The 144,179-nt window shown below is 34.9% G+C and overlaps 5 protein-coding genes across 18 annotated transcripts; all 5 read left to right on the plus strand.

Annotated features, from left to right (window-relative positions):
* The first annotated feature begins 9,215 nt into the window (after window positions 1-9,215).
* Window positions 9,216-24,497, plus strand: LOC123542311 (uncharacterized). Of its 5 annotated transcripts, none has more exons than XM_045328103.2 (7): window positions 9,216-9,336; window positions 11,414-11,532; window positions 12,004-12,070; window positions 15,793-16,065; window positions 18,637-18,768; window positions 21,138-21,192; window positions 21,986-24,497. In XM_045328103.2, the coding sequence occupies exons 2-7, from the start codon at window positions 11,527-11,529 to the stop codon at window positions 22,305-22,307; spliced, it is 855 nt and encodes a 284-aa protein (XP_045184038.2). In that variant the 5' UTR covers window positions 9,216-9,336; window positions 11,414-11,526; the 3' UTR covers window positions 22,308-24,497. The 5 variants fall into 5 exon arrangements, with proteins under 5 accessions (XP_045184038.2, XP_045184040.2, XP_045184039.2 ...); XM_053532169.1 differs by lacking the exon at window positions 9,216-9,336 and adding an exon at window positions 9,433-9,546; XM_053532168.1 differs by lacking the exon at window positions 9,216-9,336 and adding an exon at window positions 10,570-10,862.
* Window positions 24,498-30,366: 5,869 nt separating this feature from the next.
* LOC123542458 (monocarboxylate transporter 9-like) lies at window positions 30,367-57,996 on the plus strand. Its single transcript, XM_045328346.2, has 6 exons — window positions 30,367-30,441; window positions 43,318-43,490; window positions 51,680-51,823; window positions 52,356-52,503; window positions 53,852-54,669; window positions 56,177-57,996. Exons 1-6 carry the CDS (start codon window positions 30,404-30,406, stop codon window positions 56,299-56,301), a joined length of 1,446 nt encoding a protein of 481 aa, XP_045184281.2. The 5' UTR covers window positions 30,367-30,403; the 3' UTR covers window positions 56,302-57,996.
* A 16,542-nt stretch (window positions 57,997-74,538) lies between these two features.
* On the plus strand, window positions 74,539-92,856 carry LOC123542459 (uncharacterized). 4 transcript variants are annotated; one of them, XR_008368759.1, is made up of 5 exons: window positions 74,545-74,674; window positions 76,880-77,061; window positions 83,928-84,071; window positions 86,028-86,143; window positions 91,259-92,856. XR_008368759.1 is itself a non-coding variant. In XM_053532159.1 (4 exons), the coding sequence occupies exons 2-4, from the start codon at window positions 77,046-77,048 to the stop codon at window positions 91,420-91,422; spliced, it is 324 nt and encodes a 107-aa protein (XP_053388134.1). In that variant the 5' UTR covers window positions 74,554-74,674; window positions 76,880-77,045; the 3' UTR covers window positions 91,423-92,856. The 4 variants fall into 4 exon arrangements, 1 of the variants encoding a protein (XP_053388134.1); XM_053532159.1 differs by lacking the exon at window positions 86,028-86,143 and having other exon boundaries at window positions 74,554-74,674; XR_008368760.1 differs by lacking the exons at window positions 76,880-77,061; window positions 86,028-86,143 and adding an exon at window positions 81,422-81,473 and having other exon boundaries at window positions 74,602-74,674.
* A 6,879-nt stretch (window positions 92,857-99,735) lies between these two features.
* Window positions 99,736-112,633, plus strand: LOC123542457 (monocarboxylate transporter 12-like). 7 transcript variants are annotated; one of them, XM_053532158.1, is made up of 7 exons: window positions 99,736-99,896; window positions 102,102-102,274; window positions 106,889-107,032; window positions 107,564-107,711; window positions 109,675-109,811; window positions 110,421-110,501; window positions 111,578-112,633. In XM_053532158.1, exons 1-7 carry the CDS (start codon window positions 99,859-99,861, stop codon window positions 111,739-111,741), a joined length of 885 nt encoding a protein of 294 aa, XP_053388133.1. In that variant the 5' UTR covers window positions 99,736-99,858; the 3' UTR covers window positions 111,742-112,633. The 7 variants fall into 7 exon arrangements, with proteins under 7 accessions (XP_053388133.1, XP_053388132.1, XP_045184278.2 ...); XM_053532157.1 differs by having other exon boundaries at window positions 109,675-109,853; window positions 111,578-112,632; XM_045328343.2 differs by having other exon boundaries at window positions 109,675-110,015; window positions 111,578-112,628.
* A 19,103-nt stretch (window positions 112,634-131,736) lies between these two features.
* LOC123542832 (uncharacterized) lies at window positions 131,737-133,627 on the plus strand. Its single transcript, XM_045328845.2, has 3 exons — window positions 131,737-131,882; window positions 132,912-133,036; window positions 133,375-133,627. Exons 1-3 carry the CDS (start codon window positions 131,840-131,842, stop codon window positions 133,570-133,572), a joined length of 366 nt encoding a protein of 121 aa, XP_045184780.1. The 5' UTR covers window positions 131,737-131,839; the 3' UTR covers window positions 133,573-133,627.
* The last annotated feature ends 10,552 nt before the right edge of the window (window positions 133,628-144,179 follow it).

The following is a 144,179-nucleotide window of genomic DNA, read 5'->3' on the forward strand; positions in this document are numbered from 1 at the left end:
CACTCTATAAATTGTTTGAAGTTTAATCTGTCTAGTCAATGAGTAAATATAAACGTTCATATTATTCTGTATTTTCGCTTTTAGAATTATTTAATACCCAAAAACTAAATTCACAGTATTTGAAAGATGTAATACTAAGTTTTTAAGATTTTCTTTTCTGAAATTTACAGAGAACTGTTTCAATTTTTATACCGTGTTTATGCATGGCAATGAAATGTTGACAGATTTCTATGGTGCTCAAAAAGGCTAAGGGATTATCAGAAGTAGCTAAATCAGCTATACCCGTTCATATATATGTCATGATTGCCTCCAGAGATTTTATAACCTTGTATTTTTCTGAACTATTTCTATTTTCAGTGTAGATTTGAAATCTTAATCAGTTAGTCTTCAGATACATCGGAATCCCGTTACTAAGTTACATTTGTCACCTTGTCAGTTGTATTGTTTTCTGTTGGAACTGACGTTAATGCCAATAGTATGACCTTTTCTTGCTAGCCATTGTCTATCATTTACTTTCATGGTGGAAAGCGTTAGTCACCTCTGAACGGGTTATAAAAGCAAAATAAATTGGCTTCTTCAAGAACAAAATCCATTTGAAGTCGATGTAACTAAGGTACATACTGCTCTTCTAATAAAGTGATAAGATAATCTTTCCAAAGGACAAGCTCATATTGCCTGGCTGATAAATGGAACGACATATTTTTATTAATGGCTTTTAGGCTTGATCTTTATCACTCTATCATGTAAATGTGTCACGTATATGACAAAAGCAGACATCAGAAATAGCAATTTATATTGTTCTATTAACAGCACAACAAACTTAATCACACTGAGCACTCAGAAAATGGACGTCAAATTATACAAGATCGAAAGTCATATGCCGCTCGTATCACTTATATAACATAAGAAACTATCAAATAAAAACGAGAGTACTGCATTATGTGGATGTAAAATTGACTAGACATCACATTCTATTTTGAGCTATCAGGACATTAAATATGATAACATATCTGCTACATTCTCTGTGTCACTATTTAGAAAAGACCAAAGGTATAAATTTAAAGTCTAGTTTAACTGCAATATTTTATAATCATTATACATTTTTTTTTATTTTCATTTTATTTTACATTTGTCCATTACATTTTATTACAAGTGGATTTTCAAGTGAGTTTACCGATTTTTATAATTTATATAGCATTGTGTTGCCAATAAATTGCTCTATAATGTGCCGAAAACCGCATCTAAAAATAATAAGCGGTTACGGAACTACATGCGAAGTAACATTACATATTGAACGCCCCTCGTATACCCTTTCGGTTACATTGTAAATAAGTACAAGTATTGATATTTTGTGTCTTACAATCAGATGGACAGAAGGCAATAGAATTTTCCATTATTGTTTCGCAAGACTCTTTAAGACTCTTTCATTTTTGACGCTATAGGTCAGTGTTGCTACATCAGATTAGGTGCGAACAAAAGTCCCAGACAAATCATTTCCTTTATGACAAATGCAAATTGATATATATGACAGGATATCATTTTTCATCACTTACAGCTGCTTTTTATGATAATAGTTTCTCCAACTCCTCATATCTCTTTTGGACATGCCATTCATTATTGGCGAGCAAGGTTAAAAATATAACCGTTAACACTTAGAAGTATAATCGACAATTAAACCACTTTTATGAAATAGTGTGTGATTAGGCCTCACCAAATTAAAAAGTTGTTCATCGGATTTGCCGCTCGTATATTTTCAGAAACAAACAAAACAATATTTTTTGTTTGTTTTTGACTTGCGCTCGCCCCATTGAAAAAAATCAATCCAAAATTTTTTGGTGCGCTACTTTTTACGGACGTACAAGTGTATAAATGCTTATAATTCCAGTCCCAGATTGTTCTCAAATGGATTTTAATCAAAATAAATACATACTACTCTCACATCGTCTATAAAAAATCATAACAGTTGTATTTAGTTGCATTAAAATTATTTCCCCTTTATGCAGTTACGCCATTTTCTTCCAATGTTTACCAAATTACATGCTACAAAAATTGATTTATTTCATTGAAAACTGGATGAAGAAAAAAACAAACTAATTAATTTGATAACATCAGTCTACATTATTTTGGTAAGGGTAAATACTTACTGATGCATGTCACTTAGCACTTATCTGTTTTCCCTGTCCAAATGATCAGCATTTGCATACGAAGGTTGGTGGGGTAAGGAATTTACATTATGAGTTGTTTTCAGAACAGTTTCGATTTTCAAATTTTCCAATCATTTAGTACACTAATGTTAATGCACGTTAATCTCCATTTCAGACCTTAATTGAGACTTTGTTTCAACAAATTTAATATTTTATGAAAGTTTAAAGTTAGAAAAAGAGCTGTACATAAGACATCATGCTCGATTTTTCTGAATCAGAGCTTTGCCAGTAAAAGGGGCATAATAGTCAGAAGCTTTGAAAGTAACAGAGCTATTGGTCATTATATAAAACTTAATTAAAAATATTCTATGTTAAAAAGGGGCATAATTCTGTCTAAATTCAGACTTAAGAGTATTGTTTCTCCTGGTGTAGACTTTGACAGTAAATAACTATTCTAAGTTTCAAATCAAAAACTTTAATAGATCTAGTAACATTCGCAGAGATATTTGATGTATCAAAAACGTTGTAAAGTCAGCTAAAAATGCTACATTTTCATAGCAGTAGATATTAAGTCACATATGTATGTGATAAGTATGGTGTAAGGTTATGCATTGTTGTTTATTACATATTTTCTAACAGCATTTTCAAAAGCATGCATTATTTGATTACAGTGTACTGTATGACAATGTTATTACCCGTTTTCACGAGTTCGCTTTGTTGTGCGTCTGCAGGTCAGATTTTCTCAATCCCTGGGGACTTACTTTTAAATTTAAAAGTGCTATACATTCTATTTTAAAATTTTTATTAGTCAGTCGAGAGACAAATGATGACAGATATATTTCTTCGCTCTTCGCTCATCGGCAAATCCGATGAACAACTTTTTAATTTGGTGAGGCCTTAAATGGCTTTTTCTGGAACCTAAAGTCGCTTTGTACGAATTCCGAAAAAAGAATAATACAAAATGAACAGTACCACGAAACCCACGAAACATAATCCTGATTACGCAGATGGAGCATCATTGACATTGTCACAGGTCCAAAACATACTACAGGATCCGACAGTGCGTTTGCTTTAGAGTAAACCGAACTAGAACAATGCTATCGATCTTTCGTTTAGGAGTGTCAATTTTATTGGTACGCAAACCGTTACACAGTTATTATATGTAGCTGATTTCAGAGACTAACATTTCGCAGAAATACTGAACTTTAAGGTTAGATCCCAACATTATGATGATATCAGAGAAAATAAGTACATTAGTGTTTACGTATCATATGACATTATCCAATACCTAGTGGAATTCGTACACTTTTTAAACATGAACTACAGTTTATAACATAATAGAAAATTGCATTTGTTTTGCACATACATGTTAGTTCACTCGAATTATAAACGTAGGCATTACTTGCAATAATGTTCTGATGACCAATCCTATATCTACTTGATTGTTTCTGTTATGGAAAATATTTATCGTTTGGTTTTTCTTAATGTGATGGGAATTTCCACTCGTTGTTTTATTTACGTCAATCATGGTTATAATAGATACCTTACTGGTTTACGTATGTTAGCACATATTTGTAATAACATGTACTACAATTTAAGTGTGCGTTTGTTTGTTTGTGTTGGGTTTAACGCCGTTTTTCAACAGTATTTCAGTTATGTAACGGCGGGCAGTTAACCTAACCAGTGTTCCTGGATTCTGTACCAGTACAGACCTGTTCTCCGCAAGTAACTGCCAACTTCCCCACATGAATCAGAGGTGGAGGACTAATGATTTCAGACACAATGTCGTTTATCAAATAGTCACGGAGAACACACGCCCCGCCCGAGGATCGAACTCGCGACCACGCGATCCGTAGACCGACGCTCTACCTACTGAGCTAAGCGGGCGGGTTTTTAAGTGTGCGTATATTGTTACAACGTATATTATACGATTCACTAATCAATATATTAAGAGTCTTACAAGTTATCAGCAGAACATAGAATATTATTTCATTCTTTAATTTGTTATATATTTTTGTTGCAAAATGAATATGGAGGGTAAATAAAAAATATTGACACTGTTATCTTATTTCAGTAGTGTGTATATTTTCATAGAACCTCCTATGTAGAAAAGGAATTATCTGTCAAAGTTGTACAGAGCTTCTATATGCCACATTGCAAAGAACAATTTGTTTTTGCATTCAGTATTGCTAAGAAACAACATTTTTAAAAAGAAAAAAAAATATATATATGATAGTCTTGTCTAAATTGTTTTATATATATATATATATATATATATATATATATATGGTTTAAAGATTTAGCAGTGACTCCATTAAAAATAAAGTGGCATTTTAACTAAACGTTGTAAATTTTACTTGAAGGTCAATTTAAAAGTAATATTCGTTTAAACGTTTACTATTTCATTGTGATCGTAGCATGCTAATCATTGTCCTTGTGGATAACCAAGTCTTCTCAACCTTACTGTGTAGAAGTAAAAGTTGTCGTGTGTATATCTCGTCATCTCTATACCATTCCGTAAGTACTTAGCGATTAAAATAGCGATGACTATCAAAATCTATAAAAAAAGAAACAATTAAGTGTTCTTGTGCTGTATGTGACGTTCTTAAGTACAAAGTGTACGAGATGAAATTGCTTTGATTACTAATTTATCAAAGCCAATTTATACCATCAGTTCAAGACTTTACTGTCTCCTGCCAAATATGTGTTTTGTATAAATAATTGTATGAAAAGTATCAACAGTTGATAGTCTTGTCTAAATTGTTTAGAAAATAGAGTGCATAGCAGAATGCCTATTTATATTATGACTTGAGTCTAGTTCTTCTATCAACATAACTTGATAGCTTGGCATATACCTATTGGCTGGACATAAATTATCAAATCGTTATACTTTAGATAACAAGAGTGCCAGAATATCACAATATACGCCCGTCACAGCAAATTTCTTTACACTAGCACCTGTATTTGCAAATGGAATTTTAATTTTCTAGTTGTTTACAATGTTTTTGTTTTTTTTAGAAATTATTGTAATTCTTTATTTTTTTAAGTCCGGAAAAAAATCCTTACCAGGTAGAGATATCTTAAAAAAACCCCAAAATTTGAAAGTAACATCAATGTTGTACCACAGAAAAGTGGTCTTGGTTTTTCCCTGCGGTCAATTATAAAAAATTTACGATGTAAGTTATTTATAGTAACAACTAAGGGAAAAAAAATACAAGTCCATACTAAAATCCTTACCATGTAGAGATAGCTCAAAATACACCTCAGAATTGGATGTAACATGCATGTTGTACTACAGAAAAGTGGTCTCGATTTTTCCCTACGACTTGTAATGAAAATGTTACAATATAAGCTATTTATAGTAATAGCAAAGGGAAGTAATTCAAAAGAAGGGACCAGTGCATGACACTCTGTCTCATGATAGTGTACAATTGTGCCAAGTTACATCAAAATCCCCCCATGCATGAAGAAGAAATGCTCCAGACAAAGTCATTCTTGTATCTGACATTTGGCCTCTAAGTGTGACCTTGACCTTAGACCTAGGGACCTGGTTCTTGTGCATGACACTCCGTCTCATGCTTGTGAACATTTGTGCCAAGTTGTATCAAAATCCCCCATGCCTGAAGAAGAAATGCTCCGGACAAAGTTTTCATTCTTGTATCCTTGACCTTTAAGTGTGACCTTGACCTTACCCCTAGGGACCTGTTTCTTGCGCATGACACTCCGTCTCATGATGGTGAACAATTGTGCCAAGCTACATCAAAGTCCTTTCACGCATGAAGAAGAAATGCTCCGGACAAAGTTTTCATTCTTGTATTATTTGACCTCTAAGTGTGACCTTAACCTTAGATCTAGGGACCTTGTTCTTACGCATGACACTCCGTCTAATTATGATAAACAACTGTGCCAAGCTACATCAAAATCCTTCCATGCATGAAGAAGATATGTTCCGGACAAAGTCATTCTTGAATTTTTCATTCTTGTATCCTTGACCTCTAAGTGTAACCTTGATCTTAGACCTAGGGACCTGGTTTTTGCGCAAGACACCCCGTCTCATGATGATGAACAATTGTGCCAACTTTCGTCAAAATCCCTCCATGCATGAAGAAGATATGCTCCAGACAAAGTCATTCTTGAATTATACCTTTGACCTCTAAGTGTGACCTTGACTTTAAACCTACGGACCTGGTTCTTCCGCAAGACACTCCGTCTCGTGATGGTGAACAACTGTGCCAAGTTTCATTAAAATCCCTCCATGCATGTAGAAGATATGCTCCGGACAAGGTCTGTGGACGCCGCCCACCCGCCCGCCCGCCAGGGGCGTTCACATAATACGTCCCGTTTTTCAAACGGGCGTATAAAAAAACAAAAAAAAAACACAATGAAATGTTTAAGTTTTTCATTGGCGTTATTGACAATGTAACTGACTTCAATTGATTCACATACAGCAAACATCCATATAATTTCAAACATTTAAAAAAACTTGCATAACAGCCACCTGAACCACTGTCACAGGCAAATATAGCTAGAACACGGGGGAGGAAGTGTCACACGAAGGATGGAGTTCTTCTAATAACCTGTCATGTTTTCTTCTGATAACTGTTACGGAGTTCCTGGAAAACGTTACAGAGTTCTTCTGATGTCTGAATGACGAGCCAATGAATCGGTGGATAAAATGGTACAGTGAAACACCGCTCGCTCGAGCATCGATGACTCGAGCACCCGGGCTCGCTCGAGCAATTCATGTGGTCCCGGCCAATTTCCTTCTATTTTCTATGAGAAATTACCACGGCTGGGTCGAGCATCGATAACTCGATCGCTCGAGCATGACACCTGGTCCCTGTGTATTAATTTACTCTTTGTTGCTTATGGCAAACTCGAGCAGAGGTGTCAAAATTTTTCACACCTTCGGCGATCAAAATGTATCCGTTAATTTAAAATTTTCGCACGTCGTGAGAATTGCCTGGTCTATTCCCCGACTATCTTAAATGTTTGTTTGTCGGTATATTTGATCTGATAATGAGATAAATTATTGATGAAAAGTGGAAGAAAATTTTTATTGATCAAAATTGTTATTAATTAATATTTTTTATTACCTTTTTTTTCCTGCGGGATCGAGAAGATTATTATGAGATTTTAATATTTTAATCAACAGTTGTTTGCGTGCAAATAAAGGAAATAAGATAGCATTTTCATAAAATTGAGACGATAATTATGAAATCTTAATTTGGAGAAGAAAATTGCGAATTCGATTACAGTATTTCAATAAAAAAAAATGAAATGTCTTAGCTGTTTCTTCACATCTGCCATTTACGATCTATCATAAATAACGTTTGTAATACGTTTTTTGAAAATGTCATGAGTGTATTATTATTACGCATCACCGTTTCCTCTGCAAATGGTCTCGATGACAATTGGTAAAACAAACTTCAATTTTCTTCGTATGTTGGTCAATGTTTGGATCGCTCGAAACCATGGATAACTCGAGCATTTTGCTCATCCCCTTGCGACCTCGAGCGAGCGGTGTTTCACTGTAATTATTTATCTTTAAATAGAGAGAATGAGGTGTAAAACTAAAGTTTGATGATCAAGGTTGCCTGATGTATTGTGCTATGCGTCAGAAAAAAACTGTTTAGTCTAATAATCAGTGCCACTTCTTTGACATGAAGACATTTTGAGTAAAATATCGAAATCGTTTGCTTTTTCATACATATTATTCTTCTTATTCACGTTCTTCATCCTCACCACATGCAATAGAATAATTTTAGAACCATTTTCTAACAATTTTATGCCCGATTTTTCAAATGTTACGGAATTCAGGTGATAACTCTGAAGATGTCACAGAGTTCTTATGATAACTTTTATTACTGCCAGGGTGTTTCTTGAGCTATGTTAAGATACTTTTTAGCTAATTTAATTATTTACAAAGGGTGTTAATGATGTTCTAACGTAATATATTTATCCAATGCACAGTATTTTTTTTCTAAAATAAACATTTTTATACATTTTACTTCACCACCCCGCAATTCTTTAAGAGAGATTTATCTTTGTTACCTGTTGGTATACATGCTATTACTCCTTGCTTCTGTGTGATAGAAAGTTCTCCAACACAGTATGAATAGTGGTAGACCTTACCAAAACTATGTCCTATGACTTCAATCTTTGTATATCCTCGTAAGTGGATGACACAGAGCATGAACTTAATCCATAGGTCAATAGTCCAGTTTACAAATTGAATTCAAATTTGTCTTTCATAGTTTGTGTCCCGAGCACATGTTGACAACTATCCAATGTATTGACTTTTAACTTGAAATACAGGTGGAAGGTGATGAGGTGATTTCAGGAGTGCAACAATCAATATAATTCCACCTCTCCTCACCTCCTGACACCCCTGCTCCCCAAAAAAGCATTTAAAGATTTAGATTTAGTTTATTATAGTTGAGCCTTGTTAATCGAGTGCATGAACCAGGTCGGTAGGTCGAATCTTTATGTCATATTTTGTGTCCAGAGAAAACTTGGCATATTGGTAGACGATATACCGACTACATGAACTTGGTCGGTATGTCAAGCGTCAAGATCTCAGGTTTAGTTCAGGTCTGTCCTATGTATTTTCTGCCTGAAGCATTCAAATTATTCAAGGTATTGACTTTAAACTTGGAATAAATGTGGGTGGTGATGAAGTGATTTGAGGCCATCCACATTACTCACACTTCCCCCACTCCTCTCCCACACACATACTTATCCCCCCCCCCCACCTTAAATCGCTGCAGTTTCTTGTGCCTTAGTATTCCATCATTGTTGCCTCACAACATCCCAAGCCCTCAACCCACTGCCACATTACATCCCCGCTCGCACGCGTACACCAAAAAAATCCTTTTAATATTATTTTATCCTCCTCCTCTTGCTTCGGGCGAATATCATCTTGCTTTTATGAGGTCTTTATCTACTGACTTTTCCAAAGGAGTGCACGACGGCATTTTTAATTGCGTGTTGTCATTAATGTTCATTTGTTAACTTTTTATCGGTTTGTAATTTACAATGCATATGAAGTGTTCAAGTTTATGAATGAATCCGGTTTCAAGTGACATAAGTGCTTGGTATAGACCGCTTTATTTTAATTTCACTTAATCTGTTATGTGTTAATGTTAAGATTCGTTGAAGTGTTTAACAAATTAGTAAGCAATCTATGGATGTAAGTTATGTATACATTATTTAAGTACCTAGTATGGATTAATTTGTGTAATTGTTTATATGGTTAATATTGCGTTGTTAGTTTGGTTGAAATGTTTTGTTTGTCATTTTGGTACCCGTCTAAGTTTTGCAGTTGTAGAATTGCAGCTGTTTGATACATCTTAAATGCTTAGAATTCAATAGATACAGGAGAATGTATTGTATTTTATATGTAGGTTCTTTTTCTACATATAAGTTATGTAACTAATCTGCGATAAATTTTTTTCGGATATTATTAAAAAGAAATATTGTTACATATTTTTTTCTACTTTATACATATAAATATAAGGGAGTCTGAGGCGCAGTGTTGGACTTCAACGCCAGCGGTCAGGGTTCGATTCCCGGTCGCGGTTGATATCCTGACATGTGTTCAGTGCTGGGTGATTTACCTTAATTGATACTATAGGCAGTATCGGCCTAGACTGAATGCTGGGATGGTAAATATGACGCCTGCCGTGGTCTCGGCTGGACAAAAGTTGATCCATCCATTCCAGGTGGGGACTTTCGTCGACTACCCACGTTAAACAAGACACTTTATCTTTATTAGTTATAGGTGTCTGATTATTTTGATAGCTGTTTTGGCAATTTAACTTCAAGTTCACTTTCATATTAAAGCAGGCATTAAAGATCAGGATATAATTTTGACTGATCAACAACTACATATAAGAGATTCTTGTTTTGTTAGTAACATGCTGAACGTATCGTAAAACGTCTACAATGTAACTATACGGCTCAGCTGATTTGAATTTTATTCTAAACTGGAAGAAACCGACTGCCTAGAGAACCGATGAAAAAAACTTTGTTTTAATTATCCTTAATGGTGAGGCTTTCCCAGTATCAGAATGTCCGTAACAGGCGTTGCAGAAGTACCAATAATTGCATTTTTTATACAGATATAAACTGTGCTAGATTTAAGATCTACTAGTTACACTTTATATCAGCCACTAGACATGGACCACTAGACCACTTAATTTCTGTGTGATACGTATATTAATAGGCTACGTTATATGTGTTTTTACGATCTATGTTTATAGGTTATTTGATCTATTTCTCTAAATGTTTAGTGTTTAGCTCGATTGCGACGAAAGCTTCAACCTTATTTAGACCACTCTAGATTCCACTTTCTTGAAGAACAAGCACTATGTCATATGAGAATGCGTTTTTGTGGCCCGGGTGGGGCTCGAACCCACGGCCACGTGTTGTGCGGTCGACACCTCAACCACTACACCCCTTTATGTTTCAGAATCATGTGCTGTTTACAGTCTTTATAAAGATACACACACGATATTTATACATCCTTGATGACAGTTTAACCTTAAGCGATGAATACTATTACACTACAGAAAAAAAAACATCGGAAACACTTGGACCCTCTGTAATGGATTAATAAGTTAACCAATAAAAAGTATGGGAGCATGATGGAATGCAGATGCACATGCCGGTGCCGTAATATTTTAGCGAAAGACAAAATGTATATTCACGGCATAGGTCAGATAATTTGAAACAATTGTTTTATTCAAGTATAGTATAAATATGTTTTGTAACCACGATTTTCTGCTTATGTTTTTTGTATATAAGTGGAAACATAAGTAGACGTATCCGAAGTTAAATCAGTATCATTTTGGTATATAACAAATTGAATATTTACTAACTCAAACACAAAAATTGTATTTAATGACATAGAGATGGTTATACTAGACTAACATAATTGTACAAAACTTAATCAAAGACACTTTACTTGCCATATTAATCAAAATTTTACAAATGTTGAGAAAAGAACATGTTTTGCACGCTCCCTCAGTTCGGTTTTACTAGTCAGTGTAAAAATAAATAAAAGGAAATTAACATAAAAGTTATCTGTCTTGTTGGTTGATATCTACAATTAACATTAAACTTGTGTTTGCTAGCAAAGCCGATCGACTAATCAAATGTTCTTGATTCTTTAGCATATCAGTAATTTTCCCTCATGTTTATACGTGGCTGGCAATTTAGAAAATGTTGAAGGTTTTATTGAAAGACGACTTCATGATTCTTTCCAGGTCATTTTGGCTTACAGAGAATAAAATGTTATCGAAGAAGATTTAGTGTAGAAGTCATTCCTTCTCAAGACATTTCTTGTAAATCAAGCGATTTGTGTTGATAGTGTTGCAATATGAAGGTAAAAATATTGCATTCTGACCAAAAGATATTTACTGTTTTTTTCGTGTGTAGTTAGTAAATATTTTATCAAATGTGTTCACAATAATAACAGCAATATATAATTTAATGATATTGAAATTAATAACATTTAATTTCTGAAATGAAGTTCAGTTTGTAAACTTACATTAACACAAGGAAGTTTTAATCAATAACTTTTGCATTACACCTAGCTTGTAACATGTTTGTTTTTGGTTTTAAACGCCGTTTTTTTTTCAACACTATTTCAGTTATGTAACAACAGGCAGTTAACCTTATTGGTGTTCCTGGATTCCGTACCAGTACAAACCTGTTTTCCTCAAGTAACTGCCTGCTTAGAACATATGCCCGGCCAGGGATCGAACTTGCGACCCCAAGATCAGTAGATCTGCACTCTCCCTATTGAGCTAAGCGGACGGGTCTTATATATGTTTACTTGTTGTTTCTTTCTCAGGTATTTCCGGATATGTCGCGTCTTGTATTCATTAGCTTGATGTTGGATATCTGTTGCGGCTCAGAAGGTAAATATATATCGACACAACAGGATAAGTGGGGCTGTTTTATTCTCTGTTTCCCCTGCTGATACAGTTTGTATCAGAACCTTTGTTAGACTATTCTATCACTCATTTGCCAAAACTTTAAAGCCAAAGCCGCTTTCTTATGTTATTTGCGAGGAACCACACCACAAGTTGATCTTTTCGTGTAGTCATACGAAGAATAAAATTGCTTATCTATACAAAGGCAAGCTCGGTACAACACAGATGACCCACCTGAGCCCCCATCTGCCACTAAACTACTAGACATAGATACCAGCCCGCTAACCGAGGCCGAAACCAGAGCTGCCATCAAAGCGGTGAAGAACGGGAAAGCGGCTGGTAACGACTCCATCCATGCAGAAATCAAATGCTGAAGGCTGACATCAACACCTCCAGTAAGTTGCTGACTGAGCTCTTCCTGAAGATCTGGGAAGAGGAAAGTGTCTCCGATAATTGGACCAAAGGCCTGATTGTCAAGCTCCCCAAGAAAGGTGACTTTCAAAACTGTCGTGGGGTAAGTTCCATCCAAGGTCTTTTGTAGAGTTCTTCTCGGCAGAAACAACAAAGCCATAGACAACATACTCTGACAGGAACAGGCTGGCTTCAGAAGAGGTAGAGGGTGCATTCACCAGATATTCACACTCACAGCGAAACATCATAGAGCAATGCATAGTGTGGAACACCCCGGTGCAAATCAACTTCATAGATATTCAGAAGGCATTTGACAGTGTACATCGAGAGACCATATGGAAGATTCTAGAGAATTGCGGAATCCCCCCCCCCCCCCCCCCCCCCCCCCACCAAGATGGTCAGACTGATACGACTCTTTTACCAGAAGTTCAAAAGCAGTGTCATAGTCGATTGAAAATTGTCAGAATAGTTCCCTGTGAAGTCTGGCGTGCGACAGGGATGCATCATCTCACCTATCATCTTCTTAATCACCAATGATTGGGTAATGAAGAAGATATGCGACAGGCCCAGAGGTATGCAGTGGACCACATTCTCCCAGCTTGAAGACCTTGACTTCGCTGTAACCTGGTGGTGCTGTCTACCAACCTTCAACAGAAAACCGACAAATTGAACAACTTTGCCAACAAAGTTGGGCTAACCTTAGATCTTCCAAGTAACTATCATGAAATGCGACCAGGGAATTATTGCAAACGTACTATGTGTCCCAACCTAATCGGGTTTTAACCTATTTCATGAAACCGTTTATTGGAACAGAACTGAAAACATGCAATATTACTTGTGATAAAAGCTTTCAAGAAAAAAGCATGCCACAATTATAGCATTCTTCCTAGGAAAATGTATTTTGTCCAGAGACATAAGTGTGCCAGTCAGATTATATTGTATGGTAGAGAAGTCATAATAATGTACATCAAGAAGACACTACCAGTCTGCCAACGCTTTTTAATGACCAGACACGTGTTTGCTAGAATTTTGAATACGTGTTCAAAATTTGTTGTAGTTCCTTTTACTGTTACAGTAACAGTTAGATATTAAGTTTACCACTGAGTTACTCGCCTTACTCTTAAAGTGTCCAATCACCACTTTTACACCAAAAATGGGACGAATGCACCATTCAGTTAACCTTGCTTTGCGCTATCCTTTAAGCATTTGCTTTTATGCATTGGCATCATGGAAATGGAATTCGCGCGTATGTACTTTCTGTATTTCCACGTTTTTATCAACGTTTTGTCTGTATTTTTCGGTATGTCCAACAGTTAGGACTATTTAACAGTAAAAAATCACTTTGAGAAATCAATGAACAGTATGTGGTCACGTGACATTAAAAGCATTGTGGAACTTCCAGTAAACGCTCTTTGTAAAAATTTTACAACCAACTTACAGAATCGTCCTTTATTTATGTTTATATATATTCCAGTAACAAAATTTACGAGAAAATCTACGTATAAGATACTTACTGAGAAAATTCCTTTGTTGCATAAAGTCACATTTCTCCTTATATTCAATACAACGTATTTGCATGTTTTTCGGATAACTGATTTCGGACACATAAATAGGAGGTATAGTATGATTGTAATGCATGTTTTTGTCCCTTTTGAATAATTTTGACAAAATTACATGTCGAGCATTTTTGATTTGACCATTTTGATCTATGTGTGCATGTTTGCTTGTAAAAGAAACACATCATAAAAGTGTATTGACGGAGGTGGTCTTTCAAAACAGAATGTAATAAACCAATAATTGAAAATAGCAGAATCGGTCCGATTGACTGTAATCGATGGTCCTGTATGTAGAGCATGTGCAGTTCATTTCTTAACTTTTAAACAGCGAACAGCATAGGCCTGCATAGTTTAGTGCATGCTTGTCTAGGCATATGCTGGCCACAGAGGACTGAATGCATGTTTTCTCCTATGGTGGATAATAATTTTCATATAATATGATTACAGAATTAATTCAAAAGCGAATTTTAAACAACCTGGCATATTTGGATGAGGTCGGATGCCATGGCCATGGTCCTTTTGCTGTTTGTGCGATATGACCATGCCTTTTAGCCTCATAAAGCTATATCTATATGCGTTTGCATAACGCACAAATTTGTTCTATATATATGGAGCGCTATATGTGGTGTTACAATGGTCCTATAATAGAAAAGAAATCATGTTTGTCTTGGCTATTTAGATGCTATTGATGTTAAACTAAATACTTCTTACTACGGAGTATCCTTGTTCAGATCAAGTCTTCTTGTTACTTGACGTAATCTTGTATTATTTGGTATATATCAGCCTCTAAGATCTACTAACGAAAGTACAGAGAACCTGCAGAAAGTTTAGTTTTAGGATTCAATATATGTTCGCATTCATGTCTTTGGAGTGAATTTGAACTAGACTATCCAGTCACGTTCTCAGAGTGCATTAAGCAAGATTCTGAGACATTCTAGAAAGTTAAGAACGTTGATTGTACACCCGGGTTCAATCAATAACTGCAGTGTTCCAGATATTGACTTTACCTTTGTCACAATTGGATATCATTCACAGACACACCCCTGTCAACACTAAGCTTTCTGAAATATACGCCAAATTTTGAAATTGTTGGATTTTTAGGGTGCAAGAACTTAGGAGATGCTGATTGCATTATTCACGAGGATCGTCAAAGTTTAAACAACCAGTCCTGTATGTGTCATTTACCGATATCAAACCACAGACATTTCACGAATATTGTTAAAAACAAATCCATTACAGTAGTGTCAGATATTTTCATCGGTAATGAATAAATTATAAATTATTGCATGCAGTTCGATAAAACAATACTTCTTGATAAATGAAACCTTGGGATTTCCTCATTTAACATTTTTCAAATTTTAGGCCATTTTGGGCAAAAGTCTACCTTCTCCTAGGGTACCAGCCACATAATTCCTGGCTGAGTGTTTTAAATGGCAAGCTCTTATAATAAATAATAAGCTTTAGCGAGAAGCTACAGCATTGTCGATGAGCATCATACTGCTTTCTTACAAATTGCGAATAAAAATTCAGTTTGTTGAGAATTTGACTACTGTTATCATTATATTATAGATACAGCTACATGCCGTCTATAATATATTTCAAAATAAATACAAGAACCGTTTAACCAATTCAATGTTGATAACCACATTGTTCTAAGATTTATCTGTTTTTCTGCGTGTTTTGTCTATATGCAAAAATTTTGCATTTGCAAACAGGTGATGTTATTGTTTTCTCTCCTAGATGCTGAAATACCGCCTCCTGTAAATATGACGGTATTACGTATACCACTGGGAATTCTAGTGAGTTGGAAACAGCCAAATACATCCCTACAAGTCATGTGCTATCGTGTATATCACCGACAGGCAGGGATAGATCATTCTGATGTTTGGATTGATTCAGATACCAATAGAACTGCAATACATATTTCACTAGCAGAGCTTTCGTCTAAATATGACGTGAAGATACAGACTATGTACAGTAACGGAGTTTACTCTAGAAATGTGTCTGCTACAGGTAAAGTATAAATAATATTTGCCATACATTGTAAAACGTTAAGTTTGGACTTGTAACGTTAACATTAAGTGAAACGCTATAGGATAGCATAATGCTCATCACGGGAACGAGAATACAGATCACTTGAGCGTATTAACCAACTTAGAGAGTAATGCAAAACAAGTAATCATTTTTGGTTGAAAACAAAAGAAAGTATTTTTCTTTGATCACCTTCGACTTATTTACAATATTAACAAACACTAGCTCATATAAATAGATAATGGTTATATGACTGAGCGCCGCTTTGCGCTTTCCAACTAGTCAAAATATTACAGTCTTTGTCACTTTTATGTCGATTCAAGTTTTCCTTTTTCTAAAAAATAATAAAAATATGCCAAATTCCAATAAAGTGTTTAACCTTAGCGCACAGAAGGCCATACCTCTTAAGTAATATTTTGTCGTATTTTTTTATCTATTTTATAAGAAGTTTGTTTGTTTATTTTGGGTTTAACGCCGTTTTTCAACACTATGTCAGTTATGTAGTCTAACCGGTGTCCCTGGATTTTGTACCATTAAAAACCTGAGACACTCCTCCTTGAATTGTTTATCACAGGCTGGCACCTGGGTAAAAACCACTGACTTTCCGAAGTCAGGCGGGATTTCTCACCCTGTGCGATGTTTCGAAACCACATGAGTGATGGGCAAGTAATGTCTACGAAATTAACCACTCGGCCGAGAATGTTCCTGGACTCTAGTTGGTTTACAGTTGATTTATATTATTTTGCGATTTAATAATTTAAAATTAAATTAATAAATAACACACAGTGTTAATGTCAAACGTGCGTTTATGTTCCTAGCGAAGAGAAGTTTTAGCAATTTGAGAGGAAGAAAACGTTGCTCCAAACGAACGCCGAATTGATATCTTAAAAGTGACAGCTCCAGTAGCTCCCAGTTTTAATAACTCGGCCACTAAAAGTTTGTTAATTTAAGTAACGAAAAAATTTAATGATCCGCTTGCAAATACTACCTCAGAAAACATTACCAGGGGATCATAATAGCAGTTTACTAACGATGGTTTTTTATAACGGCTTCACGGTTCAAACCTGTTGTTTTGAAAATGGATTTACGCATGAGAGATTTTAACCTCAATTCGACTCTCAAAGTAGAAAGCGCTCATCGAGACATTTCGTGAGATACCCTACATGCCTAGGTTTTGTCCAAGAACGAAGGGGAAAAACCGGAGTGTAACGAATGAATGATTTCGTTTTAAACCCCAATATCGAGAAAATCATTCGTGATAGACTCTTAAAAATACATTTTCTGGACCTATTTAACAAGACCTTTTTAATGTTGCCAGTCTCGGGCCTCTACGATGACTTTGAATTTTGATGAGGTCATTTCCGGCCGGGAATCAGATGTTTGAAATGTACACTACTCGGGCTTACCAAATATGATAAATCCCCAGAGCATCAAAATTGACCCTAATTCACTAACTGTACGTTCTATATTTTTGGGTTAAATCGAATATAAAGTAGCAATATAAAGTGAAACTGGGCGTAGATCCTTGAAAAAAAATCCGTCCTATTATTTATAATAAAGAAGCTCTATTGTTCTCCATGAACGTGTGGGAACACGTTGGGACTCCTATTGTTTCTCGATGACTCACCTTGGGGTGCGGCTGCCTATTGTTAGGTAATCGTCTGCTACAGGATAGATATGTTAATATACCGATAAAGGCACGCCCGACCGATTTCAAAAATTTACTCCACAAAAAACAAAGTGGCGGCGGCTTATATAAATAAAGAAGGGAAATTTATGCTATAGAGATGACCCTAACTACTACTACATGTGTTTGTAAATATCGTTCTTAATGTAATGATTTATCCTCTTGTTTTACGGCCATTTCTTTTGTAAACGATGCACAGTAGTTTCAGAAATTTTAAAATCGTAAACCTGAAATAAATAACATTAAAATAGCGTTATAGAATTGAAAGGCAGACATAAAACAGAAATGCCAACTATGAAATCCTAAATTGGAATCTATTAACTTTAATGATTTATTTATTTTATTTTGTTGGATTTAACGTCGCACTGACACATGATAGGTCATATGGCGACTTTCCAGCTTTAATGGTGGAAGAAGACCCCAGGGGCCCCTCCGTGCATTATTTCATCACGAGCGGGCACCTGGGTAGAACCACCGACCTTCCATAAGCCAGCTGGATGGCTTCCTCACATGAAAAATTCAACGCCCCGAGTGAGGCTCGAACCCACATCGATGAGGGGCAAGTGATTTGAAGTCAGCGACCTTAACCACTCGGCCACGGAGGCCCCCTAACTTTAATGAAAAGCATTTATTGAAAACACAGTACCACGAGCAATCTGTTGAGAAAGCCTCTGTCATCACTGCTCTAAGCGAGCCTTACTAATTGTTCTAAATATGTTAATAGTACTACATATAGTAACAACAGTTTGGGAATTTTCAAAGCAAATATCAAACTTTGTATTTAATGCATTTATAACAAGCACGTCCATAGGTCAGTAGTCCACATGAAGAAACAAACAATATAATGATAAAACATTGTTTTTCAGTGAATTTGCCTGATAAAGTCACACAATACAAAGTACACGTGTCAACAGGGGTATTTCTAACTATACTTCTACTTATTTCTATCACCGGGTTTATCAGGAATTTGCGTAAGCAATCAAAGCAACCTGTCAATGGTAAGTTTAAAAGCGATATCAAAACTGTAGCAAGAATAGTTGTATTAACTTATTAATTTGCAATAGTTATATTTAGAAAAAAAGTTGCACACCATGATCAGTTTTCGAGAGCATTATCATCCCGACGGTACGACGCAAGTTGTTAAAATGAATTATTACTATAAAAAGTATACAATACACAGTTGTTTATCATTGCATTATAGAATTATACCTTAAGTTAATACGACATTAAGGTCATTCATTTTTCTTGTGAAAAATTGACGAAAACTTGCATTCAACTTAACGCCCTCGGTGCGATAAACTGAGTTGAAAATGCATTACAATGTACAATGTAACAACAGTAATTATATGTTTATACTTTTTAACGTCTGGCATACTGAAATATCAATCGATTAGAATTTGTCTCTGCCTGTAATGTATTGTTTTGACAATTGTACTGTCAATGCATGCTTCATTTTTATAAATTGATCAAGTTTCATAAATATGGGCTTCATAAGTTTACTTACGCATTATTAGGTGTTTTGGCGTTCAAATCAATCAATTCAGTGGCATGTGAATCCCTCTTTGGAGAATGTTTGAGAAGCGGGAACAATGTTTTCGTTTTTTGTACTAAAGTTGTTTCTTAAAGCCGGTAAATGGATTTCAATCCCAGTCAATTTACATTTTACGACGTCCAAACATCTCACAATGTTGACCGCAGTATTATATCCAAGTAAGTGAGTACATCCAAATGACGTTAAAAGGAAATCTGTTATAAAATAATTTAATGTGTTAGACTGAATCACCAAAAAATACAAGTTATAGCAATTCTAAGTCAAACTGCAGGGAACCAGTTTATGTTAAGGATTGGTACTATATGTATAAGAATATCTGCAGTAAAATCCACTTCAAGAAAAATGATTCTAGCTTTCGTGCATTCGAAGTTATGAAAAGTGCAACATCCTTCATATCACATCACGAAGCACTGATTGTTTTGTTATTATAGAAGTACATTTTTGCTTCCCGATCTAAAAGGTAAGAAATGAACATCGTGTCCTGTCAACAGATGATATTACAAAAGAACCAACTGACTCTGGAAAAAATACAAAATATAGTTGTACCATTTGAGCTAAATTTAAATCATAACATATTCGATTCCATCAATACATTGAATTCATGTTTTGGTTTCGTTTTAGGAGCTTTATTCATAACTTTGCTGATATCATGGAAATTATACATTTATTGACTTATATAAGTAATAAATACATTTGAATTTTAGTAAAATAAATTTCACTGAACGATTTACTTAAAATCGTATTTTAATTTTTTAGCTCTTTGATACAGTAAAGCAAATTATATTTCATTCAAATACACCAACTTTGAATGCAAACAGTTATAATGTTAAATAATTTTAAGCTGTAGAAAGACTTAGTGATTCTTTATAGTTTCAAAACACAAACACTGACGAACAAGAAAACAAACTAAATAACTCCTTTTGTAATAGAATTTACTCAAGGAATCAATTGATTGGCATTTAAGTTGATAAAAGTCCGTATACCGTTGCAGAGCAATTGAATTGAACGGTATAATTATCTCCCTTTGAAAATTCGATATTTCCTTGCGTTTTGAGAGGTGGGCGTTTAACATGATGTAAAACATACTTTAGTGTTAAGATACACAAATAATTAGTTCCGTAAATGTTGCCCCGTTGGGTTTTTAAATCGTCTAATAGCTCAAACATAATTTGAATCAAAAGTATATGTTTCATGTTCCGGTTTGGTAGAAAATGTCCTTGATTGATTCTTGCCTTACTTTGATATGTGAATGCTGCAACTCTTGACGGATTCCGTATTTAGCTGTAGGGCCTTAACAAAGACGATTTATCCGAAATATAAGCATAATATTGGTTTAAACCATATCTATTATAAAATATCTGTTAAAGTAAGGATAGTCAAAACTCAGTATAATGCAAAAAGTACTGGCCAAGTATAGCCGAAGCTCCCGACTTATTTTCGTGAAAATCTCACATAAATTTCTTGCAAGCCGAGCAACAAGGAATTGTTTCACAGAAAATGCAGTTAAAACTCGGTATATTGAACTCGCTTATTTGAAAATTTCGGCCATCTTGACGACATTTTCATCTTCCGTCCAAAAAAACATGTGCACAAAATACCATTTTAAGTGGAATTTCGGTTATCTCGAAGAAAAGCGCTCGATGTCTTTGAATTCAGGATACCGAGCTTCAGCTGTATTTCTGTTAACCTTATTACCAGTCAGTTTTGTCTTTGACTCAAGTAGTAACAAGAACTTTATTTCAAGCTATCTCATTATTAACAGTGATTAATGATTTGTTATTTTCATTACTTTTTATAAATATTTTTATAAACCAGGTCAGCATCCACACAATCAAAGACAAAGAGCGAATTCTGGTACAAACTCTGTAAGGTAATTTAAAAAGTTAATATTTGTTAACAGTAGATATTTCTTTTATTTTCTGCCTATTCCTTCCAAACATATGGAGATAACTGCACATCTGCAATGATCAAAAGAAGAAAATCTATGTTTTGGAATCACTTTGCAACATACTACAATAGAAGCCATTGTAAATGTTTGGTGAACATGAGTTTCGACTAAAATCAGTCGCCATTTAAATCAAGCTGGAAAGGAAGAAGAAAATACAACGTTGTTACAGGACTTCACTGTCTGTACTTCGATTGAATTTAGGGGGAAACAGTAAAGAAAAGATGAAAATAACCGATCTCTCTAACCAAGATTCTTTGCTTAGTGATAATTTACTTTTCTTTGCTTCTAAGTTTAGAATAAAACACATTGCTTTGTAAACATACTTAAGACGACTGTAAACACCAGTTTCTCTATTATTCTTTTTTCTGAATAAATATCTGCAAATTAAATGATTGTTTACAATAGCATACATATTTTGTTCAGATTTTGATATATAAAATCTCATAATGTGAGGTCACAAGGTATACAGGATATGTACGAAGAATTCCTTGTAAATGTACACGGAAACAAAATTCAGTTAAGACAACATAAGCTAATAAATGTTTTTTTTTTCTGTGAAGTTTCCTCCTTAAATATACAGACATCAAACAGATTACATTTCATAAATGTTATATGTAGCAAATGTGACATTGAAGTAGCAAAATAGGTAATATTTCAAACAATACAATAAGGTATGAAAACGTTTATTATTTATATTTGTGTTTATTTTTTCCAGGGACAGTGATTCAAATAATGTCGGTGATAATGATTATGAATCTATAAATTCAAATGATATAGATGATCAGGGGCCTTTGCCTTCCACGTTGACTTCAAACGAGGCTACATACAATCAACCATATACTGAAAACGAATTAGGTCGTTTAACTACACCAAAGGTCGTATATACTGATGATAGTGAAGCAGCAAATTATATTCATCCAGTTCATGAGACTATTGACAGTAGCGAGTATGATGCGCAGTATGTGCAAGGACGTATACCTGAAGACCATAATACAAATTACATTCATCCAGTTGCTGAATTAGTTAATCGAAATTGACTGCGGAATACACAAACGGGGTTTATTAAACCTGATACTTTTGAACTAATATCAGGATACCTCTCAGGTCTGGTAACTGAATTATCAATCGGTTATCACACACTCTTGAAAAACATGATCAGTGATGAAAGGCTTTGTAAAGGAAACATAAACAAAATGTCTACACTTAGTGATAACCCGATGCAAACTAAAAGCAGAATGAATTAATTAAATGCTCGATTTTAGAGCATCCCATGCAAGGACAGTACCCGTATTTGTTTTAAGACGTTCATAAAGATGTGTAAATACTCAGACATCGACACTCTCAAGCCGTGTTGTTTAAGAAGATTAACCATTCCAAGGGCTTGGGCTTTGCATTCTAACTGCGATCTACATTTATCGAGTTCTAATGAATCTGACGTTATGCCATAGAAGTAGCTATCATGGTATTTCACCGGTACAAGCGTGAATGCATTCATATATTGCAGATTCCTTGTTTTCATGTTTAGTTAGATTGGCAAAAAAGTCAAACCACTTTTTATTTTGTTATATTTTACTATATATATTGTTAGTGGGAGAGTGGAAACGATTGCGCAAACAACCGTGATGTGTAAAGGTGGTTCTAAACGTTTGAAAACTAAAACCGGTGGTAATGGCGTAGCGTCATAGAATGACGTAGAATTTAGTCGGGCCTCGGCATAAGAAAATGAAAATCATGATATGAGTTAATGTTAACCGTGAGTAAATCTTAGACTATTAAAACAATAGCGTTACTATGTGTCATAAGATAAACATTTAAAAGTGTAACATGTTCATCAATTTCATAATATCTGAAAGTCATCTGGAAATATTCAGGCATATCTTTTTAATCAAACTAGCAAGGGGGAGCGGTGGTTTAGTGGATGAGGTGTCAGCCTTTCATTCTAAGGTCCTGGGCTCGAGACTTACAGACGTCAATCACGCCGTCTCATAAAACATTCGTACTGGTTTATTTTAGGAAGCGGACTCGAGAATGGTTACAATAAGATGAAAACTTGCATCACTATCGAGCTTTAAAAATCAGTTTAAACTTAATCCAACCAAACGGACCTATGCATTTTATTTCAGCAAACATTATATTATAAGCAAAAATTATGTTTATTTACGACTGTGAGAAATTTTAGTAAGGTCTACTTTGACGGAAATTGTCCGTCCGTGAAAATTTTAACAACATTGTGATTTCCGTATAAATTCCAATTAGGCCACACAAAATTAAAAAGTTGTTACATTTGCCACTCGTATATTTTCAGAAACTCACACACACACACACACACACACACACAAATCCTTTTTATTTTTTGTTTTTGACTTGCGCTCGTCCCATTGAAAAAAATCAAGGCGATTTTTTTGGTGCGCTACCTTTTACAGACATAACAACGTACAAATGCTTATCTAAACGTCTATTTGTAAATGATAAGAAGACACTAACTTCTATTTTTCATTACATGAAGTATCGTCTGAAATGCCTTCAGTTTTATTTCTGTATTTCTTTTGTAACGCTGATGGTTTCGAAGTAAATGAGACGATTTTGTTAATAATATGACTGCATTATTTTAATTTCAGTTCTTGTGGTTTTGTGATTTTAATGATAACTTTTATCAGCATTAAATGCATTTTCCTAAATGAGGTGATTCAACTTGAAGCGACCCCTGCTAAAAAGTGGTTTTGCCCATTTGAGGCGCGTGCTATTTTTTGTCACTGCATTTTCATTAGGCGCTTGCAATATACCAATGATGCCTACCATTTCGGATATATTATTCTTTTTCTCCTCTTTACAAAGCACTTTCTGTAAGAGGAAATTCCGATTGATATTTGCTTTCTACTCACCATGTGCACTGCATGAATGAAATAATCAAAGCAAAATGGTCTTGTTGTCATCTCTAAAGCAGACTGTACCTTTGAAATGACAATATTCTGGTTGACTGAGTGTAGTATAACTACAAGCATGAAATGACATTGCTCTATATGATTGAAATAGCATAGCATTGTTTTACTGCTTGACTGAAATTACATTTTTTATGATTACACATGCATTGCTCTGGTGAATTTCATTAAACAGAAATTGTGATAGGTCTTTGCTTCCTGCCTTTACTGAATGCAGTATTGTATTAGCTTTATCCTTGTTTAGAAAATGTTACACAAATGAGATAACTATTAAAAAAGTATTGTTTGCTTGTACGTTTACCTTAATTTCACAACCTTAACATGTATCACAGAGTTTGATCAACAGTTCACCTCTTCGCAGATGACAATGAATACACAAAAAAAAACAGGGGCCAGAAGGACGCTAAACAATTCGATTGTTTGCACAATTCGGAATGGGGTATGTCAGTTAACCCTGACAAGCGTGGGATTGTCCATGTAGCTTACAAGCGAAATCTACTTGACCTCACATAGACAATCACTTACATCCCGAGAAAGCCTACAGACGGCGTGAAATATCGTCTTTAATATTAAGTATCTCTTTGGAGAAACACATAAAAGCAGCATCATCAAAAACAAACCAATATCACTATGGAATTCACCCGCACGAACATGCATTAATGTTAACCCATTTCCAAAACAACGGCTTACAAAGCATATGTCCGTTCCACTATGTGATCCCCTATAATATCAGCACATCACAGATGTTATTCGAATTGCATTCGAATAATCATGAAACAAAATATTAATTAGCTATCAATGGCGCCCTCCTGTGAGTAATTGAAATTAATATTTTCCTATTTACAAAATAATCACACAACACCAAGATGATAGCACAGCTTAGACGTATTGATTTATTACAGCTCGTTTATTAATTACATATGAAAAGATACTCATAATACTATAGTTTTCATAATATGCTACATATTGCAAGTTTTCATGAATTGTCATACAAAACAAGATTTAAAAATGGTTATTAGAGCGTTGACTGAATGTCTAGAAAAATAAATGTTTGTCAATACAAGACTAGATTGTTAATCATGCTATTGTTCTTAGTTGTGAAGAAACATATTATAACGTCGTCGTTCAGTACGATCACATGTAAATGATAACTAATTACAGCCGTCTTGACAGTAGTTTCGATTATTTAATGTACCAAGCATATAGAGTCAACAATAAAGTTTACTTACGATGATTGCTAGCCAGTTGCTAGAATAAAAAAATTTTACTAAATATAGCTAATCGTAAACTACAAAATCAGACGTTTTTATTGTCTGCGATGATTTCGAATATTCTACTATTGTTAAATATCAGCAGTCTACCAATGAATAAAATGTTTTCATTGAAGGCATAACATGATTTGACACGAATCAAATCTACTAAAGTACATGCACAATAGCGCAGCAAAAACTTTGATTATAAATAAATATTTAAATAATTGCATTTAAAATATTCAATTTAACAAGAGAAACATAAAAGATCGATTGCGCAACTTAAGTACAGACAAGCGAAGCAAACTGATTATAGCAATCTACAAGAACTTTTGGCACTGAAACAAGACGATGTAACAAAGTCACACTACAAAGTCACGTTCTTCCGCATAATTCTCAATTAATCCCCACGCTTCTGTATGTTGTACAGCAATACAAGAAAACAACATATTACGTAGAAAAATAAGTCGCTACATTTTCAATATTAAACTTGGAAAATATCGACCCGTAACTTACCGTGAGTTGTGCTTAGATGACTTTTAAAGCCAAAAGTCTTGAGATTACTTCATTTACTTACAAGAGATACATATTGATTCAAACAACAACTAATTAAAATGTCCAGAAGAATTAGACGTTAATATTGAATAAGATCTATTAGAAGGTTCTTTGGAATGGTAGAGTGCAACTGAGCAAAGTTACAGCAGATTCGGTTCGATTACGTCTGTACATGAGAGGCAACAGAAAGTGTACCCTAACACCGGCGTAAGTGGAATTCTGGTACGTAGATATTGGATAGACCACATGATCCCAAAGGACAGACATTATAACAACACTGAATCAACGAACGAGAAAACCTGTGCAATACTTAGCTAGATACATTTAATGACCATTTAATATAATGTTCTGACTGCTGTCGCTGTTATGTATTTGCTGTAATATATTTTATTTATTTATTTTGTTTTGTTTAACGTCACACGGACAAAATTACAGGTCATATGGTGACTTTCTAGCTTTGATGGTAGAGGAAGGCCCTAGGTGCCCCTCCGTGCATTATTTCATCACAAGCAGGCACCTGAGTAGAACCACCGATCTTCCGTAAACCAGCTGGATGGCTTCTTCGCATGAACAATTCAACGCCCCGAGTGAGGCTCGAACCCAAATCGATGAGGGGTAAGTGCTTTATTGCTGGAATATATAGATATATACTCTCTAAATATGGTTTTCTGCGGATAATTCACAAGGTATGTATCTAACGTTACACTCTATTTTTTTTCTTGACATACGACAGAGAGCAGAAATCTGGGAATGACAGATTTCAAAATTTAATCTACTTCCGTGAAAACCTGGATAATGAACTTTCCTGTTTTACCTAAATCGGTTACATGCAGTCTATTATATTTTCTTCTCCAGTATTTATTCGATACTTTTATACAGTTCTATTTGTGATGTTATTCGTGTTAGGCCATTTTATTCTGTTTAATAAAATGTTCAAAACAAACAAGAGTTAGCGTGAGTTTTATTGAAAAAAAAAGAGAATACTATTTATTTCTTTACATTATATAAGCTAATCATAAATATTTCTGTTAAACACTTATTTAGTCTATGTGCAAGTAAGTCAGTAAGTAAATTCTTTATTTATGTGTTATTAATATTTACCAAAAAAGCAGCCATTAAACATGTATTGTATAATGTCTCAAAGCTTTTTAATGATTTTTGAACGTGAAGTGTTTTGGTGATTGAATAGCAAGATCTCCAATTTAACTGAATAAAACTATTATTCATGATTTGATGACTGATGCGTTTATACATAAATCAAATACATAATAAACCGGTTATAGTATCATCGGTAGGATTTAAGAATCAATGGATTTTCTTACCGCCAAGAACTTTAGTTTATAACAGATAAAAAAATCCAAAACTGTACAGATTTCATAGATATAAACTTTTGTCTTTTTATCATCATATTTGTCAAATATGGCATTTAATTGAAAATTCAGTCATGTTCCTGCCCAAATTGAATGATAGACCAGTCCATTTTAGACATTTGGCAAGGTAAATGTTAATTATATGTGGTCTTGTTCGTCAACGATACTTTTGGCGGTTTAATGATTTTTGTACGCTATGGTAACGTAACGTCATATCCGTATTGTTATTATTAATTAAGCTATGAACACGGTCGAAAGGTGATATTTATGATACATCTCAGAACATTTCTATTGATAAAGGCGAATAAAGCCGAAATGTTGTATCGATTAAAGTTGCTTATTATTAACTGATATCATCAATACCTTTAGATTTTATACTTACACTTTTTGATAACCAAATAGATCCATAATCCTTCGATGTGACCTTGTTATTTGCGGGATACCAAATGTTCAACAATCAAATTACAATTAGCAGATTTGCGTTCTGATTTATGCATTTTATATACAGTGTAGAAGTATTTTCTGACTGGTCGGAATTCGTTGGTTCCCTTTAACAATTGTAGATAGCATAACGCGTAATACTTGAATCCAGTTATGACTGTTTTTTATATTACTTTAGCCAAATAAATGAAAAAGTACCAAAATCTTATTATTTACAGTCATTCACTATAAATATAGCAATGATAAGATGTAAATGGAGTCGAGCACTACCTTTATACATTTAAACATTTATACATCAAAATTACAAATTATTCTGACAGTCTGATACATTTAACAACTTATGTTCCTTGACTGAAGTATGAGAAACAGACAAGTTAAATATGGCTGTACTCTCTATTATTTCTGTCTGATGGTTTTGAAAATTACAATGCAATTCTAAGAATTTAAAAAACATCGATTTTTTCAATCTTTATCTAGTGGGTTCTATAAATACATTCATGTACAAGCATATTCAATCAGACACAAAAAGTAGTGTAGAACAATTCCATAATAATTCCCTTGATTTAAACAGATTTTTATTTGCAAACAAAGGCAAATACATTTCAAAATATTCTAGAATATAAGGATCTTACATGCCTGCCTGTGTAAGACGGGGTTTTCCCTGCCCGAGGGACAGTGTGGAATGGAAAACCGAGCGTTAGCGAGGTTTTTTATCCATGCTGTCCCGAGGGTAGGGAAAACAGCTGTCTTACACAGGCAGACATGTTAGATCATTTTTCTTGCCTATCATGTTCAAAATAGATCGTGGAGACAAATAGGTTTTTGGTATTTCCTGACATTATTTATAAAGTTTATGACGTCACAATGGTACCAGTACTATGTGACGTCACCTTAGTGCACGCTATTTTAGACAAGGGTTTTCCCTAGGGAAAGACAGGAATATCTATCCCCGGCGCGTGCTCGGATAAATGTATACTTTCCCCGCTAAGTAGGCAAGAATATATCATCTTTTTGCTACATGTTGTAGTCTGACAAATGTCATGGATTACAATTTTTCATGAATAACGTGCCCTTTTTGTCAGGGTATATGTTTCGACTCTCTAAATTTTTACTTTCGTACTCGTATTCATTAATGTTATATATATGTATCTTCAAGGAGCCTCCGTACCCGAGTGGTTAAGGTTTCTGACTTGAAATCACTTGCCCTTCGCAGATTCGGGTCCGAGCCTCACTCGGTGCGTTGAATTCTTGATGTGAGTGTTTTGCCCTTGTTTTCAATTAAAATCCATTCATTTACATGCAAGTCTTTTGTTGGGTTTAACGACACATATACGGGTCATATTACTGTAGCGTAATAACGCCGATGATGTTATTACAGTTAACATGCAATACTGTTTCTAAAATTGACCAATTCACATCTAAATGGCAACAGATCGTAAAAACTTTTAACACTTAACATTTTTATTAGTGTTTTTTTTTTCTCGAACGTATTTGGCAGTTAATATTAGCTTTCACAGTTTCAGTCACTGATTATTTTTATGATAATTAATATTTGAACTGATTTCAAGATGGAGCTTATATGGCTAAGACGATGTAACTGACTTATGTTTTACTACGTTAAATGACTGCGATGTGTTAGACAGTGCTTTTGTTGAGTCTGCCTTTGCGACCATTGTAGATCATGATCAGCCTGCCCATCTATTCAACCTGATCATGATCGGCACTGTTCACTAATTAGCCAGTACCTTTTTGGTAAGTACCCCTTTAAACAGTTAATGGTACTGTCTAATTGAAACATGGTCAAGTTCATTATAGAAATTTAGCAGGGTAAGTGTTGATTAATGTAGCAATGGTTCATCTTTTCAATTCCTTTATAAAGGATTACAAGAGGCATTCTCATTCTCTGTCGAGTGGTTAAGGTCACTTTGTTAGAAACAATTGCCTTTCGTCTATGGGTTCGAGGCCTGCTCGGATTTTAATACGAAGAGGCTACTCCCGACGATGTTTTGGAGGTCAATGGTTCTGTTCGTGCCCGAAACTATGTCCGGAAGGGCGTAATGAAAAGATCAAAAGTACCCATAAACGTATAACTGACCAAATCTGTGTCAATGAAACTTAAACGTAACAAATCTAATAAGCACACAAAACGTGAGAAGAATTCTACATGACCTGCTTATTAAACTCGGTGAAATCATTATGTGGCAAAGATTTAATGTGGTAATCTCAGCATATTTCAAATAACATTCTTGTGTGCATCTTAAAATGGCCTTGAAACCATTGGAATGCTAATTATACATTACATATGGTTGATTCATTTTCATTTTAGAAATACGGATAATGCCATAGAAATATGAGCCGCACAAAAATATATATTTATAGATAATGGCTATATATTTGTCATTACGTTATATACACATTCAATGACATGCACGATAACTTGCATAGGGTGGAGGCTTGCGATAAAATTTATTCATGCTCACATATAATTATATCATGAAATTCAAGAAAGATCATTTACATTTTGTTTATGTTACAGAGTTGTTACTTTGTTTTTTTTTTGGGTACATTCAAGCTCAGGATGGACACAGAAGCTGCTAAAGAAAGGACAGGAATTAGGTAATTTTATACTTTTAACAACAGAATATTTTATTTTTTAACTTGTTATATGTTATGTTACTCTTTATTCTGAATATAACGCATGGATAAAATTTCATAATATAATAGAGCGTGATAGCATCATATAGCAGAGAATTCATTACCTTAAGTAGGCAGTATAGTCACCCTTCAACATTCTTATATACATAAGATAGAAAGTCACACTAGATTTTTTTTTGAATTGGATTCAGCTTCGATTGGTAGCCACCAAGAACGTTCCTTTCATACCTTAGATAGCTACATCAGTATGTTCGTTTAATACTTAAGTCTCACTAGAATATTCCTTATAGGTATATAGTCAAACTGGAACATTCTTTTACACCTCAGATAAATAATTAAACTAGAACATTCTTTTACACCTTAGAAAGATATTCAGACTAAACCGTGGCTTTTATACCTTAGACTGATATTCAGACTAGAACGTTCCTTTTATACTTTTATACCCTAGATAGATACTTAGACTTGGACATTTCTTTTATACCTTAGATAGATATTCAGACTAAAACTTTCCTTTTATACTTTACTTTGATATTCAAACTAAAACCTTCATCGCATACTTTAAGATAAAAATGACACCTTTCATACCTTGGATAGAAAATCACACTAGAAAGCTTCTTTCCTCCTTTAGTTCCTTTACCTATGAACCCTACAAAAGGTGTAACATATATGTATTAAGATAATACTGTGATTTGCAAGTGGACATGTTGACAATTACTTTGTGAAACGGCAAGCTATTGCACCATTTCTATAATTATGTTTACTATTTTAAATCTAATTGAAGTATTTCTTGAATATTAACAATTAAGTGTTATCACAGACATTTTGGCACCCTTTCATCTAGCGAGGCTAGATGGTTTTATTTGATGTTCAAGGTCATAGATAAATTGTTTCAAGTGCAATTATACTGAAATGTTGACTTTCCGAAAATGTAGTTCTATTAACAAGACAAAGAATGTTTATTGTTTTGGATGCCTCCAGATTGTATATATCAAACTTTAATAGACAATGATGAAATTTTAAAAGAAGTTAATACGTGAAATTAATAATATGAATAATATCTGCATCTCCAGTTTATTATCTGCGGTGGTATGTTTAGGACATGCAATATGTTTTTAGATTAAACTGACTCATGCGCACGACATCTTATCTCGAGAGCTCGACATCTTATCTCGAGCGCTCGACATCTTATATCGAGCGAACAACATCTTATCTCTTGGGCACGACATCTTATCTCGAGCACTCGACATCTTCTCTTAGCCTGCGCCCATGACATCTTATCTCGAGCGCTCGTTATCTTATCCCGAGCGCTCGACATCATCTCTCGTGCGCTCGACATCGTATCTCAAGTGCTCGACATCTTATCATGTGCACAAGAGATCATATCTTGAGCGGTCAACATCTTATCTTGTGCGCAAGACATCCTATCTCGAGCGATCAACAACTTATCTCGTGTGCAAAACATCTTATCCCGAGCGATCAACATCTGATCTCGTGCGAATGACATCTTATCTCGTGCGCACGACATCTTATCTCGAAACAAAAGCAAAAACGGTGGCAGTCGTATGTATTTTTTTTGATGATATGAGTTCAGAAAAAGGGCCTTAATGTATATTGATAAGATGTCGTGCGTTCGAGAAAAGAAGCCGTGCGCACGAGATAATATGTTGTGCGCACGAGCAAAGATGTTGTTCGCTCGAGATAATATGTCGAGCGCTCGAGATAAGATGCGTATGCACGAGATAAGATGTCGATCGCTCGAGATAAGATGTTGATCGCTTGAGATAAGATATCGAGCGCTCGAGATAAGATGCTGATCGCTGAAGATAAGATGTCGTGCGCACGAGATAATATGTTGAGTGCTCGTGATAACATTTCGAACACTCGAGATAAGATGTTGTGCGCACGAGATAAGATGTTTGTCGCTCGAGATAAGATGTCGAGCGCACGAAATAAGATATTGTGTGCACGAGATAAAATGTGGAGCGCACGAGATAAGATGTCGAGCACTAGAGATAAGTTGTAGTGTGCACAAGATAGTTTAATCTTAAAATAATAGATGCATGTCCAAAATATACAACCGTAGTTATCGTATAGTTCTGTTCATTGGAAAATATTGACATTTACAGGTCTTTAACCAAGACATGTGGCATATGACATAGCAGATCGGCTCTCTTAATCAAGTATTCATCTTAGAGTTTATAAATGTACAGGATATCAGTTGCTTTCATTATGAACGTAAAAGTAGCCTTATTCAACTTTTCTAAGAGAGAAGTAAATTGAGGCCGAAAGAGAAAGCAGTTTGATCGCATTTAGGACTTTAAAAATCTTATTTGTTCAGAACAGAAATACTTCTAGGCGACACATTTCTGGGATTTATAATGTAGCTTTGTAAAGTTTCTTGTCACTATCATTATTATTCTATTATTTTGATTTTGTGTATAAGAAATTTGACAGGAATATGAATTTAAACAATTTTAGGAAACTCTTCAGTACGAAAGGAACACAATAACTTTTTGATTGCATAAAAGAAAGAAATACGCATGTTACAAAAAAAAAAACAAAGACAAATATCAAACAGGGAATGCTACGCACGAAAAACGCAGCCTCCTCAAAATGAAAGCCACAGCACGCAGACGCGTGCACCGCACACACACACACGCACACACACACACGCACACCCCCACACGCACACGCACACACACACACGCACACACACACACACACAGCCAACACATTAAGACAAAACGAACGAACAAAGGAACACAGTTGGGCACCGCCTTGGAACGGTCAGTGGCAAAAACACCACTTGGGAGTTTAAACAGGTTTATGGTGCCACCCAACCTCACTTTTACACCCACAATGTTCCAAAGACACGGGACAGTGTAAATAAAAGTAATCCCCTCCAGGTGAATCTCTTACACACGTAATGGAAACAAAAATGCATGGCATGTAAAACACAAAAATGCTCGTGTATAAATATATAAAAAGCAAACCATAAGAACCAAAAACGTATGTACTCAATGCCTTTTCAGAAGACAGAGCAACAAGAGAAACACCCTTAAGGGCTCGACGAAACAGGCCAGAAGACAAATATCAAAACAGTTCAGTCCTTGTAGGATTTATAAACTGCTTATAATAGTCCTCCACCTCTTCCGTCAGACACAATCAAAGAGGGAAGCGTAGTTTCCAACTGTAAACGGATTGAACACTAAACGTGCGGTATGTCTCAAAACAGTTGGGTCGTAACCTCTTTTAATAAACCGTTTTATAATTTTACCAAATACATTTGGAAAATTACCATGACCCAATATCTTACGAAGTTTGTAAACCACATCCCCATAAAAAACGGGTTTAGAAAAACCTTCTCGCAGAAGTGTCTTTAAATTACTATTGAATTTTAAAACTAAATCAGAATTACGATAGTAAAATTTAGCAAAATATTTACGCAATTTGTAATAACGGTAGCCTAGCTGAAGAAGTTTACTTGTAATATATTGATTACGTTCATTGAAATCCTTGACATGACTACACGCTCTGGCAAACCGAATTAATTGAGAAATATATACCCCATAAGATGTAGCCTGAGGTACATCCCCTTCCAAATGGGAAAAATTTACAATACTAAAATTAAAATCATCCCTCTTGTCATAAATTTTGGTATGTATAATATTGTTATAAATAGAGAGATGTAAATCTAAAAATGAAGCATCAGTATCCGAATTGTTAGTTTTAATTAACTGAAGCTCCCTAGGATAAATAGTACCCACCAATTGACCAAAAAAAACGGATTATCCATATTAAGAATATCATCCAGATAGCCTGATGTATTATTAAATGCAGTTATAATATCTGCCTGCGTATCTGGAGAAAGACTCAACATAAAGTCTCTTTCATAACAATATAAAAACAAATCCGCGACAAGGGGCGCACAATTTGTTCCTATGGGAATACCAACAACAAATAAAAAGGAAAGGTCTTTACAAACTTCGTCACAGGTTCACATTGTGTAATGTTTAATTATATTGCTAGTAAAAAAAGCTTTATCAAAATTGCAGGCGAGAAATGTAGCATTCTCTCTGGCAAAGTCTTTTGAATTAGGGCAGTTTATTTGTCATTTATTAAGTTATGTGGTAAAGCGATATACAAAGTAGAAAAATCGTATGTACTGACTGTAGAAACCTTGTTATTATTAATTTTAAACTTATCCAGCATTTCGCCAGAATTTTTAATCGACCACAACAAGTGTTTACCAGAGTTTTCGTATACTTTATCGCAGTATCTTTCCACGTGGGCCTTACAGCAGTTAGACATGATGTTAATAGTTTTGAAATATTTGTAGTTGTACAAGAGCTTGAATTAGCGATGAAGCGAGCTTTATATGATTGTTTATGCAATTTTGGAATCCAGTACATGGTCGGTAGTTTAATTTGTTGATCGTCTATACGAACTTCTAAATTAGAAACTTCAGTGATGTGATCAGTGACCAACTTATTTTCAACAGAAGGACTCAATGTATAAGTTTTAGTGCTATTTAGTTCGTTTTGTATAACATTAATATAATGTAGGCGTCAAATGATGATAATATTGTTGGCCGCCTTGTCTGCTGGAACTAAGACATACTTAGAATGAAATTCTTGGATTTCCTTTTTCAAATGTCTTAAAGTAAACTTGGGTTTTGGTGGAAGTATGTGTTCATTGGTTTGATAAAATTACAAAGTTGTATATGATAAATACATTTACAAAATAACACATATGCAGTGACGAGGTCTATAAACGACACTTTATTTAACATAATTTGATGTATTTCAAAAATGGTCTAAAACTAGTTGTTTTACAGAAATGATTAGAATCAGTGCTTTGAAATTTTACGTAACACTGTAGTTCACACAGCGGTCACGTATTGTTATTGTACAGATTTCTGTTCTATAAAGACTTCATATGAAACACGTCATTTGTAGTAAAAGCACATTTATAAAGGTAAATTTCATGATAGCGAGTAAGATAAGGAACAGAAAATGGCAAAGGTTTTCCCCTTTGTGAAGAAAGCACCAAATTTGGCATGAAATTACTTTAAGTTATCCCAAATCCTGCAAGAGGAGGAGACACGCTATATCTGCCCAGTAACCGCCTTTTAAATTAATTTATAAAGGGAAGTAAAAATGTCTTGAAAAAATATTTGTTCCTTTAAATTGAAATTTTTCTATAAAGTAATGTTTCATATGATCTAAACATGGATAACATATTACTAGCATAGACAAACAACCGTTTGGTATTGACAAAAATACAAAGTTTACTACAAAATACTCTTTTTTTCTCAAGATACTAAAAAGGGAGGTAATTAGGTTTTACTTTATTTTTAGTTGCGTGTTAAAAGATGTTTCTTATGAAGAAAGCATGAAAGAATGTATTTTAATATTATAAAGTATACTGGATCAGAACGATCTGTTGGCTTGAATAGACCAAATCATGAGGCACCAAAGGGGAACTACCTTTTATTTATATCAATTAAATATATCTACAGGTATAACAATTTCAAAAATGATATTAAACCATAACCAATTATAACCCTTGACACAAATTTTATTCAAAAACATTTCATTCACATTCAATAGACATAACTCATAAATCACATTTTAAGGGCAAATTAATTTAATTCAGTCGTTAAAATATCATACTACTGAGTTAAACTTAAGTAAAGAAACAGAATTCATGGATATTCTGTATAAAATATCAAAAAAAAAATTTAAAATATGCACATGTTTAGGTCCACCTACATATCTGTATTTATTAGGGCAAAAGATTTATATAAAACAGAGAGGCCCTTCAATGGATCATTTTTGTATTTTACCTAACAGTATAATTATTTATTGAAGTTTTAAAGGACATAAAAACGTGAGAGCATGTATAATATGAAAAAGTGAATGTTCCAGTTTATTATCGTATAGTTCTGTTCATTTGAAGATACGACCACTATACAGGCCTGTAACCAAGGCTACGTTAATATATGTACTGTAACAGCTTTATGATTGTACAGGATATCGGTTATTTTCATTATAAACGTAAGATCTAGGGTTATGCAACTTTTTTAAGAGACATCTAGCCTAAACAATTGTTAACGAGAGAGCAAGCAATTTGATCGCATTAAGACTTAAAAAATATTATTTGTACAAAACAGCCTTACTTCTAGGCGACATATTTCTGATTTCTGGGATCTTGTAATGTAGCCTTTAATGCATCTATTTATACAAAATAACACATATGTAGTCATGTAGTATACTTATTTAACATAATCTGATGCATTTCAAAAATACTCAAACATTAGTTGTTTTTACAGATGGGATAAGATTGGAAACTGCCTCAGATCAGTGCTACACAATTTTGCGTAACACTGTAGTTCACACAGTGGCCACTATTGATAAGTTAAAGTATTGTCTGGATTTCTGTTCTATGGAGAGTTCATAGGAAATAGTCGTTTGTAGTTTAACCATTATATAAAGGTAGATTTTCATTAGCTTTATTGCGTGTTAATCTTGTTCGGGCCACAAAATTTCTCCTTTGAATGATTTGGAAGTAATCTATAAAACGGTTTCTTTTAAAATCATTATTATCTGAAATTCTTTGAAATGATTGTTTTCTTTGAATGTTTGTATTGTACTATTTAATTGACCTGTCAAAATATGTTCCCGGCTTTCATGTTAATCTTATATAGGCTCGAACAGAATATAATGAAAGCCGGGTCCATGTTTTGACAGGTCAAATAAATTGTATTATACTAGCAGTATTATTAAACATTATATAATGTGGACCTTTGACGTAGATTGTAAAACCTTTCCTTTTAATTGAACAACATTTACATCAGGTTTCGGAATGCAGTTTTCAGACAAGTAATGTAATTGGTATTCCCATGGGGACAAATTGGGCACCCCTTGTCGCAGATTTGTTTTTATATTGTTATGAAAGAGACTTTATGTTGAGCCTTTCTCCAGATACGCAGGCAGACACTATAACTGCGTTAATAATACATAACGCTATTTGTATTGTATTCTTAATACGGCTTTTTACGTCAATTTGTGGATACTATTTATCATGGGGAGCTAACAATTCAGATACTGATGCTTCATTTTTAGATTTACATCTCTCTATGTATGACAATATTATACATATCAAAATTTATGACAAGAGGGATGATTTAAATTTTAGTATTGCAAATTCCTCCTATTTGGATGGGGATGTACCTCAGGCTACAGGGTATATATTTCTCAATTAATCCGGTTTGCAAGAGCGTGTAGTCATGTCAAGGATTTCAATGAACGTAATCAATATATTACAAGTAAACTTCTTAAGCAGGGCTACCGTTATTACATATTGCGTAAATAATTTGCTACATTTTGCTATCGTAATTCTGATTTGGATTTAAATTCAATAGTGCTTTAAAGACACTTCTGTGAAAAGGTTTTGATTTAATCATATTTTATTGCTTCTGAACACATAATACATAGCACATATACATAATAAGTAACAAAAGCAAATGGGTTGGGCTACAAGTTATTGCAACATTAGAAGTCAGCCCTTCCTGTGAAAAGGTATTTCAAAACCCGTGTTTTTTTTTTCATTAGGATGTGGTTAACAAACTTCGTAAGATCTTGGGTCATGGTAACTTTCCAACTGTATTTGGTAAAATTATAAAACGTTTTTTTTTAAAAGAGGTTACGACCCGACTGTTTTGAGACATACCGCATGCTTAGTGTTCAGTCCGTTTACAGTTGGACACTACGCTTCTGTCTTTGATTGTGTATGACGGAAGAGGGGATGGACTCTATGACAAGCAGATTTTAAATCCCACCGGGAATGAATTGTTTTGATATCTGTTTGCTTGCCTGCTTCGTCTGGCCCTTAAGGATGTTTCTCTTAATGCACTTCTGCAAAGGCATTGAGTACATAGTTTTTTATTTTTTTATGGTTTTCTTTTTACAAATGTGCTATTAAGCAGAAGAAAAGTCAAAATGTATTTAATATTGAGCTAGAATAAGGTAAACAATGGTAACTGACATATCAAATATGATTAAAATGGCAACTGTTCTAGTATGTAGAACTTAACAACAATTGTAAAATATGGTAAATAGTGTATAGTAGTGAATAAATGACATGTGTTTCACTTTGTCATTAGTTTTCGCGACTCAGAATTATGTTAGTATTGCTGTATTCATTTAAATCTATGTATAAATAATAAACTGAAAAGTTGAATGACACTTTATAAAAAATATGATTATGTCAGTGCGATAGAGCATTTGACTGCTACATCGTACATTGTCATAACATTAGTTTATAGTTTAATTTCATTAGCTATAATATGGAGTCAATAATTTAGAAGCAGAATCCATCCATTCTACCGAGAAAAAGTGCTCTAATATCTAAATTTGACATTTTTGCTGATATTTATAGATAAGGCCATATTGAATATTAGTACTTAAACTACAGTTTTCAGGCAATGAATATTATTTATATACCATTTATAAGGCTATGTCACTACCAATTAAGTAACCAATGTAACAACTCGTGATCGCCACTGAAAATGCAAGCTTTTGGATGCAATTTCTACACCTTCCTACAAACAAATAACAAGACGGTCATGTTGACCCTGGATCGCTAACCTGAGTAATATGAGCTATATGTTTCAAATGTCAAACTGATGATAAAATATTTTAAAAAGTCAGTAGGGCACATTCATGGTCAATGAAATTCAGTTTTACGATTTGTGTGCAAAACTGTGTATGGCATCAAAATTTCAAGGCTGTATATTAAAAAAACAAGAAAGTAGGTCAGTAAGTCAAGGTCACAGTCAAGTGACATCATATTACTTGGGGTCATCAGATAATTATAATTAAACAGTCTTGGAAATACGATCAGATGATTTTTTAAGTATTTTGTAAGTATTTTTTCCTATATAACTAACATAATAACTAAGTGACCCCAGGGCGGGGCCCCTTTTAACCCAAGGAGCATAATTTGAATAATCGTGGTATAGGACTGCTAGAGAATGCATCATACCAAATATCAAAAGCCTAGGTCCTATGGTTTCAGACAAGAAGATTATTCAAGCTTTTCCTATATAAGTCTATATAAAACTTGGGACCCCCAGGGCAGGGCCTCTTTTCACCCAGGGGTACAATTTGAACAATTTTGATTGAGGACCATAAGACAATGCTACAATCAAATATCAAACGTCTAAGTGTTGTGGTTTCAGACAAGAAGATTTTTAAACTTTTTTTCTATATAAGTCTATGTAAAACTTGGGACCCGCGGGGCAGGGCCATATTTGATCCTAGGGGATAATTTGAACCATCATGGTAGAGGACCACTAGATGATGCTACATACCAGATATCAAAGCCCTAGGTCATGTGGTTTTGTACAAGAAGATGTTCAAAATTTCCCTATATAAGTCTATATAAATCATGTGACCCCCCGGGGTGGGGCCATAATTTACCCTAGGGGGATAATGTGAACAATTTTGGTAGAGGACCACTAGATGATGCTACACACCAGATATCAAAGCGCTAGGCCGCGTGGTTTTGGACAAGAAGATTTTTAAGTTTTTACTTTCGGTTGCCATGGCAACCCGAGTTCTGCATGGAATTGTTTATTTGAACAATTTTGAAAGGGGTCCACCCAAGAATCATTCCTGTAAACTTTGGTGTAATTCTGCCTAGCGGTTTTCAAGAAGAAGATTTTTTAAGGAAATGTTGAAGGACGCACGACGGACGCCAAACATTGAGCGGTCACAAAAGCTCACCATGAGCCTTTGGCTCGGTTGAGCTAAAAAGTGATCATATACGTAATAATAGTCGAGCTGCGGTGGCCTAATGGATAAGGCACATGCCCGCAATAGGGAGGTCGAAGGTTTGAGCATTGTAACAGTTGGGTCTTGTTACTAAAGAGAGACCGACTGGTGAGCCGCCAGCTAGTTAAATAATAGCTTGGTGCCTTGCTTTTAAAACATTAATCGGGAAGTGTTGCTGTTCAATGTATGTAGGTGTCTCATAACCCAATTTGGCTTGTCTTTCAGTAGGGTTGACACTATGTTAAACAAACTACTGAATGTCTTTGTCTTCTGACTTCTGAACTGCGAGCCATCACTTATACTCCCCTAGTAACTTTTTTACCTCCCATACCTTTGATCAGATGTTGTTTTCTTTTGGTTCTTGTACCTTATAAAACCTTATGCATAAAAACATTTTTGTCTTTTTTCTTGATTCATTTCAAAACATTGTATTGCAACCCTGTGTTCAACACTATTTATCGGGCAATGACAGACATCACTACATTTATAAATTGACTTCTTTGGTATAACACTGACATTTCACCTCCTTTCTACAGTCATGTTATAACACTTTTATCCATTTTGATGAAATGTACAGAAATGAGAGCACTTTCCAAGGTATTTATCAAACACCGCTGGTATATAATTTAGTTTTGTTAAGAGATGTTGCATGACTCTTATTTGACAATTTCGGATTTAGCACAGTACTGTACATGAACTCGCAGACAAACAGACTTCAGGCGTCTAATGCTGGCAGGGCCTTTGATGCACATCAAGTGACAACTTCTTGTCTGATTGTATTATGTAACATGATTTCTTTTCAACGATTGCACACTAAAATTTGTGACAGTCACGGATAGAATGCAATTTCCCAAAGTTTCTACTTCGATATGTCACTCTTAGATTTGAAGGCAATATTTTGGGTTTTCATGAAAGCTTTGTCTTCACAGGTTGTGACAAGACATGGGCTTTCTGTGCGCGAGGCAAAAAAAACCAACAGTTTCTTGATTTCATAGCATTGTTCTCAGTGCTACTTCTCTTTTTTCTTCTTAACTTGAACTTAACTTGAAAGATCAAATGCCTACGAAAGAGCCTTTCGATACGCTTCTTTACAACAAAACATATCAAATACAGGATGTCAATGAGGCTCACAGCATCTGTTCAGGCCATCAGTAAGTCTGTAGTTTACTGCATCGTCTGCTACACCTTTTGAACATATGAAAAAGCTACCTATCAGATCTGGCATAAATGGGTCAGGTATTATATCTATTTTGTAAGTTTCCAAGTCAAGATAATTAAGGCTGACCAGAGGTATCTTTGATAAATCGGAACCCTTCTGGTAATTCTTGCCTAAAGCACCCGTCTCGTTTCAATAGCTTCTCAAGTGGTAGTACCGGTACAACCTAGACAACGGCCATTGAGTAAGATGTAATTTGTCAAAAGCGCTGAAATGTGATTGTGTGTACTTACATATGAATCTGATATAATATGTACTTTATATCAGATACCAGCTCACTTTGTTGAGAGATATATATCATAGGCACAGAGTAGTTAATATTTGTTGACCATAAAAGCAAATTTAATATTTTCAAACTTACTCAGTTAGTATTGCATAATCAATAATTATCAGATCAACGTATTATGCAGATGTTATGACAGTGGGTGCATGGTTACAAACGGTGTTTCATTTGATCCTACTAGCCCATCGCTTTAATCTATTCTTGCATTTCTAATTCCAAACCGAAAGTGACAACTGTCGTATTTGGTGTCATAGGAACCACATTTTGATATTGAAACGAAGTTGAATTAGCTGCATATTCTCAAAATAACCTACCATCTATTAAAAACGGCTTCATGAAGAAGTCTTTGAAAGCGTATTTTGGAAGTTATTGAAGAATTCAACAATTTGTGAATGATAGATGAACATTCAGATGGATGAATAGATGAACAAACGGAGACAATAAAAGAACAAGCATGTCCTCAATTTTTTCTTCTGTATATGTACAAGTTTTCAAGAAACAATCTCTTAGTTTCGAAGATATCGCAGGATGATACTTTTTTCATATTATTAGACTATTTGTTGCCATAGCAACAACAATTGCTGCCAAAGCAATTAATTCAAATAACGTTGGCATGCTCTTTATTTTCATCTATCCATGTAACAAGTTTCATGAAAAATTCTGATGTACCTTTAAAGTTACCGCAGTATCTCATTTCGCACGGCTGACAGATTGACAGGCATACCAGGACAAATAAGCCCCCCTTCCGGCTTAACACTGGTTGGGCATTAACAACAATTTTCAATATGCTGTTGTGGAGGGGATATAAGTAATACAATACAAATTACATAAATTACAGTAAAACAAAAAAACTTTAACATATGAAAGAAAACACAAGTTTCTGCTATGATAATATTAAATTGAGTATGAAAGGCTATAGTTTAGCCGTTACCATGGAAAAAGAAACATTTTAATTGTCATTCTGTGCTTTTGATTTAAATTCAAGATTTGTTTTATCATATAAATTTAGATTTCAGTGCATTTTGTGGACGATAGTACATATAATGACCTTTCATTAGAATTTCGTATAGTAGAAATTGAGTTTTGGCGTCCATTTTTTTAAAAATGGCCACCATATCGGATATCAAATGGGTTCCATGAAAAAAAATGTTTCTTATGCTTTGATAAATATGTTTGCCAAATTTGGTGCTTTTCCCATTTTCTGAAGTATTTTGGCATTTTCTGTTACGAATTGATCGAACTATGTGTTTCTATATATAATTGTTTTGTCATCGTGTGTTTACTTTGTGTGTCCATATGTGTGTGTGTGTATGTTGGTCGTGTGCGCGTCCGCGTGCTGTGTAACGTTTTGGGAAGATGCGTGTTTGGAATGTGGCTTTCTCTGTTGGATATTTATCCTTGTTTTTTTTTTGTCTAGTAATTTGTATTTGAAAAGGAAGAAAAACAGCGCGACCAGTGCAAGCTATATGGTATTACTCAAATAAACGATACATTTACAGGACATGGCATGACACGTTTGTTTTGATATCTTGTTGTATGGCAATGGTTCTTCATAGTGGATTCGTAGACTCAATCGGGATACTATTCACTGATGTTATGACAACATTCAACAGTACACGGGCAGAAACGGTGGTAATACAATCCACAGCTCTCGGTGTGTCGCTTTGTTCGGGTAGGTCAATCAAATGTAATGGATTTGCAAGGAGTCATTTTATTTCCATTGATACTAAAAAAAAAGGTTTGGTATCAATGAAAAGCAACTTAAAAATAATTCACAATATTATTTGATGATGTTTTATTTGGCTGCGAAATTTGTACATGATCAAAAGATAATTGTTTTTACACACTGGATAGAAAAATATCAAAAACAGCAGTTTTAATTGGTAAGTTGTACAGTCATGCGAAATGTGAGCAAGTAATTTATTTTTTTTTACCCTTACTATAATTTTGTGTCGCTCCACAATGTTTCTTTGTATCCCTTGGGGCTTCTGTAACCGAATGGTGAAGGTCGCTGACTTCATTCACTTACCAAAATGTGGTTTTGAACCTCAGTATCCCTGTCAAATATTCATTCATACTTCATGAAGTACTCATGAAGCATTCATGACTTCTTCATGAGGAGACTTCATGAAGTCATCATGACGAAAACATGAAGTGCAAATAAGACAAATACATCAGCAGCTCATGAAAACAGTAGCATCCATGCACTTGTTATAAAGAGCTGAGATAATGTATTGAAATTCATGAAACATACATCTTGATTTTCATGAATATTTATTCATGAACTATTTTTGTAAAACAGAACAAGTTTAATGAACTTATTCATCAACACATTCATGAACTAGCTACGGTAACCTGGTAGGAGTGTAACACTATGAAACCTGAGAGATCTGCATGTAATAGAATTCTTTGAACAATATCGGTAAAGCTTGATACAAGAAAAAATCCTGTAGGTCAAAGTGTTGTTCAGTTAGTGGCTAGAGATTGTTTCAGTCTCTGCTGAGTCACGGCGATAATGACATTGTCCACCCTCAACAAATGACATGTTGAGTCAAACACCTCAACAAATTACATGTTGAGTCAAACAGTAAACTAGAGTGGGATTGGGAGCATAATAAGAACCAAACAATTGCTGTATAACATACAAAACATTAAGTTAAACAATGTATAATTTACTTTAATCTCAAGATTGAAATTCAGATACTAGCTTTGCTTCAGGGTCGTGAAAACTTCTGACATTTTAAAAGGATTTTATATGTTTTAAAATGAACGATCTATGACAACACCATAATTACTTATTTGATATTCAGTTTACTCATGTTCCTTTAAAACCATTTATAACTGTATTATGATAAACAATTCCTTCTCATTTGCCTCACAAACTTCTCAAAAACTGCTGAATCACATGTGCAAAAAATTTCCCAGCACGTAACAAAATAATGGAAACTGATCATGTGACATTATGAATTTAATGTTCATGAACATTCATGAACAGTTCATGAATTTATTTATTTATTGTAAAAGGTAAACCTAAGTTTTATGTTTAATGAATGAACAGTTCAAGTACTGAACTAGAAAAAGGTTTTGAGTTTTAGTACTTTTAATGAATCATAGATATACTAAGAACACATCAAGAATGTTTTAAGATTAAACTGCTCATAAAGTGTTCATAATATTTTTCACGAATTTTTCTTGAATTCTATAGGTATATTGACATTCATGAAAAAATTCTTGATTCATTCTTAAACTAGCTCATGAATGTTTCAAAGATGTTATGAATCTGTCAGTAATGCTTGATACCTTCATGAAGTAGATCAAACGACACTTCATGCATAAAACTTCATGAAGTCAGATTAAGAAGTGATCCAGAACAGTTCTTGAATAATTCATAATGGTGATATAACAAAATAATATTCTAATCCTGACAAGATTAGAATACTTTACTTTTGAAAAATGTGACCGCAGTGATATATCTCGGTTATTAAATTTTACAGAGTAGAGATTTATGAAAACTCAAAGCCAACCGAAGGTCGAAAGGTCATGCCCATCTACACCTTGCACTCATTGTTTTCATGGTCGCAATGGTCCTAAACATGCAGCATTGTATATATTTGTTTTCGATCGCATTAATTATAAACGCATATATATGTCTATGATCGCTATAATCATAGACGCACATAAAAGTAACTGTTATGATCGCTAGAGTCATAAACACGCTCTTAAATGTCTGCCAAAATTGAGAGAATACACGGGTTTCACTCCTGGCATAGCTGATCGAGAGAACCTTTGCCTCTAATCGCTACCATTGAAGTTGAAGATATTAACTGGTATTTTTCCCACTACTTTTATTTCACCAAAGTGAACCAAGATCAGGAGAAGTAATCCATCGAAGCCTTAAAAGAATAAATACCGACTAAATGATTCCACGGCTAGCCATCGCTGAGACTAACCTTAAACTATGGGACTAATGACGAATTGACCGACGGTTAGCTAGACATTTCTGTCACAGTAAACCGCCATTTAACTGTTGTGTTGACATTTAAGGCAGTTTGTCCTCCCTCCCAAATTCTAGACAAGGTTTAACTATCACCCCAGTTAAAGTCACGACCGGCCTATCCTGAAACATGGTGATGGTCTCAAAAAGAGTTAATATGTATGTTATTCCAAATTGGCTATAATTGCGTTCCGCCAAAACTGTAAAACCAAGGTGTTTCACGATCAATATTACTAATATGTATAATACTAAGCTCACCCACAGAAATGCTTTAGAACCTGTTGCATCATTTTCCTATAAATGAGCTTTCTCTTTAAATCGAGAGCTTTTAAAATCTGCGGTGTATTAGATGTTTGTGCCCATTTTAAACGGGGCAGAATGTATGTCCAGACAACTAACGCTTCCGGCAAACATCTAAATAGATAATCAAAACTGCTTGTCAAATTGGAACTAGTAAGATCATTTCCTCCCAGGTGAAAAATGATAATACAAGGGTTCTAGCCTATTGTATGCAGCCGTGAAGTTGTTCAGTTTTTATTCCCGAAATGCCATTCAAATAAATGCTCATGTCTCTCACATTGTTCTTGTCTCGTTTAGATGATCTTTCATCAGCCCAATAAACAATAGAGTCACCAATGATCCATACTTCTTTAAAGTAATTTTATTCTCATTGAGGTTAAAATAATTCCTAATTGGGGCTATTTACATTAATTCTGGGGTTCAACTAATAAATAAAAATCGAATACCGTATAGGTTTTATAAGCCCATGAAGACCAACTTCCTTCAGATGCACCTTGTACCGCCTGCTGTGCCAATGCGGAAACTAACTGTGTGAGCGATACTTCTCGCATATGGAAATCATAAACATAAATGTCTTAGACAAAGCCCCCAAAAATTCAGCTCGCGTCACTAGAGAACCGTCATTAAGACAAAATAATAATTTACTTCGGTTATTTCAAACTTGCATGTAACTTTGAAGCTCCTCATAGCAAAAATCTGGGTCGACATTGATTTCAGTATACGAATAACAGTTAGTATGCCTTACTGAGACGTCTTCAAAGTACGCGGAAAAAAATTGTATCGCATTCCCATTTTCGACTCGTAAATCACGGACTTTAAGTGTTTACCGTGCCGTTGCTACTACTAGCTCACTTACTTGAAAGAGACCAAACTATGCAAGAGTATATGTGGCAATGCTTAGCAAATACGTACTTCTTTAGATAAAGTTATCGGAGCATGGAAATCTTTCTTAGGACGCAATCGCTTACAACCATCCAGCATTTTTCTGACATTAAAACATGCTGATTGATCTAGCTAGTTATAAATCTTATGTCCAAAGCTTGTTCCAGCCACATACAAATTACCGGTAATTGTTTTTGGCGAATAGTCAGATTCAAAGCAGAAAGAAATATACAACACAATATGAAACAGAGGAGCCTGATCAAAAGACGGCTTGTGACCATTTTTCAATCCCCCGCCGTGGCGGAGGGATTATAGGAATGGTCTGCGTCCGTCCTTCCGTCCGTCTGTCCGTCCTTCCGTCCGTAACAAAATCGTGTCCGGTCCATATCTCCTAAACCCCTTGAAGGATTTTCATGAAACTTGGGTCAAATGATCACCTCATCAAGACGATGTGCAGAACCCATGAGTCAGCCTTGTCGGTTCAAGGTCAAGGTCACAACTCAAGGTCAAAGGTTTGAGCCTGCAATTTTGTGTCCGCTCTATATCTCCTAAACCCCTTGAAGTAATTTTATAAAACTTGGGTCAAATGATCACCTCATCAAGACGATGTGCAGAACCCATGAGTCAGCCATGCCGGCTCAAGGTCAAGGTCACAACTCCAGGTCAAAGGTTTGAGCCTTCCATTTTGTGTCCGCTCTATATCACTTAAACCCCTTGAAGGAATTTTATAAAACTTGGGTCAAATGCTCACCTCATCAAGACGATGTGCAGAACCCATGAGTCAGTCATGCCGGCTCAAGGTCAAGGTCACAACTTAGGGTCAAAGGTTTGAGCCTTCCATTTTGTGTCCGCTCTATATCTCCTAAACCCCTTGAAGGATTTTCATCAAACTTGGGTCAAACGATCACCTCATCAAGGCGATGTGCAGAACTTATGAGTCAGCCATGTTGGCTCAAGGTCAAGGTCACAACTGAAGGTCAAATGTTTGAGCCTTCCATTTCGTGTCCGCTCTATATCTCCTAAATCCCTTGAAGGAATTTTATAAAATTTGGGCCAAATGATTACCTCATCAGAACGATGTGCAGAAATTATGAGTCAACCATGCCAGCTCAAGGTCAAGGTCACAATTAAGGGTCGAAGGTTTGAGCCTTCCATTTGGTGTCCACTCTATATCTCCTTAACCCCTTGCAGGATTTTCATCAAACTTGGGTCAAATGATCACCTCATCAAGAACTCATGAGTCAGCCATGTCAACTCAAGGTCAAGGTCACAACTGAAGGTCAAATGTTTCAGCTCTGTATCTCCTAAACCCCTTGAAGGATTTTCATGAAACTTTGGTCAAATGATCACCTCATCAAGACGTTGTGCAGAATTCATGAGTCAGCCATGTCAGTTCAAGGTCAAGGTAACAGCTAAAATCAAAGGTTTACCCTTTCACTATCCATAGCAGTGGCGGGGGATTTAGCTGTCTTTCAGACTGCCTTTTGTTTCTGGGTCTGCCCCCGGTACCAACATGCAAAATTTGCCCATATGTAAACGAGATAACGCATTGCATAAAGTACTAGTAGTAGCGGTAATATAATAGAACTGTTTTATTATTGTTTTGCTGTTGAATAAAAATAATAAAAGCATCAAATTTGTTTTGACTTTCGTTCACTACTGAGCAGTCAGCTGCCAGTTTCAATTTTCTTAAATTATGTGACAAACACAATCCATTGTATCCTTTGTGTCTATTGTTAACCGATCCGACCGTTATTTGTATGGGACTTGAAAAAAAGGAGTGATTAACAAAAGTTATCATACCGTAACAATGCACAGATGAGAATGTTTGAAAAAAAGATTCAAGCAGTTTTCGTGTCTGTTTGGAATGACTATTTTCTTGCGTTTTTTCATCTTCATACATTTGATTGTTAAATTGCATTTAGTTACCATCACGTTATTTGATTTCGAGGTCATGCCATTTAAAATGTTTGTTTGTTTTGGGTTTAACGCCATTTTTCAACAGTATTTCAGTTATGTAACGGCGGGAAATTAACCTAACCAGTTTTCCTGGATTCCGTACCAGAACAAAACTGTTCTCCGCAAGTAACTGCCAACTTCCCCACATGAATCAGAGGTGGAGGACTAATTATTTCAGACACAATGTCGTTTATCAAATAGTCACGGAGAACATACTCCCCGCCCCCGAGGATCGAACTCACGACCCCGCGATCCGTAGACAAACGCTCTACCTACTGAGCTAAGCGGGCGTGTCCATTTAAAATGTGCACTACTGCCAAATTATCACACCTAAAAGAAATCTTTTGTTCCTTATTTCCTTGCCATAAATAAAAAGCGCGGCAAGAATTGGGAACGATTCTAGTAAAAGCATGCGTAATGCCTTCTGTAAACCATTCCTTAGGCCACTCCGCATATGCCCACTGACCAGAGAAATAAATACCAAACCCTAAGCCTTCACCTGCCGCAATATCTGTAAACAATGAAACTTCATCATTTGACCTCCAAAAGTTAAAATTGCAATACCACATGTATTGAGCAATTCCTGTCTTATACCTTTATTTATACGTTATTATTGATAATGCTTGTTCGGACCGCAAGTGGAGTTAATCAGCCTTCTGCAAAATGGTCTTATTATTATTATTATTATACCAGATTTATATAGCGCCCTTTTTATGATAAACACGTTCAAGGCACTTTACATATAGCAAACGCAGCCACACAGGGCGCAAAATTCATCCTCTACTAGTACAGACACAGAATGATCTGACCAGAGGGACAGAGTGAGATATAGCTCCCAGAATATACAGACGTGCCCGGCTAACTTAGCCTAGCTCTTTGCGAATAGACAGTCTGGTTCTTTAACGTGCCCGGTGTATAGCACCGATACACGCGAAGCCGTCTTTCCTAGGAACAACCAGTACAGGCCTCTAGTTAGGTGGGAGACACTCAAGAGCATCTCAAAAATTTCCAGTGCCTGGAACGGAGGCTCTGCATCTCTCCAAACGTGACCCGTTGGCTGCCTTTATAATTTAGGATATGATCAATACGCTTTAATATCTCGTGTACTTTAACTAAAGGAATTCTGACAAGCATATTTTGGGAATCGAGCTCAAGACCAAGAAAACACAAAATTGTCGTTCGGCCTTCGTTTAATCGTCTGCTATTGGAACATTCAGCTGACCATGATATTTGTTAAATGTGCGCATAAGATACAGACATTCGGCCGTGTCGTTTCTGGCACCTCCTAAAAAATAATCCAAATTATGAATTAAATGCTTACTTCGAGCCTTTCTGCGCCAGCAAAATTCTAAAAATAACTCACTGAATATACCAACGGCATGCATTTATCAAAATAACCGTCAATATTGAAACCTAACTGATCAAAGTCTTTAACCGTAACATGCACTAATCAAAAATTCAATCGAATGTAGGAATAATACACAATTGTTTGTGTATTAACGTCTGCAGAAGCCCGCGGAAATGTTAAAAGGGAAGTAAGCGGAGAAGCGCGTATGAACATTGTTGGGGGCAGTGCATTTGGCTTTGGTAACTGATACAGCAAAACATTCTATGGATTAGATTGCAGCTTTTATGCTATAAGAAGAGGTTTTAATGAAAGAAACAAGACGCAGATACCAGATGTCAACCTGCGCAGAAATACATATACATCCCTGGGGAAGCATTTCAGAAAGAGAAACCGGGTATTAACAGCACATGAATTGCCTTGTTTTCATACGATTTTTCTCCCGTTAATACATGTGCGGATCCAGTGAAAAAAGTAGTTTTCATGCAAGAATATCTAATTTAAAATGCTCACATCTCTGTCCCAACTCCTGAATCATTTGAACGGCAGTATCAAATTCCGTATACTGCAATGAGCAATATATTTTATCTATTAAGTTGTTAACAAAATTGCCCAGAGGATACGACAAATGATGTATTAATCTGTATTCGTAAGGTGTTTTCTTTGCACTTGTCCAACAGGCAAAACTCGCAAATTTCCTATCGGTCGTGAGATAAATGGTCCAGCCGCGGGACCTAACTTTACTTCTCTTTCTATTTTTTACGCCCAATTTTTTTTTTATTTTACCGGTTTCCGCGGCCCTTCATATTTTTTAAAATTATTCAATTATTCCTTCTTGATGTAAATAGAAAGTTGTCTTAAAGATAAAGGTGAAATTGCTAATTGGTAAATATCCTCTTAATGACTTATCTTATTTTGTAAAACGTCCTAGTGCAGAGTTTCTTGGAAAATATTTTATGCCATATTTTCTCGAAAGGATCCATGAAAAGGTACCCTATCCCATGTTATTTGCTGGATACTCTGAATCTGAATACTTGCATTTAACCCAGCTTGCGGGCAATTAAACTTGCTATGATAATAATAACACACACACATAGACACACACATGCAGACACACACGCATACACACACATATACATAAACCGTAATATTTGAAAATAATTTTACACAGTGGCAAGTTTAAAGAGCAATGATACTATAAAAATGATATTGATATATCAGAATTCAAATTATCTCATAAACACTATATAACTCTTTACTAATTAAACAATTTATTTTACAATTTCTACTACAATCTAACTAGCATGCAACCTGTTTTGAAATGTTCAAGTGTTATAAGGAAGAATTCAGCTGTATATTGTCGATAATTTAACATTTATAGGTATATTGACTGGAGCTTTAATCAACAAAACAGGCTTGATGGTGACAGGAATGCTAGGTGCCCTTGTGGTTAGTTTAAGTTTGATAGTGTGCTTCTTCGCATCTTCCATGACGTATCTAATTATAGCCATGGGCGTGTTTACTGGTAAGTGTATTTGTTACAATGTAAATTTAGCGACAAATTTAAACATGAGTATTAGAATACTTAGATCTACATGTTACAATAAAATAAATATATTCCCATAAAAGTAAACAAAAGCTTCATCGCTTCGGGAACCGGTAAAGGAAAATAATATGGCGCCTGTGTATTGAGTAATGATCGTATTTCATTTTTACCATGGTAGGCAATTATACCATAGGCTTGAATTATAACGAATGATTTCAATCGTCTGCTTGTTTATGTAATATATAAAATGTGTTAAGAATGTGACCATTCGGACTACTGTATCTGTAAATTGCACAAGTTTTATCAAAATATATACCTGAATTAATCGAAAAAAAACATGCGATGGTCCTAGAATACTATTTGAAATAAAATCCAAAATTTGTTTACGTTGTTTTGCAAAAAAACATATGGGCTAATGAAACAGTCTGAATGACATGAGACCAATGCTCAAGTAATTCAACGCATTCCAAACATTATGTTGTAAATCATGCAATGTTCAATTTTGTTGAAGGTTTTGGATACAGCTGTGTAAATATTACATCAGCATCTGCCCTAAGCCAGCACGTCTCCGGCAGAAAAACTTTGCTATATTTGTCTGTACAAACGTCAATGGCTGGAATCGGGGGTATGATTTATCCCTTTGTAATAAGATATCTAAGGTAAAGCAAAAGTAATTTTATTTCATTATATTTATACTTGACATTTCTTAAGACTCTGATGCCCTCACAAAGAGTAAACATACATAGTTTAACATGCAACACAGACAAGGGTAGGGGTTTATAAAAAAAATATATGGAAATTAAGATTTCTACCTTGACTTCAGAAACACTGAGTCTTAGACAGTTAAGGTGTCTCGAAAACTCAAGTCAGTGTAATATATATGACGGCGGCATGGTGATCTAGTGTAAACACGCTTGACAGTCAATCTAAACGCCCGAGGTTCGAAACCAGTTCCAGGTGTCGACGTAGCTCAGTAGGCATACATTCATTTTGTAGAGTGGGTTCTATGTGAATGCAAGATAGACACCTGAAAACAAGTAAAACTATCCTAAGTATTTGTTATTCAAAATATGTGATGTTACCTCAGTAATATGTAACTAAAACGCTACAATGACCAGGTATCATGTGTCATAAAGCGTTACAGTGTCAAAGTATCATGTGTAATGAAACGTTACACATAGTACCCTAGCATTGGAGAATTAGCTACGGGAGACAGGTTAGTAATTGTTGATGATGAATGGAAGGCAAAAGGGCAAGGTTTTGAGAAATGGACTGATATATAGGGTAGGTATAGGATTAAAACGGTTATATATGAGTTTAGACTATTGGTTTATCATTGATTGTTACACGTCAATATAGAACGCTGAAAATAACAAAATATTAGTTAAGTGGGTGTACTGTTAAAATGGCGTCCTATGACACAGACACAAGGGAAGTGAAAAACTAGACATTCTACCCACAAAAAGTTAAGCTAACGAAGCCAGACATGCGCCTCTCTCGCGCTCTCTCTCCCTCTCTCTCTCTCTCTCACATAAACACACACACACATACACGCACACACTCTCTCTATGTTATGGGGTATTTATCTCGCACTGTCCCAGAGGTCAGATCTCTTTGTGAGGCTGATATTTTCGCCTTGAGCTGTTGCCGTTGTTCGTAAAGTGTATTTGTTTATCACGAAAAAGGCGCTTTATCACTCTGATATAATGTAACAATATAATATAATATAATATAATATAATATAATATAATATAATATTATAATATAATATAATATAATATAATATTTATAATATAATATTTATAATATAATATAATATAATATAATATAACATAATATAATTGACAAATTGACGAGCTGCAAAAGTATGAATTTGTTAGTTCTGTATTTTATATGTTTCAATAAAGCTGTTGAACTGGCAGGAAAACCCCAAAGGCTATAACAGACAACTGATAATTCATTTAGCATCAACGTAGCATATGTCTAATGGGTATACTATTCTTACAGTGATCTGTATGGGCTCAGAGGTTCACTGCTTATCACTGGAGCAATTGTATTGAACACGGTCCCCGGATGTATCCTTTGGAAACAACACTGCAACACCAGCAAGAGTCAAGAACACGCAGCCGTTTCAAATAAAATCGATGAATTTCAAACACACTTTCAAGTTCAAACAGAGGACAGTGGTGAAAACATTACTATAGCAAAATCAAAACAAATATCTACAACAGAAGTTTCAGAATCTTTGTTTGTTAGCCAGTATCCAGTTCTACTGGGTGAAATGAAAACCAAGACTGTTACCGTCGAAAATAGTCTGGCCCAATCTAATAACAGTAAAGGAGACCGAACATGGTTTGAAATCATCAAACAACTCTTGCTGACAAAATGTTTAATGTTTTTCGCATTTGGAATTATCATTTCTATCCCAGCTCTAAATTCAATCAGTATTTTTGTGACTGATATATATTTAGACAGTGGATTGACCACTGAAGACGTGTCATTGGGGTTGTTTTTAATCAATATGTTGGAAACATTGGGACGCTTGCTTCCGGGCATATCACTGCAGTCTAAACGTATTGCACCATTAATTTTGCTATTACTTAATGCCGTAGTGTCTGCCGTTCTATTATTTTCCTTAACTTTAGTCAAATCGCGCCCGTTGATATTCGTTTTTTCAGGTGCTGTTGGCATAGTGGTAGGAATGTATGTATCTTTGTTCCGCTTAATCACTCTGAAATTTGTAGGCTCTAAAACACTACCGATTGCTATTGGAGTGTTCCGTACACTTGGCGGTATTTGTGAAATTGTTGCAGGACCAATTAATGGTAAGTCGTTCGAAGAAATTTCATTTCAAAATTTTCAAACAGATATATGAATAAGTCTATGAAATATATCAAATCTCAGTAGTATATAAGATACCAGTATCATATATTAGTATGATATTTTATACTGCATTCTCACTGCATTCTCACCGAATGACAAACTTGAATGAGGGCTATTGAATTCATATTACACGCTACATGAGTTTATCTTTTTATAAGTATACATTGTAATTGAGTTATCCAATTTAATTACGAAAGTTAAAACCTATCATCATACTCTTGCACAAAGTATTAGCTTGCATGTAAACTTTTAACAAAAAGTGCAAGTATTCAAGATGGACATGAATGTAGTACAAAAGTTTATCGACACTGCCTTTTTGGTGTCATTTGATAAGTTCAAAGGCTTGTGTGATATTCTGTCAAAAAGACAAAATGTAAGCAAAGGTTATGCATTCCGTCTCTAGAATGTGTTGAGTTCGAAAACATTCCATAGATTTTGTCATGTAACGTCATTTCATAGTGCGGATATTGCGTAAACTATTAAGGTTTAGCTGTATATCGCACAACAACATATTTTTTAGTAAATGAATAGCATCTTGACACACAACTTATCTGTCAAATACATGTTTTACTGTTCTGTCCCAAAGAGTTGGATGCTTAAAATATTCTTAGTTGTCTCCCTTTAAATAAGAATGCCATTTGTAAAGAAGTAAATGTAAACAATTGTTTTCCCTAGTTATGTAAAGTTTAAACACTCGCACGATGTAGCAAGTGCATCAAAACGAAGACATGTAACAGCTTTTTAAAAATATGTGAGTTTATAAAGGCGCTGAACTGTTCAGAAGTGTGACCCCTTCATGCAGTCCCTTTCCGGAATTCATATATGAGTAAATTGGCAATAATTTTGTAGAATAATGTAAATGCTTTATATGCTGTTAAATTTTCATGTAAAACAATGCTTTCTTTCTATGATTTGATGACGTTCGAACTTTTTTCTCCGAAACATGGACCTAGATCTTAAATCAGTCTAGATACATACAAAACCAAATATCGTAGTATAAAGGAGATATTCATTAACAAAATGAAAATCAAGGTAATAGGCCCTGTTGACAAAATATGTCAAATCAATAGACCTTGGCTCTAGAGTGTGATCCTGTTCTGCTTCCGAACACTTGTGCAGAGTATAAAAGTATTTGCTATATATTTTCTGAAAAATCTTTCACTAGCTCATCTGCAACAATGAATAATAAGCTGATATGAGTCATGGTTTTGCCAATGAGTAAACAGTCTAAAGAGTTTTATCATGTCACGAGTTAACATTTATAAATAATCTAGACAAAAGCGCCTAAACACACTGAAATACTTGTTGTTTATGTTTCATTTACTGTAATGATTATTGACTATCATCTTTAGTTTTTTGTTTTATATTAAAGAGCGTGAAAAACAGATATTCAGGTGTTACACTGACTTTTCAGAGGGTGTACCTCAGTTGCTTTTATGTGTTTTACAGGATACATCAGAGATGTAACAGGCTCATATATGGCAATCTTCTACACATCAACAGGGATAAATTTGTTTGCAGCATTCCTTTTCATTGTTGCAAACATTACAAGAAGGAGAGAAAGACAGGAATAAAAAAAGCGTGCATCAGTGTTCTATCTGACAAGTCTTTAGACTTTTAAACCCTGTATTTAATTTGCAAACTTACTTTGACTAAGATAGTTGTTACACATTTAAAAAACTGTTACAGTATCTAACCAGTATGATGCAATGTCTTTCAAAAGTAAGAAAAATGCTAGAGGCCCGGATTTGATTCCCGGTCTTGCCTGCAAAATTTCCACTGGTTTAAAGTACTGCTTAGTTTGCATCAGTTTCTGGCGGCTGCAATGGCGTCTTAGTAGGTAAATCTGACATAGGCAGTGGGCTCGACTTGTAAAAAGTGACACCGGCAATCTGCGCTACATTAGAAATATTCAGTTGTTTTGAAAATGCACAGCTCTCAATATGAGTAATTAATATATATGATTTAGTTTGTTGATAGATATAACTAAAGAGAAATGTTTCTGATTCATAATCGAAGATATTGTATAACGATCGGCATAATAGTATATAGATAATATTATAGCATAACGGAATGATGGCTATAAAAATGGTTTTGTTTGTTTCTTTGTATGTGTTTGTTTTTCAAAACCAAATTGCACTATAACTGCATTTGCGGAATTTTGCTGAAGAATACATATGGTAAAATAAAACTGCATCATTCTATTACGTTAAGCCCGCGTACCATTGATGCAACTACATACAGTCAGTATTTCTTTATAAGGGAGTTCAATTCAAACTGGTGATAGATGACTAGAAGGTGTTGCAAATTTCATTACATCTGATAAACAGACTCAATCTAATCGAGTCTCATATTATTTTGTTTGTTGCATTCTATGCTTTTCAAGGTTAACTGACTGAAACAAGCCTTTTATATGATGAGGCACCTTATATTGCCTTAACATGTATGAAGTACGAGGCAAAATATTAACAGATGAGCTGTTGTGTATAAACATATTTCAATGATAAATACTTGTTCATCTGGGGTTTGCATTCGACATTTAGAAACCATATGTATTTCCTTTTGTTATGTGTATGGTTGTTACTATTTAGAAGATGAAACCGCGAGATCATAATAAACAGATTTATATGGTGGTCAAAATGTGTTCATATGTCTCCAATTGTTATGTTATGTTACAATAAAATACATGTATCTCCAACTGTTATGTAATGTTACAATAAAATACATGTATCTCCAATTGTTATGTTGTGTTACAATAAGAAACATGTATCTCCAATTGTTATGTTATGTTACAATAAAATACATGTATCTCCAATTGTTATGTAATGTTACAATAAAATACATGTATATTTTATCACGGTACGGTTTAGTATTTTCAAACTGTCAATTTTAAAAAGAAAGACCCTAGAACACACTGAATTACTTGACGTTTGTAAGTAAGTAAGTAAGTAATTGTTTATTAAAGGTCCATTACTAAGGGAAAGTGAGTTGGCAATTTTTTTCATAGCCAGTGCATAGACTTCTGCAAGACACTAAATAATGAAGATTGGCAGGTCAAAATTTACAGAAGGTCTTTGGAACTCAAAGAAATGTATGTGTATTATGTTGAAATTTCAATGAATCGACAGAATGACCCCCCAGGTCTTTTTAACTTTCTTCATACTTCATAGAAAAATAATTGTACATATACTGCGATTTATTTCGAATTTCTACATACCAACTTTCATTTTCCAATAAAATGAAACAGTTTCTCTGCTTTTTAAAAGAAATTAAAACGTTCACTTTCCTTAGTATTGGACCTTTAAAGTGACATGTGTTACAACGTTTTCATACATACACGTGAATAAAAATATGCAAAAACAAACACCCGGCCCAATGGGCCTATATGTTGTATTAACTGTATCATGTTAATTTCAGTCTATATAAAAGAGTGTTGATACAAGTCCAAAGGCGTGTCCCTGGCTTATCAGCGGGTATGCTTCAGTTGCTTTTCATATGTTTAACAAGATATGTCAGGGATATAACAGGCTCCTATACTGCAATATTCTTCACACCAGTTGGGGTAATTTGTTTGTAGCAGTCATTTTTCTTGTTGCACACATCACAAGTAGAGAAAGAGACGGGGAATTTAAAACCGAGATTCAATGTTCTGCGTGAACGGTTTTGAAATTTCAAACTCTGTGTTTAATCTGCAAAAGTACTTTAAATACAATATTCTTACAAAAATAAAAATAATCTTTGAATAATTAAACTTGCTGAAATAAGTCCGTAGTATCCGGTATGCTGTAATTTCTTTCAAAGGTAAGCAGAATAGGCTTCAACGCTAGCGGCCTGATTTATGCTATTTATAAACATGAGTGTAGAAGTCTTTCTGATTTGTCGGAATTCGTTTATAGTATTTGACAAAACGTCGATGGTTCTCTTAAAAATTGTATATAGCATAATGCGTTATATTTGGATCCAGTTATGACTGTTACTACCGTAATTAATAAAAAATACCCAAATCTTATTATTTACAGTAATATAAATATAGCAATGATATGACGTAAATGGAATCGAGCACTATACTTCCTGTGCATCACGTCACTTATACATCAAAGTTACAAATTATTCTGACAGTCTGATACCTTTAACGACTCATGTAGTTTGATGTAGTAAAACATAAGTCAGTTACATCGTCTTGGCCATTTAAAATTCCATTTTGAAAGCAGTTCAAATATTGATTATCGTACAAATAAACAGTGACTGAAACTGTGAAAGTTAAAACAAACCAACTTAAATTCTAGAAATAAGCACACTAATAATAAGGGTAAGTTTTAAGAATTTTTACAATCTGTTTCCATTTAGATGTGAATTGGTCAAAGTGTCCTGAAAGTACAGATGAAACTTTCAAAAACAGTATTGCATATACACTGTTTTGACATCATCGGTAGTATTATGTTTTAGTTAAGTAAACGCACATAGTTTTTGTATGGTTTACAAAGAACACGGTTAGCTGGTCCTAGGGTACCTTGAAAATCTTTGAAACGAAAAGCTGTTCATTGTGTTCTATCACGAATAATGACCAGACCATTTTATCTCTTAGTTAATCAATTTACTTTGTGAAATATAGAAAATACGGCAGATTTTGTGAGGCGGATAAATAGGCGCAAATAACATGTAAAATATCACTGTTATCACAATTCATACAAAAATTGGACATTGTACATTTTTGATGTCTAACATTTCCTTCTTATGGTTATCCAACAATAAACCGTATCTAATCAAATCAACAACAATTTATTATACTGATTTCGTGAAGTAAATTAATGTTTCGAACCCAAAAATTCGAAAGCTTTGATTAATGGAGGAATGATTCAGCTCTTCAATTCCTTTGGAAAAAGGTTTACAAGAGGCAATCTTGGTCGTGTAGTTAAGGTCAGGTACTCACAATGGCTCGCCCCTCACCTCTATGTGTTCGATGCCTGATTGGATTTTAATACAAAGAGGCTAACCCCGATGACGTTAAGCAAGTCAAAGGTTCTTGCAGGATGTAGGCCGTGCCTGCACTGAAGCCCATAATGGGTAATTCTAAGATCAAAAGTCCCCATTTACGTATGTATGACCAAAATACGGCTTTGAAGTTGTTCAATTTTCATTCACGAAATGCCATTCCAATGAATGCTTACGTCTCCCACATTGTTTTCACCTCGTTTAGGTGCCCTTTCATCACCCCAATTAACAATAAAGTCATCAATGATCCATATTTCCGTTAAATAATTTTATTTTCAGTAATGTTAAAATAATTACTTATTTTAGGACTTCTCAAGGCAATAACTAACAACAGCATACAAGCTATAGTACTTTGTTCCAGGTCAACACTTCTTTACAAACAAGTTACGCCAAAGATATCGGACAATATTGCATATCAAATTATCAATAGTATAAATAAGTGGCAGAAAAGGCCGCATATCAGGCCCACTGACTGACGAGCAAGCAAGCGCATGTTTTTATCAATAAATTGACTAAAATAGCAACTGCGGACTGCGGACTTGTGAAACTAGGAATTACGCTACGTAGTAATGGGCAAAACCTAGTTCACACTGTAAACGGACCTATCCGTTAACCGACATAGCGGTAACACACTGAAAACTGACCTAGCTGTTACAGACGACCTAGCGGTTAACAGACTTTAAATTGACATATCGATTAACAGACTTTAACCGACTTAGTGGTTAACACACTTTAACCGACCTAGCTGTTAACACACTTTAAACCAACCTAGCGGTTAACACATGTTAACCGACCTAGCGGTTAACACAATTTAACTGGCCTAGCGGTTAACACACTACAGTGTTAACAGAGCTAGCGGTTAGCATCACTTTAACAACAGACAAGCAACCAATGGTTCGATATACTGTCAACCGACCTAGCGGAATACATCACTATAACAACAACATACAACCATTAAAAGATTGTAACATTAAAGCTGACTCATTCTACAAGAACATGCGCCTGCCTGCTCGCCCAGTCATAGAAATTTCCGCCACAATATATTTGAAAAATTTATTCCCCCAAAATTCTAATGACTTCTGCTACAAGCCTAATCTAAATTTAAGCTGTCTTAGAAACCTGTAGTCCTTGACGACATATCTTTAAGACTTATATACAATTTATTTCATATGACAATGACTATTACATCTTTCATCGTGAATTATCAGATTATCAGGTTTTTGCCGTCATTATACCTTTTTTACACAATGATACATATGGATGTACTGACTGACATAATGACAAAATATAAATTGTCTACCGCACAAATTAGGCTTTGAATGATATTTCTTGCGCTCCATTTCTGTTGCAATTTTGTTTTACTGGTTCTTTTTCATGTAAACATTTAAAATTTAAGAAAGGCAATGATTCAATAATTTTTGTCAATTAAAGCTCCTTAGTCAAATCCATTTTATATATTTACCATTGATGGTGAAACAGTTTGTGTTTAAATAGTAAAACCATAATGCAGGTTTCAAGATCTGACCTGTCACTACTATATATGCTATATTACAATCGTTGCCCTATTTCATTTATTTATTTTTCTAACACAACTGAAACATGGAAGGTCTGTTGTCTTTTTGCGTTATTTTTTTGATTATAAAAATTATGGACTCATAGCATAAAATACAAATTGAAAATATCGAAAACATTTACATAATTTGTCATGAAAATTCACATGATTGCCACACTTTAAACATTAGCATTTCGAGCCTTACTCTGGTTTAGTTGCTAACAAATATTATTATTTGTACACTAGAATGTTTGCTATTGCCGACCAAAATATGTATATTAAATGCTAAAATTGGTTTCCCAAACTACTAGTCTTTTCTGTTTCGGGACTATTTACCACTGTCAAGAATATGATTTTAATCATAGTTCGAATATTTAAATTGGTACACTGACTGAGATTTTATATGTTTGCAACATTAGATTAATAAATTTTCTGGTTTCCTCCATATCCTTACCTTTTCTTCAAAAATTATATATTATTATTTAAGCTGCAAGCAGGAGACCACAGGAACCAGTTCTTTGCGCAATCATTCCCATTAAATGTGAATCAGATTTAAAAAGTGTGCACATGAAAGGCACTTAAAACTGATTTTGCAAGTTATAATACCCATCTTCCAAGATATAACTTAATGTTGGTACCATGTTAAATACAGTTGTAATACCTTAGCAGTTTTGTACTGTAATAAAGTTGAACCGACTTATTCCCATATAGGGTTTATTACCTTAATGCAACTGTTTTAAAGCCAAGCATAGTTTGCCAATTTTACATACCTTTCTGAACGAAAACTTAAAAAAAAATCAGCTGAAATAAATGCAACCATAATCAATGTTATCCCACTTTTCATTCAAGTGCAACCCATTTCCAGTGTTTTATGTGCGGTCATTAAGAGTTTATTTCCTCAGTAAGCAAATTTGTTAATACTCTGTTATCCTGTTTATATGAATTGCAGTTATATTAAGCTAATTTGTAACATGACAAACAATAGGAAAGTCTTTTCAAACTTCACTGTGCAAAACATTTCGGCTTCTTCCTGCTTTTATTTATAAATATGAAAATTGATCTGGGCAGCTACTTCATTAAACCATGCTATCCAACTTGGCAGTCATAATATTATATGCACTGTAGCTCTAAAATATCTACAAAAGAAACTTTAGAACCAAGTATCATGCTAAATATTTATTAATTAAAAGATTTGGCTTAATAACTATTGACAAAATTACTGCCTGTACGCAATTTCATGCTGCAAATATGGCCAAATAAGTAGCTTAAAACTGGTAGTAGGTGGTCTATGAATGTGCACATCAACTTCTGCATACCAAAATGTTCGTCGGAATATGTAGTTTTCAGAACTGCCTGATGCCAGTTTCTAGTCACTGGGCAAAGTCCTCAAATTCAAGATGGCCGCCAAGATGGCCGCTGAAACATGAAAATGATACCCAATGCATAAAATTGAAAAATAAAAGCATTTAACTGTTGTAAATTAATTTGAAGTTATTATAAAAATGTGAAAGTTATAAATCTGCACAATTATATGCATTTATCGATATGAAATACAACTTTTTGACACATTTTATACCAATTTTATATGGTGCAATTCCGTGTTGAATAAGTGATAATAACTTGTAATTACATTATTATTTTGTAAAAGGATACATTCAAATTATTGATAATATATATATATTTATTTAAGTGGGTGGGGTAATTCAATATAGAATATATCTAATAACAGGTAAATTAAAAAATAAATTGATAATCATCTTCAGTTATGTATACATCATACTATAGTTTCATTATCAAAACAATGCATAAACTACGAAATATATATTTAAACGAAACTTACCAAGTTTATTTAAAAAATGGCCGCCAAGATGGCTGCCGCAATGTTTTTGCTATGACTTATATTTTATACCGGCAGCAACACCTTTGAAGACTCTGCTATAGCTTGTTGATTTCTTTGCGTTATAATAGTCGTACATTATGTTGATTATTTAATTGCATTGTAATTTATAGAGTAAACAGCAATATATATTTTTTTGATATTTATAAAATAAACGAAACAGAACATAGGTATATACATCCATACCAGATATAGGTTATAAATGTAAATATTTAATAAATGAATCCTTCCCCTACACAAATACACAGTGAATAAACACTGCTTAATTAAACTACCTAGATCAAGGGAAACTTTCCCTTACACCAACGTTACAGGAAATAACGAAATTGTCCGTTCTTCTATTGGAAATACAGGGCCTGAGTATTTTTGGCTGTTAGGGTCAAAACACCCGTTGTGCACGTTCCAATAATGTCTGCCACTGATCATGACTGGGCAGTCATGCCCAGCAAAAGTTGGCTGCCAAATCTGGAAACACCATGGGACAAACTGCCTAACAAATGTGGGCTGCCAAATCTGAAAACCCCATGGGACAAAATGCCCAACAGATGTGGGCTGCCAAATCTGAAAACCCCCATAGGACAAAATACTGAGCATTCGACTCCAGCATTAACAAACTATCGGGAATTTATTATTTCCAGTCTCTGACCTGGTGAATACTCAAAATGGCCTGGACATTCCATGTCAACCATGTGGTAAATGCAGGGAGAAATAGAGCCTTGAGAACATACGCTATACAAAATGGTAACCTCCCTCTTTTAATATCTTACATCATATAAAATTGACAAGGGTAATCTCCCCTTTGTTAAACAGCCTAAACTGACCAATCATAAAATAGGCAATTCATGTACATTATATACAAATACAAGTGTAATCTCCCTTGTTTTATATATTCTGAATCGATCGATTGTAAAATTTCACCTACATCATGTAAAATTTACAAGAGTACTCCCCTGTATACATCAAAAGATAAATATAAAAACTAAGACTGCTAATGTGGTCATCATGGAGGACACTCTACCTTATTTGAAATATTGCTCTCTCTTTAAAAGCGACCCTCCGGTCAGTCGGAGAATTACTCTGCTCCTTCTGTTCAGGGCAATCTCTTCTCAGGTGATCTCCCTGACAATTAAAGCATTTCCCTAGAGATCTAGGCAAAGTACGATACTTCAGCAAATGATTTCCCCCACAATTAAAGTAGTCTCCCCCATTCCGACTAGGACTACCTGATCTACCCGGACTGTTTTCCTGATACTTATTTCTTCCGGGACTATACGGAGAGGGAGACAATGATTGATCAACTTTGGCGGTAAGCTCAGACATAGCTTTCAAGTTGGCTTTTGCTAGCGGTCTCCTGGACTTTAATCATACTGTTTAGTAACTCTGAGAGGGTATGTTGTGTTGGGGTTGGAGCGACTTTAGAACTAATAGTCGGACTTGAACTATCTGAGTCTGTACTGGAGGCAAGCCTCTCTGAACGTCTGGGAATTGACTCCCTAGTAGCCTTAATATTTGGGCATTCCTTATGCGGAGACAGATTGCCCTGTAATGCATTATGGCACTGTTGAAATTCCTTTGCACGTTCTAAGCACGAGCGTGTTTTAGTTTGAGATGGATCACATGTTCAGCTGCACTTACGTCAACGGACGGAAATGCCTCAGTGGCCAATTCTAACACCCTATCTGACCAGTCGTCAAGGCTCTCATCCGGGCATTGTGTAAAATTCCGTTCTAATTCTATAATTAGTTCTGCATAGGAGATGTGAGGACTACATGTGATTGAGTTTGAGAAGAACTCCCCCGCCTTCCCGGAAAGGTTCAATTCTATATGAAATTTGCTCTGTTCTTCCCCCACTTATTATAACGTGCATATGTTTCAAACTTATGACGGAAGGTTCGCCAACTTGAGGTGCCATCATATGGTGGCAGTTTTAGCAGCTTAAAGTCTCTTCTTGGAATTTTCGTTTGGTCTTGCAAAAGGTTGTACGAGGGTAACCCCATTTTGGTTCATAAACCGCACACCCGAGCTATTATAGTCTTGCAAACCAGAATTACTGGGGAGCACGTAAGGCGCCTGCTGTTGAGTCCCCTATAGCCGATTGGGGGCCCAGGTTTCATGGTTCAAGATGGAACCATTGGTTGGTAAATTGACTGGAGCCACAGCACTGACTTGATGTTCATAAGGCGTTGTATCTCTTGAATCCGAATATAACAGACCAGAACCTCCCCAAGGGTACATGATCTGAGCCGCAATCAACTTATTTACCCTAGGTAAGATCTTTGCCCTTGTAGCAGGCACTTGGAACGGTGCCCTAGCATGCATATTTGCATAAGCTGGGTGCGGATCATGGGAGTAGCTACGGCATCAGGTAGCATTGAAGCAGTCATAGTGTATGGTGTAGAGGCCACTAAAGATATATTGGCGGGCATTTGCGCAAAGGACGCAGTGGTATGGTAAGATGGCAGTGCAGCAACTGTAGTATTTGGGATTGAGGGAAGACCGAACCAAGCTATACTGGTTGGAATGGATTGAACCCCAACGAAACCCATTCCGGGTGCCAGGGGTTGACACAAATGGCCACCCCTGGGTTGCGCTACGAGAGAGGAAGCTTGTATATTTGTACTAAGTAGGGTGTTTATGCAACAACATGGTCACTAGCTCCATGTGGAAGGGTTCGAACCACCGTTTGTTCCACCGGTGAGATGTGGTACAGGATCCATAGCCGGTACATTTGAACTACTTCTAGGGGCCTGAACCCCCTGTGTCAACCATAGGATAGGGTGGTCGAAGCAGAGCGTTTTGATCAGGTGGACGGATTTTATTCCAAATGCCACTTGTGGGTTTTGGTGCAGAAACTGTTGCGGGTACATTTGTGTCAATAGGAGGGGGTGATCGCCTGTGCTACCCATATGGTAGGGTTGTCTAGCAATAGCAATAGCATTCTGGCCCCCGTCAGGTGGACGGGATTGATCCCAAGGGCCACCTGTAGGATGTAGTGCGGGCATAGTTCCTGGCACATATGAACCAGTTGTAGGGCCCTGCAGTCCTGCTTGTCCCTTATAATTGGGCGGTTAACACCAAAGTGGACTGTTTTATGTCGGGCGGGCACAGTCTATTCTGTATTTTAGCCTGAGATTGTTGTACCGTACCTAAAACTGGTACAGCTGTATCATGATGAGGGTCAAGTACCCCACTCCCACTCATAGGATAAAGCGGCATATACTTGGATGATGGTACAATTGTACCCTGTTGTGGGGCACATTCCCCGAAACCACCCAAAAGATAATTTGACACAAAAGCTGATGAGGGCGTATTCGTACCAGGCGGAGGTACTTGCTCCCCGGTACCATTACTAAGACACGGATGCGGGCGTATTTGTACCATGTGGAGGTACTTGATCTCCGGTGTCACTACTAATAATACTTGGCACGGAAACCGATGTGGGCGCATTTGTACCAACGGAAGTACTTGTCCGCCAGTACCTCTTGATGCCATAGTCAGAACTGGTTTATATGCAGCAGGAGTCTGGCACACTTTGCCAGCATAGAGGTTCGATACTGCTTGACCCGTCGGTTCAGACATACGGGAGGCGGGGGCTCGGCCTCTCATAACATTCGCGTGATGCGATACCAAAGATGAACTATTTTCGTTTGTATTTGGATAAGGGGAAAGATCCCTTGTGCCACCCGTAAGGTTCGAAGATGTATGCATTGCTGGACCAGACATACGGGAGGCACGGGCTTGGCCCCTCTGAACATACGCATGATGCGATACCAATGATGAACTCATTTCATTTGTTTTCGGGGTATGATCCCCTCACGCCACCCGTAAGGTTCGAAGTTGTATGCAATGCTGGATCAGACATACAGGAGGCGGGGGCTTGGCCCCTCTGAATATTCCCTCGATGCGATCCCAAAGATGGACTCATTTCTGTAGATATAAGTAAGCATTTTATTTCTACAGAAACAACTTACGTCTTACAAGTAAACTTTAAAACGGAAATACATTTTATGTATGAGTTGTGCGTATTTGACGTATACATGTGTATGATGTTTTGTTGTTTTTTTTAGAATTTTATAACATTCTAAAGGTTAGTTATTCAAATCTTAAAAAGATGTCATTGCAGAGCAGTATTCCATATTTTACTGACATTATCATATCTCACAAGCTTACAAGCTTACAACTGAACATAAAATGTCGAAGACATTACATTTATTACGTATGTTGTATATTATCATTTTTACATTCTCTTTTTACAAGAAAATGACTAGCAAGCAGTTAATAAGTTTAAATCAGTATTTTAAGTAATTGCTAAAGAAATATTCTATTAAATGCTGTTTTAATCTTCGAATTTACATTTCAGCCTGTTTTAATTACTTTTAGCAAACATATGTTTACTTCAAGATCGAACCGTGTCATAATGTGAAAATGATCTATTTTCATCATTTACTGATTACCCACACCAATTATTTAACTTAGTCTTATTAATGTCGGTATATATGTCACATTTTATTCATGTAACAGTTATTTTTCACGTATTTGTTCCGTCAAGAAAAAAATGCACATTAAAAAAACCTGCACCTTTACTTAATATGAATTTTAAAGTATTACACATATTATATGTAAGTGTACATAGATTTACCCCACCCACTAAGCTGTTTACTTAGCCCTTTATTGTTGGATTAACAGATAATAATTTAATTAAAAGTTGTCATGTAAAATACTTATGATATACTTTATGAAATTCTGAACATAATAAAGCATAAAACTTGTAAAATATAACCAAGCTATTAAATGTGGTAGAATTATTAAAAGAATGTATGTAAAACAACGTTTTTTTCTGATCATTTTGTATGCAAAATCCATCATATTTTGTAAGAATATATTTCAATTTACTTAAAGATGAAATAAACTATGTTTTAATCTATTCTGCAACAGAAACTGGTATAAGACTAGGACGATGCCTTTAAATTTGAAATATATTGTCCAGTCAATATGTATAGTATGATTTTTAATTTTCGGCAGCCATATTGGCGGCCATCTTGAATTTGAGCACTTTGCCCACCACTTGCATTCTGGCATCAACTGGTTTTGGAAACTTAAGACTCTTACAAACATTTTGATGTATAGTTTGCGATGTGCACATTCGTAGACCACCTACCCCTCATGGAGGTGAACTCGTTTGCGACAGTAATTACAATGCCTACTTTCTAAAGACCGATTGCAATGATTTAAGTGTACAATTACTGACCTCAAATAAAAATTATCTACTGCATTAAACTAACATACACAAAATAAAATTATGAGCTGCGTCAAGCTAAAAAGGTCCCTAATATTAATGATCTTGTTTTGTGTAAATGACGTCGAAGTTATATAACGTCACTTAAACGTTTTAACATGTTGGTGCGCCTTTTTAAATTTGAGCAAATTCATGCAATGATGTCTTACTAAAGACAAGTGCTTCGTTCTACCTTTTTTTATATCTTCTCTAATCTTTTCGAAAGCTTTTAATTGAACATTCCTTCAAAATGCTTGCTTCTCCATGTTTATGTCACGGAACAAATAACGATCAAAGCGTCATCGAATTCTATATTCCTTAAGATATCGCGATCTATCGATGAAATCTGCTACATTAAAATCTCATTCTCCACTACATGATTTTAGTTGAAATCTGAAATTTCTATTTTATGTAAAGAAATTCATATACTTATCAAGTAAGCAATAATGTAGAAATGCCATCAAAATACTATAATGTCCCTTTTTGCTTGACGCGGCTCATGTGAACTTATATTTGTATAAGCCGCTGAATTCTGTATCACATTGATTTTACTAACGGCCTAGGATACGCAGGATGTCTAATAAATTAAAGTGCAAGACAAAGACAGTAAATTAGAAACTTCAATGTTGACATTTGTTGTACCTTCTGACCCTAGGCAGAGTACTGTGATAGGCGACATTTATATCAATAATCACAATTGTTTGTTTCTTTAATTTATATCCATATTAACGTTCCTTCAGCCTCTAGAAAGAGTATACCACTAACAATTACTTTAATGAAATTTTAATCCATTTGCCTGGCAATTACACTGCTATGTTAATGTATTGAACCATGTTAAACTACTTAGGATATATCTAGGCTTGTAACAAGCGTGTGCGAGTTATCTTTCCTGTGGTTATTGTAATAATATTTTACTGCAGTAAACAACAAGTGTTGAGCCAAAACAAATTTTAATCGATACAACATTTACTTAGATAGATAATAGCACCACCAAACATACTTATCTAATAATAAAACCCGTGCCTATCCCACCTAAGAACAATAATCGACATTTTTCCAACAGACATTTACCAACGAGACTGCGCGTGTTTAGAGGCATTTTACCTATGCTCGACCAGCCAGTTGCTCGACTACTGTCTATAAATGTACATGTTTATTGCAATAAACCTTTGAACTCACGATTGTTGTTCATTTATTTCCTTCCCAGCATCCTTGTATGACATCATACACAATTGATCTAGATCTTAAAGGGGCTTGTTTGTTTACAGACGACAGCTTCTTTGCATCTGTCAAAATACTTACCGTGAATCTCCTCTAGAAAATGATGCGTCTTTCCCGATTTCTTTAAGAAGAGTACTAGAACAACGTATTTTATAGTCTTCTAACCTTTATTGATAATTTGACATAAGCTTATATCAGTAAACAATCGACTTGAAAGTAAAATTAAAGAAGTAAACAAACACGCCCACCTCTCAACAGGTGAAAAGAAAAATGGCGCCTTCATTAGTTGAGTCATGCAGACGCCTGAGATAAAGAGATTCACCGCGCCATAAGACAAGTTCGATAACATGATTATGGACATTTTGCTTTTTGAAAATTTTAGGTTTGTTTGATTGTTAAAACAGTTCGATTTCTTGTTAAATTACTTGATGGATACTGCAGACACAACATTTACCAATGTTCGTTTTGCCCGCTTTTCAGGTAGGTGTAATATCCCTTGTTTGAAAGTCTGAAACTTTTGAGTTTTTAATTCTGAAAACAAAACTAGAAAATATGAAGTTTTGACTATAAAAATATTTGTTTGTTTGATTTTATGATTACCTGTGAAAAAAGAAATCGGTCTGGTCGAGCATAGAAAAATGACACTTTAACATTTAGTGTTTTACACCCTATAGTTTGAACCGCGATATATTTTATCCTGATCAATGTCAGCCAAACGCTTCAGTGGAAATTAACCAATAAAATTCAGAAACTAAACGTTTTCAACAACCTTGTGAGTTTTTTTATTTGTTTCGAGAAACATAAATGTAAATCTGGTCGAGCATAGGTAAAACGAGTCTATCTGACTAGCACGTTTTCGGATAGACATATTCAGACAACTCGACTTGAACGACGACTTAGCACATTTTCTCGGGCACGGACATTTACATTTAAAAGTATACATTTTGTCTAAATTGTTGCATGTAGAATGATTCTACTGAATGACTGTGCCACCAATGTAATAAATTGATTACGACCACCGAAGAATAAGTCCCGTGCAAAATACGAAACGACGTTCATCATCAATTTCCAAAATTTACCGAACAGTCACACAGTTCATGACTCAGAATCCACCTCCACAATGTATCCTTTCCAGGCGGATTCTGTCCGAACATGTCTACACTAATGCGCAATGTTAACAGAGACAGCATGTATGTTATTCGTGTATATTCATTGAATTTATGGTGGTATTCTTGTTTATTCATTGGATTTGCGGCGGTATTCTTTTTTATACAGTTTATTTTGTGAAGATATTCTTGTTTTTACAGCTGTATTTGTTTTGTTTGTTTGTTTGTTTGTGTTGGGTTTAACGCCGTTTTTCAACAGTATTTCAGTCATGTAACGGCGGACAGTTAACCTAACCAGTGTTCCTGGATTCTGTACCAGTACAAACCTGTTCTCCGCAATAAACTGCCAACTTCCCCACATGAATCAGAGGTGGATGACTAATGATTTTAGACACACTGTCGTTTATCAAATAGTCACGGAGAACATATGCACCGCCCGAGTATCGAACTCACGACCCTGCGATCTGCAGACCAACGCTCTTACCTACTGATCTAAGCGGCAGCTGTATTTGTGATTAAATTCTTGTTTGTATAGTTGTATTTGAGATGGTATTCTTTATTTATATAGATGTATTTGTCATGGTATCCTTGTTTTTACAACTGTAAGTTTGATGTTATACTTGTTTTCCAATGAAGGTGTGCTGTTATTACTGTTTATGCAGCTGTATCTGTGGGTATTGTTGTTTATAAAATTGATTTTGTGATGGTAAACTTGATTATACAGCTGTGTTTGTGATGGCATACTTGTTTATACAGTTGTATTTGTGATGTAAGTTTTGTTTATACAGTTGGGTTTGTGATGGTATTATTGTTTATACAGCTATGTATGTGATAATATACATTTGAAACAGTTGTCTTTTCGATGTAATTCTTGTTTATACAGTCGAATTTGTGATGGAATTGTTGTGTATACAGCTGTATTTGTAATGGTATACTTGTTTATACAGCTGTATTTGTACTGGTATACTTGTTTATACAGCTGTATTAGAGATGTACTTCTTGTTTATACAGTTGAATTATACTGATATACGTGTGATAGTATTCTTGGTTATACAAGCGTATTTGTGATGGTATTCGTTTCATCTTGCTGTATTGGTGATGCTATTCTTTTTAATACAGCTTTATTTGTGATGGTACGCCTGTTTATACAGTTGTACTTGTGGTGGCATTCTTGTTCATACAGCAGCATTTGTGTTGGTATTCTTTCTTACACAGTTATATTTGTAATAATATTTGTTTACACAGCTGTATACCAAATGCTCAATCATCAAATGCACCCCTCCACAGTTAGTAGAACTGCGTTGTGATTTTTTTCTGACTGGTTCATAGTGTCTGTCAAAACATCCGTTGGTTCCCTTTAACAATTGTATATAACATAACGCGTAATACTAGGATCCAGTAGTCTGACAAATGCGATGGATTATGATTTTTCATCAATAATGTGCATTTTCGTTTGAGTGTTTATTTTCCGACTCACGATATCTCTCCAAATTTGTACTCAAGTACACCAGTTCATAAATGTTACATTCCATGTGTATCTGCAAGACTTGTTTGTAAATTTAATGAACAATTTTAATTGAAAACAACGATAAAGCACTCGTATTAATTGTCACGTTACAAAAACACTGTCTGACACATTGCCGTCATTTTCACGTAGTAAAAACATAAGTCAGTTACATCGTCTTAGTCATTGGAAGCAGTTTATTTATTGATCATCATAAAAGTAATCAGTCAATGAAAATTTGAAAGTTAATATAAAATGCCAAATATGTTCTAGGGAAAAAAAACACATTGAAATAAAAAAGTAAGTTAAAAACATTTACAAAGTGTTTCCTTTTAGATGTAATTTGCCAAATTGAAATACAGTTGGAACTTTCAAATACAGTATTGCATGTCACTGTTATGACATCGACGGCGTTATAACGTTGCTGTTAAATAACCGCATATAGTTGTTTTATACTTTAGAAAATACATGATTAGTTGGTAATGAGGTTCCTTGAAATAAAGTGTTGTTCATGAATGTTGTTCCACGAATAATGAGCATAACATTTCAGCTCTTAGCAAAAATCAACTTACTTTGTGAAATATAAGAACATGTTAGTCCGAAAGGCGGAGTGGCAGGTGGTGCAAAGTACACAAAGTACATGTAAAATATTATTGGTATTACAGTTCATATATAAATACATAGATCCCACCTGTCAATCAAAACAATAATATTGGCCGATGAGATAATGCGTTATACGTAGATCCGTTACTATAAAAAAAAAAACAATCAAATTTTACAACGCGGATGTGTTATTCAGTGGATTTAAGACAACAGAATGTTTCTTTCAATTTTCGATTTCGATTTAATTTATTAATAGACATATTCTTCTTTGCAAGGACACGATCGTGTCGTATTTTTTTAATTTTTGCATGATACTTTAAACCAATAGTCTGTGTACACATTTTTATCGTCCGAGAAAAAATAGATTTACAATTTCCGTTTTTGATGCCCATTGGCTTTGAATGGCCAAGAATCCCCATGAAAGTCACGGTTTTGAAAATAATAGAAACACATCGAATTGGCAATGAACTGCATTAAATTTTGGTACCAAACATTACATACTGTAGACAAAATAATCTACTTCGGACACATAATCTACCTCAGCTGATGAAAACCTGAGTGCACTCTTTCTTTTGCGTTTTGAGTATATTTTCTGTGTAATAGGGGGTAAATATTCATTATTTGCTTTAACTGCTCTTGGACAAAAAAAGATCTTATCTAAATATGCTGTACCTTTTCAAGCTGTTTATGCATAAGAAACAGCATTCTCTAGACTGCAATATTTAACTGATTTTTATTTTCGATGGATATCGCATTCTGACAACAGTATTGTCACATTAGCCTGAACTGACACAAGGTATGTAAATATACATGAATATGTTATTTGACGATAGGAGTGATATTAACTGAACATGCTGCACAATGAAACAGAATTATTTGACTTTCGTTATTTAGTCATTATGTGACGATTATTGATATTTTCTTTGTTAATGGCATTAATAATTTAATCTTTTTTATAAAAAAGCTTTCATCTGCTTGTAAAAAAATACATTTAAGATATATATCAATATCAATATTATAATATCTTTTTGGAGGATGTTGTAATCTGCAATTATTCAGCAGTCATGCATTTTCTATTATTTCTATTTTCTGCTAAGCTGACATATTTATGACGTCATAACTTTTCCTGTCGCGTGCCCGGGACATTCTGACAACTCAATTCAATCTACAGTGTGGTATAGGTCTTTATATTTATCAATATTTTTTTCTCATGGCGGTCCTTTTCCCCACGAACCGCAATGTACTAATACGTATATATGAATAAAACTTGTCAATGATACTTAAAACATAACAAAACTAAAAGCAAGCAAACCCTTAGAAGAATTCAGCATAACCTGCTTATTCGTTGTGTGTGGAAAAGATTCAATTTGGTAATCTAGACATATTTATATTAATTACAATTCTCGTATTCATCTTAAAATGGTCTTTAAGCCATTAGAATGCTTATTGTACATTACAAACGTATGATTTATATTCAATTTGAAAAAGGGGATACTGCCATAGATATATGAGCTACACAATAAATCTATGTTCATACATACTAGTAACGACAGTTTAATCTTCGTTCCGTAATATACGCATTCAATGACATATATAATTAATAGATTCACAGTAACGTGCATAGAGTGGAGGGATGCGATAAAATGTATTCATACTCACAAATTGTATAACTGAAATTCAAAAAAAAAAATGATATTACGCATTTGTTTTGTTTCAAAGTTGTCAAACATTTCATTTTTGGTTGTACGTTTAAACTCAGGATGGAAACAGAAGCTGCTAAAAAAGGATAGGAATGAGGTAATTTGCGACTTCTAATAACAGCGTATTTATCTGATTACTTTCGTATACATGTATGTTATTATACTTCTAATTCTAAATATAACGTATGGATAAATTTCATAATATGGCGAGCAATTTGTGATGGCTTTTTTGAATGCAATGTATGTCGTTAATGACGATTTTGTCCTTTCGATTCGCAAAATTTCAGATTTTCAGTTTTAATACCTGACCTAACCAATAATTATAATGGAATCAGTTTTACAACACAAACGAGAAAAATAAGTTTCACAAGAAGAAAAAAAGCAGGAAATAAACCAAAGAGCAGAAAAGAAAGCAATTTTTGTCCGACATCAGGTGGAAAGTTCCTTTTGCTTTTAGTTTGAAGAATGCGCCACAAAGAAATAGATTTGACGAGCGTGTTTTTCAATAAAGTCTAACCCAGCAAAAAGAAGGCGTCAAGCAGATGTCTTTATTTGTTGTTTTATGGTCACTGCGTCTGAGACAAGAAACAATGACGCCATTTTACGTCGTTTTACCTAAAAAAGACGTATTTTAAAAACGTTTTAAAGCCGTCATAAAAACGGTTTTGTGTATGAGAAAAATTCAAGTTGTCGTTTTTCTAAGCTGCAGTAACATTTACAACATAAACTGTTAGAAAAATCTATGATATAAGATATATGTTGGATCGAAAGTTTGATAATTACCTTACTTCATCAGGGGTTCCATTTGACCCGGGACCCCGGGTCCGGACCCGGGAGATTTTCAAAAGACGCTCAAAGGACCCGGCATGTTAATTGCCTGTGCGTCACTCGGGACCCGGAGGCATTTTCCTTTGATAATCCTTCCTCTTATCATTCATTTCTTACAGTAAAGCTATGTCCACGATAAACACGTGTATTCAAAATAAACACTCGCCGTCATGCCCTCCAGCCTTTGATCTTCTGCTGATTCCCGACCTTTATCCTGTGGACATGCCTTGCTGATATTTCTTTATCAGCAAGTTACGTCACGGCGAGTGCACATAGGTAATGAGAATCAATGAAGTGTTAAGATTAATTGATAAAGCGTATTGATTGTGTACTGTCAAAAAGGCGCCAATTATTAAATTATCTGTATTAAAGCGACCAGCTGATTACCGAGCATGTGAAAAGTGCCCTGCAAGATTTCTTCATGCAAACTTTAAATTCGACTTTTAGTGATCGTACCTTAATTTCAACAAGAAAATCCACAAATTTTAATGAAGTTAGAAAGCAAAAATAAGTTTAGAATGTCCGTTCACGATTCTAATTGCACCCGATGACATACTGCAATTTTTCCAAAATTCACTAAAAAAAACAGACTTCTTTCAATATATAGAGGGGGTACTATCACAGTACTCAAATGTAATGGTCATGGGTGACTTTAATCTTCACATCCACGATGACACAAATGCAGTAACAGAATTCAATAATTCTTTGTACGCCATGGGTTTGCAACAGCATGTACAATTTAGTACACACACAGGTGGTAACATTCTTGATTTGGTCCTTACGGAAGTCGTGAATGGTGTTGTTTCTTGTGTAGTAGTGAAGTAGTTTCTTGTGAACAGGGTCCATATATTTCTGATCACTGTGCAGTTAAAATTGTGGCAAATGTTAGAAAGGAAACTATAGCCAGTGAGGTGGTGCTTTTTAGAAATTTCAAAGACATGGATACGAACACATTTTCAAGTGATCTGAGAAAAATGACCATCGAAAGTGATAATGTCGACTTTTTTGTTGAAGAATTTCAGACAGCAGTAGAAAAGATTATGAACTCACACGCACCATTTAAAGAAAAAACAATCATCCGTCGCGCTCCAAAACCCTGGTTCACAGAAACACTCCTTCTCCTTAAAAGAGTGGCTCGCAAATCTGAACGTTTGTGGAAGAAACATAGACAATCACATCTGCATGAACCCTTCAAAACAGCACGTAAAAACTACGAAAAAGAACTCAAACATGAGAAAAAATCATCTCTTAGCGAAAAAGTTTTAAATGCAAAAGGTAGCTCAAAAAAGCTTTATAGATTTGTATCTGAGACAACAGGCACTATGTCTGAGAACCCTATGCCAACTGGACATAACAGCACACTGGCTGAGAAATTTGCAGATCATTTCATGAATAAAATCGAAAAAATTCGAGAATCGTTGAAACATTTCGATAATTTTCAACCATGCGAAAAAGATATTCTTTGTTTTGACAGTTTTAAAGATCTGAGCGAGGAAGAAGTTAGAAAACCAACTACAGACGAAATCATGTGAACTTGATATTCTACCAACAAAAGTGCTAAAATCGTACTTAGATGAGCTGTTGCCTGTTATTACCGAATTGGTTAATTTGTCGTTGAGCGACGGCATCATTCCAACAAAATGGAAACAGGCAATTGTAAGTAACATATCGTTTCTGTCAAAATTAATTAAAAAAGCAGCTCTGTTCAGGCTCAATGATCATGTAAACAAACACAATCTTCTACCAAAAAACCAATCTGCTTACAGGAAAAACCATTCTTGCGAATCAGCATTGTTACGTCTAGTAAATGATTTACTGGATGCTATGGAGTAGAAAGCAGTTACGGCGCTAATTGCCATCGATCTCAGTGCCGCCTTTGATACCGTAGATCATGACATTTTTGTTGATGTGTTAAACAAGCAGTATGGCGTTCGTGGAACAGCACTGAGCTGGGTTGATTCCTATCTGCGCCCCAGAAGTTGCCGTGTAAGTGTCAATTCAGCTATGTCATTTCCAATTAAATTGTAGCGTTCCACAAGGGAGCTGCTTAGGACCGTGGCTATATTTGACATATGCGGGGACACTGTTTGATGTTATTCCGCCGTCGATTTCAGTTTACGGCTTTGTGGATGACCACACTGCTAATAAACGCTTTAAACCATCATCTCCAACAGTAGAATCCCAGGCAATACAAGAACTTCAACAATGTGCTAAAACAATCAACAACTGGATGAATGAAAATAAACTCAAAATGAACACTTCCAAAACCGAGTTCATCATGTTTGGTAGTAGGCAACATCTCTCTAAGTGTTCAACTGACAAAATATGCATTGTAGGTGATGAAGTGAAATCAGTGAGCTTTATTCGATATCTAGGTGCATACCTGGATGAAAACTTGAATCTAAAAGAGCATGTAAAATGAAAGTGTAGAACAGCAATGCTCAACTACTTCAGAATAAAATGTATCCGGAAATATCTTACCAAAGAGGCTACCGAAACCCTTATGCTGTCATTGATGATATCCCATTTAGATTATTGTAATGTCATTCTGTATGGTACTGCTCAAAGCGAAGTAAAAAAATGCAACAAATTCAGAACATGTGTGCAAAACTTGTCCTAGATTGAAGAAAATATGACAGTTCCGAGCAAGCGCTGTATGATCTTCACTGGCTATCAATCAAAGCCAGAATCTCATTCAAAATGCTCACCTACATGCATAATTGTTCAGTTGGAAACTCTCCAGAATATCTTTCTGAACTTCTCATAAAACAAACACAGACAAGGCACATGCGCTCTTCGAATTCCGTTACTTGTTGTTTCGTTGTTCCTTTCAACAAGCGCAAAACGTTCAGCGACAGAAGTTTTGGTACTGTTGGACCTAAACTCTGGAATGAATTGCCTCTCGAAATATGGAACTCAGACACAATAGATGTTTTCAAAAAGAAGTTGAAAACTCATTATTTTGGAAATTACTTTGCACTCTTTTAGAGACTGTGACTGTGATTTTTAAGAGATTGAAGTAACGTGAACTGGATGATTTTATTGTGTAAATACATTCGAATATGAACTATTTTATAACAAATACAAAAAAATACAGTTGTTTGTAATAACTTCTGGACATTGCGCAATAACCCACTTATTCTTACTTAATAACAAACAGTTATCTTACTGTATCTTAATATTCTAATATTTTATTAATCTTATCTTATCTTATCTGATGCCTGATCTTTTGTTTAATGCTTACTAAGTAGTTTATTCACAATGATTTTTATGCACATTTATGTCATATGTCATTTAAAATGTTTTAGTTTTTGTCGTAATTTTTATGTATTTGTAAAACGCCATTGAATATGTTTTACGTAAAAATAGGCGTTTAATCAAATAAAACAGTTTCAGTTTTCAGTTACTGAGATGGGAGAAACGTCTGGTTTAGGAATTCTGAGGATCGAGGTCACTTGAAATAACTCTCTAAACCAAACCCCTAAAATAATTTTGTTGTAATTCTTTTCTCTTTTAGTTTCTTATGTAACTGCTAATTGTTTCATAGTATCCTGTCACATAGACCAATTCAATCAACACCTCATCCTGTTCCGATTACACCTCGATTCCTCACACTTGTATTCCTCCGGAACCGTTTTATTGTGTTATAAAAAATGTATATAAAAGCTATCTCACACACATACAGTTTCAAGAGCTTTCCTATTTCAGCCCCTGATATTTAAACCACTCACAATAAGTATTGCTACATAGTGTTTCTAAATATCCCTCGAGGCCTTCGTGGCAGAGAAGTAAAGATCGCTGACTTCAATCACTTAAATCTTACCGATGTGGGTTGGAACCTCACCCTGCAGCTAGCTTACGGAAGGCCGATGGTTCTGTCCAAGTTACTTGAGGCCTTTCCCAACATAAAAAGCTGCAAAGGCTCCGTATGGCGTATTATTGTTTCGGTGTGTCGTTAAACCCAATAAAAATAAATAAAAAAAAACAAACACACTTGTAACCTTTTCCATTTCTTTCCCTTTTTCATATGGCTCAAAAGAAACAATAGATACATATATACCATTTATTTTCTTTCCCTTTCATACACTTGTTTCTAAATAACGTTTTAGGTGCCTACTTCACGTCGTTACTTAACATCCACAAACATGAAAGTGAAAAAAATAGAATTTTGTCCCCAACTTTAACATAACGCGGGCTTAGAGCAAAATGGTTGTAACTGCAATTTTGAAAATTTTACAGGAAGACAATTATAAATTATAAATTTCTGGAAGTTCATTATTCTAAACCAAGTTTATTGATGCGAAAATATTTTTGATTTTATTTTAAACGTTACAGCAACTAGGCTTGTTCTTGACATTTAAAAAAAGAGATATTTGTTTAAACTGTCAGTTACAACCGTTTTGCCCTTAATATGCAAAAATTTGGTGCAAATGTATATTGCAAAACGGTTGTTATCTGAAAATTAAGATTTTTTCGAATAATTCATGGCGCCCGCTTAGTCATAGGTAAGGAGGTTGGTCTACGGATCGCGGCCGTTGCGTTTCGATCCTCGGGGTGGGGGTATGTTCTACGTGACTATCTGGGTAACTAGACTTTGTCGAAATCATTAGTCCATCCACTCGATTCATGTGGAAGTTGGCAGTACTTGCAGGAGACTAGTTTGTACTGGTACATGAATCCAGGAACACTGGTTAGGTTTAAATGCGCCGTTATATAACTGAAATATTTGTTAAAACGGTCGTTAAACCCAAAGCTAACTAAACAATGATAATATTAATTCATGTGAATTTTTATTTTGCTTAAATCAATGTCTTTTATTTCAAATTTTATTACCTTCAGGTACTTCAAAATTACTGGTTTTGCTTTTTTTTTTTTTTTTTACGGAAATTAATCTATGAATTTGAAATCACACTCATGATCATAAATTTGCAAATTTAATTAAGTCTGTAATGCGGTAAAAAATTACCTTTGCAACATAAAAAATATGTAAAACTATGATGTATTTAGGTTATATTAACATAATTGTGGTTAATACAGCTGATTAAACGTATATTTATCCAGAACCCGTTTTTGCCTAGCATCTATCAAAAAGTGCATCTGCAACAGTGTACAACCTGATCAGATCAATATGCGTTTTAATCGGTTTACCATGTTTGTATAGAAAAAAAAACTGTATTTGACATAAATAAAAATAATTTAGATGTTAAATGGACTTATCAAATATATAAGGAATGAAGGGTCCACTTGATATTAATATGTTAATGCACTTTGATATTTAATCAAAATTGTGTTAAATTAAATGTTACGAACGTATGAACGAAATGGTTATGTTATTATACAATATTTGAAGACATGCAAGTAGATCATCTTTAACACTACAGGGATATTTTTAAAAGCTTCATCTGCAAAATAACATTTCAAAATCGATAGTCGGCCAGCTGACTGTTTTTCATCTGAGCAAACCAAACAGATTTCCGGAAGTGGGTAGAGTATGAGGTTGTGAAAACATTTTGTTTGATGGGTTATTATGTGTATGGGGCCCTCCCCAAAAATTGTTAAATCAATAATGCTCATTTGTTTGATTTGCGTTTTCCAATAAGATACTGATCCTGGGGTAACTTTCTTTATCATCAAAGGCTCAACAACTACCAATCAACGCTCACATGTTGAATAGCTCTTGGTACAGTTTATTTTCGTAAAATTTGCTCGTGGACAATGCGCATCTACTTCCTCAAAATTCTATGATTTATTTTTAAATGAAAGGGAGCTTAGACACAAGCTTTAGTTTCTGAGAATATTTGGTTCAAGACCTGGTTTCTTAAGCAGAGGTCTTATCTTCGCACTCTTAAATTCTTTGGTATAATATCTAATTCCATTGATGTATTTACGCTGTTTCTTATCAACGGCAAGACCTCATCAAGACATTTTTTTTAAAGCCATGATGGTAAAGGGTCGAGTTCACAGGATTTGTTTGGAGATTTTTGTATGATTTGTTTTACATCTTTTGTTATTGCAGGAGCCAAATTGAATCAACTAGACATTTTGCTACTTCCTGATGCTCTGAACAAGTAAAGTTTGCTAAATTACAATCAGTCTGGCTATGCGAAATAATGTCATTCCTAATGTTTTCAATTTTTTCGATGAAAAAGTCACTAAACTTCTGCGCATGTTCCTTTGAGGATGTGTTGGAAGCACAGGCAGTATTTTGACTATCTCCTAGCTGGTCAATGCCAAATGACTTTACCTTATTAGAGAAGTTCGAGCCTGAATTAGGAATGTTTACGGTAGCAGATTGGTACCTATAAAGTTGTTACGTTACATTTATTCCATTTCCGTTCAAGCTTGCGTTTTAAGCGCTTAGCCCCATGAAGTTTGTCTGTAAACAAAAGACAGCTGGGTCTGTGCCTAGGTAGGTCTGTGCCTTCTGGAAATTTATTTGGTACAAGGGACGCCTTGTCTGAAAGAACATACTTCAATAGAGCATAACTTCATAAAAAGAAACCGTCTTCCGGCCGGTGCTGACTTTGTGGCACAGGCATTGAAATGAATTGCATAATGGTCTTGTGACATATTAACAGTATTGTCACAAAGACCTGGATCAATGACCTCGACACCTGCTATTATTCTGCTGCTGTCCCTGGTTATAACAACATCTTATCTATGGCCACGGACATGGGTAGGTCCATTCACATGTTGATGCATACAATATGACTGAAGTATACTGGTATAACTGATTGCATAATTCTTCATCTGAAGGAATACCAAGAGTGAAATTCATGTGTCCCACATTGATGACTTCTTTGTCAACTGTAGCATATCTGCCTAGGAAAGCAGGCCATTTTTCCAATAGAAACATACTAGTTTGTAAACCATTTTGTTTTGTTGGTGTGGGTCTATATATCACTGTCACTTGTGCAGAAAATACATTGATACTCAAATTCTAATCAATGTCTTCAAATTGCTTAAAATCTTTGTCACAACTAGATGCAATAATTTAACAGGAAGAGTAAATGCAGATTTATGTATATGAGAGCCATAGCTCCTCCATGGCTGCCGCTGCACCGTACAACATTTTAAATCGAATAACCATTTGGTACAGTTTGAAATGTTTGTAAAAATTTCATTTCGTGGTTGAACTTAAATTGTGATTGCTTCAGACAGAACTGTTTTATTGTAAATGATTGCAAATTGGCGAGCGTAGCGTGCCGAAAAAATCAAAGAATGGACATTCAGAATGAAAAATGCAAACTTTGTCGAAAAAAGGGTAGTGCGATCGCATACCCCTAGGCCTTGATACACCATTGTATTTACTGTGATGCTAGCACACCTTATGAATATAAACATGGAGTAGGAGATATCTTTACAGTATACAGTAGAAATCCATGTGCAATTGTGTTTCCAATATCATATAATGTTTACTTTCATTCTGCATCAATATTTCGCTAAAATGTTAACAACTGAATAGGAACACAACAATCAAGGTGAAATGAACCCAGCTAGAATTCATTGTAATATATCACATATTGCATTAATTGGTCATCCCCTACACTCCCAGCACAAACACCCACCACACAAAACAAATGCTGTCACTGATGATGGCGTCAATATAAAGCTGTTACTTTCCTTTTTACTTCTTTATTTATAATACATTTTTGTGCAAAACGGTTGTAACTGGCAGTTACAACCGTTCTGCACAAAAACAAAACAGCACTTGCCCATACAACCTTTTGGCAAAAAAAAAAAATAATTAACACATAAATCTTTAGAGTTCAAACCTGATATTTTACAGAATTATGTAGACATGCAAAATAGGTTGAAAAGTGTAAAAAAAGTTGTTGTTGTTTTTTTGTAAAAATATGTCAGTTATAACCGTTTTACACTAAGCCCGCGATAAGCTCTCATCCATCATAAATACATTTTCACTGTAATGTATTTTTGCGCTACCCTGGACAGGTTTTCCGTATCTTTCATACATGTTCATTTTTTCAACGGTCCTCATTGTACCTCAGAATGTAAAATGTTAGTTTCTACAGTTCTTCAGCAATCTTTTCTGTTACCCTGTCTGTTATCTTACCCATTCAATGTTCTTGCCTTATCCAATAATCCACACTCATGCATCACACTTCACAACCTCCCTACCGCACAGGTGTAGAATATGTCTATTATTTTTCAATTGCATGCACTTATTTCATCAATTCTTACTTATCAACTAGCACATACTTTCAAAAGGTTCTTGTTCTTTGTCGTGGTTTAGTCGCTTTGTACAATTTCAGCTATGTTACGTCATAAAAGTACTACCTAACATTTGAAAACAAGTTTTAAGAGCAATGACAGTATCATATAAAATCATATATCAGAGGACAAATTCTCTTATTGGTACTATATTACTCTTTACTAGTTTTTACTATTCTTAATTATACAATCAAACTCGTGTGCAATCAATTGTGAAACTTTAGAAGTGTTATAAAAAGAATTCAGATGTATATTGTCTAGTATTTGTAGCTAAATAATTAACATTATAGGTACATTTACTGGAGTTTTAGTCAACAGAATAGGCTTGATGGTGACAGGAGTGCTTGGTACCCTTGTGGTTAGTTTAAGTTTGATGGTGTGCTTCTTCGCTTCTTCCTTGACGTATCTGATAATACCCATTGGCGTGTTTAGTGGTGAGTGTATTTGTTACAATGTAAATATGTCGTCAGTCTTTCAAACATGAATGTCTAAGAATATTTAAATCCAATAAATGTATTCTTAAAAAGTGTCCAAAAGCTTCATTACTACAGAAAGTCGGTAAAGACAAACACTAATGCGCCTATTTGAGTAATGATTGTATTTCATGTTTAGCTCGACTATACGAAGTATATGGAGAGCTATCCTACTCAACGCGGCCTCGGCGTCGGTGTCTACGTCTTTCCGCGTTCCCTTGGTATAAGTTTTTATACACTTTCTCTTCTTTCTCCTTATCTCTGTAATTACTTGATGGATTTGCTTTCAACTTAAAATTCATCACCCACATCATCTGACACAAGGGCCATAACACTCACACCAACATTTCATGAATTATCCCCCTTTTTACTTAGAATTTCATATTAAAGTATTGGTGCACTTTCCCTCTATCTCAGTTATAACTATATGGATTTGATTCAAATTTCAAATAATTGTTCCACAGCATCACCAACATCATATGACACAAGGTCTATATCTCTGGCACCAGGTTTTCATGAATGCTCCCTTTCTACTTGAAATTTCAGGTGAAAGTATTGGTGCACTTTCACTCTATTTCAGTTACAACTAAATGAATTTGATTCAAACTTAAAACAATTGTTTGACATCATCACTCACATCATAATAATGACACAAGGGTCATAACTCTAGCATCAGATTTTCATGAATCATGTCCCCTTTTTACGTAAAATTTCAGGTTAAAGTTTTGATGCACTTTCACCTTTTATCTGTTATTACCAAACGGATTTGATTCAAACTGAAAATAATTGTAGCATATCTTCACCCACATCATATAACAAAAGGGTCATAACTTTAGCACCAATATTGCATGAATTATGCTTTCATTTTACTTAGAATTTCAGGTTTACGTTGGTGCACCTTCACGTTGGTGTTATTACTTAATAGATATGATTCAAACTTAAAATAGTTCTTCCACATTGTCGTCCTCATCATGTGACACAAGGTTCATAATTCTGGCACAAATATGTAGTGACATATGTCCCTTTTTACTTAGAATTTCAGTTTAATTTTGATTCTTTTTTCACAATATTTCTGTTGGATTTTATTCAAACCTAAAAAGGTGGTTCTACATGGTCACCAACATCATATGACACAATGTTCAGAAGCTGGCACCAAAATGCTATGAGTTATATCCCCTTTTTACTAGAATTTCAGGTTCAAGTTGTGATGCATTTCTGTTTTATCTCACTTATTAGATTAAAACTTAAAATAGTTACTCCACATTATTAGCCATATAATATTACACAATGTCCTGGTGCATTACTTTTGCAGAAACTTCCATGAATTATGTCCCTTTTATCCTTATTTAATGTTTTGATACACTTCTCTATCCCTGTTAAACACAGACTGTTACATTTGACACAGACGTAAGCTTTTGTCCAATATCTTCATCCACATTGGAGTAAATGAACACTTCAGTGACAGCTCCAGCTACCTCACATATGCCGAGTTTCACTTTCCGGCATCGAAATAGTCGAGCGCGCTGTCTCCTGTGACAGCTCTTGTTACCATGGTAGGCAATTATACCATTGGATTGATTTCATTGTTCGCTTGTTTATGGTGTATATAAAATGTGCTTGGAATGTGACCATTCGCACTATCTGTAAATTGCACGTGATGTATCAAACATTTGTATAAGCCTTAAACACAGAAAACCATGAAATGGTCCTACAATACTATCTGAAATCAATACCAAACGATCTTTACAGATTTTCATGAGTTTTCAAATCATTTTAAGAACTGTATTATCTGGAACTTTATTTTGCAAAAACATTTTGTCTAATGAAACAGTCAGAATGATATAAGAACAATGCTTCAGTAAATCGACGCGTTCCAAAGGTATGTTCCTAATCATGCGGTTTTCAATTTTGTTGAAGGTTTTGGATACTCTTTTGCATTTCTCCGGTAGGAAGCAGTTACTATATTTGTCTGTACATACGTCAGGGGCTGGAATAGGGGGCATGATTTATCCCTTTATGATAAGATATCTAAGGTAAAGAAAATTAGTGATATTGTTTTATATTTATATTGGCAATTTCTTTAGATTTGATGCGCTCACATAATGTAAACAAACATAGACAAACTAAGGTGAAGAATTTTCAAACAAAAGTATCGAAATTAAGAGTTTTACCTTGACCATCAGCAACATACTATTTCATAGCAGGCTTTTAGCACTTTTTGCTTACGATGACCAATAAGATCCAGTTTCAATCTAAATTAGCAAGCCAATCATGTATACAATTTAATGTTTAAGATTAAGGTCAAGTATTTTATTTGTTTAAAACTTTAATACCTGATCATTCACACTTATTCATGAGCAATTAATTCATTTAAGAGTTTTCACCTATGGCATTAGCATACATTTTATCAACAAACTTATGTTAGTGAATGATATGAATATAAGAACTGTTGCATTTTTAAAAGTTGCATTTATAACTATATGTTTAGCCAACATTGGAAATAAAAGTTCGTAAAATTATAATTATCTCCCTTTACCGCTTTTGTTGCACAACCAAGATTGATTGAAAATAAATTAATTTACACACGGTTTTGAAACTTGCATTTTGGATCAGATTGCTGAAATATCCAGATGGATATCGAATCGAAATGTAAAGTCAGACATTATTTTGAAATGAATAGAAATAATCAGCTTTTTTTAAAGTACCATATGAAAAGGTGATGCTTACATAATTTTATGAAAACGATAACAGGTACATTTCTAATAGAAAACTAACGATATGTCATATGTGTTAAACGGTTCTCTAAATAGAATATACGTAAAGTGAGAAATGTCACAAAATGTTGCTAACCACATTTAAGCCTGAAAAGCAACGAACACTTGGAAAAGCAGGAAGCAATTAGAATACAGTGACGAAAAAGAGAAAGTAAGAAATAAAAGTGCTTGATGACAGAATGTGATTAAACAATATGCAATCCCATCATTTTAACACTTATCACGCTGGACATAATGAATTCTGCCTTTGCGACCAGCGTAGATCATGATCAGCATGCACATCCCGGCAATTTGATCATGCTTTTCACTGTTCGCCATTCAGTCAGTATCTTTTTGGTAAGCATCTCTTTTATCAGTAATTGTACTGTCCAAATTGAAAGATAAAGAAGTTCGTTATAGCAGGGTAAGAGTTAATAAGATTTTAGCACAGCGAAGAATTAGACTCTACCATTTACTATGACCGACACACGTACTATGGCTGTATTTAATCATAATACTTACGCAGATCAATATATCTTCTCCTTAGTTCTTCCATTTCTGCTAGGACATTGCCAATTAAGATGCAAACAAATAAAAAATATATATAGCAATACCATGCTCTTTGGTGCTTATGATTTTAAGACAGTTTAGGCTCGGAAGTTCATGTCAGTATAATATATACGACGGCGGCTTGGTGGTCTAGTGTAAACACGCAAGAGAGTCAATCCAGAGGTCCGGGTTCGAAACCAGGTACAGGCACTGGACAAGTGAAAGAGTTAGACATTCTATCTACAAAAAGCTAAGCTAAGTCAGTCAGACATGCCTATCTCTCTCTCTCTCTCTCTCTCACACACACACACACACACACACACACACATACACACACACACAAACACACGCATATACACACAACGCACACACGCATACAGTCGCACGCACACACACACCATGTTAGCGGGTATTTCTCTCGCTGTCTCTGAGGTCAGATCGTTTTGTGAGGATGAGTTTTGCGCCTTGAGCGGTTGCCGTTTTACGTTAAGTGTATTTGTTTATCATGAAAAAGGCGCTATATAACTCTGATATACAGATCAGCTCACGCGGAAAACCCACATTCCGTTTTTCCTCGAAGGAAAAATATTGCATAGCGAGGAATTCCTCCGAGTACTGCCAAATTTTGACTCGGAGTACTGACTGTTATAGTTTTATTACTTTAGCGGAATTTCGTCGAGTCACTTCGAGAAATTACCTGACGGAACTCCGAGTCGAAATTATACAGGTAACACTGTAATGATTTCCGGTATTTTATGGCCGCTCCGCGTGACTCCGGGTCTGTAATAAACAATAAATTGGTCATTTCGAGTGCCGCGAGATGATTTGACGAAAATTCGAGGCAGTATTTTCTTACTTGGACGGATTGTTTTTATATAATTAGCTTGTTCTTTTAATTGAATATATGAAACTGTTGTGAATTTTTATATTGAAATAGTTTCTGACCATGCGAATTAGATTAAGAAGTATATTTATGTATAATAAACTAAATCATTAATCATACGAAATTAAACAAACTTTCAAATCACCGCCGTTAAAGACAAGTGATTTGTTAAATTTTGATATTCAAATACTTTCTGACTTTGCGAATTAAATTTAGGAAAAAGGTCGTGTATATTTCATGCACTAAATTAAGAATAATTTATAAATAGATAAACTTTAAAATAACACCCGCTAAAAGTAAATTGTTTAGTATGATTTTCAAAATACATGCGAATTAGATTTAGAAGTAAATTTATGTAGAACGGACTAAATTATTAATCATATATAACTAAACAAATTTCAAATAACTGCCGTTAAAAATAGTGATTTCTTAAATATTATATTGAAATAGTTTCTGACAGTGCAAATTATATTTAGAAATTAACTGGTGTAAAATGGATTAAATTAGAAACTGTATAAAACTAGATAAACGTTAAGATAGAAAAAAAATATTTTAAAGTAAGATAAAAACGCTACAGTATTAGTTTTATTTCCAAATTATGTGTTATTTCGCATATCACTATGTAAAATATAATCACCCTGCTCCAAGTAATCTAAATTCTGTCCTCGAAGTTACTCGAAGGCCCATTTAAATTTGTATAGGTAATTAATTATTCGTCTCGGAGTCACTTGAAGGAATTCCGCCAAGTGACTCGGAAACAAAAGAAATCAATATAGCTGTGTATTCCGCTAATTAGATTTCATCTCGAGTCACTTCGAGGATTTCCTTCGAGTCACTTCGCATAAATCCTCGGAGTCAGATAGCGAAATTCCTTGACGGAAAATGGTTGACTCGAAGAAACTTCGAGTCGGAGCCTTGGTACTCGTTTTGGCCATCCTCCGAGGATCGAGTAGAATGGGTTTTCCGCGTGAGCTGATCTGTAATATAATATAAATATAACTGACCAATTGACGAGCTGCAAAAAGAAATATAAATTTGTTAGTTCTGTACTTTACATGTTTCAATAAAGTTGTTGATCTGACAGGAAGAAAAAATTGCTACCATAGACAACTGATTATTCTTTAAGCGTCAATATGGCATATGCCTTATGGGTGTAATACTTTTACAGTGATTTATATGGGTTCAGAGGTGCACTGCTTATCACTGGAGCACTTATACTGAACACAGTTCCCGGATGTATCCTTTGGAAACAACACTGCAGCGCCAACAAGTGTCAAGAACACGTAGTTTTTTTCAAATAAAATCGGTGAATTTCAAACACGATTTCAAGTGCAAACAGAAGACAATGGTGAAAACATTACGATAACAAAATCAAAACAAACATCGACAGCAGAAGTTTCAGATTCTTTGTATATTAGCCAGTATCCAGTTCTACCGGGTGAAATGAAAACCAAGACTGTTACCGTAGAAAATAGTCTGACCCAATATTCCGTTTCTAACAACAGTAAAGGAGACCAAACATGGTTTAAAATTATCAGACAAGTCTTGCTGACTAAAAGTATAATGTGTTTTGTATTCGGAATGATCATTTTTATCCCAGCTCTAAATTCAATCAATATTTTTGTGGCTGATATATATTTAGACAATGGTCTGACCAGTGAAGACGTGTCAGTGTGATGAGTACATTGGGACGCTTGCTTCCGGGCATATCACTGCAGTCTAAACGTATTGCACCATTAATTTTGCCATTACTTAATGCCGTTGTGTCTGCCGTTCTATTATTTGCCTTAACTTTTGTCAAATCGCGCTGGTTGCTAATCGTTTTATCAGGTGTTGTAGGCATACCCTTAGGAATGTGTGTATCTTTGTTGAATGTAATCACTCTGAAACTTGTAGGCTCTAAAACACTACCGACTGCTATTGAAATTGTTGCGGGACCAATTTATGGTAAGACGTTTGAGGAAAATTCATATTAAATTTTTCAAACAGATATATAACTCTATGAAATATACAAAATCATGTATCAGTATTATATTAGTATGATATTTTATAGTGCATTCTCCCTGAATGGCAAACCTACACAGGGCTATTGAGTTCATTTAATACTCTATAGGAGTGTATCTTAATAAAAATATACTTGAGTTATCTAAAAAATCGCGAAAATTAAACCCCATCATCATATTCTTGCACAAAGTATTGGTTTACATGTAAACTTTTAACAAAAAGTGCAAGTACCCAAAATGGACATAATATAGTTAAAATGTATTGATTCTGAGTATTTGATATTATTTGAAAGATATTCTGTCCAGAAGACAAAATATAACCACTCTACCTCAAGAATTTGTTGAATTCGAAAACATTTAAGAATTTGCTTGGAAAACAGTTGTCATAGAAATTGTTTTGATAAAAGCACAACATTTTGACAATAATAAAGCCATAAGGTCTGTCATTTAACGTCATTCCATAATGCAGAAGACTATTACGTAGTTATAAACCAGTCTGGAAACAAACGAAACCAAATACCATTGTATAAAGGCGATATTAATTTTCAAACTTACAAAATATAAATAAAAGTAATATGCCTTGTTGACAAAATATAAGTCGAAGTAATAGACCCTGTCTTTAGAGTGTGGTCCTGTTATGCTTCCGTACACTTGTGCAATTGGAATATATTTTATAAAAAAATCTTTTATATGCACATCTTCAACATTAACGATGCAGGTTTTTTCCAATGAGTAAACAAGCTAAAGAGACGTATCACGTTACGGGGTAACATTTTAAAATAGTCAAGATAAAAAGCCCTATACACACTGAAGTACTTGACGTCCATGTTTCATTTACTTAACGATTACTACCTATTATCTTTAGTTTTTTTCTATATAAAAGAGCATGGAGACAAATATTCTGCCGTGTCCAAGACTTTTCAGAGGGTGTGTCTAAGTTGTTTTTTATATGTCTTACAGGATACATTAGAGACGTAACGGGCTCATATACAGCAATATTCTACACATCAGCAGGGACAAATTTGTTTGCAGCAGTCCTTTTCCTTGTTGCACACATTACAAGAAAAAGAGAAAGAGAGGAATTTAATAAACGTACATCAGTGTTCTTTCTGACAGGTTTTTAAATTTTCAAACGCTGTGCTCGAAATTGCAAACTTATTTTGTCTAAGTATAATAATTTTTACACATTTCATAAAATGTCGCAGGATCTAACCGGTATGCTGCAATGTCTTTCAAAGGTAAGCAGAATGCTGGCGGCTCGGATTCGATTCCCAGTCTTGCCTGTACTTTCCATTCGTTTAAGGTACTGCTTGGTTTGCATCAGTATTTGCCTCGACTGGCGTCAGGTAGATAAATCTGACATAGACAGTGAGCATGACTGGCAGTAAGTGACACCGATTATCAGCGCTAAATTAGAAACACTCAGCTGTTTGAAAAAGGCACAACTTTCAATAATACGAGTAATTATATGATTTAGTTTGTTGATAGATCTAGTTAAAGAGATAATTTTCTGATTGATAATCGAAGATATTGTATAAAGATAGGCATTATAGTATATAGATTCTAAAGACCGAGATATTATAGCCAAACGGAAAGATGGATATTAAAATTGTTTTTGTTTGTGTGTTTCATTTTTTATTTCTTTGTTATGTGTTTGTTATTGAAAATCAAATTGCACTATAGCCGCATTTGTGGAATTTTGTTGAAGAAAACATATGGTAAAAGAGAACTGCAAGATCATTTTATTACGTTAAGCTCGCGTAATATGGATGCAACTGCATACCTGCAGCCAGTATTTCTTCGTAGGCGAGTTTCCTTCAAACTGGTGATAGGGGACAAGAGGGTGTTGCAAAATACATAACATCTCATAAACAAACTCAACTCAACCGGGTCTTATAATATTTTGTTTGTTGCATACTATGCTTCTACTGTTTTACTGACTGAAACAAACCTTATTAATGAGCTGCAAATGATGAGGCACCATATCTTGCCATAACATATATGAAGTACAAGGTAGAAATATAAACAGATTTGCTGTTGTGTATGTAAACATATTTCAATGATAAATACTTCTGTATCTGACTTTTGCATTCGACATTTAGAAACTATATGTATTTTCTTTTGTTTTGAAACCACTAAAACACCAAAATCGTAGAAGAAAAGAGTTTTGTTTTACATGAAAATTGAACAAGATATAAAACATGTATGTTACTCTGTAAAATGAGAAATTTCAATTTACTGATACTAATAGTTCAAATAGGAGCCTAGTTTCTTCTCATTTACTGGTGGCTGTTCTTAAAATGAAACTGACGAATGAGGTAGACAAACGAATTTTTAAGGACTTGTTTTAGATCAAATCGTTCTAAACATAGAAGACTGGCTTGTGATCGAATCCATGACTGTGAAAACGAATTACTTGGATAATCTGAATCAGTCAAGCACTGTATTCGAATATTTCGATGCTTCCGTCGTTTCAAGTACAGAGCACGTTGATCTAATTGACATTATCTTTTATATGCAAGAAAATAAGAAATTTCAATATTTCGATATTTCGGCAGAAAAAAAAAACAGAAATAGGAAAAAACAACGATATACTCGGCATTACATATCTATATATGTAGATCAATACAATTAGTTAATTGGTCAATTAATGTCAAATAAAACTTTAGAATTTAAACCATCTGGATAGAGCGTTTTCAGTTTTTATGTATCCACACTGTTTCTTTGCAGAGACGATCAATGTCATTTCTTACAACATCAAGTACTGGTGGTTATTAGTTTCTTTCACATATATGTAAGTTTCGACACATAAATTATCTCCCTTGGATATATTTACATCTATACATCTATACTTGGACTATACATCATGTCATCCCAAACAATGTAAAAACGGTATTCCGTATAGTCAAGCAAAACGCTTTAGACGTATAATATCAGATGATGACAAGTTCAAACATTCATTATCACAGCTTCGTGAATTCTTCGTTGACAGAGGTTACCCACATGATGTGTTAGACCGTGCCTTCCAAAAAGTAGTCAATATATCTCAGCAAGAAGCTTTACAGACTCAGGTTGGGGACAAAAATAGTGTAATTCCTTTTACTATTGTGTATGATCCAGCGCTTCCACGTATTGGTAACACTATTAATAAATACTGGAGTATTTTGAACCTGTCAAAAAGCTTTACAACTAAATCCGTTTATGAGAACTGTAAACCTGTTGTTGCCTATAGACGTGCGAAAAATTTACAAGACTATTTGATAAGTTCAGAGTTCAATAAGCAAAGTGATAAACTTTATCTCTCACAGAGATGTAATGGTAGCCGATGTTCGCATTGTACCAATATCGAAACAGGTTCAGAATTTACCAGTCAAATGACTGGTCAAGCATACAGTTTACATCATAACGTAAACTGTAAAAGTAACTGTGTAATTTATTTGATTACTTGCAAAAAATGTGACAAACAGTATGTGGGACAAACTAAGCAACCTGTATCAAAACGCATGAACAGTCACCGATTTGATATTAATAGTTTTACTGACCCTACTTTTTCCTCAATGGTTGCATCACATTTCAATTTACGAGATCATTGCTTAAAAGACTTTTCTTTTATGCCTATTGATGTTGTAAGAAATGACATTGATCGTCTCTGCAAAGAAACAGTGTGGATACATAAACTGAAAACGCTCTATCCAGATGGTTTAAATTCTAAAGTTTTATTTGACATTAATTGACCAATTAACTAATTGTAGTGATCTACATATATAGATATGTAATGCCGAGTATATCGTTGTTTTTTCCTATTTCTGTTTTTTATATACATAAGTATAGGAAATTTTGTATAAACACTGTCCGACAATTTACTCGGTATGTTTTTTAAATCCGTTTGAAGGAACGTTATTTTTTTTTTTAATTTATTTAACATTGTAAATAATGTAGATCTAAACTTTGTATATATTTTACCGCCTTTTTACGCGACGTTGTTTAACGACGTCACGTCCGTTGTTTTTATTGTTATTCTTCCCTGAGGAAGGCTTAACGCCGAAACGTTGGAAGTTAATAATTATCTATGAACAAACGCTACACGTGTTGTTGTTGATTTTTCTTATTTGATATTTCGGCAGAACAAAGGTAACGTGTGATAAAAGAAAAATCTTACGTGTTTGTGTCTTTTCCACAGTGAATTTATCAAACTCGTTGAATAATATTCATTCCACAGAGGTAATTATTTTTTATCTCGTTTATTTTTTTCAGTATGACGAAATTCGCTCATATAAAACCCTCCATATCAGTTTTCTTAATATGCTGCATCTGTACTCTTAACTGATTGTCATAACATTAAGTAAGATCTAAAAGTAATTAATAGAGTTCTGTCTGCCCTTCTATAGTTTTTTATTTAGATTTTATTTAAATCTTAAAATTAAGTTCATTTGAATATAGCATTTAGAAAATAATATTTGATATAGGTATTTATAATATTTAATAGTAGGTCGTCAGACGATTCCTGTATAAATGACCCTGTGAAACGGATATTTACAGTCATCATTGGCAGTTTGAACAAACCAGGTCGATAGATACAACAATAGATTTTGTGTTTCATCATGAATTTGCTAACCGTGTTGGCTAGAAAAACACATTTTGTACTAAATAACTATGTAACATAGGTCCAAACCTACAAAAGAACAAATTTTAAATTTTTCATCAATGATTCCGTAATATTAGCACATTTTAAGTGTAAAAACATAAGAAAATCTAACCAAGAACAATTTTCCAATGTTCCTGCTATCTGACTAATGAAATCAAACTGAACTGTGTTATTAATGGTCACTTGCAGGAGTTGAATTTGAAAACTCAATAATTTAGTCTCAAGATGTGCAATAGTTCTGTGCAAGACACTTTCAACATCAGTTACATATCATAGTGTGTCACTATATATTGGCGCAAAAACTAACCATCAAGATAGCTTTGAATCTGTTGTATATGGCTTCCCTGCCAGATCATGAGAAATCTATCAATCAGTAGTCAAACTGAAGCAGACGTCAAGATACAAAGGTCGTCTTTACTTTTAACACAATATTTTTGTTCACTTACCAACCCCTGAAAGTATGTTATTGACAGTTATTGTAACAGTTATTGATGCACATGTTATATCATCCTTATTGCATTATTTAAGAAATGTCTTCCCCCACCATCAAAGCATAGAAGTCGCCATGTGACCTATTATAGTGTTAGTGCGACGTTAACACCCCCTATCCTCGACATAAATATAACAGGAAAAAAAAACAAAAAAACAAACTAACAATCGTATTGGAAAATCGAATCTTACTGAACATTAAATTGAACTTTGAAAGTAAAAACTTCAGTGATTTGATTAGTGATAAAATCATGGCCATTTGAAGGACTAAAGGTGAAGGTTTTAGTACTATAAACTTACACAAAAAATAAATATAGTATAGGCACAGTCGATGGTGACATTAATAACCATGAAGTCTGCTTGAACAAAGGCATATGTAGAAAAAAATTTCTGCGGTTTCTTTTTGATGTTTCTAAAAGTATATTCAGGTTTAGGGGGAAATATCTATTCTTTGAAGTAATTGCTTTTAACACATTTTAATTAGAGAGACAACATTATATATGTAAGCACAGTCAAACTCGCTTTATACGAACTCTTCGGGACCTCGGGACCTGGAAAATGTGCTCGTATCAAACGAAATTCGTATCAACGAATGTATGACTCCCGAGTAATTTGCCCGAGCAAGTTGGGCAGTATCACCGGTATCTTCGGTTAATAGCGTCCGATAAATAAACAAAAACAGTAGTGAATAGATGCTCATTAGTAGTTTAAACTAATTAATTGAGTGTGTTCAGTTTACAATGAAATAACTCAATAAAATTCATACTGAAACACGTAAAAATGTATGAAAAATAAATTTTAATGTACAAGTGTATTGAATCATAAAGTGTTTATAACAAATGAAAGTGATTATCGCTGAATTGCTAAAGACATAATTACTTGGACTCGATCGTAATGAATAAAAACTGCATACATAGTGTTAATCGCTTTATTATGTACTTATCGAATACAGGTGATAATCACTTCGACTAAATATTAGCACTGAAGAGATTTAAACTGTTAAAAGATCAAGCGTAGCAAAACATCAAAAATGGCCGCCGACTTCTAAAATAAGTTCGTATCAAAAAATGGAAACTTATAACATTTCAGCTCTCTGGGACTTCCAAAATGTGTTCGTATCTCTCGAAAATTCATATGAAGCGAGTTCGCTATTACCGGAATAATTTTACAAAGCAATAAAAGGACTCAACCGGGGAATCCGGATTTTGTTTGCTATAGCCGAAAATTCGTATCAAGCGAGTTCGTATTAAGTGGACTCGACTGTACATTTTACGTTTTCAAGCTGTTTATGCATAAGAAACAGAATTCTCTAGACTGCAATATTTAACTGTTTTTTTTTAAATTTTAATTTCGATGGATATCGCATTCTGACAACAGTTTCGTCACATAGCCTGAACTGACACAAGGTATGTAAATATACACGAATATGTTATTTGACGATAGAAGTGATAGATTATCAAATTATTTCTCTTCTTAATCGAACATGCTGCACCATGAAACATACTTTTTGACTTCAGTGTTGTCATATTTTCTGGTCCTTTGGGATCATGAAGTCCATTCAACATATGTGTAACAGAATTCCGCTTAAACCGGTGCTAGGGGCGTGGGAGGTGTTGCACATTTCATTACCTCTCATGAACAGATTCACTCAAAGCGAGTCTGCTATTATTCTTCTTGGTTGCATTCTTTGCTTCCAAAGGATCTTTTTACAGATTCTATCAATATCTTTATTTAGTCATTACTATGTGACGATTGTGGATATTGTTTTCGTTGTAAGCATAATAAATTTCATAAATATAGTGTAGACGCTAGTCGATGGTCTGCTTGATCAAAGGCATATGTTAATAAATTGTCATCTGCAGTTATTCAGTAGTAATGCATTTTCTGTGCGCCAAACATAAGTCATACTTGGACGTTATGATGTCATGTTAACTGACGTCATGACGTCATAATATGTTTGTATACATTGATACATTGTATGTTTGCCTGACGAAGTATTTTGATACGAAACGCGTTGCAAACTTGAGTTGTTTTCTTTATTTAACCATGTTATATTTTTTTCATACCAAAGCTTTCATCTGCTAGTCAACATCACATTCAATAAATATATCGATAACACAATTATAAGCTTTTGACGTTGTCATCTGCAATTATTCAGCAGTCCTGCCTTTTCTGTCTTTCTTATTTTCTGTAAGCAACAGTAAAAAAAAGGATGTGACAGCAAAACAAACGTTGCCGAAAAACTTGAACCAAGAAAGCCAACGTCAAAGCCGGGGCGAGTAGAAAAGCACCCATATTCTCTGAATGGTGGAGCTAAAAATACAAAAAAAGAAAGACAAAGTGTCCTGTCAAACTAAGCGGAATAAATATATATATTTCTCGTATGTTAGCGGAAACACTCATATAGATTATATTTCTTGTCCAAGACAAGAACATCTTTGGTGCCGCTTTATTTATGATGTAATAACTTTTTTCTGTCGCGTGCCCGGAAAGAGAAACATGGGTATACAGTGTGGTATAGGTATCTAAATTTCTCAATACTTTTCTCACGGCGGTCCATATTCCTAAAAACCGCAATGTACGAGGAGTGTTCGATATGAATTGCTTATTGTCCGCTAGCTTGATATCCACGTGGGGCACGATAAAAACCAATACCTACCTGTATAGGGTTATTCAATACCTACACAACGGTGTATAAATGTACATGTTAGACTAAGTGTAAGACATAAAATTTGCCATTTGAATAGACGCAATCATTGACCACTGTAGTAAAAATGGTTGGTAGAAGCTTCGACAAGAAAGATGAAATACGGGCTTACATCAAAGCTCGCTCAAAACTTGGTTGTTCTTTGAAGCAGCTGATGACTGAACTTTCTACTGCTTATGGACCTTCTTGTGTGTCTTATGACACAGTTCGGCGGTGGAAAAAGAAATTTGAGTCTGGTGCAGAGTTCATCAAAAGTGCACCAAAATCAGGTAGGCCAAAATCTGCCTCTCGTAAAGAAATCGTTTCCAAAATAAAGGAAATCATTGAAGGAGATGCCAGATTAACAGTTCGTGATATTGCACGAAAGGTAGGCATATTACTGTCAACGGTTCACCTTATTTTGAAGAAGCATTTGAAAGTCAGAAAGATTTCTGCTAGATGGGTGCCACATCTGTTGACTGATGAGCAAAAGAGGCAACGGGTTAATGTGGCCAAAAAGCTGCTTCAAATGTTTCCAAAATATGACAAAAAGCAGTTTGCCAATGTCGTCACAGGTGATGAAACCTGGGTCCATTATTTTGAGCCCGTCAGAAAGGTCAGCAATAAGATCTGGGCCACTAAACACAGCAAACGCCCAGTAATTGCCAAACGTTCCTTGAGTGCAAAGAAGGTTTTGTATGCAATCTTCTTCTCTGGTGAATGAGTCGCAATAAAAGTGCCGGTGAAAAAGGGCAAAAGCATTACCGGAAAGTACTAAAAAGACGTAGTACTGAAGAAACGGAAAAAGTATTATTAGAAACGACGCCCTGCCACTGGTTTTAAACATGTCCGTCTTCTACATGACAATGCCCCCGCTCATACCTCCGCAATAGTTACGGCGTTTTTGAAGAAAGAAAAAGTAACTGTTTTGCCTCACCCCCGTATTCCCCAGACCTTGCCCCATGTGATTTCTTTTTGTTTCCGAAATTGAAATCATTCCTTGCTGGGCGGACATACCAGTCCCGACAGGCACTTGGATCTGCCATTCATCAGTACCTTATTACTGTGCCCAAATCAGCGTACCGTGAAGCCTTCAAGAAGTTGATGCATCGGCTGAAACTTTGCATTTCTAGCCACGGGGAGTACTTCGAGGGCATGAAATGAGCCCTTTTGGGCTAACTTGAAATTTGAAGTCTCCAGATAGAAATAAGCAATTCATTTTGAACATCCCTCGTACTAATACGTAAATATGAGAAAAACTGTGTCAATGATACTTGAAACATAACATAACAAAACTAATAAGCAAACAAAACTTGAGAAGAATTCTGCATAATCTGCTTATTACGTTGAGCTACTGTATGTGGCAAAGATTCAATGTGGCAATCTAGGCATATCAATATTAATTTTACCATTCTCATCTTAAAATGGCCTTGAAGTCATTGGAATGCTAATTGTAAATTGCAAACGTATGATTTTTATCCATATTTACAAAGGGGATAATGCCATAGAAATATGCGCATAATAAATACATGCTCATAGATCATGACAGTTCATTCGTCGTTCCATTATATTCGCATTTAATGACATATACAATAAACAGATGCACGAAAATGAAATAAAATTTATTCATACTCACAAATTGTGTAATGATTGAAATTCAAAAACAAAAAAAAGATTTTATGCATTTGTCTTGTTTCAAACTGTCAAACACTTTATTTCGGTTGTACATTTAAACTCAGGATGGACACAGAATCATCTAAACAAAGGACTGGAATTAGGTAATGTTATACTTTTAACAACAGATTATTCATTTTAATATCTTCATATATGTTATGATACTTCTTAATCTGAATATTAGGTATGGATAAAATTTCATAATATAATCATGATAATGGCGAGTAATAGTATCATATAGCAGTTAATTTATTACCTTACGTAGGCAGCATAGTAACACTTCAACAGTCTTTTATACATCAGATAGATAGTCACACATGATGGTTCCATGAATAGCTTACTAGATTGATAGTCACCTAGAACGTTCCTTTCATGCCTTAGTTAGCCACATCGGTATATTGATTTAATACTTATGATAGAAAGCCTCACTAGGATATAACTTTAATATCTTAGATAGTTAATCAAACTAGGACATTCTTTTACGCCTAAGATAGGTAATCAAACATTTTTTACGTCTTAGACAGATATTCAGACTAGAACGTTCCTTTTGTAACTTAGATAGATAATCAGACTAGAACGTTTCTTTCATACCTTAGATAGATATTCAGATTAGGACATTTCCTTTTATATCTTAGATTGATATTCAGACTAGAACGTTCCTTTTATACCTTTGATATATATTCAGACTAGAATGTTCCTTTCATACCTTAGATTGATATTCAGACTAGACCGTTCCTTGCATTCCTTAGATTGATATTCAGACTAGAATGTTTGCATACCTTAAATACCTTTCATACCTTAGATAGAAAGTCACACTAGAACGTTTCTTTTCTCCTTTTAATAAGTTCTTTCACCTAGGTACCATACATACTGCGATTTGCAAATGGACATGTTGACAATTATTTTGTGAAACGGACTAAGGCAAGCTATTTTATCATTTATATATGTTTACTAACATATATCCATTTTAAGTATTTCATGAATATTAATAACTCAGTATTTTTCAAGACATTTTAGGACAATTTTATTCAGCGAGGTTTGTGTTTTTAGATAAATTGTCTCAAGTACAGTTATACTGAAAACGATTAGCTGTTTATTCAATAAGCAGCATGATATTTGACATTCCAAACATGTAGTCCTATTAACAAGACAAAGAAAGTTCATTGTATTGGATGCCTCCAGATGGTATATTTCAAAATTTAATAGACAATATTAGAGTTTTAAAATAAGTAAATACGTGAGAGCATGAATAATATGAAAAAGACGAGTGAATTTCCAGTTCCATATCGTATAGGTCTGTTCATTGGAAAATACGACCATCATACAGGCCTTTAACCGCTGCTCCGTTAATTTATGTTTATTTCTTTATAAATGTACAGGATATGAGTTACTTTCATATAAACATAAAATCGAGCCTTATCCAATTTATTTAAGAGATAAGGACATCGAGGCTAAACAATTGTTAACAAAAGAGCAAGCAGTTTGATCGCATTTATGACGTTAAAATTCTTATTTGTACAGAACAGACTAACTTCTAGGCGACACCTTTCCGGTATTTGATAATGTAGCTTTGTAAAGATTATTATCATTATTATTTTATTATTATTTTAATTTTGTATATATGCAAGTTGACAGGAATATGAATTTTAACATTTGAGCCGTGCCATGAGAAAACCAACATAGTGGGTTTGCGACCAGCATGAATCCAGACCAGCCTGCGCATCCGCGCGGTCTGGTCAGGCTCCATGCTGTTCGCTTTTAAAGCCTATTGGAATTGGAGAAACTGTTAGCGGACAGCATGGATCCTGACCAGACTGCGCGGATGCGCAGGCAGGTCTGGATCCATGCTGGTCGCATACCCACTATGTTGGTTTTCCCATGGCGCGCCTCATTTAAAGGAAACTCTTGAGTACGGGAGGAACACAGTTATTTTGTGATTGCATTAAAAGAAAGAAATATGCATGTTACACAGGTATATACGATAAATACATCTATTTATTGTCTGGGTTTCTGTTCTTTGGAGACTTCATATGAAATACGTCGTTTGTAATTTAAGCACGTGTACAAAGGTAGATTTTCATTAGCTTTATTGCATGTTAAAATCTTGTTCGGGCCACAAAATTATTTTTTGTTTAAATGCATTAGAAGTAATCTATTAGATGGTTCCTTTTAGAATCAAAATCAGGTTGATTGTTTCTTTGAAATGATTGTTTTCTTTGAATGTTTGTCTAACAATATTTACTTAAAAAAGGAAGAAAAACCGCGCTGCCAGTGCAATGATATTACTCAAATAAAAGATAAATTTACAGGACATGCCATGACACGTTTGTTTTGACATCTTGTTGTTTGGCGACTGTTCTTCATACTGGATTCCTTCACTCAATTGGAGTACTTTTTACTGATGTTATGACAACATTCAACAGTACACATGCAGAAACGGCGGTAATACAATCAACAGCTATTGGGATGTCGCTTTGTTCGAGTAGGTAAATCAAATTTAATGGATTTGCAAGCAGTTAATTTATTTCAGTTGATAGTATAATAAAAATGGTTTGGTGTAAATGGAAAACAACTTCAATTTAATTCGCAATAACATTTAATGATAACTGATTTGGTTGCGAATTTTGTACATGATCAAATGATAATTGTTAGACACACTGTATAGAAAAAATAAAGTATTAAAACAGCAGTTTTAATGGGTAAGTTGTAGATTCGTGCGAAATTTGAGTAAATAACATATGGCAACATTTTTCATCATTTCGACCCATGCATTTTGAGATTTTCTTTTGACGTTCTAGAGTTATAAAATAACTTTCAATGTCGACGAAATCTTTAAAGTTATGACTAAAACGTTTATAACGAGCGTGCCTATAATTTTTGTTCATCTAAATACATATTAATATTTTCAACGAATACTAACTGATTTGAATTAAACTTAATTTATAATTTTTATAATTACTAATCACGCAGTAACGTTATTAAGACTTGACGTGAAAAAAGTACATTATTCATTTGAGATATAAATAAGTTGAGGTCATTATCTGATACCGACCGCCTCAATTATCAATTTTTTTCTATATTTTTATAATGCCGTTTCATTTTCTAAATCTAAGAAACCTATTATATTAAGTCAATGAAATTGAGCTTTGAAATCAATTAATTCTACTTGCACTAGGTCATCCATTGTAATCAATTTAAGCGCTATAATTTGAAAACAGATCTGTGTACTCACCCTGTTGCAGTCAGGTAATGTTTACATGCAACGCTTCTCATTCTAAATCTATCTTCATAACTACAGTCCTTTTGTCATCAAATCTTACACGACGCTTCGGGTTGGAAAGGAGATGACATTTTTACCTTGCACTCATTGTGTTTGTGGTCGCAATGGCCATAAATGCGCGGCATTGCACATATTTGTTCATCAATGCAATACCCATAAACGCATATGTCTATGATCGGTTTAATCATAGACGCGAATAAAAATAATATATTATGATTGCTAATCATTGTGTTTATTGACGCGCGACATTACACATATTTGTTTATGATCGCAATAACCATAAACACATATGTCTACGATCGCTATAATCTATATAACATGACGCCCATGAAAATAACTGTTTTGATCGCTAGAGTCAAAAACATGCCCTAAAATGTCTGCCAATAAATAAAGGATACACGGGTATACCTCCTAGCATAGCTGATTGAGCGAACGCTGGCTACTAAATTCTACCATTGAATACAAAGGTACTAGATGGAATTTCCTCCCCACTCCGGTTATTTCACCCCAGTGAACCAAGATCGGGAAAAGTAATCCATCAAAGCCCTGAAAGATTAAATACCGACTAAATGATTCCATGGTTAGCCATCGCTGAGACTAAACTATGGGACTAATGACGATTTGACCAATGGTTGGCTAGAATGTTTCGCCACAGCAAACTACCAGTTGTGTTGACTTTTAAGGTCCTCCATAATTCTAGACAAGGTTCAACTATCGTCCCCAATTAAATTCTCGGCCGGCTTATCCTGAAACATGGCGATGGCTTCAAAACGTGTTAATAGGTAGATGTCATTACCAACTGGCTATAAGTGCGTTTCGTCCGAACGGTAAAACCTAAATGTTTGACGATCAATATTAACATGTATAATAGCCCGGCCACAGGAATGCTTTAGAACATGTTGCCTCACTTTCTTACTTATGCGCTTTCTCTTAAAAAAAAAAAACTTTTAAAATAAAATCTGCGGTGTATGAGATAACTGGACCCATCTTAGACGGGGTAAAATGTATGTCCTGACAACTAACGCTTCCGGAAAATATCTGAAAAAATATTTCATATATTTTGTTGGGTTTAACGTCGCACCGACACAATTATAGGTCATATGGTGACTTTCCAGCCTTAATGGAGGAAGAAGACCCCAGGTGCCCCTCCATGCATTATTTTATCAGGATCGGGCACCTGGATAGAAACACCGACCTTCCGTAAGCCAGCTGGATTGCTTCCTCACATGAAGATCTGAACGCCCCGAGTAAGGCTCGAACCCACATCAATGAGGGGCAAGTGATTTGAAGTCAGCGACCTTAACCACTCGGCCACGGAGGCCCCTCTGCATAAATAAAAATTGCTTGACAAATTGGAAATAGTAAGATTATTTCCTCCCAGGTGAAGAATGATAATACTAAAGTTCTTGCCTCGAATAAGACTGTATTGTATGCAAACTCTAAAATTGTTCAATTTTCATTTCCGAAATGCCAGTCCAATAAATGCGCATGTCTCTCACATTGTTCTTGCCTCGTTAAGATGCTCTTTCATCAGCCCAATAAACAATAGAGTCACCAATGATCCATACATCTATAAAGTACGTTTTCAATAAGGTTAAAATAAACGCTTATTTTGACTTTTTAAACTAATCCTGTAGGTCACCACTCTGTGACATGTACGGAGGCCTGATTATAATCGAAAGTAGGTTTTCCTTAGATATACCTTGCATCGCGAACTGGCCCTACCAATAAGAAAACTGTGTGAGCGATACTTCTCTCATACTTCTCTCATTTGGAAGCCATAAGCATGAATGCCTTAGAACCGCAGAAAATTGAGCACGCGTCACTAGTGAACCGTCAATATGGCAAAATGACAATTCACCGCGGTTATTTCTAACTTGCATTTAACTTTGAAGCTTCTCCTAGCAACATTGATTTCTGTATACGAATAACAGTTGGTATGCCGTACTGAGACTTCTTCTCCATTTTTATCTGCAAATCACGGACTGTGCCGTTGCTGCTACTACCTCACTTTCTAGAAAGAGACCAAAATATGCAAGAGTATAATTATGCGGCAACGCTTGGCAAATACGTATTTATATAGATAGGTTTATCGGAACACGGGCATCTTTCCTTGCAACACTCCAACATTTTTTGACAATAAAACATGCTGATGTATCAGGTCAGTTATGAGTTTTATGTTCAAAGCTTATTCCAGCCACATACAAATTAATTCTATTTTGCGGATAGTCAGATTCAAAGCAGAAAGAAATATACAACACAATATGAAACAATGGAGCCGGCCACTGATGACTCGAACTGTTTTCGTCGCTAAACCTATTAAAACGTTTCCCTGCATTGCTATAAGAAATGCCTGCATTTTCAGCCATACTATTTCTTATGAGACAATTTACCCTTCCTTGAATTCTTTTAAGAGTCGCCTTGGGACCATTTTGGTTCTGTGTCTGACTCCGGTGGTGCCAACATCCGAAATTTGTCTATCTGTAAACGAGATAACACATCACATAAAACGTTACGAACACTTGTACGCTGAGCCTTAATTACAAGATTTTCCTTCATACATTTGATAATTAAACCTCTTACACTCAGGTACTATCACGTTATCTGATTTCGAGGTCATGCTATTTAAAATGTCCGCTACTGCAAAATTATCACACCTACAATGTAAAACAAATATTTTTATTCCTTACTTCCCATCCCTAAATAAGAAGCACCGCGAGTATTGGGAACAATTCTAATAATATCCTGTGTAAAGCCTTCTGTAAACCATTCCATTGGCCACTCCGTATATGTCCACTGACCAGAGAAATAAATACCAAAATCTAGGCCTTCACCTGCTGCCTTGTCTGTAAACAAAGAAACTTCAACATTTGACACCCAAAACCTATCAAGAAAAATTGAAATACCATTAACTCCCGGAAAAAATATTTCCACATGAGCAAAGTCTGTTCTGTCTTACACCATTTTTTATACGCAAATGTAGATATAAGGCTTGCTCAGACCGCAACAGGAGTTAATAAGCCTTCTGCAAAAGGGTCTTCCGGAGACAATAGTTCTACATGCAAAATTCAGTATCCCTATCAAGCTCTGTATCGCACCTAACATACAAACCTCATGCATTTGTCAAAACAATCTTTGCTTTTTAATATGTCAGATAGAAACAGTTTCAAATTTGTTATTGAATTTTGAGCGCCGAAAACGAAAAGACTAAGGATAATGTTAACTGTGCATACTATAAATATACATTCGCCGTCAGAAGATTTGACATTAAAGATTTCATACGCATTCGTACTTCTTCGAACTGGACCCAGTGTACGCAAATATTTACAAAAATAGTAAGGCATTCTTTCTATAGCAAAAGAGCACAATTAATTATCATTTCCATCCACTGATTTTATGTACACTTACTTATCAGCTAGCAAAAACTTTGTAGAGGCTCTTTTTCTTGGTTCTAGTTTAGTTGATTTGCTTAGTTACAGCTAGCTGTGTTACGTTATAATAGTACTACCGTAATATTGAAAAAGACGCTAAACTCGAACACACACACGTACGCACACACGCACGCAACTACACACACCATAACAATTTTACACAGTGGTAGATTTTAAGAACAATGATACTATAAAAATGATAGATCAGAATTCAAAATATCTTATTAATACTATGTTACTCTTTACTAATTAAACAATTTCTTTTACAATTTCTTCTACAATCTAACTAGTATGCAGCATGTTCTGAAATGTTAAGAAGTGTTATAAGGAAGATTTCCGCTGTATATTGTCTATAATTGTTAAGCTGAATAATTCACATTTATAGGTATATTTACTGGAGCTTTAATCAACAAAATAGGCTTGATGGTGACAGGAATGCTCGGTAACCTTGTGGTTAGTTTAAGTTTGATGGTGTGCTTCTTCGCATCTTCCTTGACGTATCTAATTATCGCCATTGGTGTGTTTAGTGGTAAGTGTATTTGTTACAGTGTAAATTTAGCGACGGTTTTTTTAAACATAAATGTCTTAGATCTACATGTTAAAATACAATGAAAATATTCTCATCAAAGTAAACAAAAGCTTCATCACTACAGAATGCCGGTAAAGGCAAACATTATGACGCTTGTCTACGGCGTAATTTCATTTCTACTATGGTAGGCAATTACAATTATATCATTGGCTTGAATTATAACGATTGATTTCAATCGTTCGCTTGTTTATGTAATTTATAAAATACGTTAAGAATCTGACCATTTGCACTATCTGTCAATTTCACAGGATCAAAATTTATACCAGTATTAAACGCAGAAATCCATGCAATAGTTCTAGAATACTATTTGAAATAAAACCCCAATATTCTTGTACAGGTTTCAAGAACGTTGTTTTTGCAAAAACATATGGACGATGTAAACAGTCTGAATGACATGAGAACAATACTCAAGTAATTCATCACGTTTCAAACATTATGTTGTTAATCATGTAATGTTCAATTTTGTTGAAGGTTTTGGATTCTCCTGTGTATATATCACATCAGCTTCTGCCGTAAGCCAGCACTTCTCAGGCAGGAAAAGGTTACTATATTTGTCTGTACAAACGTCAGGGGCTGGAATAGGGGGTATGATTTATCCCTTTGTAATAAGATATCTAAGGTAAAGCAAAATTAGTTTTATTGCATCATATTTATAATTAGTTTTATTGCATCATATTTATAATGGACATTTCTTAAGACTCTTCATACGCTCACAAAAAATAAACATATATAGATAAACATACATATACACAGACTAGGGTGAAAGTTCTGGGAAAACACTTTATTTAATAGCATGCCTTTTACCAATAAGATCCAGATTTAATCTAGATTAGCGAGCCAGTCATGCGTACAATTTAATGGTTCAATCGTGGTTAATAAGATACTAATACATGTCAAGCAATTTATTTGTTTAAAACTTGAACACATGAATGTCTAGTTCTTTTACTTACCCTGTGCCTGAACCTGGTTTCGAACCCCAGGCCTTTGGATTGACTGTCAAGCGTGTTTACACTAGACCACCATGCTGCGTCATCTATATTACACTGACATGAACTTCCAAGCCACCTAAACTGTCTAAAAGCCATTTATAAGCACCATAGAGCATGTATTACTATATCATCTTTATTATTTGTTTGCATGTTAATTGGCAATTCTTTAGCAAAAAATTAAAAATGTAAGAACTATGGTATAGATATGAGCTCCATGAGAAAACCAAATAGTGGTTGCGACACATGATCCGACAGCCTGCGATCGCCATCGTCAGATCTCTGTTCGTAATGTTTCTAATCATGTCTGAAGCGAACTGTCAACCAATGCGCGATGCAGCTGGTTGACCCTGTGTCGAAACCACTTGTTCTCATGGTACAGATATATTAATCTGCATAAATATTATAAATACAGCCATAGTATGTAAGTATTTCGTAGTAAATGATAGCTGTGCTGAAATCTTATTAAAATGATGGAATTGCATAACTTTCTGTCAGCAAGCACTGTTTTTTCTACTTTCACCTTTGTGGCAGTGTAATTTCATTGCTTTCTACTTTTCCAAATGTTCGCTACTTTTAAACCTTAAATGTGGTTAGACAAATTTTGGCAACATTTTATGACATTTTTCACGTTTCGTGTATTCTATTAGAGAATTGTTTAAGACACATGACATATCGTTAGATATATATGTTTTTGTTTTCACATTTTTTTGTAATACCACTCTTAATATGAACGTTTTTAAAAAGCTTATTATTTCTATTGGTTTCAAAGCAATTTCTACTTGAACATTTCGATTCGATATCATTCTGGATATTTCAACAATCAGAGCCAAAACATAACTTTAGAACTGTGTAAATCAAATTATTTCCGATCAACCTTGGTTATGCAACTAAAGAGGCAAAGGGAGGTAATTCTAATTTTACAAACTTGCATTTCGAATGTCGGCTAAACGCAACTTTTTGACAAATACAGTGCAACAGTTCTCATACCTATATCATTCTCCAGGCTGAATATGTCAATAGAAGTTAATATGCTTATGCCATGGTAGAAAAATCATATTTCAATACATTTAACGTGAATTAACCAGTCATAAATACGTGAGAATGATCATGTGTTAAAGAGCTCAACTAAGTTAGCCCCCCCCCCTCTCTCTCTCTCTCTCTCTCTCTCTCTGTCCTTTCCCCCCCCCCCCCTCTCTCTCTCTCTCTCTCTCTCTCTCTCTCTCTATGTTATGAGTTATTTCTCTCGCACTGTCAATGAGGTAAGCTCGCTTTAGGAGGATGATTTTTTCGCCTTGATCGGTTGCCGTTTTACATAAAGTATACTAAAGTCTTGTCATGACGCTATACCACTTTCATATAACATAGCTTAGCATAGCATAGCATAGCATAGCGCATAGCAAAGCATAGCATAGCATAATATAATATTATAAATGTAATATATTATAATTGACATTGACGAGTTGCAAAAATATAAAGTTCATAGTTCAATCTGTATTTTACATGTTTAAATAAAGCTGATGATATACCATAGACAACTGATTATTCATTTAGCGTCAACATAGTAAATGTCTAATAGGTATAATATTCTTACAGTGATTTGTATGGGTTCAGAGGTTCATTGCTTATCACTGGAGCACTTGTAATGAACACGGTCCCCGGAAGTATCCTTTGGAAACAACACTGTAACACAAGCAAGAGTGAAGAACATACAGTCGTAACAAATAAAATCGGTGAATTTCAAACACGCTTTCAAGTGCAAACAGAAGACAATGGTGAAAACATTACGATAGCTAAATCAAAACAAACATCAACAACAGAAGTTTCAGATTCTTTGTATGTTAGCCAGTATCCAGTTCTACTGGGTGAAATAAAAACCAAGACTGTTACCGTCGAAAGTAGTCTGGCCCGATCTCCCATTTCTAAAAACAGTAAAGGTGACCAAAAATGGTTTGAAATTATCAAACAACTATTGCTGACTAAATGTTTAATGTTTTTTGCATTTGGAATTGTCATTTCTTTCCCAGCTCTAAATTCAATTCGTATTTTTGTTGCTGATATATACTTAGACAATGGACTGACCAATGAAGACGTGTCATTGGGGCTGTTTTTGATCAATGTGATGAGTACATTAGGACGCTTGTTTCCGGGCATATCACTGCAGTCTAAACGCATTACACCATTAGTTTTGCCATTACTTAATGCCGTGATGTCTGCCGTTCTATTATTTTCCTTTACTTTAGTCAAATCGCACTGGTTGATAATCGTTTTATCAGGTGCAGTTGGCATACTTATAGGAATGAATGTATCTTTGTTTCATTTAATCACTCTGAAATTTGTAGGCTCTAAAACACTACCGATTGCTATTGGAATGTTCCGTACACTTGGTGGTATTTGTGAAATGGTTGCAGGACCAATTAGTGGTAAGTCGTCGGAAGTTCATTTCAAAATTTTCAAACAGATATATGAATAAATCTATGAAATATATAAAATATCAGTAGTATAGAGAATACCAGTATCATAGTATGATATTTTTATACTGCATTCTCACTGAATGACAAACTTAAGGTATTAGGCCCATAATAGTGTGCCACCGTTTTGAAGAGTATTCAGTTCCTACCATAAACCTACTTTGACTGCAATTTTCAAGCGGGGGAGTGGGGGGGGGGGGGGGGCGTAGGTTCAAGCCCCACTGGGACCAATTTTTTCCCCCTTTTCTTCCCTGTTTTCTAGTAAGTTTTTACTTCTTTCAAGACTTATTATTGTTTTATTGTACAAAAGTGGAAAAAATCATTTGATAAGCGACTTTTTGCTGTTCAAAGTGAATTTACCTCTGAAACAGAAGGGGTAGAGTTAGAAGATATCTTTAAAAATGCTGAGTTACATGCGACAAATGTTCTTTATTTTGCCTTCATTCTTTAGATTACATATTGTGGAAGAAATGTAGGTAGGTTTTACTTCTGCCTCAAGGTTATTTTTGAATGAATTCGAAGTGAGCGAAATTCAGAACAGACCTGCAGGATTCGACCTTAATTTTTCAATGTTGGAGTTGAATTCTGTCTCATTAAATCCGTTTACTTCAGGCACACTTGAAAAATGATATTGACAGATTTATTTTAAGTTTTATATAAGTCAAAGTAACAGACCCTGGCTTTAGAATGTGATCCTGTTTTGCTTCCGAACACTTGTGCAAAGTATATAATATTTGCTATATATTTTCTGAGAAATCTTTCACATGCACATCTTCAACAACAATTTATAAGTTGAAATGAGGCATGGTTTTACCAATGAGTAAACAATCTAAAGAGTTTTATCATGTCACGAGCTAACATTTTAAAATAATCGAGACAAACTGACATACTTGATATTTATGTTTCATTTACTGTAATGATTACTATATCTATCACTCTAACTTTTTTTATATATTAAAAGAGCATGGAGACAAATATTCAGGCGTTGCACCGACGATGTGCCTCAGTAGTTTTTGTGTGTATTACAGGATACATCAGAGATGTAACAGGCTCATATACAGCAATATTTTACACATCAGCAGGGATAAATTTGTTTGCAGCAGTCCTTTTCCTTGTTGCACATGTCACAAGAAGAAGAGAAAGACAGGAATTAAAAAAGCGTACATCAGTGTTCTATCTGACTAGTTTTTAGACTTTCAAACCCTGTGTTTAATTTGCAAACTTACTTTTACTACGATATTTGTTACACATTTCAAAAACTGTTAAAATATGTAACCGGTATGCTACAATGTCTTTCAAAGGTAAGCTGAATGCTGGCGGCCCGGATTCGATTCCCAGTCTAGCCTGTACTTTCCATTCGTTTAAGATACTGCTTGGCTTGCATCAGTATTTGCGTCGACTGGCGTCATGGTAGATAAATCTGACATAGACAGCGGGCTCGACTGGTAATAAGTGACACCGACAATCAGCGCTAAATAATAAACAAGAGGACTATGATGGTCCTGAATCGCTCACCTCTTCCCACATGACCCATTTTTGAGTATGACGTCGTTTTTTCTATTATTTGACATAGTGACCTAGTTTTTGAGCTTATGTGACCCAGTTTTGAACTTTACCTAGATATTATGAAGATAAAAATTCTGACCAATTTTCATGAAGATCCATTAAAAATATGGTCTCTAGAGAGGTCACAAGGTTTTTCTATTAATTGACCTATTGACCTAGTTTTCGAAGGCACATGACTTAGTTTCGAACTTGACCTAGATATTATCAAGATGAACATTCAGATCAATTTTCATGAAGATCCATTGAAAAATATGGCCTCTAGAGAGGTCAAAAGATTTTAATAATTTTAGACCTACTGACCTAGTTTTTGACCGCAGTTGACCCAGTTTCAAACTTGACCTAGATATCATTAAGATGAACATTCAGACCAATCTTCAAACAGATCCCATGAAAAGTATGGCCTCTAGAGAGGTCACAAGGTTTTTTATTATTTGACCTACTGACCTAGTTTTTTAAGGCACGTGACCCAGTTTCAAACCTGACCTAGATATCATCAAGTTGAACATTCTGACCAATTTTCATGAAGATCCATTCAAGGATATGGCCTCTAGAGAGGTCACAATGTTTTTTCATTATTTGACCTACTGACCTACTTTTTGAAGGCACGTGACCCACTTTCGAACTTGACTAGATATCATCAAGATGAACATTCTGACCAACTTTTATGGAGATCCATTCACAAGTATGGCCTCTAGAGAGGTCACAAGGTTTTTCTATTTTCAGACCTACTGACCTAGTTTTTGACCACACATGACCCTGTTTTGAACATGACGTAGATATCATCAAGATGAACATTCAGACCAACTTTCATACAGATCCCATGAAAAATATGGCCTTTAGAGAGGTCACAAGGTTTTACTATTATTTGACCTACTGACCTAGTTTTTGAGGGCACGTGACCCATTTTCGAATTTGACCTAGATATCATTAAGATAAACATTCTGACCAACTTTCATATAGATCCCATGAAAAGTATGGCCTCTAGAGAGGTCACAATGTTTTTCTATTATTTGACCTACTGACCTAGTTTTCGACGGCACGTAACTTGACCTAGATATCATTAAGGTAAACATTCTGACTAATTTTCATGAAGATCTCACGAAACATATGGCCTCTAGAGAGGTCACAAGGTTTTTCTTATTTTAGACCTACTGACCTAGTTTTTGATGGCACGTGACCCAGTTTCGAACCAAAGAGCTATAAAAATAAATAGATCGGCAACTTGAAAGGCATATAGAGCAAATCTCGCCAACATCCCGTGACAACTGAATGAGATCTCGTTGTAAGCGTCTGTTGATCACGATTGATCAAATCGGCAAACGCTTTTAAATAAGGTTAGTTTCGGATCGATTGTTTATAATGATAATGGTGTTTTTTAATATTATTAGTATTTTCTACACGGGGAATGAATGAATTTATGATTAGAAGTCTGAAAAATCAACAGTTTTCGTTTGAAAAAAAGGACCCGATTCGGTTTATTACCCGCCGGGCGTACCGCCAGTTTTATACTTCAGTAAGCGTCTATTGATTTGATCACGATTGATCAAGTCGGCAAAAGCTTTGAAATAAGATAACGCTCTAACACGAGATGACACGGGATTATCCCCAGTTGCCATTCTGTGTATTTTAAGTTCTTTGTTCGAACTTGACCTAGATATCATCAAGATGAACATTCAGACCAACTTTCATACAGATCCCGTGAAAAATATGGCCTTTAGAGAGGTCACAAGGTTTTCCTATTATTTGACCTACTGATCTAGGTTTTGAAGGCACGTGACCCAGTTTCGAACTTGACCTAGATATCATCAAGATGAACGTTTTGACCAATTTTCATGAAGATCTTATGAAATATATGGCCTCTAGAGAGGTCACAAAGTTTTTCTATTATTTGACCTACTGAACTAGTTTTTGATGGCACGTGACCCAGTTTCGAACTTGACATAGATATTATCAAGTTGAACATTCTGACCAATTTCATAAAGATCTTATGAAATATATGGCCTCTAGAGAGGTCACAAGGTTTTTCTATTTTTAGACCTACTGACCTAGTTTTTAAAGGCACGTGATCCAGTTTCGAACTTGACCTAGATATCATCAAGATGAACATTCTGACTAACTTTCATTAAGATCCCACAAAAAATGTGACCTCTAGAGTGGTCACAAGCAAAAGTTTACGGACGGACGCACGCACGGACGGACGACGGACGCTGCGTGATCACAAAAGCTTACCTTGTCACTATGTGACAGGTGAGCTACAAAACACTCATATGTTTGAAGAAGGCACTACTCTCAATATGAGTAATTATACGATTTAGTTTGTTGATAGATCTTGTTAAAGCGATAGCTTTCTGATTATAATCGAATATATTGTACAACATGTATAACGATTGGCATTATAAAATGTAGATTCTTAAGTACGAGATATTATAGCAAAACGGAATGATGGATAGCAAAATGGTTCTTGTTTGTTTGTGTCTGTGTTTGTCTTTCAAAATCAAATTGAACTATAGTCACACTTGTGGAACTTTGCTAAAGAATACATATGATAAAAGAAAACTGCAAAATCATTTTGTTACATTTGCTTGCGTAACATGGAGCAAGTATTTCTTTATAAGGGAGTTCCATTCAAACTGGTGATAAAGGACAAGAGGGTGTTGCAAAATAATCATACGACTCAATATAACGGAGTCTCGTGATATTTTGTTTATTGCAGCTTATGCTTCTGAAATTTTACTGTCTGCAACAAACTTAATAAATGAGCCACAAATGAACGTGGCATAACATATATGAAACACGAGGCAAAAAATATTAACAGATGTGATGTTGTGTGTATATATAGTATATAGTGTATAACATATTTAAATGATAAATAATTTTGTATATGAGTTTTTCATTCTACATTAGAAACCATATTTATGTTTTTGTTCAGTACAATATAAGTTATTTATAGTAATAACAAAGGGAAGTAATTCAATGTTCTTGCGCATGACATTCCATCTCATGATGGTGAACAACCGTGCCAAGTTATATCAAAATCCCTGTATGCATGAAAAAGAAATGCTCCGGACAAAATCATTTTTTGTATCTGACATTTGACCTCTAAGTGTGACCTTGACCTGAGACTTGGAGACCTGATTCTTGAGCATGACACTCCGCCTCATGGTTGTGAATATTTGTGCCAAGTAAACTCAAAATCACTCCATGCATGAAACAGAAATGCTCCAGACAAAGTTGTCATTCTTGTATCATTTGAACTTTAAGTGAGACCTTGACAATAGACCTAGGGACCTGGTTCTTGCGCATGACACTCCACCTCATGGTTGTGAACAATTGCGCCAAGTTGCATCATAATCCATCCATGCATAAAGAATAAATGTTCCGGACAAAGTCATTATTGAATTTGACATTTGACCTCTAAGTGTAACCTTGACCTTTGAGATAAAAACCTGGATTTACACAAGACACTCCGTCTCACTGAGGTTAACATTCATGCCGAATATAAACATGATTGCTCCATGCATGTCAGAGTTATGGTCAACAAACAAATCCGGACGCACGCACGCACGCACAGACGGACGCACTCACAAACACCGAACAGCCATTTGGACGACTATGTCTTCCCTTCCGACAGCGGGCTCGACAATAAAACTATTGGGCATTTATGAATGATTGTAGCACATTTTGACTTCCACACAATAACTTACATTGTAACTTTTTGCAATTTTGTTTTCATTTCGCATAAATGTTTGCACCAATGAGACAGAATGTCGTGTGCAACTCCCAGTCCTTTTGATAGCTAGCGGGCTCGACATGTTGCCCGTGGGCATCTAGTTATGTTATGTTACAATAAAATACAGTCGAATACCGTTACCTCGATATCCAAGGGACTGTAAAAATTGCATCGACGTATCCGAAGTTCGACGTAACGATATTGACTATCTGGGACTACGTTGTACTTGTGTCGTACGTCTATATTGTCATAATATCCATTATATTTTTAGAGGAAAAAGAAATGATATAAAACGTAAGTACGATTTTAATTTCATTGACAAATAAAACAACTTAATTAAATAGTACATACATACATACAACTTTTTAAGTTTTCAAAATATACGTGTAAACATTAGCATTTTTATTCCTTCCTTAAACAAGTCTAAATGCAGCGGTAATGTGCCTAACTGAGTAGTCATTTTGACTGTGCTTCGGTAACGAAAAATTGCCAGTTAGATACGCATATGTTACTCAATCCTAAATGGCAGATTTTTACCCTGTCAAACTGAAAAATATTTCATCCAAATTAGTTGTTATATTGGATAACAGCTTGCCCGCTTGCACGCTGTTTTATAAGACTAATCATTGGGAATTAAATGCAAACCTCCTGACATTTAAATTGGTTCAAAAATTAAATAACAAACAAAACAAACATACAAACTAACTTGATTATGCTTAATAATCGCCGGACAACAATAGGTTGATTTTCACATCTTACAAATAACATGGATATTTTTGAAAAGCTGTGATATCGACGAAACCAGGTGTAAATACAGTACATGTAAGTTGACGGGACTGAAAAAATCACATCGAGCTAAACAAAATATCGAGCTAATCATATCGAGGTAATGATAAATAATTACATTAAAATATGTAGGGAAAAATCGGGACCGACTAAAACACATCGTGCTAACCGGAGTATCGAGCTAACCGATATCGAGGTAACGATATTCAACTGTATATTATATCATGGTACGGTTTAGTATTTTCAAACTGTCAAAACAAAAGCCCTAAGGCGTGTCCCTGACCTTTCAGAGGGTATGCCTAAATTGCTTTTTTATGTATCCTACAGGATATGTCAGGGATATAAAGGGGTCCTTTGCTGCTAAATTCTCCGCATTAGAGAGAGAGAGACAGGAGTTTTAAAAGTTTCAATGATCTATATGACCAGTTGTTTTAATTTACAAACTCTGTGTTCAATATGCAAAATTACTTTAAATACAACATTCTTACAAAAAAATAATCTTTGCAGAAATAATAGTGATGCCAACAATCACCGCTAGAAAAGTAACACTCGACTGTTAAAAAAAGCACAAATTTAAATATATCATTTGATTTATAACTAAACCTTGATGAATCTGGTTAAAGACATTATTTTTACGAATGAATATGTTAAACGATAAAGAGATATTTTAGCTCATTTTCTTTCAATATAAAAATTAACCCAATGGCCACCTTCTGTTTGATCTCTATTTTATCGGGCATGTGGTTGAATTTTACAATTGGTCTAAAAATAGACCCGATGTAAATTGGCCAATACGGTGCGCCCTGCCAATCTTTATACTGGATACCTAAATCGTTTTAACAGAACGTGTAAATTTTGTTACTACAGTTTTCAATTTTACGGGCAGCATCAGTTTTGTCTTCTTCAATGTTAAAAAAGAGTAAATGTCCCGTATTACAAAAGCATATTTAAATATAATCCGGAAAGTAGGTCCCTCGGATGCACCGAGAACAATGCAAACATTGAAAAGTGCAGACTCGGTTTGATTGAGTCTGTTCATGAGCAGTAATGGAAAATGCAACACTGCCCACGTCCTCTAGCACCGGCTTAAGCAGTATTCAATTTCCACATCTAAATGTGTTGAAATCAATGATCCCGAAGGACCAGAAAATATAACAGCTGTAACACTGAGATGAAGTCGGGACGATTTTTTACGACCGCCACACAACACTTAACACCCGCTGTTGTGAAGTAAATATAATCCGGAAAGTAGATCCCTCGGAAGCATCGAGAACAATGCAAACAGTGAAAATTGCTGACTCGGTTTGATTGAGTCTGCTCATGAGCAGTAATGGAAAATGCAACACTGCCCACGCCCTCTAGCACCGGCCTAAACAGTATTCAATTTTCACATCTAAATGTGTTGAAATCAATGATCCCGAAGGATCAATATATAACAACACTGAGATGAAGTGGGGACGACTTTTTACGGCCGCCACACAGCACTTTAAACCCGCTGTTGTGAAGTAAATATTATCCGGAATGTAGATCCCACGGTTAAATAGTCGCGTGATCACTGAGCCTTTTTTTAAAACGAAATTCTGCTGCATATTATTGACATTTAGATAGTTTATTGTATGTTTTACATTTAGCAATTAGACGCTTTTAACATATCCCCAGCTTATTTATAACAGTCGAATAAATCATGAATATCGAATAATTTGATTATATCAGTTTGAAATAAATAAATGATAGGTTTGAAGGTACAAATGGATATTAAAAAGTTACTTCAGTTAAGATTCCAGAGGCGAAACACTGTTGTTACATCTAAAGCTAACAGAGTAATGCCATGTTAAGAAGTTTGACATAAAAATCCTTTTTGAAATATAAATCCAGTTATTGACGTTATAATTTTTGTTGTGTCTAAGTCTATAATAAAGTAGTTTATTTTATCTGTCTTGATGTTATACTGTATTAAACTGTACATTTGTGTAGAAAATGTCGTATAAAAGCAATCTTCCTTTCCTGTCTCGCTTTTATTCTGGCGGGATAACTTTTATATACACTGTCCAGTAACTTTAGAACATGGTGCGGGTAAGAGTGAGTTCAGGTGCACCATAAAGTTTATAAACTGGTTTAAGCTGGTATACATTTTTGCAGTGACGGTTTCAAGGTAATGCTCCCACTGTATTCCTTTATTTGTTTCTTTTGTTTCGGTGTGTTTGCTTTGTGCGTGTGTGAGTGCGCGTGTTGGTCGTGTGCACATTCACGTGTTGGGTTGCGGTTTGGGCGGAAAGGGGTCTGCGTTTTCGGAAAGTGGCTTCCCCTGTTGGATATTTGTCCTTGTTTTGCTTTTGAAAAATGAGGATTACGCTTACAATTTGATATGGCCTAACTGAATTCAGGAAATATTGGAATGAATCTTTTATGTATCCTACAGTGGCGTAGCTCCAATAAAGCACTTCAGGTCCGGGCCTGCAGATTATCCGAGAAAACGAAAAAATAAAAATGCGAAATATGCAATAAAAATCGAAGGGTAAGAGGGGTAGGCTGTAGGAGCTAATAATAACCTAAAAGTCAATATTGAACATGTAATTAGAGCTTATCAATTCTATTTCAGTGATTAAAAAAAATATTATTTTCTCGCTCGTACTACAGACCCGCAAAATATCGCCCCGAACTTTGTTAATGTCGGCAAATAGACATTGCTCTGATTAGCTAGCAGCTCGTACTTTACATTTTAGAAGCGTAAAATTTGTCTTTGTTGCGTAGTCAGCTAAGCCCAGAGGATCGTATCCTTGTCACCAGGACCAAATCAAACCATGTAGCTTAGTCCGCTGAATAAACAAAGTATGTTTTCTTGTATTATTTATTTTCTATATTTTCCAGTTTGTTTTCTATCTCACCCAATATAAATGTTAAATAAAAGTAATTTATCTGCAACGAATCTTGTTATTTCTTTATTATAAAGTTACTAATTCGTAGATTTCTTGTTTTCTATCTCCCATTTATAGTTGTCAAATAATAATGCTTCAAATAAGTCCAAAGTGTTTTTAATACGTTTTTGCACGCTTTGTACCAAAGTTACCAGGTACCGCTAGGTATCCTATTTCCTACGACTCTACATTTCTGGCCCCTTCTCTCATTTATGCCCCCAACACATAGAAAGGAGGCTGTATTTATACAAAATGTACGCAACTCTGTCTCACGAATTATTCATAAGATATTGTGCAATACCGATGAATAATATTGATGTAAGCACATTCGTAACATTAACGTAGGCACAATGCCACTTACTTCAGTGAGAGAACAAGCTTATGAGCCAACGCATTTACAACAGAGTACTTAATTAAGCAATGCGCTCATTATGACGTAAATTCATTTATTATTACTACGGTTATCACGTGATAGGCGTTGACGCGTATTGTTAGACCACAACTCCATATTTGCGGATAGCTTTCGTAATACGATTGACGTCACATTGACGCACATCTTACGTAACCAACTACGTAGAAGAATGAATGCCAGCGCCAATTTAGATAAAATAATCATATCCAAATTCTGCTTACGTCAATGACCTGGAATAATTCCAGCGCTCTTACGATACAAGCATTTTCTAAAAGTATAACAACCTTTCTAAGAATACATAGTATGACAGCCTAAAATATGAAATTATATGAAGTCGCTTGATGGTATAAAATCACCATTAACTCTACTATATTACATCTTGATCAAACTTCGCATACCTAATTATGTCTGTTTTTGATAAATTTGTTTTAACAATTCAGGAATCTTAAGTTTATCCATCGTTTACGAGTTTGTAAATTGACATTCCGTATGTTTAATGTTTCAGTTTGATTGCTAAATAAACAGCACGAGCCGAAATTTTTTTAATGTAATAAATTATTAGTTGCTAGAATCCTGTACCTGGTTGTAATACTGAAACCACTTTAGATTTCAATCATTTCAAGTGTTTGTGATGGCTTTTTGTGATAGCAATGCATGTCGTAAATGACAATTTATTTTATTTCGGTTTGCAAAATTTAAAATTTATATGTTTAATGTCTAACCGGGCCTATAAAAGCACAAACGAGAAAAATTCACTTACAGAAAAGTTTTTAGAGTTACATATCGTCATCCTAACCGTATTTTATAAACATACAAATCATTATCAACTTTTTAATGTTCTGAAATAGTAAAGTTCGCAAACACACAAATAAAATTGCAGATCCTGATATGTATTTAAATATTTTTCATAAAATCTTGTTAATTGTCCCAAGGAAGTTATATTTAGTGGTGTGTGACCTAGGAAGTTTTGAAATGTAAACAAACCTGAACTTTTCATTTTTTCGTCAATTCAGCAACCAGTTACAAGCTTTTAATCATCATACACTGAAAATGGACATTTCAAGGATTTTATTGACGATTTTACCTTTGATTTTACGTTTGTGCACACATTTTAATGTTTATCATCATAAACAGTACATGTATTCGGACAATCAAAAGTTCGGACAAACTTTTCCAGCGGTAAAGATTAACAGTTTCCTGTTTGACTTCATTGTAATTGGAGAACTCTGTTTTTATGAAGATATTGTCACTTCACACTACATTGTCGGCGAGAAGTCCAATAATAATTTTCACTGTTTTGAACATCATAACGTTTCGGACAATCAACATTTCGGACAGATTTTTTCCAGCGTTCATATAAACAGTTTCCTGTTTGACAACATTACATTTGGTGAACTTTCTTTTTATGAACATTTTGTAACATCATACAAGTTAGCCGAAAAGAAGTCCAGACGTAATTTACAACATCTTGAACTTGATATTAGTGTCCATAGATCCAAGTGGCTCAGAGTGTGTTTGTCATTATGTGATGACATTCATCCATGCCTAGGTCCAGTAAATTATAGTAATTTCAAAAAAGAGGTCTTCATTTCGTCCACCTAAATGTTCGCAGCCTGCTGCCAAAAATTGATGAAGTCCGCACTATTGCACGAAATACCAATGCGACATGTCTGTTGCTAACGGAAACTTGGCTAGATCAATCAGTCTTCGACTCGGAACTTGCCATTAATGGTTATGTCATCCAACGTAAAGATCGAAATTGACACGGTGGAGGAGTTTGTATTTTTATTCGTAAAGACATTGCTTTCAACAACAGAGACGATTTGAATCATCAGGAGCTTGAAGGAACTTTTATTGATATTTTACTTCCAAAAACGAAACCGATTTTATGTGGTGTTTTATACAGACCTCCGAAGCAGTCTAACTTTTATGAGATTTTAGAATCAGTATTTTTATCCAGTGTATCTCTGATTAAATCAGAAACAGTCATTTTAGGGGATTTTAATACAGACGTGTCAGCTAAAAACAAGTGTCCTCTAGTCAGGAGTTTGAAATCTTTGTGTGATATGTTTAGTCTTAAACAAATAATCAATAATTTTACAAGAATTTCACTTTCATCTTCTACAACTATTGATTTGGTCTTGGTATCAGATCCTAAAAATATTTCACAGAGTGGTGTAATTGACTGTTGTGTTAGTGACCATATGATGACATTTTGTACCAGGAAAGTTTCACGTGAATTTATTGGAAAACATAATACTGCTACTGTTCGTTCTTTAAAGCATTATAATAAAGAAAGTTTTCAACAGTCTCTTTTGGGTTCTGACTGGTCATCAGTTTTATATTGTGATAATGTAAACAGTGCTTGGAATAATTTTAAATCAATTTTTGTCTCTACTTTAGATACCATTGCTCCTCTAAAATCTGTTCGCATAAAACAAAGAACTGAAGAATGGGTTGACTCTGAAGTTCTAGAATGTATTAAGGCTAGGGATAAGGCTTTTTATAATTTCAAGAATGTCAAATCTGAAGAAAACTTTAATCTTTTCAAGTCCTCGAGAAACAAGGCTAATACTGTTATTATGAATGCAAAAAAGAACTTCTTTAAATCTTCTCTTGAAAACAATAAAAATGACTCTAAGTCTTTATGGAAAAGCCTAAAAGATCTAGGTTTACCAAGTAAGAATAATCAGTGCTCAAGTAATATTGGTCTGACCATTGATGGTAACATTTGTTTTGATAAACTTAAGGTGGCAGAAAAATTTAACTCATTTTTACACCTCTGTTGCAGATAAACTTGTGAGCAAATTACCAAACTGTGTTAATAATTTTGGTATGAATTTTGTTTTTAATTTTTATTCTTCTAAAGGTGTAAAGCCTGATAGTTTTTCATTTTCAGTTGTTTCTGAAAATAAGGTTTTGAAATACCTAAACAATCTTTGTCCAAATAAGGCGACATGTTTAGACGGGATTCCCTCACGTTTTGTTAAAGACTCGGCCTCTATTATTGCTGGTCCACTTTCACATGTTATAAACTTGTCAATTATACAAGGTACTGTCCCTGATTGAACTTAAGTCTGCTCGTGTAGTGCCTTTGTACAAAAAGAATGATAAGACGGATGTTGGGAATTATCGTCCAGTTTCTATCCTTAGTATTGTATCTAAGATCTTTGAGCGAGTCATTTATGATCAGTTAGAACAGTACCTTGTGCAAAATAGTCTTTTGTATGAATATCAGTCAGGTTTTAGACATGGGTTTTCAACTGATACATGCCTTATTCACCTCACAGATTATATTCGTTTTCAGATGGATAAAGGTCATCTTGTGGGTATGGTTCTTTTAGATCTACAAAAGGCATTTGATACCGTCAACCACTCAATTCTTTTAATGAAACTAAGAGCATTGGGTCTCACAGAGTCCTCTATCAGATGGTTTTCTTCGTATTTGTCTGATAGACGCCAATTGGTTGAAATATCATGTACTTTGTCTTCTTCTGCCAATATAACATGTGGTGTGCCCCAGGGATCTATATTAGGGCCTCTGCTTTTTCTTATTTATGTGAATGACATGTCAGCTGTTGTAAAAAACAAGCTGCTTCTCTATGCTGATGACTCAGCAATTCTTGTGTCTGCCAAAAACAAGTGTGATATTGAAAATCTCTTAAGTCAGGATCTGAATATTGTCAGTCAATGGCTTGTATGTAATAAACTATCTCTTCACCTTGGTAAGACAGAATCTATTTTATTTGGGTCAGTACAAAGGTTAAAAAAACATGGTAATCTTGATATAAATTGCAATGGTCAAACTATTGAATCCAAATCTTCAGTTAAATATCTTGGTGCAACCATTGATCAAAGTTTGTCATTTGAGTCAGTGGCTAGGTCTGTTATTAAGAAATCCAATGCTCGGTTAAAATTCCTCTACCGTAAAAGTGAATTCCTCACTTTGCACACAAAAAAGCTCTTAGTTACATCACTTGTACAATGTCATTTCGACTATGCCTCTTCTACTTGGTTTAATAGTTTAACACAGGAATTAAACACAAGTTACAGGTCACACAAAATAAACTTATACGTTTTGTGTTGAATTTAAATCCCATGTCACACATTGGAATTGAGCATTTTTCACGTCTTAACTGGTTACCAGTTTCAAGTAGAGTTAATCAAATAACTCTCTGTCATGTTTATAAAATAAATTCTAATATTGCTCCTTCATATTTAAGTGAACACTTTACCCCTATCAATACTGTTCATGATTATCCCACAAGGTTCAGAGCAAAGGCAAATGCCTCCCTTGATGGTACAGGTTTTTCAATGTCAGATAGTAAGAGATATGCTCTCCCAGTGGTCAAAGGTTTTGGGAAAAAAAACATTTGCTTATAATGGTTGTTGTTTATGGAACAGTCTGCCACAAAATGTTAGGGATGCCACAATCATGTATTCATTTAAACGTAAGGTTAAGGAACATTTTTTAAGCTTAATATGACTTTTAGTTAGATTGCATTATAGATAGATTTTTGCATTGTGTTTTTTTACTAGTCAATCATTTTTTATACTAGTCAATCATTTTTAAGTATAGGATTTTTATACAAACTTATCTTCGGGTATTTTTCTGTGATTATTTTTTTACTGTGATAAATTATTCTTCCTATGTCATACAATACTATATCTTAAGGACCACAATGGAAATAAGAGTTTATTTTAACTCTTTTTTGTGTAATCCTTAACATATAATGTTGATTGGCATGGCTATATTAATTCATACATGTTTGTTTATTGTTTGATTGTATGTTTTAATTATAAGTCGCCATGTAAATTGTACATTTTATGTTGAAATAAATCTATCTATCTATCTCTATCTATCTATTTACATCCTATAGTTTACTATTGTAAGACATTATAGTCCAATGCTAAATCATGCCAACTGGTAATCTAAAGTGACATTGGTTATTCCTTTTAAACATCAAGTTTAACTCCCCTAGGCGAAATAAATTGATGTTTGTTTGTGTTTCATTCATTGTGCATCTTAGTCCTTCCTCATCATTTAACATGAAAGTATCATACAGAGCCCACATTCAATTCCTGATTAGACTTTGATAAGAATAATGGTCTTGATAACATCTGAGCTAGGTTTGAAACTCAGTCATTTCAGATGAAAAATTACCTAAATCTGTCTAAAATTTAAGAATAACCATGTGTATACAATACATTGTATTCCATATACCGAAACTTAAAAGTCAATTTCGCATTAAATCATGATCAGTCAATAAGTAGGTCACTAAATACAACAATAAAAATCCTGCTCACACTACAAAGGCAATGTTTTTCTCCAACATTCTTGAAACCCTATCAGACTGTCTGTTTGCCTAGGGTCTACAACAAAGGTATCGTTATATCACCACCTGTGTACTATCAATACTACGTACACTTCTCCCGTGTACTATCAGTACTACGTACACTACTCCCGTGTACTATCAGTACTACGTACACTACTCCTGTGTACTATCAGTACTACGTACACTACTTTGGCGCGGAGTTTCCCTTTGCTTTACCTTGCATACTTCGTTGTTTGTAATTTTAATGGAAGTCGATAAACGTAGTCTCTGTTGAAGTTATTATCATAATTCCAGTTCCTTTGAAAACTCGGCGGAGCACTTGATATTAAGGTATTTGCATCCTTTTATTTATTTTGTTTTGTGATCGTAACAGTTGTAACGGATTTTCTTCCCCTTTGATATTGCCCGGAAACTGCTTATTAGGAGCTAAAACCGTATGGTAGACTGTAAAATACGAGGAGTGTTCGATATGAATTGCTTATTGTCCTCTAGCTCGATATCCACGTGGGGCACGATAAAAACCAATACCTACCTGTATAGGGTTATTCAATACCTACACAACGGTGTATAAATGTACATGTTAGACTAAGTGTAAGACATAAAATTTGCCATTTGAATACACGCAATCATTGACCACTGTAGTAAAAATGGTTGGTAGAAGCGTCGACAAGAAAGATGAAATACGGGATTACATCAAAGCTCGCTCAAAACTTGGTTGTTCTTTGAAGCAGCTGATGACTGAACTTTCTACTGCTTATGGACCTTCTTGTGTGTCTTATGACACAGTTCGGCGGTGGAAAAAGAAATCTGAGTCTGGTGTAGAGTCCATCAAAAATGCACCGAAATCAGGTAGGCCAAAATCTGCATCTCGTAAAGAAATCGTTTCCAAAATAAAGGAAATCATTGAAGGAGATGCCAGATTTACAGTTCGTGATATTGCACGAAAGGTAGGCATATCACTATCAACGGTTCACCTTATTTTGAAGAAGCATTTGAAAGTCAGAAAGATTTCTGCTAGATGGGTGCCACATCTGTTGACTGATTAGCAAAAGAGGCAACGGGTTAAAGTGGCCATAAAGCTGCTTCAAATGTTTCCAAAATAGGACAAAAAGCAGTTTGCCAATGTCGTCACAGGTGACGAAACCTGGGTCCATTATTTTGAGCCCGTCAGAAAGTTTAGCAATAAGATCTGGGCCACTAAACACAGCAAACGCCCAATAATTGCCAAACGTTCTTTGAGTGCAAAGAAGGTTTTGTATGCAATCTTCTTCTCTGGTGAAGGAGTCGCAATAAAAGTGCCGGTGAAAAAGGGCAAAAGCATCACCGGAAAGTACTACAAAGACGTAGTACTGAAGAAACTGAAAAAGTATTATCAGAAACGACGCCCTGCCACTGGTTTTAAACATGTCCGTCTTCTACATGACAATGCCCCCGCTCATACCTCCGCAATAGTTACGGCGTTTTTGAAGAAAGAAAATGTAACTGTTTTGCCTCACCCCCCGTATTCCTCAGACCTTGCCCCATGTGATTTCTTTTTGTTTCCGAAATTGAAATCATTCCTTGCTGGGCGGAAATACCAGTCCCGACAGGCACTTGGATCTGCCATTCATCTGTACCTTATTACTGTGACCAAATCAGCGTACCGTGACGCCTTCAAGAAGTGGATACATCGGCTGAAACTTTGCATTTCTAGCCACGGGGTGTACTTCGAGGGCATGAAATGAGCCCTTTTTGGCTAACTTGAAATTTGAAGTCTCCAGATAGAAATAAGCAATTCTTTTCGAACATCCCTCGTAGTTTGATATTGTATACTTGTATTATGATACAATCATATGTGCAAGTTGTTTTATGCTTTTTACCAGCTATAGAATTACCTAAATATTGTGTGATACTGGAAATGGGATTATGTTCCAAAAGGTTTTATGATAAAATCAGTTAGGTATATGGAGCTTTTCCTGTCTGGTAAGTTGGCCTAGACAACTGATAGCGACGCTGATTTAGTATATACTAAGTTATAGTCACAAATACGGGTATGAATGTATTATATATCCTAAACGATTACTTGATATCTGTGTGACTAATTAAACATAGTGTCTTGCACAACTTCAATAACGTGAAAGTCGATAGCAAGTCAGAGGATGGGAGATGTTGCTGTAATCATTAAAGGGAAACAATTCTTTGTTTATTATTTATCTATTCACTACAAGTTATTTGTCTTACCATAACTATTTGCCTATTATGACTAGATTTATAAATAAAAAAGAAAATATGGAATAAACAATAAACTAAGAAGTTTCAGGTCATAACAGGACGTTATGCATTTTAGAAAATGATTAGCATTTATAAATCTACGTCTGTTTTCTAGCCCAACCGCTTAGCTCAATGGGGAGAGCACAGATCTATGGATTGCGGGGTCGTGAGTTTGATCCCCGTGCGGGTTGCATGTTCTCCGTGACGATTAGATAAAAACATTGCGTCTGAAATCATTCGTCCTCCACATCTCTTTAAGGTGAGGAAGTTGGCAGTTACTTTCGGAGAACAGGTTTGTACTGGTACAGAATCTAGGAACAACACTGGTTAAGTTAACTGTCCGCCGTTACATAACTTATATACTGTAACGGTTGAAAAATGGCGATAAACCCAAAACAAACAAACGAGCAAACAAACATATTATTTTGATATCTGAGGATTTTCTAATTACAATTTTTGGCCTATGCCTGGTCGTCGACGATAGAAGAACACAAAGGGATAAACACGTCTGGATATCAGGTTGTATGATCGCGCGACGGGATAGGTCAAGCCGGGATGTTATTACCTCTGTTACATCTTCCCGAATCGACTCCGTAACAATATCTCTGGAGCATCGCCCCGAAATCATTACAAAGTGATGTGCTCTCCTCATCCATTTTTGTCGACGACGGAAAAAGTCACATGAGGTATCAGTGCTCCGATTCCAGGAGGTCGTACTGAACCACCGACGACACAGGTCTCGCCATAATATTGTCACAGTTTTTGGGTCAATAGCAGCTTACATTTTATTAGTCACCTACTGTGTATATCCAATCAGTGACGGTAAGTCTACAAGAAACGCAGTTTTAACTCCAAAGAACTACAACATTAGATCGCCCTTATCGGATGAACGCACGTACTGAGCGTACAATATACTGACTAAAGGTTATAGTTTAGGTTTATAGCGTACATTCAATGCGTGCTTACACTCAATGCGGGAGATTTAATGTCAATTCCCGAAAGAAGCACTATACAACCACCAAGTACAGCTAAACGACGAACCTTACTCATGAGAGAGACAGAAGACCGCGGAGGCGTTCCATAATGCTGCTACGTAGAATAATGTACAGCCGAGTAGGCAAAATAACTATGCAGAATCAACTATTTGCTGAACTTCGCTCATATTGTTATACTGGTGGCAGCTGTAAACAAACCTATCTACATATATACAAGGTAATGTTGGAATGCTAGAAAAATATTTAGAGCTACATCTACTAAATAGAAAACACATTTTAAAGGTTTTAAACTTGAGAACTTTTATATTTGAGAAAAAAATACAGGTATTGACTTTAAAAAGTTCTTTTATTTAACATGACAGAGTACATAGGGACATAATTCCAGTGTCTTAAAAAGTATATGATATGTAGACTTAATATTTGAAAGAGGCAATGATGGTCTTAAATTTACGTATAGTCGACATGTTAAAATGTTTCTCGTCACCAGAAGGAACTGATTGGTAGAGTGTCGGCCTATTTTACTGGTTTTAGTAGCTTCCTCGCTCAGCGCTCAGCCCGGAGAGGATGGTGCTAGGAGTGGTCAACCATGATCCATAGTCACGTGACTGGTTTGTTATGATGTCTGTGAACGACGTGAGCCGGGCAACACTACAAAGTGTGACATTGGGCTCTAGTATCAAGTAGACCCCATCGCTACATGACTGAAATATTTTTTAAAAAAAAGAAATCTAGATAAGATCATACTTGCACAAACATTCAATTAAATAGATATTGGTAACTGCTATGTACATAGCTCACATTATTTTTATGGAGTATGCCGGCCCGCTTAGCTCGACAGGGAGAGCGCAGCGCTATGGATTGCAGGGTCGCGAATTAGAGGCGTATGTTCTCAATGAAGATTTGTTGACAGACATTGAGCCGAGAGCTATTTTATTATCTATCTCTAAATCATGTGGAGAAATTGGCACTTACTTGCGGGGAAAATGTTTGTACCGTTACAGGGTCCAGGAACACTGGTAAGTTTAAATACCCGCTGTCACATAACTGAAATGATGTTGGAAAATGGCGCTAAACCAAAAGCAAAACAATGTTCATGGAATAATTTTGATAGAAAATTGTAAACAATGCAGGAGGCCATTGGTACATTTAAAGTGATTCAAAGCATACTTTCTACTTAACCATTGCTTCAACGTACTTTCATAAAATGAACATATCATGACAAGTCGGGGGTCTCCTTGGCCGAGTTGTTACTTTAAATCACTGGACCCGCACGCTTCTGTGAGAAAGCCATTCGTTTGCTTACGGAAAGTCGGTGGTTCTTTCCGTGTGCTCCTCCATGTGTGAAAAAGTATCCTTTATGTGCATGGGGTCTTCCTCCACCATAAAAAGCTGGGAATTCGCCATTTGCACATGATTTGATTTGAGTGAGTTTTCTTGTACTTAGCAGGTATTGGGTTTTATTCTCTCATACCCTCAATGCGTTGGATTCCATTAGGAATGAGGTGTCGAGAGTGTATAAGTTGCAGAACTTTCTTCCCAATCGACTTAAAACAAATTTGTTTAACTAAATGTTCTAAAAGCTCTTCTTACTTGTTTGCATTTTGCGGTGGATATGGTATGGAGAACAGTGGCAAATTAAGTATTAATTTACAAAATGAAACTATTCGAGTAAGTTAAATAAAACACAACTTACGTGCGAGACTCCAGATGTTGTCAACAAATGTACTAGACAATTAGGAATGTTGTAGTCCATTTGCGCAAGATGTTTTGTTATGCAAACAGAACAATAAAGATTGCAATTAAGATGAATACGCATAAGTTACATTTCTCTTCGTCTATAACATACGGAGATAAACCGACATAATGGATATCTTAGTCATTTTAGACATCTGCGGTAATGCAAAACTTTTCAATTTCGTAGAAGAATCTGAAAGCTTTAAACATATCAAAAGGCATTCCTTCACTAAAATATTTTGTATTTAGATATTTTCTCCGAATGTAGAAAATCCTCATCAAATATATTTAAATGTCTAAACCAACTGTGTAGCTAGAGCTGCATTTAAATGAAATGTATCTTAATGTATAAACCAACTTTGTATCTAGAGCTGCATTTGAATGAAATGTCATGCAGTAATAGTCGACTGTTTAAAAGAGCTTCCAGGTTTGTAGTTATACTGTGTTCAGTTATACATGCATACAGCATGTACTATTTTTAATCAAATACATAGTAATGTTTATGCACATAAACGTGTTAATTTAAGGTTTACATAAACTATATGTAGTATTTGTTCATGTATTTACATATGAAATTTAGGTCTACTATACCTTTAAAGTAGCAGCTTTCCTGTTTACAGATATTCCCATTTTTGTTTTTTGTAATATCCAAAGAACTTGCGATCCCAAGATTGAGAGCCCGATACCTTAAGCTCTAGACTGATGGTGATCTATGATTTTCCATAGACTTTTTTTCAGATACATGGATATGTAACCTTTCGGGCTAACGCCCTGGTGGTTCAATTCCTGGAATCTAAACCGTGTTAAAATCAGACGATAAACTACGTGGAGGCATTGACTTTTTTTTATAAATAAAACCTTTAACTCTGTAACGCCGTTTCTAAAACGTTCGTAGCCGTGGTCAGGTACAAAAAGTTGGCTTCATTTCAACAAACTTGTAAATCTGATAGTTTTAATGGTTATTAAGTTATTTTGCTCGAGGCCAATCATATTACAATTCTTCACAATGCTATTCCATGCTGTAAACCAGTTGTTGTTTCTTCAAAATATAAAGCAAATGACATTAAAAACCTTGAACTTTTGTACATGTTTTGCAACTGTGGATTTTAAAATAGTTCAAAAGCAAGCAGGGGACCTTAGCACGTCGGCTGAGCAGTTAATGCGGATGTTAAAACTAGCGCCGAAAAGCAGATATACAATTTGGAAAATGTGCCAAAATGTGCTGATTACAAATGGCCTTCTGCCGAAAGAACTGTGAACCAATGTACTATAACCAGGTAGTATAAGTCAAGTAAGATAGATAGTGCAATATGGCAGTTGGAATTGGAAATTACATTGGCATGTACCATTAACCTCACATACGTGGTGGATGAGATTGGAAATTGCATTTGTATACATCATTAAACATTAAACAAGATGATGAATCATAGACGAATTTGTAAAGACTGATTTTCTTTTGTAATAAATTTGTAAAAGACAAAGCAAGATGTTGCCATGCAGATGCTATTTATATGTATCACAGTCTGTTATTCAAACATTTCAACGGGATACTTCATTACCGATTGAATGGAAATGCACGATCTACTTGTCGTTTTGTTCCTGGCTTATGGTGAGTCTTTTAGTGTTATAACTTTCTAATTGTTAAATGAAAACTTATGTGCGTTTCCTTTTCCTTTTATTTATTCAAGCAGTGTTTATATCTACTTGACCATGTTATAGACTGATCATCGTTTCAGGATGCGAAGTTGCGCAAAAGATAATTATAGATTGTAAATTTATTTTACATAATAAATGGGAAAATAAAGTAAAGTTAAAAGCAGTTGGAGCAGTGAAATATCAATCTGTTCACATACATAGACCATTAGCGCTATGCTAGTCTCTATCGATTATGTGTTTTGAAATAATAAATCACCGTCTTCGACAAAGTGTATGCTGCTCGTTCCTATTTGCTAGCGTTACTAGAGACATGTAATCTTGCAATCTCCGATGCAGTGGTCTTCCTTTAGAAGAAAACTCTTTTTATCACATTTTATTTTCAAGATTTTTAAAAATTGTGCTGTTTTTTTTCCTCAATGTTTTGATATTTTTATCGTTTTATATTTGAGTTTAGGTTGAAATTGTTTTGTGTATTTGTCTGAGATTTGAGGCTGACGTTTATGACAATGATAAAACAGAGTAACTTAAATAATATTTGAAATTATTTTTAACGGTCATGTAACTTTCATGGTCGCGAAGTATTTGTAACGGTAGTGATTCAGAAATGAATGCTGGCCTTTCATATTACACTGTAGTTTGACTTACAGAATTTTGTAGAATTAAATAGTTCACAACGAAAATGGTAGCAGTTCGTGCAAAATTAAAAAATAAAAAATCTATAAGATCACCTGGAAGCATAGAACGCAACCAAGCAAAATAATAGAGGACCCTGTTCGACTAAGTCAGTTCATGAGAGGTAATCGAATGTGCAACACTCTTCTCGGCCCCTAGCACCGGTTTAAGCAGAAAGCTATTGCCTTCAGTTTTTCAGCTCTTTGCGGTAACCGAATCAATTAAAATTTAGATTGACTGCAGTTCAAATAATTAACATAATCTTAACTTTATATGCAATCGGTTATTACAAATAAATTTCTTTTGACAGGATTAACATTGGCGGCAGGTATAGGCTTACAGGGGCAGCCAAAACTCAAGACATACACATTTTCCATTCGATCTGATGCAAAGATAGGGGATGTTGCCGGCGTGTTTAAAGATATAGATGGATGGGTACGTATTTTCATAAATTTAGTGTTATTTCGAAGCCGTAGCATGGTACTATTTTACGTAATATTACATAACATGTACAGATAAATGTTACTTCCATGCTACCTAACGCATTCCAATCTTTAAATAAAAAAGCTGTAACTTTTAAATCATATACATCTATATATTTTGCAAACTATTTCTGATTATTTATCAAATTCTTTCGTATTTAAATATAGTTCTGTATACCAGTGGACTTTGAAGCAGTGAAAATACCAGATTTATTTCAATGTTGTATTCCATATTACACAGATGTATTCCATAATTACTGAAAAGCATAACAATAGTTTAATCTGTTCCAGGTGCAACATGGCATTTCAGGCGTTGAAGCGAGCTTCTTCGTCTACAATTGGTTTCACACTGATATTAAAGTTAATAGAAATATAACTGGACAGAGAGACTACTGGTTTAATATGTTCGAAACTTATGAATTTAAAAAAGTGAGGACTTATTACTATTCGACTATAGTTTATCATATTGTGCATGTCCGTGTCGTCTAAATCGGAACTAATGTCTTATGTTTAAAAGCAAAATAAAATTTTATTATCAAGTTTATACCTGTCTTTGTTATTTTTTACAACAATTTATAAATATCCTTTTTTCTCAAGTTGCTCTCAGTTATTCATATGCATTTTATATGTTTCCAACGTGTGTTTTACAGAAGCCCGTTCCAAGAAGCCCTCTCATGATAAGGTTCAAAACTTATGATATAACTTAAGAGTAAACTGCGCACGAAACCTGTTTTATCTACTTTATACTAAATATGGCGACCACCTATCCTTTCTATAGAGAGGTTGCCATATCATACTTGTATGTGCACCCGTATGTGTAGATAATCTCAAAACGTAAAAATACTGATGATAATAATAGTAACATGATTAAAGTTATCACCTGGTGCTAAATTTTATCCCGGTACTTTACTCACGTGCTACATATAAATCTTCATATATATTTTGAGTAAAAAATATTGAAACGTGTTTGCTCGGCACTAAGATACCGTAGACGCTTATTAAAACAAACTATACGTACCCGTACCCGTACAAGTATGAAATCACAGCCTCTCTACAACGAAAATTCTGGGAGGACAGCGGGACTGACAATGAACTTTTATCAAAGTTACGAAATGTGCTGTAATTACGAATTCTATCCCGTCCATTTTGTTTAGCTTAAGAAGACAAGTTTGCAGCAACAAATATTGAGCATATGTTTATGTTCTTAATGCCGTTAACGGTTAACGATATTCATATTTGCTGATTTCCAGGGAAGACTTAATGATTTGGGTTTTGGGGGAGCACTGGGTTTCTAGCGGGTCCAGTGACATACCCCCTTGAAAAGGTTTTTGGAAGTATACCTCAAATGACGCAATCTAAAGTATATTTTACATATCTGAACATGAATCTTTGAGACAATGTCATCTTTTAAACTGATAAAAAAAGCAGTTTGACCAAGTTGACTTCACAGTTGTCTGCTCTAACCACTTCAGTAATGATAAATACTATTAGCAGAGGTTTTTACGAGCGAAATGGGCCGAAAATGTCGACTAAAATGACTGATACTACAATTTTAGGGTATCAAAAATACATGCTTCCACGATTTTAGAGCTGGGTGAGAGGAGTGTAGGAGCGGCTTCTTTCATCAACCCGTTCAATTCGCCCTTCGTTTCTAATGGAAAATAATATGTTGTATATTTTGATGATTATTTAAACTTGTGTTATATATTTTGTGTAAAAACCTGACGATCGAAATTAAATTCGTGTGTGCATGAACCAAGAACACTGTTTACGGCTGGCTAGTTCATTGTTTAGAGGAAATGACTATGCATCGAGAGTAATCGAGTTCGAATTATAAATTGTCTGAAGTTAGTAGTCTACCTCGTTAATGAAACCACACAGTCTTAAACTATGATAAAGTGTGTGCGCGAAGAGAGGGAGATTTAAAACAATATTATCTAAGAAGAAGTCGACAACAACTCCTTACTTACATATTATCCAAACATTTCGATGTTATACTACATACAATTAAGTTAACAAATGCTATACTGCTTAAATACTAGTAGTTCTGTCAATTTCAGTTTTCTCTACAGGCGATTTCGATATGAATTTTCCTATTACAAAATGTCTTAAACCCCACATAGAAACATATTATGATGCTCTTTTTAAACTTGTGCTGCACAAATTAGATATACATTTACACAAAATGTCTGAAATTGCAGAGGACATAAATTATCATAAGTAACAGTTTCATAAGAGAAGAGTTATGAAAAAGATTTGAATCTCAAGTAAGTTTTATAAGATTTCATACTCTAAGTTATTACGGAAGACCGCTAGTGACATTTCAAATTAAATACAATGTATTTCGCTTGTTTTTGCTTCATGAATTCACGATTCCAACGATTTCTCATTTTCATTGATAAAAGGAACTTCTTAATTTTTGAAGTTATCTCCAATAGTTTGAGAAAAGTATAAAAAATATATTTTGATGTAGACACTTCAGCCCTTTTGGAGCTACAAAAGTAATAAAATCATGTAAATCTGACTTTGTTTCTGAATTCTGAATTCTTGAAAACATTCAGGATATCTCACTCAGTCTGCATAAACGCACTATGTTCCTATTAAAATTCATAAATCTTTTAAAAATACGTATCACTTTCGGATATTCATCAAAAAGAAAATACATTTCTGATGATATCATAATAATCCCATTAGAATTCATAAAGTTACTACATCAACTGACAAAAAAGAACAAATTTGAGCCATACCATGTGAAAACCAACATAGTGCAGTTGCGACCAGCATGGATCCAGACCAGCCTGCGCATCCGCTTAGTCTGGTTAGAATCCATACTGTTCGCTTTCAAACCCTATTGCAATTAGAGAAACCGTTAGCGAACAGTATGGGTCCTGACCAGACTAAGCGGATGCGCAGGCTGGTCTGGATCCATGCTGGTCGCAAATGCACTATGTTGGTCTTCTCATAGTGCGGCTCAGATCACTTTTGGATTTGTAATAATTAAAAAGATTGTGGATTTGCAGAATCGATCAATAGCACATAGTTTTACAAAACAAGTGAATGAAGTATTGCCATGCAATGCAAAGTCCCCTACTGGAAGGCACCTAATTTTCTCTACTGCAGTATAACATAATGAACTGATATCTGTCAATAATGTATAAACAATATTGTACTATATATACAATATGTTATAACAAAACACTTGGATTAAAATTTGTATACATAAAAACCTATAGTTGTTTTCATATAGCATTTTATGGCCAATTATCAAAAAGGTATCATATAAGTTATTTATAGTAAAAAAAAAATTTATACAAGTCCACATAAAACTCTTTACCATGTAGAGATAGGTCAAAATACACCTAAAAATTGGATGTAACATGCATGTTGTACCACAGAAAACTGGTCTCGATTTTTCCCTACGGCCTGTAATAAATAAGTTATAATATAAGCTATTTATAGTAACAACAAAGGGACATAATTCTAAAAACAAGGGTGCCTCATGTGGTGAACATTTGTGCCAAGTTACATCAAAATCCTTCCATGCATGAAGAAGAAATGCTTCGGAAGAAAAGTCATTCTTGAATTTGGCATTTGACCTCTAAGTGTGACCTTGACCTTAAACCTAGGGACCTGGTTCTTGCGCACAACAATCCATCTCATGGTAGTGAACATTTATTCCAAGTTACATCAAAATCCCTCCATGCATGTAGAAGAAATTTTCCAGACAAAGTCATTCTTGTATCTCACCTTTGGCTTCTATGTGTGACCTTGACCTTTGACCTAGGGACCAGGTTCTTGCGCATGACACTCCATCTCATAGTGGTGATCATTTGTGCCAAGTAATATTCAATTCCTGTTTTGCATGACAAAGTTATACACCGGACAGGAAAAAAGTCCCATTGACCTTTGATCTCCAAGTGTGACCTTAACCTTTCAGCTAGGGTTCTGGTTGTTGCGCAAGACACGCCGTCTCATCATGGGGAACATTTACGCCAAGTAATATTAAAATCCCTTGATGACTGACAGAGTTCCGGATCGGACAGGAAAAAAACCCTATTGACCTTTGACCTCCAATTGTGACCTTGACCTTTGAGCTAAGGGTCCATGTTTTGCGCGTGACACGTCGACTTATTATGGGGAACATTTGTGCCAAGTAATATTAAAATATCTTTATGGATGGCAGAGTTATGGACCGGACAGGAAAAAAGCCCTGTTGACATTTGACCTCTAATTGTGACCTTGATCTTTAAGCAAGGCTCCGAGATTTCCACGTGACATGTCGTCTCATCATGGGGAACATTTGTGCCAAGTGATATTAAAATCCCTTGATGAATGACAGAGTTATAGACCGGACACGAAACAGACCCTGTTCATGCCATGTTAACACTTGACTGCCAAGTGTGACCTTGACCTTTGAGCTAGGGATCTGAAAGTTGTGCATGACAATGGTCTTATTATGAAGTACATTTGTGCCAAGTAATGTTAAAATACCATGGATGGCAGAGTTATGGACCGGACAGGAAAAACGTCCTGTTGACATTTGACCTCCAATTGTGACCTTGACCTTTAAGGTAGGGGTCCGGGTTTTGCGCATGACACGTCGTCTCATCATGGTGAACATTTATGCAAAGTAATATTAAAATCCCTTCATGGATGACAGAGTTATGGACCGGACACGAAATTGCGGACGGACGGACGGAATGACGGACGGAAAAGCGCATTCCTATAATCCCCGAAACTGGTTTTCAACCAGTAGGGGACTAATAAACCGCACTTCACAATACAAGTAATTTTCTATAGAGTTACATATAAATACATCAATGCAATATTCGACACAATATCCTGTCTGCTCTTGACGTCGATTGACCAGTACAAATACAAGAATAAATACAACATAAAGTATGATAGTCAAGTGGATATCTAATTTTCCTAAGAATAATAAAAACGTCTGTATATCATCAAGTTAAACAGCTTTATAAAATTTCGTAATCTAAATTATACGAAAGACCTGTGGTGACATGTCAAATTCAACATTTCACAATTTCCACTTTATGAATTAACGATTTCACGATTTTAACTTCACGATATCACGATTTTAAGTTAACGTTTTCTCAGTTTTACTGATATTAGGAACGTCTAAAATCGTGAAGATATCTCCAATAGTTTCAGAAAAATATATAAAATATTTTGATGTTGACATCCTTTTGTACCCCTATCAGTCGTTCCGAATCATTAGTCGATCGTATAGTGGATTTTATTTAGTACATATAAATATAAGTATACTTGGCTGATATAAAAAAAAATAGTGGACGCAACTTGACCCCGATGGTTGACCTTTGTATTATAATACATAATGAAGCACAACCTATTATTGAAAAGGAGTGTACGTAAAACGCTTCATCTCTTTGCATTCATAAATTTTGTTGAAAAAAAAACGAGCTGCACGAGAAAATGGAAATATGAATTTGTGTAAATATAAATTAGTGTATTGGAAAGTTTTAACTGATCAAATGTAAGTATACATACTTTGATACTGCACTGTATACAAACTAATTCCATATAAATATACACGGCTACCCTAAGCACCCCCTATTTCTACAATGAAATAATCGAGATGAATAATCAGCCTAAGGTCAACCATCGCGGTCAAGTGGCGACTACTATACTGTTATAATTACCGACTAACCCCTCCAATAATCATGATTAACGCAGTATGGTTAATTAGGTATTAATTAGGTTTGTGAAGTTTTGTATACATGTAAGTAAAGTATGTATGTAAATAGTCTATTATAATGGCATGTGCATATCATATATTACAGACAAGTAGTTAAGTACAAATAAAACAAGCACTCAACCCACTGAACCTATAAGTAACCGCAAATATTAAGATAATAAATAAATAAACTTACGACATAATTAATGATTTAATGGAAAATGGCAAGTAATATCAAATCAAAACAGCTTCAGTTAGCAGATATTTTTATACAGATGCAATTTTTATAGCAATAATAACATAATTGCGAAGATGAAGTTTAACTGTATACATTTTACTGTGAATACATAAGTTTGGAGTGAGATTTTGGAGTCAAACTGAGTATGGTTTTTCATTTAAAGTTTGAAAAGTTATTAAGATTAAAATCAGTGGTATTATTGGTGAAACTGCATAAGACGAAATACAGTAATGATTAATGTATGTATCTGTTGATGTTTCAATCTATAATAAGAATGGTGATTGTTGGTATGAAGAATCAAATTTAATGTAACATGATACTGGTAGTTATACTTTTGATTACGGGAATGATAATTACTGTTCGTGTTTTTAGGATGAAAATGTATATCATCGATTATGTTACCGTTATCATTATCGTCATCATTGATATCCTGAAAACCAATTTATCACCCTTGACAGACAAAATCATCCAACACTCTTAAAGAAAAGAATTGTCTAAATTTCAATCATTACCATTATCATTTACATCAATACAAAAACGTTTAGTCTTCATCACCAACAATAACATCAACAAACTGTTATCTTTCGACCACAACTGTTTTTCATCTTGTTCATCAGCAAAAATATCAGTTAAACTAACGATGATAATAAAGATTTAATGACAGATGATGATGATAATGATTATGATTATGATGATGATGATGATGCTGACAGTGGTGATGATGAATGGTGATTGTGAAGATATGTTGATGATGATTATGTTGATAATGATAGCGATGATTATGTGGTGTTATTGTTCTTGGTGATGATGATGATGATGATGATGGTGGTGGTGAAGATGATAATGTGTATGATGATAGTGGTGATAATGATCTTGATGATGGCGGTGCTGCTGGTGATGGTGGTGTTAGTAATGATGTTGATTGTTGTATAATTGTGATGACAGTGGTGATAATGATGATAATAGTGGTGATAAAAATGTAGATGATGATTGTTGTTGTGGTGGTAGTTATAATAGTAGTTATAGTGGTTATAATGATGATGACATTAATTAAAATGATGTTATGCAAGTTTATGTGTCACTTCGATGTGTCAAAACATACAGGATTATATAATGAATAGATTTTATATGGCACACACTAAAGAAACAATTTGCAGGTGTAACAACTGAGACGTGTGGGGAATGACTAAACAATTGACCTTAAAACCTTCTTATGGTCCCTTTTCAATTGCAAGCGCTAATTTTATTTATTATTGCATGCTATCTTTCAAGAATTTTTTTCTAAACAGAAGACATGGTAATTAGATCGGTGATAAAGGAGTACCCAAGCATGATGCAGTGGAATACTGATAAGCCAAGTGTGTTCGATGCATTACAAGGTCGAAGTGTTTTTTGGTAAATTCAAATCTGATATCAAAATAATTTGAAAAATTAAAAAGTTCCAATCACGGGTTTTCTAGTTCATTGTTGGTAAACATACCATAAGAATTTTTATGATGCTGATGTTATTGATGATGATGATTAAAAAATTAAAACCTAACGTACAGTTATTACATTTAATGGAAATATCAAATGTTTTAATTACACTTCCATCATCACAAACATCAATAATTTTCATCAATAACAACAATATAAATCATTATCATTATCATATACATGCCATTCATTTTTCATTGACAACATGATAACGAAAATATCACCATCGCTATCAACATCATCATCAAAACATCCTGTCATCAAAATCATAATCATCATCATCATCAGAAGCAGTAGCAGCAGCAATAAAAAAATAAAACTAAAATCACCATAAACATGTGGCATAACTACATGTCATTCTTTTCCCTCCCTTTCTCAATTAAAAAAAGTAGCAACAGTATCATCATCAGTGCTATTAACATCTTCAGCTGCATTTTTATCATAAGCATTATAAAAACATTGACAAAGATAATATTAGCATACTTCTCATAGCATCATCATCAAATAATGCTACAAAAGTTATTATCATCATCATCTTCTTCTTCTTCTTCATCATCATCATCATTAGCTGTGCTATTTCCAACAACATTCTCCTTCCACCACATTCCTTCTTTATGACCTTTATCATGTAATCAACATATCTGATATGAAACAAGAGGGCCAAGATGGCTCTAGGTCGCTCATCTGAGAAACACACCACAACAGTGTAAACATGTTTGACATAGTGATTTCATGTAGACAAATATTCTGACCAATTTTCATTAAGATTGGACCCAAAATGTGGCCTCTTGAGTGTTAACAAGCATTTTCTTTGATTTGACCTAGTGACCTATGTTTTGACCTCACATGAACAGGATTCGTGCGTGTCCAAGATTCCATAAAAGCAAACATTCTGACAATGTTTCGGGAAGATTGGAGCAAAAAAGTGGCCTCTAGAGTGTATACACGTTTTTTCCTTTGATTTGACCATGTGACCCAGATTCATAATCATCCAAGGCTTTATAATAAATAAAAAACATTCTGACCAAGTTTTATGAGGATAGAATAAAAAATGTGGCCCCTATAATGTAAACAATCTAAATTTTTTATTTGACCCGATGAACTAGTGTTTTTACCCCAAGTGACTCAGATAAAACTTCATTCGACATTTCATGCAGACAATTATTCTTACAAAGTTTCATGCACTTCAAATGAAAAATGCAGCCCCTATTGCATACACAAGGTTTTTCTTTTATTTTAACAGGTGACTTAGTTTTCGAACCCCTATGACCCAGATTCGAAATTTGACCTAGAGGTCATCAACACAAACATTCTGACCAAATTTCATGAAGATATGGTCATAAACGTGGCTCTAGAGTGTTATCAAGCTTTTCCTTTGATTTGGCCGGATGACTTAGTTTTAATCTCACATGACCTATATTAAAACTTAACCTAGAAATCATCAAGACAAACATTCTGACCTAGTTTCATAAAGATTGAGTCATAACTGTGGCCTCTAGAGTGTTCACAACCTTATCCTTTGATTTGACCGGGTGACCTAGTTTTCATGACCCAGATTCGAACTTGATCTAGAGATCACCGAGACAAACATTCTGACTAATTCTCACTTTTCCGTCGATGTTATACTGTAGCAATTTGTACAGGAGCATGCCTTTACTCGATATTGACGTGTAGTTATCACAATTATAACGGCCATTCAATCACAACACTTTTGAGTTATTCAAGAAGTGTATCAGTTCTTGGCCATGGCGGTTTCTTGTGTTGTCAAATATTTTGCATGGGGATATGGTGTCACAATCAAATATCCTGTCTGATAATTAACCAATTCTGGCGTTGAAGTCGGTGCCATTAAACAGGTCATCAATGTCATTGTGAACTTATAGCTTTTTCAAAAGATGAGCGAAAAATGACTGAGCGCCCGGTCCCGTGTTGAATTCTTCGGAAGTAGATAACATGAATATACAATGAAATAAGACCCAGTACCACGGTTTTCAAAACGTAAATCAAGTATCCCATTGAATATCCAGTGATCAATCTATTTCTCACTAAAATACCAACTGCATCCGACTATTTAGGAGCGTCCCCTGGATACCTGTCCTGTTATCGCCAAACCATGAATCATTGTCTAAGTTAATACTCTCATCATTCTTCAAATGAGCCGCACCATGTGAAAACCAACATAGTGCATTTGCGACCAGCATGGATCCAGACCAGCCTGCGCATCTGCGCAGTCTGGTCAGGATCCATGCTGTTCGCTTTCAAAGCCTATTACAATTAGAGAAACCGTTAACGAACATTATGGATCCTGACCAGACTGCGGATGCGCAGGCTGGTCTGGATCCATGCTGGTCGCAAATGCACTATATTGGTTTTCTCATGGTGCGGCTCAAATGTGTTTCACATAAAGTAATAACATCCACAGCCAAAGCATTAATACTTCTAGTCCGAACCTCGTGATTTTCACGTGTCCAACCACATACATAAATATGACACAATCGAATCGTGCCAATCCTAGTGGCCGTTGAGGCGGTTGTCTTGACGCTCGCGCGGCTGAATTCGGCCATTGGCGTCCACCCAGAAGTTTTTTTGCGTCCGGCGTCTGACGAAGAATAGCATGCGCGTTTAGCTCGATCAGTCGTGTGCGATTAACAACTTGTAACATACACTCCATTGTACTCAGCTGTGTCTTTTAGTTGCATTTTCTTTCTGAGAACTAGAATTTTCTCCTGAACAGTACTGAACGTTATTATCACTTGGCCTGCTTTATCCTGGAAACGCGATCGGAATCGTTCGGCTTTTGTGATGTTAACATGTGATGAAACGTCATGGCTAGAGCATCTAGCTAATATTTGGGAATGAGAATCTAACAAAAAATTTGCTATTGCGTTTTCAGACATTTTCTTTTTCACAATTATGACATATATTGTTTACTATTCTACCTTTTCCTATTAATATACAGCCCAGCAATGTATTACTGGAGAAAGATACTGCAGATCAATGTATTGCACTGATGACCCTATTATGTCTTGACATCAATCTGAATTTGAAAACCAGCCTCGCTAGACTATGACTGATTAATAGTGATTGAAAACAGCTATGATTACGCAAAGTAGCGTAAAGATTAAACAAAATAACACCGTTCGTTTTTTGTCTGGGAGTAAACCCCTTACGATTGACTATTCGCGTACTTTGATTTTTGTAATGGAATGTGATTGATACGCGCACCGATAACGAGTAAAAATATAAACAATTGAGTTAAATGCCTAGGAATCATTGAAATGAATGATTGTCAGCCAATTTTAGTAAAATAACTGACTGACAGCAAATGCTGGGGACTCTGTACGAGGGCTGCTCAAAAATAACGTAGACATTTCCTCTAGCTTTTATATATACTTTAATGAAGCAAAACAAAAAATATACCATCGTGATTCGCAATCTTTCTACTAAATTAAATTCACTGCAAATTTGGCGTGGTTATGATGTCACAGTCCCGAGTTTCGCCTCCTCAAAAATAGTTACTTACAAGAACCCGGCATATCTTAACGACGTTAACGATGTCTTTCCTTCATCGATATGCTTTCATTAAGTTCACATTAATCAATATTTGTAAATTTCTTTTATTAATTCTGATGGAAAATATCTATGTTATTATCAGTTGTTTGGTTAGAA

This window comes from Mercenaria mercenaria, chromosome 19 (assembly GCF_021730395.1).
Source record: "Mercenaria mercenaria strain notata chromosome 19, MADL_Memer_1, whole genome shotgun sequence".
In the NCBI taxonomy this organism is placed as follows: domain Eukaryota; kingdom Metazoa; phylum Mollusca; class Bivalvia; order Venerida; family Veneridae; genus Mercenaria; species Mercenaria mercenaria.

What these genes read in the sequence shown, in the direction of transcription:
- LOC123542311 (XM_045328103.2), top strand. An exon ending in TAGAAATGTGTCTGCTACAG is followed by an intron (nt 16,066 to 18,636) that starts GTAAAGTATAAA and finishes ATTGTTTTTCAG; the next exon opens with TGAATTTGCCTGATAAAGTC. An exon ending in TCTGGTACAAACTCTGTAAG is followed by an intron (nt 21,193 to 21,985) that starts GTAATTTAAAAA and finishes TATTTTTTCCAG; the next exon opens with GGACAGTGATTCAAATAATG.
- LOC123542457 (XM_045328337.2), top strand. Translation starts at nt 99,859, where the DNA reads ATGGACACAGAATCATCTAAACAAAGGACTGGAATTAG. An exon ending in CGCCATTGGTGTGTTTAGTG is followed by an intron (nt 107,033 to 107,563) that starts GTAAGTGTATTT and finishes ATTTTGTTGAAG; the next exon opens with GTTTTGGATTCTCCTGTGTA. An exon ending in GGTTGCAGGACCAATTAGTG is followed by an intron (nt 110,502 to 111,577) that starts GTAAGTCGTCGG and finishes TGTGTATTACAG; the next exon opens with GATACATCAGAGATGTAACA.
- LOC123542832 (XM_045328845.2), top strand. Translation starts at nt 131,840, where the DNA reads ATGGAAATGCACGATCTACTTGTCGTTTTGTTCCTGGCTTATG. An exon ending in CGTTTTGTTCCTGGCTTATG is followed by an intron (nt 131,883 to 132,911) that starts GTGAGTCTTTTA and finishes TTCTTTTGACAG; the next exon opens with GATTAACATTGGCGGCAGGT. An exon ending in TTAAAGATATAGATGGATGG is followed by an intron (nt 133,037 to 133,374) that starts GTACGTATTTTC and finishes AATCTGTTCCAG; the next exon opens with GTGCAACATGGCATTTCAGG.
- LOC123542459 (XM_053532159.1), top strand. An exon ending in ACCCATTGGCGTGTTTAGTG is followed by an intron (nt 84,072 to 91,258) that starts GTGAGTGTATTT and finishes TATGTCTTACAG; the next exon opens with GATACATTAGAGACGTAACG.
- LOC123542458 (XM_045328346.2), top strand. Translation starts at nt 30,404, where the DNA reads ATGGACACAGAAGCTGCTAAAGAAAGGACAGGAATTAG. An exon ending in AAAGAAAGGACAGGAATTAG is followed by an intron (nt 30,442 to 43,317) that starts GTAATTTTATAC and finishes ATACATTTACAG; the next exon opens with GACATGGCATGACACGTTTG. An exon ending in AGCCATGGGCGTGTTTACTG is followed by an intron (nt 51,824 to 52,355) that starts GTAAGTGTATTT and finishes ATTTTGTTGAAG; the next exon opens with GTTTTGGATACAGCTGTGTA.